The 127,685-nt window shown below is 38.4% G+C and overlaps 7 protein-coding genes, 1 long non-coding RNA gene and 3 pseudogenes across 13 annotated transcripts; 5 read left to right on the forward strand and 6 right to left on the reverse strand.

Moving 5' to 3' along the window:
- Positions 1-9,163: 9,163 nt before the first annotated feature.
- Positions 9,164-11,612, reverse strand: LOC121777544. Its single transcript, XM_042174832.1, has 3 exons — positions 11,257-11,612; positions 11,033-11,154; positions 9,164-9,583 (listed from the first exon to the last, which is right to left on the reverse strand). The coding sequence occupies exons 1-3, from the start codon at positions 11,513-11,515 to the stop codon at positions 9,416-9,418; spliced, it is 549 nt and encodes a 182-aa protein (XP_042030766.1). The 5' UTR covers positions 11,516-11,612; the 3' UTR covers positions 9,164-9,415.
- Positions 11,613-18,436: 6,824 nt separating this feature from the next.
- LOC121777423 (CDK5RAP1-like protein) lies at positions 18,437-21,311 on the reverse strand. The gene is made up of 3 exons (XM_042174677.1): positions 20,933-21,311; positions 19,552-20,606; positions 18,437-19,242 (listed from the first exon to the last, which is right to left on the reverse strand). The coding sequence occupies exons 1-3, from the start codon at positions 21,265-21,267 to the stop codon at positions 18,734-18,736; spliced, it is 1,899 nt and encodes a 632-aa protein (XP_042030611.1). The 5' UTR covers positions 21,268-21,311; the 3' UTR covers positions 18,437-18,733.
- An 875-nt stretch (positions 21,312-22,186) lies between these two features.
- On the forward strand, positions 22,187-28,538 carry LOC121777170 (D-2-hydroxyglutarate dehydrogenase, mitochondrial-like). 3 transcript variants are annotated; one of them, XM_042174328.1, is made up of 15 exons: positions 22,187-22,425; positions 22,902-23,266; positions 23,935-24,036; positions 24,180-24,227; positions 24,399-24,469; positions 24,835-24,953; positions 25,371-25,466; positions 25,554-25,663; positions 25,942-26,022; positions 26,681-26,781; positions 27,262-27,370; positions 27,451-27,556; positions 27,634-27,719; positions 27,796-27,921; positions 28,289-28,538. In XM_042174328.1, exons 1-15 carry the CDS (start codon positions 22,317-22,319, stop codon positions 28,382-28,384), a joined length of 1,725 nt encoding a protein of 574 aa, XP_042030262.1. In that variant the 5' UTR covers positions 22,187-22,316; the 3' UTR covers positions 28,385-28,538. The 3 variants fall into 3 exon arrangements, with proteins under 3 accessions (XP_042030262.1, XP_042030263.1, XP_042030264.1); XM_042174329.1 differs by lacking the exon at positions 22,187-22,425 and having other exon boundaries at positions 23,059-23,266; positions 23,967-24,036; XM_042174330.1 differs by lacking the exon at positions 22,187-22,425 and having other exon boundaries at positions 23,059-23,231.
- Positions 28,397-31,748, reverse strand: LOC121777171 (folate transporter 1, chloroplastic-like). 2 transcript variants are annotated; one of them, XM_042174332.1, is made up of 11 exons: positions 31,463-31,748; positions 31,296-31,372; positions 31,108-31,184; positions 30,508-30,598; positions 29,947-30,037; positions 29,690-29,763; positions 29,443-29,553; positions 29,237-29,308; positions 29,109-29,129; positions 28,910-28,977; positions 28,397-28,657 (listed from the first exon to the last, which is right to left on the reverse strand). In XM_042174332.1, exons 1-11 carry the CDS (start codon positions 31,566-31,568, stop codon positions 28,522-28,524), a joined length of 924 nt encoding a protein of 307 aa, XP_042030266.1. In that variant the 5' UTR covers positions 31,569-31,748; the 3' UTR covers positions 28,397-28,521. The 2 variants fall into 2 exon arrangements, with proteins under 2 accessions (XP_042030266.1, XP_042030265.1); XM_042174331.1 differs by having other exon boundaries at positions 29,443-29,556.
- A 2,104-nt stretch (positions 31,749-33,852) lies between these two features.
- LOC121776207 lies at positions 33,853-35,730 on the reverse strand (annotated as a pseudogene).
- A 1,994-nt stretch (positions 35,731-37,724) lies between these two features.
- LOC121777075 (peroxidase 72-like) lies at positions 37,725-53,390 on the reverse strand. Its single transcript, XM_042174210.1, has 6 exons — positions 53,163-53,390; positions 49,569-49,764; positions 49,324-49,488; positions 43,834-44,014; position 41,537; positions 37,725-38,100 (listed from the first exon to the last, which is right to left on the reverse strand). The coding sequence occupies exons 1-6, from the start codon at positions 53,388-53,390 to the stop codon at positions 37,867-37,869; spliced, it is 1,005 nt and encodes a 334-aa protein (XP_042030144.1). The 3' UTR covers positions 37,725-37,866.
- Positions 53,391-55,495: 2,105 nt separating this feature from the next.
- Positions 55,496-57,513, forward strand: LOC121777845 (annotated as a pseudogene).
- A 69-nt stretch (positions 57,514-57,582) lies between these two features.
- Positions 57,583-58,727, reverse strand: LOC121777846 (dehydrin DHN1-like). Its single transcript, XM_042175195.1, has 2 exons — positions 58,248-58,727; positions 57,583-57,954 (listed from the first exon to the last, which is right to left on the reverse strand). Exons 1-2 carry the CDS (start codon positions 58,629-58,631, stop codon positions 57,742-57,744), a joined length of 597 nt encoding a protein of 198 aa, XP_042031129.1. The 5' UTR covers positions 58,632-58,727; the 3' UTR covers positions 57,583-57,741.
- Positions 58,728-65,776: 7,049 nt separating this feature from the next.
- Positions 65,777-67,704, forward strand: LOC121777611. 3 transcript variants are annotated; one of them, XR_006045541.1, is made up of 3 exons: positions 65,777-66,065; positions 67,031-67,110; positions 67,431-67,704. It is a non-coding gene; the product is annotated as an uncharacterized LOC121777611 (long non-coding RNA). The 3 variants fall into 3 exon arrangements; XR_006045539.1 differs by having other exon boundaries at positions 67,031-67,704; XR_006045540.1 differs by having other exon boundaries at positions 67,037-67,704.
- Positions 67,705-112,218: 44,514 nt separating this feature from the next.
- Positions 112,219-114,063, forward strand: LOC121777346 (AAA-ATPase At3g50940-like). Its single transcript, XM_042174576.1, has 2 exons — positions 112,219-113,332; positions 113,439-114,063. The coding sequence occupies exons 1-2, from the start codon at positions 112,241-112,243 to the stop codon at positions 113,943-113,945; spliced, it is 1,599 nt and encodes a 532-aa protein (XP_042030510.1). The 5' UTR covers positions 112,219-112,240; the 3' UTR covers positions 113,946-114,063.
- A 6,236-nt stretch (positions 114,064-120,299) lies between these two features.
- LOC121776713 lies at positions 120,300-120,974 on the forward strand (annotated as a pseudogene).
- Positions 120,975-127,685: the final 6,711 nt, after the last annotated feature.

A 127,685-nucleotide genomic window follows, 5' to 3' on the forward strand; every position in this document is an offset into this window, starting at 1 on the left:
ACCATCAACCTCGGCCATCATAAGATGTGCAATGTCTTTTGGTGTCATTTTAAAGCGACCCTTCTGGCATCTCTCTGCCACTTGGTCGTTGAAGCCGAAGTTTGACTGCTTATCCTCTGGCCTTGATATCAATTTTGGCCCTCGAGGGAACCCCAACGTGAGGTGCACATCCTCCTCGTCTAAAGTAAGGTGTTCACCGCCGGTGAGTTGAATTTGGCAGCGGGGCAGATTTAAGGCGCTCAGAACCCAATAAGCAAGATACGGCGGGATTTCCTTAACGTCAAAATCAAGGACCGCCCCAAATCCTATATCAGTGACAGCCTTTTTTTGTCGGGGATTCAGCCGTTTCAGGCAGTCTATGAATTCGGACGGAGTTCAACGGGAGTAGAGTCGATCATGTTTTCGCCCTGTAATTGGTCTAGGCTCATCCTGACAACCAGAAGTCCCAGGAGCTATCTCGGCTAATCTTTGTCTGAGTTTTGTTGCAAGCGCAACTGGAATAATGTCATCTACCGCATCTTCTATGTCTACTCTAAGCAGCTTATCTGAAATGGCACAAACAACACATCATGAACAGATTATATAGACTGAGTACTGCATATTTAACAACATATTATGCTTAAGTCATAACAAATAATGACTTAAGTATGTTTCTTAACAACCACAACAATTACCATTACTAATGCTTAATATGCCAACTATAATGCATACATGATGGTACATAATGCATAATTTAAGTTCAATAATGCACCCTAAACTTTTTCTTGAAGCCAGTGTGTATAACACACGGGATACACTACATACACTTATAAAATGCACCATATACTTCAACATATGCAATTTTAATTTACATAATGCACTTTATAGCTAGTAAAACAACACCATCTGAATAATGAATGAATAAAACCCTACCTATAGCAAACACAGTGCATTAACACAAAAGAAATGACTTAAGTGTTTTTCTTAACCACCATGGCTAATACAATAGCAATGCTGAATATTAATACTATAATGCATAGATCTTTGTATATAATGCACATGCTAAGTTCAATAATGCATATAACTATATGTCTTAAAAATAAATTGTATAACACACAAACTTGATGCACTATGAACAAATAATGAATAAAACCCCACCCATAATGTAGAAGATAAAGAAAAAAATGAACACTGTTGATGCACGTTTAATCAATTTATATCAAATCATCAATCAGATTCCTCTGTAAAAATCTGTGGCAACAAACCAATACAACCAATGACCAATGTTAAAAGCAACATAATGCATACATAATGATACATAATGCACTGTCTGGCATAAAAAATGCACACTGAATTCTTACATACTGTATTCTGGAGCACACTATACTACATTATGCACAATGTAACACACACAATGAATCTCCAAGCACTTAAATAATGCACTAATCTCCAAACACATACATAATGCTTAATATTAATACAATAATGCTTAATATTAATACAATAATGCTTAATATTAATACAATAATGCATACATCTTGGTAAATAATGCACAGGCTAAGTTCAATAATGCATATAACTATAAGTCTTCAAAATACATTGCATAACACACAATACACTGCACCCACCTCTAAAATGCATCATATACTGCCAGGTATGCTATTATTCTTGTAGATAATGCACTACATATTAAATAAGAGTACATCATGATGCATAAGGAACAAATAATGAATACAAACCTACCCATAATGCAGAAGATAAAGAAAATAATGAACATTGTGGAGGTGTATCGTCTGGCCTACCCAAAATGAACAAATAATGAATACAAACCTACCTATAATGCACTGTCTGGCCAAAAAAATGCACACGGAATTCTTACATAATGCATTCTGCAGCACACTACCTATACTCTACATAATGCACAATTCAAAACCCTCAATGAATCTCCAAACATATACATAATGCACTAATCCGAACAAACAATAAATGTATATACTCTTGAGCACTGCACATTAAAATACCCCTAAAATGCTAGTTTTACAGCAAGTAATGAAACTAGACATCTAAATAAGGCTATTCATATTCATAAAATGTGAAAGCACATACAAGATTATTTCGAACCAATTGACCTCAAAACAATTACCTAAAATGGTCCAGTAAGACATTTTTACAATGTATAGTGAGCATCAAAGAAACATGCAAGTAGCAATCCTCAACAAAAATAATACTGAAAAGCACAACCAACGAGTGCAATTTACCTGCTTCCTGTGATGCTTGCGAGCGCGGACGACCTCTTTTTGGCATATTTGATCTGGAATAAACCGAAAGAAATAAGATACCTGAATCGAGACGTGGTAAACCCAACACAATGTCGAGCAATCATAATCAGAGACAACCCTAAACGATTACCTAGGTAATTCCGATATCCTAAAGCCTAGGCATATGCTCAGTTGAATGTTTTCCCTTTACATACCTGCGAGATTTGTTGAATATGGCGTGCAAACACGTCAACGCCGGTCGATTTTGTGGCAGCTGTAACCGCGGTGGAGTGGAATCGACGCAAATCGGTGGCGGAGGCTGTGGAAATCGAAATTTGGCGGATGTAATTAGGGTTTAGAGAGGGGAAGGAGTGGGGGAGTCGAGGAGTCTCCTGGAGTAAATAGGAGAAAACTGAAGAGTGGAAGATTGCAAATGGCGTGACATTCGCAATTCCCAAAAAAATGGCGGTTCCAATTTATCAAGTTTACTATATTACCCCCGTAATGCACCACGAAAGGAGCTATAATGCAACGCGGAAATAATTAATAAGGATTAACGTGGTCCGTTGATTGGAAGGATCTAACGGTTATTATTAAGAAGAGAAAAGGATCTTAGAGTGGAAAAGGAGAATAGTGCTCCCCTATATATATATATATATATATATATATATATATATAGGGGAGCGTTATTCTCCTATGTAGGGGAGCGTTATTCTCCTATTCATTCCTTAGATCCTTTATTCTTCTTAATATGAGCCGTTAGATCTCATTCATCAACGGTCCAGATGATCTGCATTATTACACTATAATGTTGCATTATTAGTCGGTGTGCATTATTCAACTGAAAATCTGCATTATTACACTATAATGGTGCATTATTAGTCGGTGTGCATTATTCAACGGAAAATCTGCATTATTAAATGACACGTGGCACCAATCTAACCGTCGGATGACAAAATCATGGGGCTGAGATCAAGAAGGAAAAAAGAGGAAATATAGGAAAAGGAAATGAATACATCCCTATATATGTATATATATATATATATAGGATTGTATTCAATGTCGAACTAATTTTAATGACCGAACTAGAGACCAAATCTTGTCCATCTATTTTTATAATCTTGTGGTCATAATTAATTCAATCAAATATTATTAAATATTGCCTAATTATATTATAATATTTCAAAATATATAGCTGGGGGATTCTTTTGTAATTTTAACTTGAGCGGTTATCACCTTTTCCATAATTCAAGCCATGTGAATATGGCAAAGATTATACTGTTATTCCATTCCATCGCGATTATTCTGCAATTCCATTCCATCAATTAAATCTTCAATTCCATTCCATCGTGATATTCAACAAGCTCTCCTTCAAATTGCAATCTCTGTCTCAATGAAAAAATAGAACAATCCTTCTCCCGCATCTTAATTTTGCCGGATGCAGCAAACGTCCGATCGAACAATCCTTCGCTCACTGCCTCGCTCTCTCTCGTGCCTCTGCCTTCGCCGGCGAGTGGCGGCAGGCCACCGGTCATCCCCCCTCTCTCTCTCACTCAAAATGAACCAATGTAGTGTGCCACCACTGTCGCTGCTACATTGTCGTCGTTTCAATCACTTCATCTTATAATAACTGTATTTCATCTTATAATGAAATAACTTCACCCGAGAAATGGAAAACTTTCAATTAAAACCTCCCTCATCCATCTTCTACATCTCGCTCACTGCATCTCTCTCCAGTGCCTATCTATGCCTTCGCCAACGAGTGGTGGCTTCATTCCCCCTCTCACTCACGTGTGGCCTCTCTATCTCAAGCCCCTAGCGAAATAGATGTCCATCCTCCCGACATTGTCAAAACCAAGGGTTCAGGAAGACGGCCTCTTACAAGCCTTGAGCAAGCTATGAAGATGAAGGCAAAGCATGGTCGTAAATGTGCCGAATGCGGCGAGGTTGGTAATCATGATGCAAGAAATTGCAAAAAGATTAAGGAGATGCAGAAGAAAAAGTAATACGAGATATCTTTCGTCACGATGTCTTGATGTATTGTCTCAGTTTTTTAACTTCTTTATATTTTTCTTAGATGAATATATTTTCTGTTTCGATGAATATAGTTTCATAATAAATGAAGTAGTTAGGCTATTCAAATTACATTTTGGATGGATGAACTAATCTGATGGTTTGATGAATAAATATCTACACAGAATGAATAATTTTTAATATAGAGTGATCTCTTTATATTATCATTCATATTTTATCGAATTCATAAAATGTTTTTTCATACTATAGTACATTTACTTCATAGTAAAACCATGTTTCCGCAGCCCTCAGTATAAAAATTCCATAATATATTCTTTAATCTAATAAAAATCTCTAACAAGTGTACTACACAATATACCAGTTTTGGTTACTTTAAGCTAATAAAAAAGGAATATTTAGACTATTCGGTTTACAATTTACGTGGGAAAAATTGTTCCGATTTCAAATATCAAAACATCACTTCTTCTTAAGGTAACATGCTATCATTTTTTCAATATCAATGTCCTTATTTTTGCTTTCCTCTACGTAGTAACTCGTTGTGATGCGCTTGTTGTTGAGGCATTCATGACTGATTATTGCATTCATCAAGGTTGAACAGTATTTGGACCACAATTAAAATTCCTGAATTGTGGATAGCTCGCCAGAACGGTTTTCCAATTGAATACAGTTGTACTAGAATCAGAAAACAAAAAATCAGAAAACAAACCGAGAATTTGAAAACATAAAATCAGGAAATATGAAGGATGAACTACATTACCATATGCACTGAACTTTAAACGGAGGATCAGAAAACATGAAGGATGAACTACATTACCATATGCACTAAACCTATTTGAAGAAATACGAGAATTTGAAAACACTTCATATATCACACACATAAATCATTCACAAACCACCTACTAACACCAATCAGAAGTAAAAACTCATCTAAAACTGAACACACTTCATATATCGCACACATAAATCATTCACAAACCACCAACTGACACCAATCAGAAGTAAATACTTCATCATATGCAGAAAAAGATTTCATTTTATAATTAAATAAAATTAGCTAAATCATTTTCATTTTCTTCCAATAAATACTTCTGCTTATGTTCAAAATACTTCATCGAACAATTTCATAACTTCAGTTACATCGGAACACTTTACTGAACTAAAATCAAACGACATAGTTTGGACCAAAATTAAAATTCCAGAATTGTTGATAGCTCACCAGAACGGTTTTCCAATTGAATACAGTTGTACTAGAATCAGAAAACACAAAATCAGAAAACAAACCGAGAATTTGAAAACACAAAATCAGGAAATATGAAGGATGAACTAAATTACCATATGCGCTGAACTTATTTGAAAAATACGAGAATTTGAAAACACAAAATCTAAACAAAATAAACAAATGCTTTGAACTCACTGACTCCAGATGAAGTTTTGGAGCGCAACATCCGCTCACCTAAAACCAAAATTTTCGAGTTAAGGTTGTAGGGTTTTCGTAGATTGAGAAAAATGCTTAAGCAAAAAAAATACCGTTCAGTTTTGTAGATCTTGTCTCCACCATTGTTGAAATTCCACAGATAATCTATGATGGAGAATGCCGACGGAAGGAATTAATCGGTGAATAAGTGAAGAGAATGGGAGTATGACACACCGCGTTGGGGGAGAAGAGTGTGGGAGGAAGATGAAACGTTGAGCGGGAGACTGAAAGGGTGACTTTTGATTTACCCTAACACAATCTCCCTTGAATTACGCTACATTCAATTTTACCCAATTACAATAATTTACAGAATGACTAAGATGCCCTTTGGATGAACAATTTAATTCATAGGATGAAATACGAATTTAAGAGTTAGGAGCTCTAATCTCAACCACTAATTTAAAATCCATTGGCTAATCTTTAGTGTCTAGTTCTACACTAAGAAGGTGTTGTGGGAATAAGGGGACCCTATATATATATATATATATATATATATATATATATATAGGGTCTTGTTAGGTTGAGATTTTTTAGCTTAATTGAGAATTGAGATGCATATTCAGCCACTCATTTTGAAATGTCAACTACAAGTAGATTATATCAACTAAGGGTATTATCGTCATTTCATTTCAATAGCCAGAATATCAAATGTCAACAACTCGTATTAAAATGTCAACAACTAAAAAAAAATTATTTTTTATTTTTTTAAAAATTTTTTAAAAAAAATTTTAAAATTTTTTTTAATTTTTTTAATTTTCACGCGATGTCAACTACGATGTGTAGCCTGCACATCAAATGTCAATAGCCCTGCACATCAAATGTCAATAGCCTGCACATCAAATGTCAACAGCTTATAGTTGACATTATATGTGTATAGGTGATATGAATCATAGATGTAGTTGACATTATATATGTGCAGTTGACATGAATTGTATATGTAGTTGACATTATATGTGTGTAGTTGACATGAATTGTATATGTAGTTGACAAAAAAAATAAAAATAATAAAAAAATAAAAAATCGAAAAAAAATTTAATTTTTTTTAAAAAAATAAAAAAATATTTATTAAATAAAATGTATGATGAAATTACCATTCTGCCCTTTCACAATTAATTAATGTAAAAATATTTTCCATGTGGTAAATTCTGGACCACTCATTTAATAAAAATGAGTGGCTAATAATGCATCTCAATTCTCAATTAGGCTAAAAAATCTCAATTGATCACAACCCTATATATATATATATATAGGGTCTCGTTAGGTTGAGATTTTTTAGCTTAATTGAGAATTGAGATGCATTTTCAGCCACTCATTTTGAAATGTCAACTGCAAGTAGATTATGTCAACTAAGGGGTATTATCGTCATTTCATTTCAATAGTCAGAATATCAAATGTCAACAACTCGTATTAAAATGTCAACAACTAAAAAAATTTAATTTTTTTAATTTTTTTAATTTTTTTTAAAATTTTTTTAAATTTTTTTTAAAATTTTCGCGCGATGTCAACTACTGAGACATTATGTCAACTACGATGTGTAGTCTGCACATCAAATGTCAATAGCTCTGCACATCAAATGTCAACAGCTTATAATTGACATTATATATGTGTAGTTGACATGAATTGTATATGTAGTTGACATTATATGTGTGTAGTTGACATGAATTGTATATGTAGTTGACATTACATGTGTGTAGTTGACATGAATTGTATATGTAGTTGACAAAAAAATAAATAAATAAATAAAATAAATAAATAAAAATTGAAAAAAAATAATTTTTTAAAAAAAAATAAAAAAATATTTATTAAATAAAATATATGATGAAATTACAAATATGCCCTTTCACAATTAATTAATGTAAAAATCTTTTCCATGTGGCAAATTCTGGACCACTCATTTAATAAAAATGAGTGGCTTATAATGCATCTCAATTCTCAATTAGGCTAAAAAATCTCAATTGATCACAACCATATATATATATATATATATATATATATATATATATATATATATATATATAGGGTCTTGTTAGGTTGAGATTTTTTAGCTTAATTGAGAATTGAGATGCATTTTCAGCCACTCATTTTGAAATGTCAACTGCAAGTAGATTATGTCAACTAAGGGGTATTATCGTCATTTCATTTCAATAGCCAGAATATCAAATGTCAACAACTCGTATTAAAATGTCAACAACTAAAAAAATTTAATTTTTTTAATTTTTTTAATTTTTTTAATTTTTTTTAAATTTTTTTAAAATTTTCGCGCGATGTCAACTACTGAGACATTATGTCAACTACGATGTGTAGTCTGCACATCAAATGTCAATAGCTCTGCACATCAAATGTCAACAGCTTATAATTGACATTATATATGTGTAGTTGACATGAATTGTATATGTAGTTGACATTATATGTGTGTAGTTGACATGAATTGTATATGTAGTTGACATTACATGTGTGTAGTTGACATGAATTGTATATGTAGTTGACAAAAAAATAAATAAATAAATAAAATAAATAAATAAAAATTGAAAAAAAAATAATTTTTTTAAAAAAAATAAAAAAAATATTTATTAAATAAAATATATGATGAAATTACAAATATGCCCTTTCACAATTAATTAATGTAAAAATATTTTTCATGTGGCAAATTCTGGACCACTCATTTAATAAAAATGAGTGGCTTATAATGCATCTCAATTCTCAGTTAGGCTAAAAAATCTCAATTGATCACCACCCTATGTATATATATATATATATATATATATAGTTCAATAGCGAAAAAATTAAGAAATAAGAATAAAACTTCGCATCTTTCATGATGGATCCTTCGTGTTTTCGTATGTAGATTTTTTGAGTTGCAAATCTCCCTTCAACAACACACATTTTATGTCACTAAATAGTTTAATTGCATACCTTTTAAGCAAACCTTCATACTTTCAGTCTAATTCTTCTCTCTCAAGTTCTTCTCATACTCATATATAAGAACAGGAAACTCAAAATCTTATGTCAATGCATCAAAGTTGAAAGAATGAAAAGCCAGGAGAATCAATGGTACAAGATTTTGTTTCAAGCATTGCATTCGGGTCACAGTGCACGTCGATAAACAGAAATATCTATGAATGCATCGTTTAAATAGCCTTTAATTATACATTTTTAATTTAATATACTTTTCTAAATTAAATAGCAATCTTGTAAATTTCTCCAAAACTCCCCTTTTATATATTATATAGATATAGATATACTATTTTCTCTCTCCACTCAACACACAAAACATCTCCTAAAATCTCATGATGTCATTACCAAGTGTGCCATATCTGATTTTTCTGATCACATTTAATATTTTTTTCTATCAATATATAATGTGCATATCAATATTTATCATCGTTAAATCTAATGAAAATCCTTGCACCCATACAAGTAAGGAATTTCACAGCTTCTTTATTGAAACAACTTGGATTCATTCCATTTGCATACAAATTACAAATGGTTGTCCTCAAAATATAAGAGTAGGAAAGCAAAATTTTCTAAAAGAAGCTAAAATCAGCTAAAACATTGAATTTTCATCTCTCAAAAGAGAATGATGCTTTTCCATATGCAAAAGGAAAAACAGCAGCTTCGGTATCTAACTTGAAGGAAGCCAAATCTAGAGATACAGAAAGAGAGAATCAGCTCACATAGCTGCTTGCTGCTTCTTCTCTTCTTCAATGCGTTTGAGCTCAACTAATCTTTCTGCCCAGGCTCTGTCTCTTGCAACGGCAGCCATCTTACGCTCCACCCGTAGGGTGAGCTTCTTCTTCCTGGCCTCCTGCACCTGACCTCTGCGTATCTTTCTTTCCGACTAAACCAGAAAATGATACAGACATTCAAAGGTAGCAATGTACAAATATGAAATCAAATGTCTTTTGAAACTACCCAACGGCCAACAAGAACACGCACCAAAACAAAAATCAAACACCATTTGGCAGTTCAACGAGAATCTGAAATAACACAAAATCTGTCTAAAACTTCTTTAATGTAGATAGTGAGCTACGAGAACAGAATTACTTAGATCCTCAATAACTTAAGGGATGTCAATACGAGTCTTTGTTTCAAAGCTGAAAAACAAATTTGGAAGATGTGCATCCTTTCTCACAAAGAGACTAGTGAAAAGCAATTCAGAGTACCTTCCACGAGTAAGAACCATAATCAAAATATGAATTAATGTAATTCCTATACCCATCCTCCACACAAAGTAAGCTGAAAGCAGCGCATACACAATCAAAAGCACTTGCCTTGCTAAAAACCTTTACTCCATAAGCCTAAGTTCGTATATTACAACATGCTAGCAAGCTGAAGCTCAATACAAAATCTTAAACTTCTAACTAAAAGTTTGATTCATAATCAGCTGAACGTATTACGGCAATGTTAGTAGGCTGATGAGAAGATAACATTTTTAGTACCATACATACAACAGCTAAAACATAAGAGTGGGAATAATGACATTGAGTAACCATATCAAAATTTAATTCTAATCAAGTTTATAATTTATATTTTATCCTGATGGACTCAATTCTAGTTTAAATTCTCAGCTGACCAGAACTTGAGGCAATGTTAGTAGACTGGAGAGAAGATAACATATTTTAGTACCATACATAGAACAGCTAAAACACAGAGTGGTAAGAATGATATTGAGTAACATATCAAAAGTTAATTCCAATGAAGTTTATAATTTATACTCTATCCTGTTGGACTCAATTCTAGTTTAAATTCTCAGCTGACCAAAACTTATGCTGCTATGACTCATGCAATTATGATTTAGAAAGAAGGTGTCTCCAACTCATTGCGAAGTTATAGAACTCCTCCGATCATGAGGTGCCTAACTAAACTATGGTAGATAAATCAACTAGAAGCACACATCCGCCACAAAATGCATTTGATAACATAATTCTCATCTCTACTACTACAAGTTCAATTCCTAAACCTCATACTAGACAAGAGCTCAATGGGAATCAAACTTGACATACATCCCATATAAAAATGCATTTGGCAACATAGTTTTCATTTTTATAACTACGAACTCGAGTGCTAAACCTCCTATCGGGCAATTAACATTTCATATCTACAAGTCTCACTTAGCACGATCAAGCTCAATGTGAACCAAAACTCAACCCTAGAAGGCATTGAATTAACCCAAACACAGCAACAATCCGAACTAACACGATCTATCTCAAAATACAGTATATTGAAATGAAAAGACCAAAACATGGCAATGAAAAAATCATAAAGACAATTTGACATATAAATCCACCTTTATGAATGCACGATGCTGTTTAATCCTCTTCTTCTCATTCCTTCTCTTCAGACTTCCCTGATTCGGCTGGTTAGGAAGAATAGTTTCCCCAGGAACGCATTTTACCCACGCATAAGGACCTAATTAAGCACATTTCCACGATAATGTTTTCCATCATCAATTCAATTGCAATCAATAAGCAACACAAATGTATTATGCCAAAACCCTAAATTCAGCCGAACCTGGGGGTTTCAAGCTTGCTCTCTTGCGGCGCGGCTTGTCGACGGGCCTACGCTTTGGGTGCCTGGTGTCGGTAAGACTGTGGAAGGCGCTGCGAGGAGGAATCCAGGGATAGTCGCGGCGGAGGGGAGCGAAGAGGCGGTGGAGCTGCGGCGGCCTAGAGGTGGTGGAGAATGGTCTTGCTGCTGGAGAGAAATAGGAGACGGGTGAAAGGATTCTGGATACGGGTCGGATCAGGGACCTTAGGGATCCGAAACCCATGGCTATGGCGGATTGGTACAGTGAGACTGACCTGTGTTTAGAGAGAGAAATCGAATTGGGGTTGTGGAGAATAAAAGCGATCAAGACGACGACGTTGGACTTGTTTGTTCGAATTTAAGCTTCTTGGGCTAAATTTATTACGGGCTTGGTTTCAGATATTCAATAAGCCCTATAAAATTAAGCTTAGGGTCCGTTTAGTACAAGAGAATTAGAATTAGAATTAGAATTAGAATTAGAATTAGAATTAGAATTAGAATTAGAATTGAAAGTGGATTTCACATCGTTAACAGTGTAGTAGTATATCAGAGGCAGACCTACCTTACCGTACGGGGGTTCCTTGGGACGCCATTTGATCATTTACTATGTTATATGTATGTATAATTTCAACTATGCTTGCTAGCTCAAAACCAAGTAAGCATGGGTTTGAATCCCCATACTGGATTTGGTGTTTGTTTTTTTTTTTGCGTAAATATTGTTATTCTAAGATCATAAAGTGGATAAAGTAGGACAAAGAAAGAGAAAAAATGAATAAAGTAGAAAAGAGAAAGACAAAAGATGAATAATAAATTAAGAGTGACTATCCTTTTTTAGTATGAGACTAATTTTGGTGGATGGACAGAAATGAAAAGATGAGCCTATTTTTTATGGACGTATGAAGAAGAAATTTGGACCCCTCTGTATTAAAGTCCTGCGCCTGTCACTGATATATAATACTCTTCAATTTTAATTTAATTAAACTAATTACAATACAAATTAGTTTTGTTATTAGTAAATAGCAATATAAAAGAAGTGAAACGGAATTATAAATTTTCACATGATTTCGAGCTTGATTCGAACTAATTATACAGTATTCAATTAAAATAATACTTATCAGTACCATAATAATAGGAACTTTGGGAGGGGTTTAATACAAAATTAGTAAAATAAACGAGAGATATAAAGAAAAAAGTGATTGAAATATTGTTAGTTGAGAATGAGGACCACCTCATAAAAGAGAAAGCCCTTGCTAAAATTAGAAGTGGACTAATTTTGTTGGACACTTCAAAATGAAGAAAGAAGACTATTTTTATGGGACGAGGAAGTAATTTTTTTCTTACATTTGTAAATATTTAATTTAAATTTTTAATATTTTCCTAAATTGCAATGGAATGATTAGTATGTAACTTATTTTAAATTAATTCATATTTATAAGTTAATTTTCAATTTAAAATATTAAAAAAATTATGTTATCTATGTAATTTATGTAGAGTAAAGGTCAAATGTGATCCTAGCTATTTTACGAATTTAGTCATAAACATTATCTTTTTGATTATTGGGTCCCTCAAATGAACTCGGATCGGAATTAGTCCAAAATTGACGGTGCCATTAATAAATAATGGTGATTGCCTTGTAATCCGAATTTGACCAAATTAAATTACTAATTGTAATTAGTTACACCTAATTAAAGTCCTTAATTTTTATTAGCAAAAAGTGTAAGCAACATACGGAAAATATATTAAAACAAATACAAAAAAAAGAAATTTGCAAAATCAAACACACAACACTTAAAATCACATTCAGAAACAAAAGGAATTCGAAGCATCGCTCATCGTTCTTCTTCACAAACAAACTTCGCCGAGTGCACTAAACTACACAAGAGTTAACCACTGAAGTGCGAGTGGTGAGGAAAAAAGAGAAGGACGATCATCAACTCCAAGTCGAGATCGAAAAATTGGAGGAGATTTGTAACATATCTACGCACTAAATTTGTAATGTTAGAGCATCCACAATGGCGGCGAGCGGACCGGCTAGCCGATCCCTTGCGCTCGCCGAACCATTGCAGCGGCGAGCACCAAATCGGCAAGAAAAACGGCAAGCGCACGCCGATTCCCGAGCGCTGGCCGATGCGCTCGCCGATCGACTGGCCGCCATTGCAGGCTCCCGATCGGCGAACGATCGGCCAGCGGATTTTTTTATTTAATTTTCGAAACACTATATATACGCGATTTGCAAGTCATTTTCATTTGCACCACTTGTTTTAACGAGTATTCTCTCTATCTTAATTTCTGTACAAGAGCAACAACGCGAAATGGAGCACAACAACGAGCCTACTCCAGGGACGAGCGGGTTTCAAACTCCCACGGTACCCGTGGTAGGTGGATGGGGTCCGATGGCCGGGTACTACAACATGTACCCTTGGCAATAGATGAGGCCCGGGATGGCATCCGGGGGTGGTATGCCGGGATGGCAGGGGATGCCGGGGGGGCCGGCGATGCCGGGCGGGCAGGGGGTACCGGGGATGCGACCCGGGATGCAGATGATGCCGAGGTACCCAGGGATGCAGGGGACGCCGGGGGGGACAACGTCTATCGCCCAGTTTTGATTTTGTGACTGGTTCTTCGCACACATCGACCCCATCGGAGACGCAGTTCACTGGGTGTGATACTTTCTCCTTAGAGGAGTTGGGGATAGATCTCGGGGATGCGGACACCCCCGTTCAAACATGGGGAGTAGGGCGGGGTTGGGGCGCGCCAAAGAAGAAGAAGGGGAAGGGCAAGAGGGTGGTCGGTGAGTCGTCGCAACCGGCTGATGACGACAGCCCGGCACGGAGGAAGTGGATGGACGCGGAGAACGTCGCACTGTCCAAGGCATGGGTGAGTGTTTGCGATGATCCCCTCGCCTCGAACAATCAGAGGATCGTCAACTTGTGGGCTAAAATAGCAGCAGCCTACAAGGCATTTTGCCCGGAGGGGAGGCCACGCAGCGGAGATGAGTGCCGGAAGGGATGGGACGAATCAGGGCTGGGGTCTCCCGATTTTCAGGCTTGTATACCAACGCCCTCCGCATGCAGACCAGTGGCCAAACTGAGGACGACTGCAGGAGGATAGCGGAGAAAGCCTTCCCCGTGCCCGGGCTTTATAAGGAGTTCATCTACTGGAACTGCTATGAGGTGCTGATGGACTCCGAGAAGTTTCGGGCAGGTGTCGATGTTGGCTGGCCGAAGAAGCAGCGCCTGAACTATACCGGTGATTACAGCGGCGGTTTCCACGACCTCCCCGACCCCGAGGATGTACAGGAGTTCCCGTCCCCTCCCGCGTTTGCTCGCCGCACTCGCCCGGTTGGTCAAAGGCGGGCGCAACAGGCTCGCCAGGCCTCCCAGGAGGTCCAGTCGGCATCCCCCTGTTGGCGGGTCGACAGCCGAGCTCCTCTTCTTCGCGCGTCAACAAACGCGAGCTCAGATGTACAAGATCTTAGCTGAATGAAGGGCGGCAACTGACCCCGAGGAGAAGAGTTTTCTTCACGCAATGCTCGTGAGTATGCGGGCCGATTTGAATCCCGCCACGGCACAGGTGGGGGGCTTAGACGCGGGCTCAGATGCCGCAGATTTGGGGTCCCGGATAGCAGCGACAACGGCGGTGGCGATGGCGACGACGGCGAAGAGTGAGGCGGAGGAGTTTTTTTTTAGATTAATGTAATTTTTTTAATTAATGTACTTTTTAAAATTTCAATATTATTATTGAGTTTTCCCGTATCTGTGTCGTAAATTTAATTCCGTATTTTGTGTGATTGTTAATTATTTGTTTTTATAATTTAGTTTATTGTGGCTAGGCTATGGCTGGCGTATTGCTTGTCCTGATGATGTGGCAGGAGGAGTTTTTAGTGCTGCTGATGTGGCAGGAGGAGTTTGTGGCTAGGATATGGCTGGGCTATTTCTATTGGAGATACCTTATGTTGAATTTTTGGAATGGGTCTTTTATCAAACACTCGATGTGCAAAGTTTGTTACTTGTTATTGCTTTTGGGTTTAGGATCTAGATCCCAATCCAATTGCAAGCAAACACATCCAATCGAAAATAAATCACTTCAACCGGAAAATACAGAAAAGCTTACAACAAAAATCAAAGTTGTTCATCACCAAATCACTTCAACTGGAAAATATAAACAAGCATTACAACAAAAAAACCCTAATCCGTACATAAAAACACTGCATAATTTCTTAATGGCCTGATTGTTCTCTTTGATTGCTGTCAAAATCAAGTCTAAACGATCTGTTTCGGTCTCACCCGACGACGGTGAAGAGGTCATGACATCGTCGTCGTCCTCGATTGGCTCGCACCACCTAAAAAAATTGGCAATCTTTTCTCTCACAAACAAAGTAGAGCTTCTCTTACTCGGTTTGACATTGCTTCTCACGATTCAGAGTGAAGCAAGTTTCTTGCAATTGCAAAACTCGTACCGGAATCGGAGGTCACGACCACCGCTACTCTCGTTGGACCCCCTGTTGTACAAAGAATGCTCCATAACTGTTCACGAACTGCAGTTGTCGCCTAGGGTTCGTTGTTGTTGCTGGAGAGATGAAAAACGAAGAAAGTGTTTGAGAACCAAAGCTAGGATTGTGTCAAACACGTTTTTAAAGTTGAATTATCTTATCAATTTGTGTTTCTTACTATTATTTTTTATTTTTCTGAAATAGTTAAAAATATTAATTAAAACAGTTAATTTGGTCAAAACCTGTTTAAATGCCGTTGATCGTCTGTTTTAGACGGTTCCGTCAATTTTGGACTGATTCAGGTCCGAGTTCATTTGTGAGGGACCTAATAATAAAAAAGATATTGTTTAGGACCAAATTCGTAAAATGGTCATATGTTTAGAACCACATTTAGCCTTTACTCATTTATGTATATGAGTACATTTGATTTCAGCATTAGTTTGTGCTCAACTGATTGGATACTTCGAAGAATGAAGTCATTAAATTAAAATTTTAGTGAAATACGATTCGTATGTATATTTGTGGATTTTTATGCAGATGTTTTTGGTAATGATTATTTTTATACAATATAATAACTAAATAACTTTGTTGAATATATAATTTCTATTAATATACTACGTTAAAAAATGTCTGACAATCGTATCTTGCAATATCGGTAGTCAATCTTTGTGAAACTTATTCAGATTTTAGTTTGTAATCAGTGTACTTTTTAATTCTATCATTTACAATAAAGTTTTTAAAAAATTTTGAACTATTATTAGTACCATAGTTTTATGTTATAGTTCATTATATATTGCAATATTGTTCGTTATGGGATAGTTCATTATATATACATAAAATATTCATGATTATATTAAATATAGTATTTCACTAAAAGCAATTTGTAGTTCTAACATGTTTAATTGTATTTCAATGTGATATGAGTAATTTCACATAAGGTGAGATGTTCATTTACTTTTAATGATTGGTTGCTGATTTTATCTCTTAAATATGAAATCAGTGTTTCTGGAGTTGATTTGCATTTCCCTGAAAGCGTATTCGCAATTCAACATATTTAAATGCATTTCAATTTGATGTTTGTCACATGCTTATGTTTTTTTTTATTTATTTGAACCAGTTTCATGTGCAACATTAAGCTTAGGTTTCACATTGTCTCAAATGTGCTTAGGTTTCAAAGTCGTCCCAGAAGGTAATCAAGGTTGAAATTAAGCAGAGCACTGAACCCCATCCGTACCACTGCCTTCTTTTGCTAGGCATTAAATTCCCTTACAATCTTGTACGTAATTTTTTTTTTTTTGGGAAGTTGTTAAAAGCATATTCTCTCTACATTGTCAATCAGTACTCTTGTTTAGTAAACATGCAATATGTACTATAACTGATATGATTAACATAGTACATATTGCCTATTTACTAGACAGAAGTACCGATCGACAATGGAGAGAGAGAATATGTTTCTTAAGAACTTCTCCCAAATTTTTTTCTACAAGATTGTAAGGGAATTTAATGCCAAGCAAAAGAAGGCGGTGGTACGGATGGGGTTAAGTGATCTGCTTAATTTCAACCTTGATTACCTTCCGAGAAGACTTTGTTACTAGGTGCCGGCTGGGAACCTACTACACTCCCTTTACTAGTAAGCTACCAACATATGAAAGCAGTGGAATACATATTGATCAAGAGGGCATGCATCTTGACTTTAGGATTCCTAAAGGGGAGTGAGAAGATATAAAGGAAGAATTTGAAGAGGAGTAAGACTGAGACACATTGAGACACTCATGTTGGTTGAGGTTGAAAGCAGAGATTTTTTCAAGACGTTGTTTCTTCTGCTGCTGGAGGACTATTTCATTGAAGCACCAGAAGATGGGTTCTCGAGGCCCAAGATATTGAATTTCATTGAAGATGACTCAAACGTACACATCTATGACTGGTGTGGATACGTTATGTTAGTTCTATTACAAGCAAATGACAAGCGGATGGACTCAACAAGAAGATACTACACAAAGACTCATTGTTTTCCTTGTGGTAAGGTCAATTACTTTATATCTTCATATTCATTACGTAGTCATCGTTGATGTTAGTTTATTAGTGTTTTCTTTAAATGGGTTGTTATATTGATCGGATGATCATCAGCATGAGGGTTGTGGAACGTCGTTTTCCAACTATCAGAGCACTTGGACAATGGAATTGTTGAAAAAAAGCAGGAGTTTGAACAAAAAGCTGAGCGATTTAAACATGGTTTTTAGGTTGATCGTATGATAAAAGAAGACGTAGACAGAGACCAAGCACTCTTGAGAAGGGTAGAGTAGGTAATCCTATCTAAGAAGAAAATAGTAACATACCATATGTATCGCACGATGGAATGGAGAACATGAGCGATGCTGAAGTGCCAAATAAAGCATTGAAAGAGCTATAGCGACTCTTCATATAGCAAAACGTCCCATTCAAATTCTGCTGGCAAGTAAACCTTCTTATTTAATCATAATTTGAGTTGGATATTAAGATTCAAATCCAAAATCAAATTTCAATAATATAATTGTAATTTATAAGAATTATGATTACAAATATGATATCTGATATACTAGCAAGTACTTGATTGATTGAATCTGGACTCAACTTACCATTAGACTACCTCACACATGTTACTGTCACGATCCTCACGGTTAGCTACTAGAAAAATAAGTTCAAACTTTGGAGTATTTATTACAAGTACTAATTCAGAATGCCTAATGTGATACAATCTATATCTACAAAATTATAAAACGAGTGTCGTAAGATGCAAATCTAACTGCCTAAGACAGCGAAAAAGCATTGAGAAATGTACTAGTAAATGCATATATAGGCAACGCAGAAAATGAAAGAACACCGATGTATGTTTAGCTGCTGCCTGAATATGGACTCTTAACACGAAGGTCGACTGGAGTTCCACTTAGCAGGATATAATGTGGAGGCGAGGACGACTCACTGACAGCAAGTCTAGGCTGCATTGTGACAGACAAGAGGTTCTTCAAGCGTATCAGCATGAAAGGAACTCAATGTTGTGATGGCAAGTGCTTGTCCATGAAGTGATGCCCGTGTAGATTTCAGTATGTGAACTTCCACGAAGTCGCCAACTTTTGGGTTCCTTTTAACATCATTGTCAACTTTATCTGGAACTGGAATAACGGCAAATGATACCCTGTGGCCTCTATCACTCTTCCCTATGAGCTCTGTGTCGGGAGCTCTCTTGTTGGGCCCTTCAACTAACACAAGTTGGACTGACCCGACTTGGGTGTCAAAACACTGACCTGTGCTCTCCCGGAAAGCTGCGATAAGCTCTGTTAGTCTTCTCTGCTTTACATCATCAGGAACATCGTCAATGTAGTTTCTGTGGGCGTGTGTTTTCTCCCTCATACTGTAAGTAAACATGTAAGCCATGTCGTAGCCAACAGCCCTAACGAGGCGTAAAGTATCCTCGTGATCCTCCTCCGTTTCCCCACAAAATCCTACAAATGTTATCAAGAAGAGTTAGCAAAGAAGCGGTCTAATACAAGTTAACAAAATAATATGCAACCCAACACAAGAATCTTTGGGATATTCAATATTTGACTGTTTAGATGAATTACAACTCAGTATCCTAAATGATGCTTGATTTAATCCTTAGTTTGGAACCTAATAGAATTGCATGTTATAACTCAAACTTTTACCCCTCCTCAGAAGTAAAAACAAAGCCACATAGTAGAGAGCAATCTCATTTGACATAACCAATACAGCTAAGAGCTGAGGAAAACGAACTAAAAGGTAAAACGACTTACCACATATGAAGTCACTGCTTATCCCAATATCAGGAATTATAGTGCGTATCTTTTTAACAAGATCCAAGTATGCTTCCGAGGTATATCCCCTGCGCATGCTTTCCAGTACTGTACTACTGCCTGATTGTGCAGGCAAATGGATGCTTTTGCAGACATTGTATCTGTCTCGCATAACATACAATAGTACATCAGGAAAATCTTTTGGGTGAGGGGAAGTGTATCTGAATCGCATATCTGGAAATTCAGTTGCAAGTGTGTCCAGAAGATCAGCAAAGCGTAAACCCATACTCTTCACTTTGCACCTGCTAGAAAAACCTTCGCTGTACTTCCAGTTCACACCGGATTCAACCTCTTCAACACCAGATGTGTCATTGTAACTATTCACATTCTGCCCAAGAAGAGTTACTTCTTTGACTCCTTCCTTCCAAAGTTCTGCAACCTCCCTGACAATGGATTCCACAGGACGTGATCTCTCTCGGCCTCTAGTGAAAGGAACAATGCAAAATGAGCACATATTATTGCAGCCCCTCATTACAGAGACAAATGCACTTATTGAATTCTTCGAGATACGCACTGGATTGATATCAGCATAAGTTTCTTCAAGTGAGAGAAGTGTGTTGATCCCTTTCTGGCCCGAGTCCACTTCTTCTAACAGCCGTGGCAAGTCTCGATAAGCATCAGGCCCACATACAACATCAACCATCTTATCTGAATCCAATATTTTATCCTTGAGTCTTTCGGCCATACATCCCAAGACAACAACTTTTGGAGGATGCAGGGATTGTGATCTTCCGGTAGCAACATTATTTTTCCATTGCCTCTTAAGAAACCAAAAGTAATTAAGTCTCTGCCACACCTTCTGTTCAGCATTGTCTCTTATCGCACACGTATTTATGAATATAACCTCTGCACTCTCCGGAACTTCCGCAACTTCACTATATCCAGCTTGCTTCATGATAGATAGGACAATCTCCATATCATTCACATTCATCTGGCATCCATAAGTTTCATGGTATATACGACCTTTCGGCAGAATGCCAGACTCAGTGTTTGAGCTGGATAAATGAAGACAATTAAGCACATAAGCTCCTGAATTATATGATGCAGCAAAAATTAGAATTACTGCTATGATTAATGAGCAGAGAGGTTCCTTTCATAACAATCGCTCTAATGTAGCCAAATCTACAAGGAAAACTACAGATTATCTCTTCCCTTTTTTCAGATTTCTTCACTCTATATGCATGCTGTTTATGTTCATCGTTTCAAATTGACCTAATTTCATGAGCTGAACTTCACTGGTAAAAATCGCAGTTTATTTCTCAGCTCAATCGCATTTTTGCACAGAAAAAAAGAACCGAAATACGCGTAGGCAAACACTTACTTGAGCTGGGGATCGGAAACGCCAGAATCGGTGACCGTCGCGGTGGCTTTGGCCATGAATTGATGAAGACTCGGAATCTCAGAAAACCTAGCGCCGCCTGAAACTGGAGAATGAGACTGCGAGAAACTTCTGGAAATGTTGTGAGATAGAGCGGAGGCGGAGCTCCGTGCAAATGCACGGCGATGGGATGAGATTTGAGGGTCGTACGTCGATGGAGAACGACATGACTTCAGAGAAAAGAACCTGAGGGTGAGAATTGAGCATTGTTTAGGGAGGTTGATGTAGTGGTGTTGATTCAAGGCGGATGAGAGAGAGTAAAAAGAGGAAGTCGCCATTAGAGAAGATGTGAGCGAATGCAGAATCGGATAGAAGATTTTGGAGGTATTTGGATTGGGCTCAAACTTTCAACTATTTCGAGGCCCAACTCTTTAGTTATTAATAAATCGTCTCTTTTGACTACACACTCTTCATCAACATTCAATCTTTCATCCGATAAGAAATATTTAGAATAACATGTAAATTAATGTATAATTAATAAAGAATAAAATAGAAAATATTAGTTAAAATTTTTTAATAATATTAATTGATAGTGGAATTCATATTATTATTATTATTATTATTATTATTATTATTATTATTATTAATGTTTAATTGTGACTCTAGTAGTATAAGTTGTAAATAAATTGATATATTGTGAAATTTTTTTCATAAATAGAAATTGACAATTTTTATGGACGGATGTAAATGAAAAAAGTGTCTCTACTTTTATGGGACGAATGTATAAATTTTCAGGTTTATGGAATTAATTGTATTATACTCCTGCAGTCCCTTAAAAAATAGACCACATTTGCCATTTTGGGAATGTCCCTAAAAAATAGATCAATTCCATTTAAGAATTTTTTTCCAGTCTCTAACGGAACGAATCTCATTTTCCACTAACAATATTTCAATCATTTTTTTTCTTTTGATCTCTATTACTTTATTAATTGTGCATTAAAACTCGTGTTATTTCAAATATTGTCTATTGTTTTAGAAATGGAGGGAGTATTTTGTTAAAAATGAAAATATTTTGGAGTATGGATTGCATATGGCGGGAGTATTTTTTGATAATTTAATAAAATTTTATTTTTCGTTCAAATCAATTTTCATAATTCAAATTTCAGTTTAACGATTTGGTTTTTGGGAGAAAACATTATCTACTTATTAAAAATTAAGTATAGTATAAATCGATAATACATACTCCCATTTCAAAAGAAAAATGCATATAGGAATAAAGCTTATCTGGAGAGGTCAGTATACAGTATCATCCTTTCTTCGATAATTTGACGCATTCCGTGATTCGTGATATTGATTCCATATCGCTACGACGCAATTTGACGACTCAATGAAGTATTTGACAGCAGCGAGTCGTCTACTCAGACATTCATCGAGGAACCTATCCGATCTTGGCTCGAACCTTCAGTTCTTCTGTTCAATCCGCCCTTCGAGCTCATGTACCAGTGCTTCTAACTCGATTTCTGCTCATATTGATGCAATTGCGCGTAATTTGTGAAATAAATGGCTATAATCAATGCGAATTGCTTTTGAAGGAAAGTTGAAACTAATGCATTCAGATTGCTGCGGCGTTAGTTTCATAATGTTGTCAACACACGCAATGCATGTTTTTAGAGTTAAATTAGTTATAATTGATGTGCTTGGCTGAAATTAAGTATGTAGTGTGTGTTATTCACTGAAAAATGGCTTGGAGTGACAGGGAAACACGAGTTTTCCTTTTTCCTTTTGTCGTAATGTAGGCAAATTGGCTTAGGTGATTTTCTGTATTGTGATCATTGGTTAATCAGTTAGGACTTCTGTGCAGTATGTTAAGCAAACGACGAGTTATTATGATCGGTTGGTTTCATTATAAAGGAAAGATTTCTGTCTGATCTCTTTTGTATCATCTGATGATTTGCATTGTCTTTGGTGTTAGGTCTTAGTTACCCATCTCTCCGGAGTTATGAGCGCTTCATTCAAGATGATTGTTTTCACAGAAAATTTACATTGAAAAATATTTGCTTCGGAGGTTCTGGTGTTGGTATTCTACATAGCTTAGCTAGATTTCAGAGTGATGGCATCCGAACACATCATAGAAATCTTGCTTCCACTGCCTCAATACCAGAGAGAAACAAGTCCTTTGCTACAATAAATTCCGATGATATAAGCTATTTCAATAAAGTACTGGGTGGGAGAGGTGTGGTTCAGGATGAGGAAAAGCTAGATGATGCAAACACAGATTGGATGCGGAAGTACAAAGGCTCAAGTAAGCTTATGTTACAACCTCGAACAACCCAGGAGGTTAATGTCTTCTTTCGACTACCAAACTTAACATCCTCCATTTCACTGATTAATTTTAGTCTGTAGTCACATATACACATACTTAGTAGTCTATAGAACTTAGAGATACCTATATGCCGAATCACTGGAGCTAAAGGGTTTCCCTATTGATTAAACGAGATAAGATTGAGTCTCAACTCAGAGAAGAGTCAGAAGACTATTCTGAGATAACTACCACCAAACATCTTAATTCTTATTTCTTAACTGTGAAGAGCATTTTCTTGTGTTTGTAATGCACGGCACTTGGCAGCAAATCTAAAGTCCTCAGGGTGACTCTAGCGATTGGGTGCATTCTTTTGTTCTTACTTCTTAGTTCTGCCCGCTGCTAAGTTTAATTTTATGCTGTAAAATAGAGAATAATTATATCTTAGTCAGAAGATCTTTATCTGTAATACTGCTGAGTCAGACACTTATGTGTCCTTTATGGCAAATAGAAAGGAAATTTGTTGTTATAATGACCAAAATATTTTAGTGTAAGCTTTACTTTCTTTCTGTAGTAAACACAATTTTTAGATGTACAAAGGTTCCTTTTGTGCACTCTGGTTTCTCCTCTTTTCTTTCTGATTGGCAGGCTAAGTTAACTTTTATTTCTTTACAGCTATAACTGTTGATCTTCCTCCCCTGTATAGGTTTCTCAGATTCTTGATTACTGTAATTCCAGATGCTTAGCTGTTGTACCGCAAGGTGGAAATACAAGTCTTGTGGGAGGAAGTATTCCTGTGTATGATGAGGTATTAACATATCTCTTTCTTTCCTAATTGGGAGATGAGAAAATGTGTTCTCTCTGTGACATTTAAAAGTAGAATTTTTATGGTTATTTCATCTTTTGACTATTTTTCATAACCCTCCCCTCTATATATCTATCTCCTTTCAGGTGATCATCAACGTTGGCTCCATGAATAATATCCTTTCCTTTGACAAGGTAACATTTTTCATTTCAACATCCATAGGTTTTTTTCTTATTCTTCCAGAAGTAAGCTTGGGACCAGAAAAAGAACAAAGGAAGAATACAACCAGAAGCATCAATGTTTTAGATTAGCTCTGATGTCGATGCTAGCACTTGCATTGATGACTCATTTTTAGTTGTAAATAGGTTAGCGGTATACTGGTATGCGAGGCTGGATGCATTCTGGAGAACTTGATGTCATTTCTCGATAATGAAGGGTAATGCATTCTTCAATTATAATCATGTCTGTTAATAAGGAGTAAGGATTGGCACCTTGTATAACATAATGATGATATCCAATTCTTCTCAATTGTAATATAACTTTGAAGTTCTAAGTCCTTTTTATTTCCAAAAATGAGAAGTATTTCTAGTGTATTGTTTGCAGGGGTGGATGCTATCACTAACATATGTTTAATTAATCTTTAAAATTGAGCGTCCCGCTCTCTCTTTTTGGGGGATTGGGCGGGGTTGCTACATGTAATTCCTAATTACCGTTTAAACTTTCCGAAGCTTGTTTAATGATTTTTCCAATGTTCAATGATTTTTCCCATATCTATATTACTGTAATTGTTTTCTTCTTCAGATATATTATGCCACTTGATTTGGGTGCTAAAGGAAGCTGCCAAATTGGCGGAAACATCTCAACTAATGCTGGGGGCTTGCGCCTTCTCCGGTATGGTTCGCTTCATGGAAGTGTTCTTGGTGAGTTGTCTTCTGTGTTTTCTGTTTCCTTTGTACAAACAACAAAGTAACATCTACGTTGAATCTGATCAAGCACTTTAATTGAGAGAAAATGTAGTTTGAAGAATTATAACAGATTTGGAAGCCTTGCTGATGGTTAATGCTAGAGGTTGGTTAGAGGATGTCGAGTTCAACTATATTTTGACCTTGCTCATGAGAAACGTTGTGAAGGTTTTTCAACATAATAATGAATTTAAGATCTCTTTCAGAATGTTTTTCTGTATCTGTACCTCTTACTAGGGCTATTCACAACTAGAGAAGTGCATATTTCTTTCTAGGTCGTATGTGCCTATGTAGATTTTACTATTTTGTTCTATTAATGGCACTCCCTGTTTTTTTCTATTTCTTGAGCATACCTTTGATGGGTTGATATTTCAGGTCTTGAAGTTGTTTTAGCTAATGGTACTGTGCTTGATATGCTTGGTACTTTACGCAAAGACAACACAGGATATGACTTGAAGCATTTGTTTATAGGTGAAGACTATATTGTTGGATTTACCGTAGTATCAAGATCTGCCAAATGATCTTGTCTAAACTATAGTTATTTGTTGATATATGTAGGGAGTGAGGGATCACTAGGAATTGTCACAAAGGTTTCAATACTCACCCCTCCAAAGTTGCCTTCAGTAAATCTAGCTTTTCTTGCTTGTGAGGATTATCTAAGCTGTCAGGTAAAGCTGAATCCATAGCCACTACCATGTTGAAACTTCAGTTTTTCAGATAAAAATAGTTCCGGATCCTACTCCTCTGTTGCTAAAACATGTGATAAATTATAATGAAAACTAATGTTAACCATTCTTAATCATTCATATTTGGATGCTTCTATACTATAGTATCATTTCATTATTCTCCAAAATATGAATATTAGGAGTGGGCAAGTTTAATCTACTGTGTTACACTGGAGGGTGATAATGAGAACAAGCCTTAAATAATTCTCTGATCCTTACAGAAAATCTTGGTCGAAGCTAAGACGAAGCTTGGAGAAATTCTTTCCGCATTCGAGTTTTTGGATATCAACGCTATGGATCTGGTAAGGTTCATTAGATGAAACTAATACTCTCATAGATTTATGTAAATCCTGTGTAAAATTCTACATGTTCTGATTGTCAGGCTCTGCTTGCCATCACCACATTTGCTTTTCATAATATATGTGGCAAAATTTCCTTCTATATCTTGCTAGTATAATCGAGCTGGTCAATTCAAGATTGCATTTATTTGATGTAGTCCTTACTAGGGGATAGGGACAAAGGATCACTGCATGAGAACCTCTTTACTTTTTGATTATTCATGTTACTCTTCGAGGATGGTTCTATGCACAGGAATTTCATTGGTAGTTCTCTTTGTGAGATCATATTCATGATGTAGCTCCAAGACTAAGGGAAAAAGGAATGTAATGTATTGCAAGGTAAAAACTAATGGATACTGTAAAAGAGCTATCGGAAAAGATCTGTGGAACATGAGCAAGATCATGTGCTTCAATCAAGTATGAAGCGGAGACAGTATCTATATATCTAACCTTACGCATGGATGAATACCTAGTTTGTTTTCTAATGTATCACCAGGAACCTGATTACATCTCTATCTTAATAATAATGCCAAAGTCTAAGAAAAAATTGCAATTGCAGCGAAAATATCGTCTGTATAGTTTGCATCATGTATAACTTCTATTTGCGGGTTTTGTTTGACAGGTTTTGAAACAATTAGATGGTCTTCGTGATCCTTTACCTTCCTCTAAGCACAACTTCTATGTTCTGATTGAGACTACTGGCAGCATGGAATCTCATGACAAGTAAGCTTTAAAATCTTCAATCATCCCCATGATTCAAATTGACTTAATTTTGCTTTTATGAACCTGTGGCCATGATATTCAACTAATTCATTGTTGTAAAACTGATTATGACTCCTGGCAACATGGAATCTCACTGTCTCTCTGTCTGATACTTGACCAAACTTAATTTTACAATTTGTTTAATATTCAGTAGTAACTACTGATGACCACAAAGTTTCTCTTTGTAATGCTGTCGCCATATCATCACTAAGATCTATAGTCTTGCACTCTTGCTAGAACTGATTTTGGTCTCACCATTGCGACTGGATATCACCATTTTTTCTACACCTTATTTTGGCCATCAACACTGTGTCTAAATGATTCTTCTGCCATGATTACTGAGTTTAAGACGCAATTGGCTATACTAGTTTATAGATATGTGCGAATATATAGTTTTCATTGATGAACTGGAATCCCTGCTATTTGACCCAATATCACTAGGGAGAAGCTTGAAGCCTTCCTTGCTCAGGCTATAGAAAGTGGATTGTTAACTGATGGAGTTGTAGCGCAAGACATAAATCAAGCATCATCATTTTGGCGCATACGTGAGGTAATAATTTAGACTTCTGTCAACCTTTTTATTAGCATAATTTTAAAATGCTCATTTGAGTGACATTTTTACATATACAGGGAGTACCTGAAGCTCTGTTGAAAGAAGGGGCTGTTTACAAGTATGACTTGTCTTTGCCCCCAGAAAAGATATACGATCTTGTAGAGGAAATGCGTCAACGTCTTGGTAAATAACAAACTATAATCTCGCTGGAGTTTTTGCTTCTCTGTGAGCTCAACGTGATCCTTAATTTAAAATTCTAGGCACTGCAGCAAATGTCGTGGCGTATGGTCACCTGGGAGATGGTAATCTACATCTGAACATTTCAACCCCACAATATGACGACAATGTAACACTGCATTCCTTTACCATCTGTAGATTATCTATTTCTGAGCTATTTTTACAAGGATTTGCATTCGTTCCAGATATTAGCTAAAATCGAACCTTTTGTATACGAGTGGACATCTAAGCAACGAGGAAGCATCAGTGCAGAGCATGGCATTGGACTGATGAAAGCAAATAAACTTCATTACAGCAATTCAGCTGAAACCGTAAGTCTCATCTCATTTCTTCTCATGTGCTAGTAATGAAAGGTCAATTTGCTGCTTGTTGCTTCTTCAAAGGTTCGAAACCCTCTTTAGCTGTCAGCACTCTAGCATAGACTCCATGGCCATCTATTTTCGGAAATCCACAACGAAGAATTTATGCTGTCTTTTAAGAAATACCCTCCATCCTTGTTTATATTGCAAATTCAATAATTGTTTGGGTAAAAAGAGTAAATCTACCTCCGTTTTAGGGTAAGATTCTTCATAGCAGAGGATAGGAATGGGTACGGGAACAAGAACAAGCATAATAGTATCGAAAGCCTGCAACTTGTGTGTGTTTCTTTGCTTTTGAATGGAATTTTTTGGTATGCAGGTGCAAGTAATGGCAGCCATCAAGAAAGTTCTAGATCCCAGTGGAATACTCAACCCGTATAAAGTTCTTCCAACTTCTGTATTATCACAGAGTTGATGCAAACAGAAATCCAAAAATGTGTAATAGTTTTATTAAATATCATTGAAATGCAATCCGTTGTGACGATACATAATCAATCACTCCATACTAACAATCGTTATCTCAGTTATAAAAAGAATGAATAAATGATGAAATCAGTTATCTTTCCTCCTAGCCAGTTTCAACATATTCAGCACATTCTCATACACGATAAATGTAACTGAGGCAGCAGGAGCGTTTTTCAGCACGTTTGCAGTTATGCCCTTGTAGAAACCTCGGAAACCCTCAAATCTGCACATCAAAGAGGATACGAAGCTAGTAAGGGTGCCATGGCGTAATCGAACATTGAAGATATGGGCTGAGGTGACCACGAACATGGTATTAGAGTATGACTAATCGAAAGGTCCTGTGCTTGAATTACAGAGCTGTTTAAAAAAATGTTTGCACATGCAGCAGCACTTTTAACGAAGGTGGCCATTTTAACACAAAATATTTAAACGGAACGTTTGAGATGAAATTATCGAACAGTGGAGTTCTCCTTACCTTAGAGTTTCTTTGGCGACATGCCAGCTATCTATATATCTTGGGATGCCCTTGATAGTTGGGCGTTGCTGCAGGGAAAGAACATTGGTTTTGATTGCAAAGAGAATATAGAATTTAAGTTCTGGTCTTGTTGTGTTCTCGCCCTCTTAAAAGCAGTTGAAGAAGTAATGACGTATTACAAATGGTAAGATACTTTTACCTGTAATCGAGCTCGAATAACCTGCCAGACATAAGACAATATTCAGCAAACAAGAAAAAAGTATCATCTGATAATTAGTATGGAGAAGAGTTGGCAAAGATTATGAATCTCTTCAAAAGGGAGCTTACTTGAAATGGATACGTCGTACTAATGGCAGCCAACTTTGAAGATGCACCTAATATGGCATAATCAATCGAGTCCTGTAACCACAATGCCAGAAGAATCGAGTCTTATAAACCAATTGCAAGTCAAAACAAACCTTTCTAGTTTCTTTTTGTTTTATGGTAAGTTGGTAACAAAAAAAGAACGAGGTGTAATCAATGCACATACTCACCAATGAATTAACATCAGAATTAAAACTTTGTTCACTTTCTGTAGTTCTGAATCTGACAACCATTTTCCGAAGTTCCTCGTATGTTGTGAACTGAATGGCACCATGTGTAATCTGCTGAACAGCACCAAAATCAGTAAGTTATTCAGGCCTAACTTGTTCATCGAGATTTTAAACGGTAAGTGTCATATCAGTAGACAATTACAAATAAGAAAACATATCGAAAACAGAAAGGGAAAAAGGGCCTTACCAGAAACAGACCAGGACCGAGCCCTTTGTAGAGTGCTTTCCATCCCTCTTCTCTCAATATGGTTCTTAAAGCATCTGAAATTCAGTAGATGAAGAAGTTAAATATTACATAGAGAAAACTATCAACCAAGAAAGCTGAAGATCCCAACAATATCTAATTATGTTAAAAATATTGATACCAGAATTTAGGACTAAATAAAGAAAGACCTTGACTTGCCAAAAGCGTGATATACATATCAGTATAAGATAAAAGCTAACCATGAAAGCCAGAATATGGTCGAGCTTGCTGTGGAGTCTGAAGCTGTAACCTTGTCTTCACCAGCCATATAGGATTCGTACAACAACTGACCTGGAAGAGTCAACAAAACTTCATTAGCAAGAGAAGAAATTGAGTAGAGTTGAGGAACCATTCAGTTAACTGACTTTACAAAATGGAGACAACTGGAAAGATGACAAGAAGAAATCAAAGTGAGTCTACGAATCTCATCATGAAAAAGAGTTTTATACTTATTAGTCCGATGATCCTCACTGTATATATGTTTCTAATCATCGAATGCATATGGAAACACATAGCATTACTAACATTGCTTTGACTGTTCCAAAGCTCTCATAACTGGCCACAGGAAGCCAACTTATATAAAAAATCTTGAATGGAACAACTTTCTGAACTTCAGTTTATACATAACAGTAACATAATAGCCTAACCAATATGGAGAAGGGAACAAGAGATTCATTGAGGGACTTTCTCTGGTAAGCATTTAGTACCATATATAGCTGTTCTAACTTTTTTTTATAAAAAATAAGAAAATCAATACGGACCAAGGCTCCAGCTTCAGCAGCTGATGCAAGATGAAGACCAGTGGTCAGTTCTTCTCTGCTTCTCAGATAGCGCTCTTTGGCATTGCTGTAGCTGCAAATGAATAAGACACCAATGGTTATTGATCAAATAAAAGGTTGCGGCTGTTCAAATAACACTATGTAAGCAGACAAACTAAGTGAAAAAGCTGTAGTAGACGAAATATATAAGCTGCACCTTTAGATAAGCACACAATATTTTGTTTCGTAGTCCAGCAAAAAACCAAGAGACAGACTCAAACACATATAAACTAGAAAGATAAAAGATTACATCAAAGCTAGAAGGAAAACATAATTCCATAGTATGATTTTAATTAGGTGAAAATTCAAAGGACTGGACACATATTTTCACAAAGAAAAATTACTAGAACAATAACTTAAGCATTTGATCCTCTAGAAAAAAAATTAAACAACATCCCTGGCACAATGAGAGCATGTACACAGACATAGAAAATAAAAGTCTTATGCAAGTTTTCCTCATGTACATTGCATCACTCAAATTAAACGCCCCCAAAAAGTTAACCTAACCAGCAAGATGAAATTTTTATAAGGCATGACGCTTACAAGAAGAAATATAAACCCCAGGAAATGGTTGAGCCAAGGACGGCAGGATAAAAGCCAGCATACAGCCCTCTGAGACCCTGAACCATAACACAATGCAATGCCTATTAAAACATCATTATCTTCATGAATGAAATAAGTAAGTGTTTGAATTGGATTACGCAGATAGGGATTAAGCTATGAAAACCAACCTCGTTGCGAGCAATGGTGAATAGAGCGTGAGGAGTGTTCTTATAGGTGGGCAGGTGCAGTAAGCGACCGTCGTTCACTGAAAAATACTAAAAATTGAAATTGAAAAAAAAACAAGGTTGATTGGAGACCTAATCGATGAAATTGAAATTGATAGTAATTGCGAGACCTTGGAATCGAGTGCGGACGACGTCGAGTGGGTGAGTGAAGCTGACAGTGGCGAGGCCGGCGGCGGATCCGGCGGCCGCGTTCTCCCACTGCCAGTCCGCCGCCATGGATCTCAGCTGCTTAATAGTTTCAGCGCCAATTTACTGATCAAAATTAACTGTCGTTCCTTGCTGATTAATTACACATGCAATTTAGGAATTGCACTAATTTTTCAGAGCTCAAAATTCAAATCTTTACGCATTATACACACATATGTAGTGTTTCTCTGTGTGGGAGGCTCGAATAATTCTTAAGAATAACTACTTAACTTGTTCACCGAAAAATACTCCAACTTTAGTTGTTTAATTTTAATAAAAAATTGAAATAGTTGAAATATGCTTAACTTATTCACCAAAAAATACTCCAATTTTAATTGTTCAATTTAAATAAAAAATTAAAATAGTTAAAATATTGTTAATGAAAAATGGAGACCGGCATTTTCATGGACAAATACTATAAATTACACTTCCACGCATAGCCTAAATTACACTTACACTTTCGGCGCCGTTTTCGTATGTCAAAACGGTTGTTTATGCGTATTTTCAACACATTGTCCGCCCGTGTTGAATACTTTCAATCACGTAGAGACACAACCGGTCAGCAAAGTCTCTCGGCGTTGCAGAAGTGTACTTGTGCCCTCCGACAACTTGCTATTGGGCAAACGGCTGACCTCTTCGATGAGTATTTGCATGTGGGTGAGTCAACTGGAATCGAATGCCTAAAATTTTTTTGCGACGGCGTTCGTTTTGCTTTCGGTGAGGAATTCCTTCGGGCACCTTTCTCGGTATGCTTGGCAGCATTGACTGCATGCATTGGAGGTGGAAGAATTGTCTGAATGCTTGGAGGGGGCAACACTTAAGCGGCCACAAAGGCGACGACCCAACGCTTATCCTTGAATACGACGGTGCGCGAGAGGATCTAAACAAGACACACAATACGCGATACCAAAACCCACACTGAGCTACAAGAAGACCTAATCAAACACATTTGGGCGAAATTCGGCAACGAGTAGTGGGTTTTTTTAATTTTATGACTTTAATTATGTAATTTTTAATTTTTAGGATTTAAATTATGCAATTTTTATTTTTTAGACTTTAATTATGAAATTTTTAATTTTTAAGCTTTTAATTATGTAGTTTTAAATTTTTTTGTAATTAGTAATAGTATTTTGGATATTTTAATGCATTTTAATATTGTGAAAATATTTTTATTTAAATTTAATAATAGAATGGTGAGACCCTGGAACATGTCCTTGCGAAAAAGCATGAATGTGGGTGTTGTGCTATTAGGGAGGGAAGAGCAAGGAGTAAAAAATTAATAAATGTGGGAGCAACACAAAAACAATAAGAAAGGGAGCAACAAACTCCACCCCAATCAAATCTAGAAAAGAAAACTACGACAAGCGATGGGAGTAATAAAACCATTATCTCTTTTGACAATAATTATACCTCTCACACTTTATCATTTTATTTCCATTTTATTTCCCCACTTATTTTCTTCTTTTTTTTTTAATTTATTCTCTCTCATACGTTAGTATTTATAGTTTAGTTCATTAAACACCACTATATAAATTATTGTGCTAAAGTGGAAATTCTCATCTAAGTTGAAACAAAGAGCACTATTTTTAAGACAAATATACTATAGGAGTATTATTATTGAATTCTCATACATTATTAGTTACATAAAATCACGATTAATTAGAATTCTTTATTAAGTTGGTGGAATCCAAATTCTTAACATTGTTTTTTATTTACTTTTAATAATCTTTCAAATGCTCTTGACAATTGATTATTCTCATACATATATTAGTAAATTGCGATGATGTGCAAGTTATCGCATAAATAAGAAGTGTTACAGGTTTGAACTATAAGAAATCCAGTTAAAAAATGTTAGACTGCATACTCTCCAGTCTTCATAAACACCTAACAAATAAATATATTGTACATTTTTGTGTAGAGAGAAAATATGATTTACAAACCAAGTTCTTTTCATTTTTATATATATGCTCATAACATATTCTTACGTAGGAATATTATGAAAGACTTTATATCCGTATACTTTTGTTATAATCTTAATTGAAGAACTTCAAATATACGCACGCAGTTCGAATAAATATGAAGATAACTTTGTTTTTTAATAATTTAGGAGTACATTTTTACAAATAGAAAATAATATATTACACTATTTTTCTTAAATTAAATATTATAAATTGGTATACACTAACAATAAAATATAACTTGACTTTTGATATTTGTTTATATGAAGTAGAATATTACACTAATGCTAATAAATTGAATACTCCATAAAGCAAGGACATTATTGACAAATCAAATTTGCAAAACAAGGCTCTATTATAATTTGTAAACAAGGCAGCAAACTATACAAAAAAGTGTAACACCAGACACAATCAAAGACTACAATGGAAATTTTGCAAGACAGAAGATGAATTCAAATCCACACTCATTTGAGAAACTAATAAGCACTGAACCTTAACCTTAATTTATCGAGCCAATAGATCGGGGGTTCGAGTCATCTCGGGAGTTGATGGAGAACCATTATCGATCCTCTTTGAAAAAAAAATATTAACCTTAAACTACTTCTAGATGCTATCCTTATTGTGAGTAAGGTAAGTTCCACTACCAATATCCACCATTAGCACAAAAAATCTTCAAAGCACCTCAAGAAAAATTCCTCAAAGATCAACTAAGACTTAAGCAAACATGAATGAGGGTGGATTGCAAATATCAACATGAGTTATGAACACTAATATCTTCAAACGGCACGAGAACTTAGCACCTCCCCTCCTCTATAATATCTTGAACATGTAGTATTATTCTGGATTCACATGATTCCACAATGAGGTCGGTCCTTTATAAGCATCAACGCATGGCACACGGCCTCTATTTCAACCAGTTTCCACTTCTGTAACTACGGATATCCTCTAGTTTACAGCATAAAACTACACAAATGTCAAACAAAAATTAGAGAAACATCCAAAATCACCTTCAAAACATTGCAAATTTGTGTTTTCCCCTCAAATTTTTACCTATCTCAAGTTCATCAAATGTATATTCCCACAGAAATCTATCCTTGCTTCCAAGCATACAAATCAATCAAATCAACTATAACCCAAAAATGTATAAAATAAAATAAAATTCAGCCACATTTTCAAGTAGAACAACAGAAAACAATGACTATGATCAACCCCCTTACCTCACTCTATTCCAATTTCCAACCAGTTTATACCATTATTTTGTAACTAGTAAAATGATTGTGGACATAAACTAGTTTATAGCACACACTAAACAAATGCCAAACACGAATTGGGAAACATCACATTGAAAATACTGCAAGTTTGTGTTTTCCCCTCAAAATTCTACCTATTTCAAGTTCAATGTATGGATACTCATATTCCCACAGAAATCTATCCTTGCTTCCATTATATTTCAAGTTCAAATGTATGGAATCAATTGAATCTAAATTTTTTTTAAAAAAAATCAACTACATTTTGAAGTAGAACATGAGAAAATAAGTAACTATGATCGACCAATTTACCTCACTCCATGATCACTTTAGCTCCGATCTCCTTCATCTTCCCGATAATCTTCTCGGCCTCATCCTTCGTCACGCCTTTCTTCAGCAAAGTCGGGGCCTTCTCCACCAAATCCTTCGCCTCCTTCAAGCCTAGATCCGTGCACGCCCTCACTTCCTTAATAATCTTAATCTTCGCACCCGCATCGAAGCCGCCCTCGAGCTTCAAATCGAAGGACGTCTTTTCCTTCTTCTCCTCCTCCTTCGCCGCCTTTCCTCTTCGCCCCCGGAATTCCGGGTCCGAATCCCATCCCTGGCATCATAACTGCCATCATCGGCATTTCATCAATCTCCAATTTCTGCCTCAGAACCTCGGCCAGGTCAGATATTTCGAGTAATGTGAGAACAGAAAGCTCGTCAACGATCTCATCTACTCGATGTGATTGGGCGGGCTTCGACACCTGAGGTGTATCCGAGAATTTTCGAATCAGATAATGGCTTTTCAGAGGGGTTTCGATTCGGGGAGTGAGTGTGATGGATTTGGGGATGCCGGTGAGGGGTTGAGTAATGAATCGGGTAAAATAGTGTCGCATTGCGGAAGAAATGCTAGATTTTATTGGGAAAATAGCAGTGATCTACGAAGGTTGAGATGAAGTTGAAGGAATCGGAAATTAGGGGTTTGGCTGAAGAAATGAGAAATCGAAATGTTAAGCAGGGTTTAAGGATCCGGGTGGGTTGGCTTGAATATGGATCCTAATTTCAACCCGGATTCACCCCTAAAATGCTTACGTGAAATGCCCAAATTATAAAATACTCTCCCCGCCCCTTAAAAATAGACCACGTATCATTTAAGGATGTTCCTAAAATAAATCAATACTATTAAAGGAAACTTTTTTTCTGTAATGAGGTGGGTCCATTTTTCACGCATTAAAACTCATGCCGTCATTTTTTAGGAATAGAGGAAGTATATAAAAGGAAAACCCACATTCCTCTAACCTTTTCCATTAACTTTCTACTATATTTTTTAAAACTCGTGCCTGACAAAATTGGCCAGGTATTGGTGGACGGAGAGAGTACAATGCAATATACATAAGTGGACGATATAGACGGATTTCCGCATATTGCATATATAGACAGATTGCATATATTACTCACTCCATCCGCCAGTTATAGTCTCACTTTGACTCGGCAATGTTTTAAAAAGTGACTTTATGAAGAAAAATGAGAAAATAAGTCAGTGGAATGTGGACCCTACTTTTATATACTTCTTTCGTCCCATTAAAAATGAAACATTTTCCTTTTGGGTGGATCATTAAAAATAAAACTTTTTTTAAGTTGTCCCATTAAAAATAAAATGTTTCTTAAAATAGAATCAACATCATTCATTTCTCTTATTTTACTCTCTCTATTCATTAACTCTCAAAATAATACTACATAAAATCCCGTATAAATGTTTCATACTCCCTCCGTCCCCAAAGAATATGCACTTTGGGGACGACACGAGTTTTAATATAAAATAGGTAAAGTAAGAGAGATGTAGAGAGAAAAAGTAATTAAAGTATTGTTAGTGGAGAATGAGTCTCACCTTATTAGAGAGAAAAAACTTTCCAAAATTAGAAATTGCATATTCTTGTGAGACGGACTAAAAAAGAAAAAGTACGTATCCTTATGAGACGGAGGGAGTATTAATTAGGACGGAGGGAGCATTTGTTTTATAATAGAATGTATTTGTTATGAGTTAGTTGAATGGTGACTCAACCTACCTAAAAAGAAAAAATGCAAATGAAACTTTAAATCCCTCCCAAAATTATAAAATAAGATTTAGATTGTAGATATAGAAAAAGTAGATTGTGGCTTATTTTGTAGTCATTATTGTTAATGCCCTAAGCTAGAAGCTAAAATCATTCACAAGGGCTAAACTAGAATAGCATGAAGCAATACTAAATCATCACGTAGTTTAGCTACTTTTTAGAGGAAAGAAAAATTGCCAACTACTACTCCACTTCATTTGTTAATAAGCTTAATTACTTTATTTGTGAGATTTCTCTCTGAATAGACTTTAATTATCAAATGTCTTTTTCTTTTGGCTATTGTATTTGTATATGATAATCATTAGGTACGAATTGCAGATCTTAAAATTAAATTCACGTATTGCTATTCAAACACTGTTTTGATGTTTCAGTAGTACTTTACCTAATCTCTTTAGCACTTTTTAGAGGAAAGAAAAATAGCCAACTCTACTTAATAAGCTTAAGTACTCCATTTGTGAGATTTCGCTCTAAATAGACTTAAATCATCAAATGTCTTTTTCTTTAGCTAGTAGTAGCAGTATTATTTTTGTATGTGGGATGTGACAAATATTTTGTTGAGTCGGATCACTAGAAAAATTTACTGAGGATATTTATTGCCAAATGAAAAAAAAATAATTGAAAAAATAAATTAAATCTTAAATAATACTCCATAAAATAAAAATTTAATACTACTACTTATTTTAAAATAAATCAAAATCTAATATATAAACTATTTATGAATTTAATCTTGCGAAACGAAACCATAAGTAATTAAGCTAAGAAATGTAAAATAATCAAATATATACCCATGAAATAATCAAGTATTTATGAAATCAGCCGATGCATAAAAATAAAATTGACTGTAAAATGTAGATTAACAACCATACATGAAGAAGATGAAAGTTAAAAAAAAAGTACACATTTATAAAATTTACTGAAAAATATAGAACATACTTAGCGAAGGCTATCAACTTATGAAAAGCGCAACAGCAATAATGAAAGCAAAGTCGAAAAACACAACAACAACAACTTTGTTCAATCTTCATTATGAAGAAGACATCTTCCTGCAGTTGGTCCTGATCTCTCCTCTGCGGCCCGTCAACGGCGAAACGTTCCCCATTTTCACCATCGACTTTGCAAACTGGTCGAAGAAGAGTTCCTCGCTCTCTGCATATCTCTTCACCAGCTCCAGCGATTCCTGACTCTTGGTCACCAGCACCTGATCCGAGCTCAACAGCCCCTTGAAGCTCAGCAAGTTCTTGAAGTAGCTGTTGTCGAACTGTTGGATAAAATTGGGAAAATTCCCGAGCCGTTTACAGGCAGTACTCTAACTATTACAACCGAAGAGCAATACAGATACAAGTGAAACGGAAATTACAACAAAAATAGAAAATTACAGTACTAATGATAAGTCGAGTCGAGGAAAGCCCTCTTTCCGCAAGACAATTTACGCCCCGGCTAGTGCTCATGGATTGGCGTAGTGTCCCCAAAGATAAAACGACTTCGTCCAAGTGAGTAGAAGCACCTCAAACTCACTAGGCACCGGCGAACTTTCGGAGTTTCGAGAATTGAGGAGACTATGCTCCTAAATGGCTAAATGAGAGAACTAGTTTAGAGAATTGTGATCTTGATCTTGTTATGATCTCTCCTTCAACCCCCACACATATATATAGGCTTAGGAAAGATAAGTGGTGATCATTTTTGATTTTACTACTTAAGAGATAGTTATCAAATTGATAACTAAGTTGGTTATCAAATTGACAACTAAGTACTTAAGAAGCTTCTAACTTAATCAACTTGATAACTAAGTAGTTATCAAATTGATAATTCCAACAATCCCCCACATTGGTTAGAGCTTCACAAGCTCAAACCAACATCTTAGTCACACCTCTATCGGAGGAATGAATATGAATGTATGCAGACGCTAGCCTCAATTCTCAAGAAATAATATTGCATTTGAAATGGTAGCTTGGGGCTTTGAACCTTCCATAGTCAATACGATCGGGCATACTGGCGGCCTGGTGGACGTGATGCCTTGAACCATTCCTCCTTGGTGTATACCGAGACAATAGTATTGACACAATATTGTTTACAAACTCGTCAGTTCTCACGTTTGTGTCCTTTTCTGGCCATGGAACACCACTTTGGATTCATAAGTGATTTTACACATTTTGAAGCGGCCCTCACTTCTCACTTACATAGGTGATTCTTTCTCGAGTATCCTGCTATACTCTACCTCCTAGAGGTTTCCAATAATCATTAAAAGTCAAAGACTTAACCTCTTACCACGTGCAGGTTACAACACTCAATGCTTTCTAAGGAATGGGCGAAGACTAAGTTCTTCTGAGTGTTACGACTAGATTCGTATAGCTTCGTTTTCCCATTGAACCAAGCCCATGGGATCTCCAATCGTATGGTTGGGTTACCACTATAATCATCTTTTAGATGTGGTTTTCAACCCCATTCCTTCTAGCAGCTTAAGTATTTGATCACGACATAACCCTTTGGTTAATGGATCCGCTAAGTTATCTTTTGACTTTACATAATCAACTGAGATAACACCACTCGTGATCAATTGCCTCACGGTATTGTGCCTTCGACGTATATGTCGAGACTTTCCGTTATACAAACTATTATGTGCTCTCCCTATAGCCGCTTGGCTATCACAGTGTATCACTACTGTGGGCACTAGCTTCTTCCAACATGGGATGCCTTCTAGGAAGTTTCTAAGCCACTCGGCTTCTTCCCCTGCTTTATCTAGAGCGATAAATTCAGATTCCATGGTGGATCGAGCTATACAGGTTTGTTTCGTTGACTTCCACGAAACAGCTCCACCCCCCACAGTGAACACATACCCACTTGTCGAAAATGAGTCTTTTGAATCAGAAATCCAATTTGCATCACAGTACCCTTCAAGTACTTGGGGATATCTGGTGTAACGCAGCCCAAAGTTGAGAGTATACTTCAAGTATCTCAAAACTCTACGAAGAGCTTTCCAATGTTCGTTACTTGGATTGCTCGTAAATCGGCTCAACTTGTTCACTGGACATGCAAGATCAGGTCGGGTGCAGTTTGTGATAAACATCAAACTCCCTATGATCCTTGCATATTCTTCTTGAGCAATAGGCTCACCCGTGTGCACGCTCAAATGCACATTAGGGTCCAATGGAGTCTTAGCTGGCTCACAATCAAATGAGCGGAACTTCTTGAGCACTTTCTCAGCGTAGTGAGATTGTGTCAAAGTAATTGCCTCGTGATCTCTTACAATCTTGATTCCAAGAATCACATCAGCTAGACCCATATATTTCATGTCGAAATTTCTTTTCAACATATTTTTCGTCTCGTTGATAATGCGATTATTACTGCCCATAATCAACATATCGTCTACATAAAGACACACAATAATAAACCCATTATCTGTGTTTTTAATATAAACACACTTATCACACTCGTTGATAGTAAATCCATTTGACAACATCACTTTGTCAAACTTCAAGTGCAATTGCAATGGCGCTTGCTTTAATCCATATAAAGACCTCACTAGTTTGCATACCTTCCTTTCTTGGCCAGGTACAACAAACCCTTCAGGTTGCTCCATATATATCTCTTCTTCCAATTCACCGTTCAGAAATGCAGTTTTCACATCCATTTGATGAATCTCAAGATTGTGCAATGAAGCAATCGCAAGAAGCATCCGAATAGAAGTGATTCTCGTAACCGGTGAATAGGTATCAAAGAAGTCATATCCTTCTTTCTGCTTAAAGCCTTTCACGACTAAATGAGCTTTGTACTTATCAATAGTACCATCAGCTTTATATTTCCTTCTCAGGATCCACTTGCACCCTAAAGGCTTACAACCTTCTGGCAAGTCCACTAACACCCATGTGTTATTTCTCATAATTGATTCAATTTCACTATTGATCGCTTCTAGCCAGAATGGTGCATCTGGGCCAGACAGAGCTTCTGCTAGTGACTTTGGCTCATCGTCCAACATAAAAGTAATAAAGTCGGGGCCAAAGGTCTTTGCAACTCTAGCTCTTTTGCTACGTCTTGGTTCTTCATTCTCAGTACTTGGATTCGTCCTTTCCAGAGAATGAGAACTAGTAGCTTCTTCCACCATTCTTTCACTAGAACGGTCCTCTTGCTTCTTACAAGGATAAACATTCTCAAAGAATATAGCATTCCTTGATTCCATGGTCGTTCCTTCAGCTATGTCAGGCACAACCGACTTATGGACCAAGAAACGATAGGCGTAGCTATTGAGTGCGTAACCAATAAAGATACAATCGACAGTTTTGGGGCCAATTGCAACTTGTTTTGGAAGAGGCACTTCAACCTTCGCTAAACATCCCCAGACTTTGAGGTATGAATACGATGGTTTCTTTCCTTTCCACAACTCGTAAGGAGTCACATCTCTACCTTTAAGTGGAATTTTATTCAAGATATAATTTGCTGTTAACACAGCATCCCCCCACATGTTCTGGGGTAACCCTGAATTAATCAAGAGAGCATTCATCATCTCTTTCAATGTTCGATTTTTGCGTTCAGCAACGCCATTCGACTGGGGAGAATAAGGAGCCGTAGTTTGGTGAATTATACCACTCGCATGACATAATTCTGCAAACTAGGCTACATATTCGCCACCTCTATCACTTCGAACACACTTAATTTGACAACTAAGTTGATTTTCGGCTTCATTTTTGAAGTCTTTAAACGCTTCAATTGCCTTATCTTTACCTCTTAACAGATAAAGGTAACAATACCTTGTGCAATCATCAATAAATGTGATAAAATATTTTTTACCACCTCTAGTTTGCACAACTTTCAAATCGCATACATCAGTATGGATCAACTCTAGAGGTTTCGTGCTCCGCTCTACCGAGTGAAACGACAGCTTAGTCATTTTAGCTTCAACACACACCTCACATCTTTCAAGTGAGTTGAATTTGTTGACTTTTAGTAAATCGAGATTCACTAATCTTTTTATAGCATTTAAATTTACATGTCCCAATCTACAATGCCATAAATCGGAGCACTCAAGCAAGTAAGAAGATGCATCATTTTCATTACTTGATAATTTCGGAGTGCGGCGCACAACCGTTACATTTAGTTTGAACAAACCATTGGAAAGATAACCTTTTCCAAGGAAAGTACCAAACTTGTCAGACATAAAAACTAACTTGAAACCATGACTAACAAGTAGGCTACCCGAAACCAGGTTCTTCCGGATGTCTGGGACATGCAGCACATCCTTCAGTTTCAGCTCATGACCAGACGTCATCTTGAGCTTCACTTCTCCCAAGCCGATAGCTTCAGATGAGTTTTGGTTGCCCATGTGAAGCTTCTTCCCTTCGACTTGTTTGTATGTTGAAAACTGATTTCGATCTGAGCAGACATGTACAGTCGCTCCAGTGTCGATAAACCAAGACTTTGGGTTATCTACATGGTTCACTTCAGAGACCACGGCCGCCAAGTCATCCTCATCGAAGTTCTTCTCGACCAGGTTCAGATCTTTCTTGGCTTTCTTTTTCTTGGGTTTTCGGCAGTCCTTCGCCATATGACCCGATTTGTCACAGTTATAGCAGTTGCCTTCAAACTTTCGGGCAACTGCCTTCCCTTTCCCTTTATCTTTCTCATTCGGGCGGGGACGTTTTGAGGATCTTCCTCGCTCTATCAGATTTGCCTTTGAGTCTTCCGAGCTTCCCGGCTTCTGATGATAGCGCCTGTTGTCCTCTTCGACACGAAGACGAACAATCAGGTCTTCAGGCTTCATCTCCTTCCGTTTGTGCTTCAGATAATTTTTAAAATCTGTCCAGCACGGAGGAAGTTTCTCAATCATTGCCGCAACAATGAACTGATCTGGTAAGACCATTCCTTCAGCGTGGACATCATGGATTATGATTTGCAGCTCTTCGGCTTGCGCCACCACTGAACGAGAGTCCACCATCTTGTAGTCCAAAAATTTTGCAACTACATACTTTTTTGTACCGGCGTCCTCGACGCGGTACTTCTTGTCAAGAGCCTCCCACAATTCTTTTGAGGTCTTAGTCCCTGCGAAGATAGAATAAAGACTATCCTCTAAGCAGTTCAGGACGTAATTCTTGCACAAGAAATCGCCTTGATGCCAAGCATCATAGGCATTCCGGACATGGAAGTCCGTCTCTTCCTCAGATACGACTGGCGCATCTTCCGTGAGGAAGTTGGCAACACCTAACGTAGTTAGGTAGAACAACATCTTTTGTTGCCAACGTTTAAATTCAGAGCCCTTAAATTTCTCTGGCTTATCGGCCTGAGGCATCACCCTCGAGGTTGAAACAGGTGTCAACACCGATGTTTTGGCAGCAGAAAAAGTAGATCCATTTTGTTGGTGTTCGTTTCCTCCAGCTCCATGGTTTCCGTCCATCGTAACTTCGGCCGACATCACCGAGAGTACGACTAAATTGTCTTGCGACTGTTGGATAAAATTGGGAAAATTCCCGAGCCGTTTACAGGCAGTACTCTAACTATTACAACCGAAGAGCAATACAAATACAAGTGAAACGGAAATTACAACAAAAATAGAAAATTACAGTACTAATGATAAGTCGAGTCGAGGAAAGCCCTCTTTCCGCAAGACAATTTACGCCCCGGCTAGTGCTCACGGATTGGCGTAGTGTCCCCAAAGATAAAACGACTTCGTCCAAGTGAGTAGAAGCACCTCAAACTCACTAGGCACCGGCGAACTTTCGGAGTTTCGAGAATTGAGGAGACTATGCTCCTAAATGGCTAAATGAGAGAACTAGTTTAGAGAATTGTGATCTTGATCTTGTTATGATCTCTCCTTCAACCCCCACACATATATATAGGCTTAGGAAAGATAAGTGGTGATCATTTTTGATTTTACTACTTAAGAGATAGTTATCAAATTGATAACTAAGTTGGTTATCAAATTGACAACTAAGTACTTAAGAAGCTTCTAACTTAATCAACTTGATAACTAAGTAGTTATCAAATTGATAATTCCAACACGAACCTCGTCGGGGATACAAAGTCGAGGAAGAATAGGTTCTGGTCTCCCCCTGACTGCGGGCACCTCGTCCGCAGCTGGGCCGAGTAGGACCGGTCCAAGCTCGAATCCGGCCTCCCCTTCCCCGTCTGGTTGTACAGCCTCTGCCTGAAGCTTGTGCACCTTGCATTCCCTATGGTGTGGCTTCCTGCAGATACCATCGTGTTAGAACTGCCTCATGACTAATTTAATGTGTACGACTATTTTTAAATTGCCAAATTGTATTAAATGTCATAGACTAATTAAAACCGTAGATGTCATATTGTGATTTTTATATTGTTGAGGAACTGAATTGAAAATAAGCGATCTTATTTTCTGTTAGAAATAATGGGAAGAAATTCTCAAGCCGTGTACAGGCGGTACTCTAACTATTACAATCGAAAGGAAACTTGCAACAAAAGAGGAATGGAAATTACAACGGAAATAAAGCAAACCAAATTTATAAGTCGAGTCGAGGAAAACCCTCTTTCCGCAAGACAAATTACGCCCCGGCTAGTGCTCACGGAATTGCGTATTGCCCCCAAAGATAAAACGACTTCCTCCTAGCGTGTAGAAGCACCTCAAACCCGCTAGGCACCGGCGAACTTGATGGAGTTCCGAGAATCGAGCTATGCAATGCTCCTATATGTGAACTAGGATGTAGAGAGCTAGAGATAGAGAATGCTTGTTGTTGTTGGTGTCTTCTACTCTCCTAAGCTCCACCTATTTATAGGATAGGGGAGGCCACCTCAAAGGTCTTGCAATAAGGGACACCATAAACCAAAAGTAAGTGAAAGGCCAAAAGCCTAGACTTTTGGAAATTCCACATGTTTCACATGTTTTCCTACAATCCCCCACATTGGTTAGAGCTCTGCCAACTCAAACCAACACAAGACATGAATGCATGTATGCAGACCCTTTGCTCAATTCTCGAGAAACAATATTTCATTTGGAATAGTAGCTTGGGGCTTTGAACTTTCCATAGTCAACACTATCGGGCATACCGGCGGCCTGGTGGACGTGATGCCTTGAACCATTCCTCCTTAGTGTATACCGAGACAATAATATTGACACAATATTATTTACAAACTCATCAGTTCTCACGTTTGTGTCCTTTACTGGCCATGGAACACCACTTTGGATTCATAAGTGATTCACATGTTGAAGCAGCCCACACTTCTTCACTTACATAGGTGATTCTTTTCCAGGTATCCTGCAATACCCACCTCCTCGAGGTTTCTCAGAATCATTAAAAGTCAAAACTTAGCTTCTTACCACATGCAGGTAACAACACTCAATGCTTTCTAAAGAATGGGCGAAGATTAAAAATCTTCCGAGTGTTACAACTAGATTCATATAGCTTCGTTTTCCCATTGAACCAAGCCCATGGGATCTCCAATCGTATGGTTGGGTTACCACTATAATCATCTTTTAAGATGTGGTTTTCAGTCCCATTCCTTTTAGCAATTTATGCATTTGATCACGATTTAAACCTTTTGTTAACGGATCCGCTAAGTTATCCACTGACCTTACATAGTCAACTGTGATAACACCACTTGTGATCAATTGCCTGACGGTATTATGTCGCCGACGAATATGTCGAGACTTACCATTGTATAAGCCACTATGTGCTCTCCCTATAACTGCTTGGCTATCACAGTATATCACTACTGTCGGCACTGGCTTCTTCCAACATGGAATACATTCTAGGAAATTTCTGAGCCACTCGGCTTCTTCCCCTGCTTTATCCAATGCGATAAACTCAGATTCCATGGTGGAACGAGCAATACACGTCTGTTTCGTTGATTTCCACGAAACGGCACCACCCCCCACAGTGAACACATAACCACTCGTCGAGAACGAGTCTTTTGAATCAGAGATCCAATTTGCATCACAGTACCCTTCAAGTACTTGGGGATATCTTGTGTACTGCAGCTCAAAGTTAAGAGTATACTTCAAGTATCTCAAAACCCTACGCAGAGCTTTCCAATGTTCCTTGCTTGGGTTGCTCGTAAATCGGCTCAGCTTATTCACCGTACACGCAAGATCTGGTCGGGTGCAGTTTGTGATAAACATCAAACTCCCTATGATCCTTGCATATTCTTCTTGAGCTACAGGCTCACCCGTGTGCTTACTCAAATGCACGTTGGGTTCCAATGGAGTCTTAGCTGGCTCACAATCGAACGAGTGAAATTTCTTTAGCACTTTCTCAATATAATGAGATTGTGTCAGAGCAATTCCCTCATTATTCCTTTTAATTTTGATTCCGAGAATCACATCAGCTAAACCCATATCTTTCATGTCGAAATTTCTCTTCAACATATTTTTGGTTTCATTGATAATGGCACTATTGCTGCCCATAATCAACATATCATCTACATAAAGACACACAAAAACAAAACCGTTATCTGTGTTCTTAATGTAAACACACTTATCACACTCATTGATAGTGAACCCGTTTGACAACATCACATTGTCAAACTTCAAGTGCCATTGTAACGGCGCTTGCTTCAACCCATATAATGATTTTACCAGTTTGCATACTTTACGCTCTTGCCCAGGCACAACAAACCCTTCGGGTTGTTCCATATATATTTCTTCTTCCAGATCACCATTCAGAAACGCAGTTTTCACATCCATTTGGTGAATCTCAAGATTGTGCAAAGCAGCAATCGCAAGAAGCACCCGAATGGAAGTGATTCTTGTAACAGGTGAATAGGTATCAAAAAGTCATGCCCTTCTTTCTGCTTAAAGCCTTGGACAACTAGGCGAGCTTTGTACCTATCTATAGTACCATCGGGCTTATATTTCCTTTTTAGAATCCACTTGCACCCTAAAGCCTTACAGCCTTCAGGCAAGTCTACTAACACCCAGGTGTTATTTCTCATGATGGATTCAATCTCACTGTTGATAGCTTCTTGCCACCACGCTGCGTCTGGGCCAGACAAAGCTTCCGCCACTGACTTTGGTTCGTCATCCAACATAAAAGTTATGAAGTCGGGACCAAATGTCTTAGCAACTTTAACTCTTTTACCACGTCTTGGTTCAACATCCTCAGGACTTGACCTCGTCCTTTTTGGAGGATTAGAACTAGTGGATTCATCCATCATTCTTTCACTAGAACGATCCTCTTGCCTCTTACAAGGGTAAACATTCTCAAAGAATATAGCATTCCTTGACTCAATCGTTGTTCCTTCAGCCACGCCAGGCACAGCTGACCTATGGACTAGGAAACGATAGGCACTACTATTAAGTGCATGGCCAATAAAGATGCAATCGACTGTTTTAGGGCCTATTGCAACTTGTTTCGGAGGTGGCACTTCTACCTTCGCTAAACACCCCCACACTTTGAGGTATGAATACGAAGGTTTCTTCCCTTTCCACAACTCATAAGGAGTTACATCCCTATTTTTTAGTGGAATTTTGTTCAGGATATGATTCGCTGTTAACACAGCCTCCCCCCACATGTTCTGGGGTAATCCTGAATTAATCAACAAAGCATTCATCATCTCTTTTAGTGTTCGATTTTTGCGTTCAGCAACACCATTTGATTGAGGAGAATATGGAGCTGTGGTTTGGTGAATTATACCACTTGCATGACATAATTCTGCAAACGGAGCTACATACTCACCACCTCTATCACTTCGAACACACTTAATTCGACAATTAAGTTGATTTTCGGCTTCATTTTTGAAGTCTTTAAACGCTTCAATTGCCTCATCTTTACTTCTTAATAAGTAAAGGTAACAATACCTTGTGCAATCATCTATAAATGTGATGAAGTACTTTTTACCACCTCTTGTTTGCACAAAATTCAAATCACATACGTCTGTATGGATCAATTCAAGAGGTTTTGTGCTTCGCTCTACCGAATGGAACGGCAGTTTAGCCATTTTGGCTTCAACACACACTTCACATCTTTCTTGTGAGTTAAATTTATCTACTTTTAGTAAATTAAGATTTACTAATTTTTTATAGCATTTAGATTTACATGTCCCAATCTATTGTGCCATAAGTCAGAGCTTTCAAGCAAATAAGAGGATGTGTCATTTTCCTTATTGCTTATTCCTTTTCCACGGTGAATGACCGTAACATTCAGCTCAAAAAGCCCATTCACTAGGTGACCTTCACCTATGAACTTTTCATACTTGGTCAATATAACCTTTTCACACTCAAATTCTAGTGAAAATCCATGATTTACTAGAAGTGAGCCTGACACCAAATTATTTCGGATGTCTGGGACATGCAGTACATCCCTAAGGGTAAGAACTTTTCCAGATCCTAATTTTAGGAACACATTACCCACACCAACCACCTTAGAAGAGGCTTGGTTTCCCATACGTACTTTTCTACCTCCAACAGATTTGTAGGTAGAAAAAACGCTTCTTTCGGAGCACACATGACATGTGGCACCTGTATCAACAAACCATTCATTTGGATTGTTACCATGGTTCACATCGGAGACCATTGCGATCACCTCGTGATCTTTGTTGTTTATAACAACACGTTCAAATAATTTGCACAATATTGTCTCCAACAATAAGTACACAATTATATTGAACCATATGTGCATTGGTATATTCAACAACCCATGCATCCCAATTATTACTACCAAGTCAAAATTGGTCTTGCTTGTCAACTGACAAACGATAAACACAATTTTCAAGAGAATAGATCTCAAGGAATTAACCATTTCGTAGCTCATGAACATTGGTACTGTTCGTTTCTTCATTCCAGCTTTGGTGCTCATGTTTCCTCCAACTTCAATTGGTATAATCCTGTCTTAGAAGAGTACAATAATTTGTCTTGCGATTGTTAGAAATAATGGGAAGAAATTCCCAAGCCGTGTACAGGCGATACTCTAACTATTACAATCGAAAGGAAACTTGCAACAAAAGAGGAATGGAAATTACAACGGAAATAAAGCAAACTAAATTTATAAGTCTAGTCGAGGAAAGCCCTCTTTCCGCAAGACAAATTACGCCCCGGCTAGTGCTCACGGAATGGCGTATTGCCCCCAAAGATAAAACGACTTCCTCCTAGCGTGTAGAAGCACCTCAAACCCGCTAGGCACCGGCGAACTTGATGGAGTTCCGAGAATCGAGCTATGCAATGCTCCTATATGTGAACTAGGATGTAGAGAGCTAGAGATAGAGAATGCTTGTTGTTGTTGGTGTCTTCTACTCTCCTAAGCTCCACCTATTTATAGGATAGGGGAGGCCACCTCAAAGGTCTTGCAATAAGGGACACCATAAACCAAAAGTAAGTGAAAGGCCAAAAGCCTAGACTTTTGGAAATTCCACATGTTTCACATGTTTTCCTACAATTTCTATATAAGATACTTTCCACATGGATTCTGGTACGCTTCCGCTTCCGTTTTATGTGTTTGTCTTAGTGTGTTTCCAATCCAAAACATAGGAGTAGTATTAATGTGAGAGAATAAATACTTAATAATTGCACTGAACATATAAAGTTTACCAGATAATGCTACAAGATCAACAATGTTCAATCCTTTTAGCTTGAATTTGGTGAGGATTGTTTGGAAGGTGTTGTTTGGAGCCGGGATGTTGTTGTTTGAGCCACTCAAACTTGCATCTCTCGAGTCCCTTCTCCCCAACGGAACCACCCAGCTCGGCCACCAGCCTGCACGTGTTACATTTTCATGTTACATCTCGTATTTCGTTATATATAATAGGCATGGCCGGTCTAGACCACATTTTTACTCACTAGAACGGTGGAGTCTCTAGCGACGACAGCTAAAATATCTGCACATGAAACGGTTCGAGGGCAGGCTTTCTCAAGGGCTGATTTGATCTCATCAATCACATCGAACCCACGAACTGAATTCCTGTTGGGGATCGAGTTTTTCTCACTGGTTATGCCTCCACCGCTGTCCAAAAGTATCGATGCATCACATCCCTTCTATTACACCACACACATATATATGTGACCAAATGAGAACCACATCAAAATATGAATGGTGAACTGTATCAGTTCACTGATTCATTAATATCAGATGACATCATAAAATTTATCAGTTGCTGACTTTGAGTATCACAAAAGCCGTACTGATAATCATGAATCAGTAAACTGATATGTTTTATGATGTCAGCTGATATTAATGAATCAACGAACTGATATATACAGTGGCGGAGGGAGAGGGGACAATGGGGGTAAGAGTGTACCCCCAATTTTTTTTAATAATATTATATATTTAAATATAAATTCAGAGAGAGAGAGGATGGTTTGAGTTTTTAAGAGGAAAAATCGTGGCAAGTAGCGATAATTGAGGTGTGGAATAATGGGTATGACATAAGCTGTCACTATCGGAAGCCCCACAATTTACATTAATTTTTTAAGATTCAAACATACAAACAAAAATACAGCTTCAAATATTCAATCATTTCTTATCTTTAGTCTACACTTTCCAATTCAGAAGTTTCCGTTGGAAGTTTTAGAATTATTAAAAACGTTTCTTGGAGTCAAGTAAGGTTAGCGGTGACTTTTTTCAAAAGTAGATGTGTTAATGTGTTACTCCATAAATCATAACCGAAATATTAAAATTGGTCGCAAAATTTATAAATTTAAGCTTTGTAGTCAGTATTGATGAAAATAATTTTTTTCAAACATTGATTTGATGGACCTTGAGTGCCAATTTGATATATTCATTGGGAGATATGAGAAGTGATGAAGACTTTCAGAATTTGCGAGATATTAGTTCTCTTTAGGTGAAGCTTGTTGAAAAAAAAATATATGTGGTTTATTCGCGTGTGGTTTTGCTTATCAAGATTTTGATTCTTCCGGTTGCCACTGCAAGTGTAGAGAGAGTGTTTTCTGGAATGACGTTTGTGAAGAATAAGTTGAGAAATAGAATGGGTGATCAACATTTGAACGATTGTTTTGGTCACTTTCATTGAGAAAGATGTGTTTCTACAAGTATCCGACGATGATATAGTGAATCGTTTTGAAGAAATGAAGACTCGTCCAAAAATAAATTAGATATAATGTAGTTTATTTTTGTATTTTGAAATGTATGACTGCAAAATTTGTATATTTCAAAATATATTGATTTTAGAGCATCTCCAATGGCGGACGTCCGATCGGACGTCGCGACGGGCGACCGGGACGTTTGCCATTGTGGCGTTTAGGGTCGGATACGGACGTCCCGTGAGGACGTCGGGTGTCCTCGGACGTCCCTGCGACGGGCGGGCGGACGTCCGCCACTGTGGCAAGGGTCGGACGTCCCGCTCGGATGTCCGAATTTTTTTTTTTTTAAAACTCTATATATACGGCTCGTTGAACTTCATTTCATTTGCACCACTTGTTGTTAACAAGTTTCTCTCTTCTTTTACTACAAATTTCATTTCTACTTTTAATGGAGAACGATAGGAACTCCCCGGCCACGAGCGAGTCGCAGACTCTGGCGTTTCCCATCGACCTGGAGGGAAACGTCAGCGGAAATGCGACAACGGTTCTGGCAATGGGACAGATGGGTGGAATGGGTGGTATGATGTCCCCTTATATGTACAATTGGATGGGATAAATGGGTGGTATGGGTGGTATGATGCCCAGGGCAGCCGGGATGGGGGGCATGACCGCAAATATGATGATGCCGGGGATGGGGATGGGGGGCATGACCCCAAATATGATGGGGATGGGTGGGATGATGCCGGGGATGATGCATGTGGGAGGGGGTGGCAGGGGCCCTGAACCACTAGCGGACAATGTCTATCGGCCGGTTGTGGATACGCAGTCTACTGATACCCCTTCCACTTATGTTCCGGATACTCAGTTCACCGACATAGAAACTTTCTCTTTTGAGGAGTTGGGGATATCTCCAGTCAGGCAGACACCCGATGATGTGGGCGGGGGCAGGGGGAAAGGACGTGGCAAGGGCAAGGGGAAAGCCCCAGGGTCTTCCCCACGAACGGTGGCAGATGAGGAGGATGAGGAGGAGACGGGAAAGAGGACGATCTGGAACCAGTGGGAAAACGTCGCGCTTGCAAAGGCTTGGGTTGCAATAGTCGAGGATCCCTATGTCGGTGCCAACCAGCATATTGACAGACTGTGGCATCGGATCGCTGAAGCCTACCACACACACAAACCGGCTGGGGTGAAGCGTCGCGTTCCCGAACAGTGCCAGAAACAGTGGGAGCGGTTGAGGCCTAAGCTTAGTCGATTTGCTGGCCTCTACCAAAACAACCCCCGCCAGGCAAGCAGCGGTATGTCCGAGGAGGATGTCCGGAACCGTGCCTTTGCTCAGTACCCTGACAGAGCCTTGAAACTCAAACAATTCGACCAATGGGATGCCTTTCTCGTGGTGAAGGATTCCCCAAAGTTTTGTGGGGGAGTCGAATCGGGCTGGGCGAAGCGGACGAAGATCAACGCTTCCGGTGAATACAGCAGCAGTGCTGGTTCGCACGAGCTCCCGGAAGCCGACGAAGTGTCCCCGCTACCGCAATCAGACTCTCGCCGTCGTCGTCGCCCAGTTGGGCAAAAGGCTGCGCAGCGGAGGGCTAGGGGAACCAGCAGCGGTAGCGGGTCGTTCGAGGTCGAATCGGAGGCCCCCGCTCCCCAAGAAGATATCGACCGCCTCGCCCGCGCGCAGTTAACGACAAGCTTGGTCCGGACCATGCATAGGTGGCATAACACGACCGATCCGCTGTACAAGAGGATGCTGAAGGATGTCATCGATGGATGTCGGCGCGATTTGGGGATGCCCCCCATTGGAGATGATGGCGCCAAGATTAGCGGAGGGGACGACGGGGGCGGCACGGGCGACGGTGACGGCACGGGCGACGGGGGCGGCACGGGCGACGAGGACAGCGCGGAGTGAGCCGGGGATGTTGGATTATGTATTTTTCTTTTTTTGAATGACTATGTATTTTGCTTTTTTTCTAACTATGTTTTTTTTATGTTTTATGAATATGTATTTTTGCCCGTATTTTGCTTTCCCGTATTCCGTATCAAAATTATATTTCCGTTTTTACGTAATTAAATTATTGTGATTTATTTTATTGCAGGATGTCCTAGTGGGAAGGGCGATGGGAAGGGCGGATTGTGCAGGGGATGTCCTAGTGACGTGGCAGTGGGATGGGAAGTCTTAGTGACGTGGCAGGAGGTGTTTTTGGGATGTCCTAGTGGATGTCCTAGTGGGATGTCCGCCCACTGGAGATGCTCTTAGTATTAGTTTTTATTTTTGGTATGTTATATAATGATTTATCATATGACTCGCACCCCCGAATATAAATTCCTGGATCCGCCACTGGATATATAGGACTAGAATTATATTTGTGGGCATGTATAGTTGTGAGTACCTTAACGAAGCAGTCGTGGAAATGGAGCCGGAGGAGTGAGGCAGCCATGCGAGGCTCTTTAGCGACGGCTTTGGCCACGATGGATTTGACTATATTTAGAGCTTGCGGGCATGTTCGGTCGTAGAATTGTGGGTAGAGATATCCTCCATTTGTGCTGTGGCAGAAGCAGAGAGGAGCAATTGCTACTAAAGTGGTTATAATCAACAAGAAGTTGATGGAGTTTGCCATGTTTGTGTTGCTTTAGGAAAGGCTTGTTTGATGATATGGGAGATGGAAATGTTGAGTATTTATAGAGTTCACTTTTGTGTGTGAGAGAGAAGATAGCAATTGGAGTTGGTAGGATTTTGAGTTGAATTGGTTACCATGGGGGTGGGATCCTCTGCTGTGCTTTTCAGCACAGCAGCCCCTGCTGCCCCTCACAACAAATTAAAATAATATATATATTTTTAATTTATTTTATTTTTATTTAATTAATTATTTTATTTGTTGGGAGGGGCAGCAGGGGCTGCTGTGCTGAAAAGCACAGCAGAGGATCCCCACCCGTTACCATGATAGACATTCATCATCTTATTTAATTTTAATTTCTTATTTTTAAAGTTTGAGCAACGAAATATATAAAATACGATGTTTTTGGATTTGAGTTAAGTAAAAGACCAAGTCAATGGTGATGAATATGATAGAAGAAGTACTCTCACTATTCTACGTTAATAGAGTCATTTTACTATTTTGAGAAGTTCCAAGTTAATTGAGTTATTTTTATTTTTGGCGAAAAGTAACCATCTTTCTTACCTTATTCTCTCTTCATCTCTCTTACTTTATTCACTAACACACTATTTTAAAACTCCGTGCGGAAAAGAAATACTCCCTCTGTCCCATTAAATATGAAATATTTGGTTTTTTGCATGAGATTTTATGTAGTGTTGTTTTGTGAGTTAATAAAGAGAGAGTAAAGTAAGAGAGGAGAATAAGTAGAGAGAGTGTTGTTCCCATGTTTAGAAACGTTTCATTTTTAATAGGACAATCTAAAAATGAAAACGTTTCATTTCTAATGGGACAGATGAAGTACCTCTATTAACAAGAAAAGAGGAAGTACATCACCTGCTCTGTTGACAAAGGGGCTTCACTCAAATAATCATGGAGTAGTAGTTTATACAATATATGCATCTAGCTAATATACAAGCTGCATATGACATAAAAAAAAAAAACAATTTCTATTTGTTTACTTATTCTTTTTCTTCTTCAATCAAAGAAAAAGGAAAAGAATATCTGAGAAACTTTTTATGTAAACATAATAGTAGGGCAACTGCTCCTCTGATTTTGTCAAAGTATATAGATTCTTATTATTATACCGTAACGTGACAATCGCGACCTTTTCAGCAAATTTAAGTACAAAGTATACAAAAATATGTAATGCTTCGTTATAGTAGTTTTTTTTTTGGTCAGGTAAAGAGATGCTTGCAACTTATTCATATTCTATTTATTTCATTGATTGGTGCAGTTTATGTTTATGTATATGTAGTTAACATTTTATTGAGGCTTGAAATATGATTTATTTTATAATTCAGAAATTGACCAAACATTGAAATGATTTTGATTTAAAATGATTAAAGGGCAGAACAACGCAATCAAGAAATGGACGCCATTAAAATTGTTTAAACATGGATCAGACGTCGATTAGAGTCTAGAGATCTTAAATTTTTGTTAGAAAATGATCAGCACAAACAATCACGAACACAAAAGTGATGAATACATGAATTATTTCTCAATTCGATCCAATATGTGGGGGTAATGTCACGCTATAAATTCACTGTATAATTTTTCGTATACTACTCCCTTCGTTCCTTGTTAATAAAGACATTTCTTTTCGGCACGAGGGAGTATTTACTAGTATAAGAGAACTAAAAGTCATAAATAGAGTAGAAAACATATTTAGTCATAGACTCATAGTTACATATAGAAAGGAAATCTTGGATTCATTTCCTTTATTTTCCTCAATATCTCCTTACCTTTTCGATAAGTTCCAAGTAGTACTAATAATGCTATTTTTATTTTTTTGTTTCTTTTTTGTTTTTCTTTTACATTTTTTTTGTCATTGATCATATTTAATTTGAATTTTAAAATTTAAGATTCAATTTAATTGCACATTTTATTTTAAATTTTTAATTATATAGTAATTTCAAAAAGCTTTGTTTCAAGTAAATTTTAAATTATAATAATATGAGTTATTATTTATTAGCATTATTTTAATTAATATTTTTTCCTTTTCTGCTTTTATTAATTTTATATTATAAGATTCTTTAATATTTATACTTAAAAATAGCAGTTTGAATCAAACAAACTGTTTTCGAGTGTAATGGTTTCACTCTCCAAGAAGCTGATACTCAAACCTTCATCCTTCATCTCCAGAGTCGCCAAGTTTCACGATGACCACCTCCCATTCATCCCCTTCTCCCACCTCCAAAAAATCAAACACTTGGAATGCCAACTCGTTTCCACACTCGAACATTGCTCAAGCCCCGCCCAAATCAAGCAAACCCACGCCTACATAATCCGAAAGAGCCTCCATCAATCCTCCTACATAATCGCCAAACTCATCCGAATGCTATCCAAATTCAATGTCTCCACAAAATCATACGCCGCCTCTGTTTTCTCCGAGGTCAGACACCCCAATGCGTTCCTCTACACTGCTCTAATCAGGGGCTATTTGGTTGACGGGATGCTAATAGAGTCGATTCTCGTATACAATTCGATGCGCGGAAGAGGTTTGATTCCTTTGTCCTTCACTCTCGCGGCGCTGCTGAAGGGATCTGCGAGCCAATTGAATGTCAATTTAGGGCGGCAGATTCATGGGGAGAGTGTGAAATTAGGCGGATTTGGTGCGGATTTGTTTGTGGAGAACGCTTTGATAGATATGTATGTGAAATGCGGGGATTTGGATTGCGGGCTGAAGGTGTTCGACGAAATGCCTGAACGAGACTTGATTTCTTGGACTACGCTTATCGATGCTTATGCGAAGGCGGGGGAGATGGACTGCGCGGATGAGATTTTCAGCGCCATGCCGGTGAAGGATATGGTGGCGTGGACTGCGATGGTGACCGGCTTCGTGCAGAATGCCAAGCCCCGGGAGGCGTTGGAGTGCTTCGAGAGAATGCAGCGCGCCGGTGTCCGGACAGACGAGGTCACGTTGGTCAGAGTTATAAACGCGTGCGCGCAATTGGGCGCGGTTAAGTACGCGTACTGGGTTAGAGACGTAGCTGTGAGATGTGGCTTCGACCCTGCACACGACGCTCATGTAGGTTCTGCGTTAATCGACTTGTATTCGAAATGTGGATGTCTGGAAGAAGCATATGATGTTTTCAACTCATTGCAAAGGAAGAATGTCTACTCCTATACCTGTATGATCATTGGTTTCGCAATGCACGGCCGCGCCAAATCAGCAATCGAGCTGTTTCAGGACATGACGACGACGACAAATATAAAGCCAAATTCAGTAACATTCTTGGGAGTTCTGACTGCTTGCAGCCATGGAGGTATGGTGGAGCAGGGGAAGCACTTTTTCGACGAGATGAAGGAGAAACACGACATCTCACCCTCGGTAGATCACTACAACGCGATGGTGGATATGCTGGGAAGAAGGGGGAGGTTGAAGGAGGCGCTTGGCCTCATCGAATCCATGCCCATGGAGGCGAATGGCGGCGTGTGGGGGGCTCTCCTAGGAGCAAGCCGCGTCCACGGAGACGCCAGCATTGCGGAGGAAGCAGCAGGGCATCTCTTCAAGCTCGAGCCAGGGAACATAGGGAACTACATATTATTATGTGAGGCTTACGTGAAGGCGGGGAGGTGGGAGGATGTGGCGAGGGTGAGGAGGGAGATGAGGGCAAGGGGGCTGAGGAAGAAAGCGGTGGCGTATAGCCGGGTGGAAGGGGAGAGGTGCAGGAGTTCTACGCTGGCGAGTGGACGCATCCGAGGAGTGGGGAGGTGAAGGGGGTGTTGGAGGAGCTGGCGGGGTACGAGGCGAGGGTGGGGGGAGTGGTGTATGATGTGGATGAGGAGGAGAAGAGGAGGATTTTGATGGGGCATAGTGAGAAGATGGCGTTGGCATATGCGGTGATGAGAAGAGGCTGTGAGGATTGTCAAGAATTTGAGGATGTGCGAGGATTGTCATGTGTTTGTGTGGGGTGTCGAGGGTGATTGGGAGGGATATTTTGGTCAGGGATAATTTCAGGTTTTATTGCGAGTTATATTGACTCGGCCGACAGATGGAACAAAAATTCTATATATTCATTAAATTTCGTATGTCAATTCAAAATTTATAGAATGACAAAATTAGTGAGAATACTCGAATTCTTGATGTTTTCCTGTGGATTAAGAATTAATTATGTTTGTATAAAGTTGCAATCAGATAAAAGTAGCAAAGGGATTTGGAAAGTAAAAAGTGATATATAATACTCCAGTATTCATCTCAGAATGAAGACTTGTCCAAACAGAAAAACACACACAAAGGCCACCCCGAGAAATGGCTTATTATGGCTACTACGCATACACAGGCAGCATTATTCATCTATATATATATATATGTTCAATGGTGGCCGGGAAGCTTCTCCTTGATCTTGTCCACGATTCCCTTCTTCTCATGATGCTCTTGCTCATACCCCACTCCAGTGGTGCCTGTTCCAGTGCCATAGCCAGTCGTGCCGTAGCCGTGCTCCTCCGTGGTCTTGCCGCCGGGAAGCTTCTCCTTGATCTTCTCCTTAATCCCCTTCTTCCTTCTCCCTCCTTGCCCATCATCCTCCTGCACACCGCAAATTAATCCTTCTATCCTTCCAATTATATAGAAAGTGCAAAGTGTGTGTAAATTGACACAAAGGTCAAGTGTCAATATATCCAAGGTCAAAAAGAGTCATGGGTATGAGTCCACCTTGATAAATGATAAGACACTTCTTTTGTTCACAAAGACTAAAAATTGAAATATCAATGTGTAAAATAGATAAATAATAAAAAAAAGAGTAAAAAAAAAGATTAATCTTTACTAAAAAATAGAAATAACTCAAAACTTTCCCAAAAAAAAAAAGTTGGTGATCATACCGATGAGCTACTACAGCTGCCGGAGCGGCGGTGGTGGGCGCCGCCTGTGGCCATACCAGTACCAAGGCCTGCACCACCATGAGCTCCGGTGGTCCCCGGAGCTCCTACACCGTGAGTCCCAAACGCCCCGGTGGTGCCGGTGGCACCGTACTGGTCAGTCTTATACGCCCCGGTGGTGCCCGTGGTGCCATGAGTCATCCCTACGCCAGTTCCGGTACCAGCTGTTGCGTGAGTGCCGTACCGTCCGCCTGTGGTCCCGTACTCTCCGGCAGTGGCACCGTAGGGGTCGGTGCCTCCGCCGGGGCGTTGGACGGGGTTGCCGTACTCGTCAGTGTGGCGGATGGGGTTGCCATACTCGTCGGTCTGCCTGCCGTATTGCGCCATCTTTCCTCTTTGAATTGAAACTTGATTGGATTTATGTTAGTGAACACGGTAGAAATTCTGTTTGTAGCAATGGTAGAATGAGATAATGAAGTGCATATATATATATATATATAGAAGAAGGATAGGGGTGGAGAAGGGAGGTGTTGAATGAGAGTTTGAGACACGTAAGGAGGAGGTTTGAGTGAGTTGTTAATCGGAGAGGAGCTTTTCGACATGTGTCGCATTTCCGCGTAATAGCGGTTACGGATAAGCACACACCTTTTTATTTTTATTTTTATTTTTATTTTTTTAAACCTAATCCTCTTCTTGTATTTTTAACTACGCTTTTATTACAAAACATCATTCATGCAAATGCTCTATACGCATCACAATCAAGGAACAAAGCACCATTCTTTATTTTATTTTACCCAAAATTATTATCGTACATTCACTTTTAAATAATTTTACTCCTATACATTTATATGTTTAACAGGATAAACTAAAAAAAATGAAATATTTTTATTTTAAACGAAGGAGATAGTATTATTTGGACTAGAGCTAACAAAATTCATACTTTCTCCGTCCATAAAAAAATATTACATTTGTACATCACATAAGTTTTGATGAGAAATTTGATAAAATGAAAGAGAAGAAGAAGTAGATAAAGTAAGAGAGATGTAAAAAAAATAAAATAAAATAAGATAGATATGTTGATAAAGTAGGCGAACTATGAGAAAAAAGAGAAACACTAGAAATCTATTTTTTGTTGATATTATAAAATGGCAAAATAAAATACTCTCTCTGTCTCATTAAAGATGACCTACTTTTATTTTTGGTTTTTCCCACTATAAATGAAAATACCTTTATCTCTACTTTATTCTTTTTCTCTTACTTTACTCTCTCAATTAAATACACAAAATAAAACTGCATAAAATGTCATGCCGTTCAAGGAAGTGGTCATCTTACTTGGGACGGAGGGAGTATTTTTTTAGATGGAAGGAGTATACGAGATAAAAAAAAATAGTTTTTATGAGAGACTAAATTCAACTAAAGTCTTTATATAAATAAGTCTTGTAACCTTTTTTTTACAAATTATGATAAACTCCTTATAAAATGCATACCTTTTAATTAAAAGATTGAAAACTGGTGTCATTTTATGAATGTTTTGAGATAAAATAAATTTGCATTTATTATTACAAAAATCGGTGACGAAGCATAGAGGAGTTTGATTGAAATTGGATTAGGATTTGGGGAACATGTAATAGCAGGAAAGCAACAAGTGATAGTAGGCAAGAATTAGGTCAGGTTGCAGATTTTCGTGTCGGGGATACGGTAAGTCATTGTATTTTAATATTGAATCAAATAAATGTGAGTTTAGAGATTTACATGTGTCACCGACTTTGAATTAGTGTTATGGTTTGCGTGGCCTACTAGTACTACTCCTATATTTTTTTTTTGAGACTTATATGTGAAGTGAAGATATCATCCTTCAGTTTTACTCTATGCACTATTACTTTCTTTGAAGCTGCATTTCTGAGTCCTCAAATTTGGTAACATGGTTTTTTCTACAATTCAGTTCAGGGATAGGGTTTCATCCACCAACACAACAAAAGTTTGGAGATAATGTAGACAATATGATACATGCAAAATAAACTAGAGAAGTTTAATTATAATAACAATTACTATTACTCCCTCCGTCCCTAATAATTTGTAAATTTGATCTCCAATACGAATTTTAAGAAATGTTAATAGAAGGTGAGTTGAAAAAATTAGTGGATGGTGAGTCCTACTTTTATATACTATTATAGTTTTATAATAAAATGTGAATATAAATGAGTTGCTGGAATATGGACTCTACTACTAAAATTGGTAAAAGTGAAATGCAACAAATTTTTAGGAATAGATGAAAAAGAAAATAATTGATAAATATTTAGGGACGGAGGGAGTAGTAGTATAATATAAGCTGCAGCTTATGGAATGAAATATGCACAGTAGTTGAGCCTTGAGGGAAGGAGTTTTTGGTAACATATGCAAAGAGCTGAGGAGAAGAAGCTCCATATTTTTCCTAAGTTGGATAGAAAAGATTAGGGGCAGCATGACAAACAAAAGTGTGTCAGTTAGCCAAAGAAACTGCCTGGTGTCCAAATTGGCTTCACCTACATGGCTATCAAACCTGGGCTGTTGTTTTCATGTAAGACTAATCTTTTCACATTCTGGATAAATGGGAACATTGGGTTTATTGGTTTCTATTCTATTTATATTGCCAATTAGGAAATATTGATGGAAGGAATGACTTAATTCTGAGGGGCAACAAATAAACAAAATTTTCCAATTGCAAGAATATGCTAGGAGCACAATATAATAGCATCTAATGTGGATGAATCAATAATATGATAATGAGAAGCGATAATAGAAAATATCAACACCAAAATTTTACGTAGAAAACTCTCTTCAATGTGAAGAGATAAAAATCACAAGACCCACTAGTCTACCAAATCCACTATCACCAAGAAAAGAATGTAACCAAGGGGTTTATAATAATATCTAATCCTTAACAACACAACGAATACACTAGATAATCAAAACAACTTCAAAATGGATGAAATAAACATCTCAAGAAACTGCAGTCACGTTCAGAAATTCATAACTGAAGATCTAACCGTTCAAGTTCAAATTCCTTCGGTCATAATGAATCCCCACAGGTCTTCTACCTCCAATTAAAATATCAAATCTATCGGACAACATTTGGACCTTCGATCAAGACAAAACCCGAGACTGCGCAGTGTAGAAACTTGGAGAACACTACTCTCTCTCTCTCTCTCTTTTCTCAATATGGAAGCTCCTACACTCTTAGTAGGCATTTATAAGTTCTCCATTGACCTATTTAAGTAAATAAATGGGCCAATACCATATGAGTTTTTTCCATAAGTTGGAAGCCCTAACCTATCAAATTTCCCCCTTCACAGTGTGGAGGTTTCAAACTTACGCCTTGGCAAAATCTTGGTCATACTTTGACCAAACCCACAATGGTCACAACTAGTCTTCATGTAGCCTTGTTGCCTCATCACAGACTCACATTTCTTGTACCATTGTTTCGAAGCTTGCTTCAAACCGTACAAGCTCTTTTTCAACTTGCACGTCTTTACCTTTCACCCTAAACCCTTTTGGTTGCTCCATGTAAATTTCTTCAATCAAATCACCATGAAAAAATACAGTCTACATCCATTTGCTCAGTATTCAAATCAAGGCTTGCAGGTAGCCCCAACACAACGGATTGAAGACATCTTTACCACGAGTATAAAAAATCTCATCAAAATCAACTCCCTTTATCTGACTGAAACCCTTAACAGCCAATCTTGCTTGGTATCTTGGTTTGGAAGAGTTCTCTTCTTGTTTCAGTTAGTAGATCCACATGTTCTTCAAATCTCTCTTACCCTTCGATAAGGCATCAAATCAAAAGTATAATTATCATGAAAGACTTTTTTTTTAAAATTAACTCCTATATAAAGGAGGAAATTACAAATAATGTCAAGAGGGCTCGAACTCAACACCTCATAAATTAATGTCTAAGTTCCTTGCCGCTAGGACAATAGCTCCAGACTTATCATGAAAGGACTTCATCTCATCTTTCATTGTAAGAAACTAGTTTTGCTTGTCCACACCTTCCATAGATTCTTCAAAGTACTCGGGTTGTCCCCTGTCAATCAAGATGACATACTCACTTGAAGAATATCTAGTAGATTGTTGGTCTAGCTCTGGTAGACCTTCTGGGTTCAACATCTTGTGGATCATCATTATCAATATCAAGAGGATTTTCTAAATTTTCATCTTGTTGGTAATCAACAAAATCAACAAGCTGCATCTCAGCTTCAACTGCATTACCACCAACTGTACTAGGTAATTGTGGGATAGAATTTGGATCAATATCAACGAGGTCATCATGAGAGTGAGATTCTGAACTCTTTGCCTTATCAATGTCATCAATAGTCTGGTCATAATAAAACACCACATCACGGCTTCGTATTACCTTTTTCTCAACAGGATCATACAACCTGTAACCAAACTCATCTTGATTATAGCCAATAAAGATGCATTGCCTCTCTTTAGCATCTAACTTTGACCTCTAATCCTTAGGAACATGAACATAAGCTTTGCAACCAAACACCCTCAAATGATCATAAGAGGTGTTCTTACATGTCCAACCATTTTCTGGAACATCACACTACAAAGCAATCATAGGAGTTAGATTAATAACATAAGAAGCAACACATAAAGCTTCTCCCCAAAATTACTGTGGAAGTTTCAACTCCTGTAGCATGCATCTGACCCTATCCATCAATGTTCTATTCATCCTTTCAGCCAACCCATTTAACCGTGGCGTCTTTGGTGACGTCTTCTGGTGTCTGATCCCTTGTTGCCTACAATACTCCTCAAACGGTCCACGGTACTCACCATCATTGTCTGTCTTGATGCACTTCAATTTCTTTCCAGTGTGTCTTTCTGCTAGGGCTTGAAATTCCTTGAACTTGCCAAATACTTGATCTTTAGTCTTCCTGGAATGATCATCAATAAATGTCACAAAATAAGATGCACCACCATTAGTTTTTACCTTCAAAGGACCACAAACATCTGAGTGTAATCTAATAAATTTGGTTGCCGGTGAAGAGGATAAGTTTTGAAAGATATTCGTTCAGCTTCCCTTCAAGGCAATGGGTGCACTTTTCAAAAGTAGAACTTTGAGCACCTGGAAGAACATTCTTATTTACCAAAGAGTCAAGTCTCCTTTGCACTAATATGACTCAACCTCTTATGCCACAATTTTGGTGAACACTGTTTTCCAACAACATTCACTGAATCATCTGAAATTGAAGCTTTCAACATATATAGATTTTCCTTCAACTTCGAACCTTTAGCTGATATCAGAGACGCTTTGCTAATCTTCCATCTCCCATCAACAATGTTATTTCCATAGCCATCACTATTAAGTCTCCCAATGGAAATGAAGTTCAGCAGAACATCTTGTAATACCCCGTATCATTTAAAAGAGAAGTTTAATGATTTTATTCTATATTTTCAAAAAAGAAGAAGAAGAATATTATGTAATTATTCAAAGTAAAAGTATTTGTTATGGTTTTGAACTAATGGATTTAATTTTCAAATATTTTACAGGTTGTCCGACCTAGACCGAGGATGCGCCCTAGCAAAATAAATAAGGTTTAAGTGTTCGTATTTGATTTATTGGGTGAAATTAGTAGTATTAGAAACTTGATATGAAATTAGAAAAATATTAGAGCAATTGTGTGATGCCTTTTTATTTATGCTTATATGTGTGTGTTAGCTACATGTTAAAATAGTATGCAAGTGTGTGTGTATAGTGTCAACATGACAAAATAAAATGTAAATATATAAAGATATTAACTCCTAATCCTAAGAGCATCCACAATAGTGTGGACATCCCAACAGACGCATTAGGACATCTCAAAAATACTTTCTGCCACGTCACTAGGACATCCCAATGCATTGCTACATCATTAGGACATCCCACTGCACAATAGTGGACAGACACTAGGACTAGCCGATGCCCTAGCCAATAAAATAAATTAAAAAATATGATTAATACATTTTAATTGTTGGTGTTTATCAAATATACAAAAAATTAAGTGCAATGAGTTGTAAATATTGAGTAAAAAAAATGGGAAGTCCTACCTCTTGTCCGTCGCCAGCCCACAATAGCGGACGAGCGCACGGACAAGGAGACGGTCGTCTGCCTTTTGCGACAGACGAGCTCTCGTCCTTCTGGCTAGTCCGTTTGCCGCTCGCCGCTCACAATAGTGGACTAGCTCACGGACTAGCGGCTAATCCGCGTGCTAGTCCTAGACGTCACCACGGTTCGGGAATCGACGGTTCACGGTTCGGAACCGCCGGTTCCGGTTCAAGAAAATCTTGAACCTGAACTGGCCCGTCCTAGGTTCGACGGTTCTGGTTCCTGAACCGTGAACCGGCGGTTCATCTCAACCGCCGGAACCACTGGTTCCGGGGCGGTTCGGCCGGTTCGGCGGTTCATGGAATTTTTTTTGTTAACATTGTAATTCAAGTAAAAAATGTAAATATACTTGCATAAATAAAATTAGAATAGTGCGATGTACAAATGCAATTTTATTGATACAAATTACAACTTTAAAATTACAAAATACAACTTCAAATTTACAAATTACAACTTAAAATTTACAAATTACAACTTAAAAATTAAAAATTATAAATTATAAATTTAAAAAGATTTAAAGTCTTGATTACAATTTACAAATTACATATTCAAACAAATGGGAGAAAAAAGAAATAAAAGAAAAGGACTTGAGCTCAACTTAAATTTAAAATTTAAGTTTAGATGCCTACTTATCTTCAATGCTCAATTGCATTTTGGAATCAAAGTCCACGTAGTTCTCTTACCTTGCTTACCTATTTAGCTTGATCGGAGGAATTGGCCTACTCTTCTTCGTCGGGGAAGTAGTCTTGGTCGGGTTATACTACTTGATTGTCCCAATCCGGTTCTTGGTCTCTAATTTCGGCGGAGCACCAATAATCAAGTAACATGGTGGCTTCCATGTTTTGCCCGGTGAGTCTACTTCTTCTGTCGTCCAAGACGTTGCCTCCAACACTAAAGCCGGGTATTTATAGGGGAAAAATGTGATTAAATAAAAAAAATTCAAAAATTCAAAATTTCAAAAATTTGAAAATCCACCGGAACCGTCGATTTACCGCCGGAACCGCCGGTTTACAGCAAAAACCACCGGTTTTTCAGCTGAAACCGCCGGTTTCGTCAACGGTTTCTGACGAAAACCGGCGGTTCCTGACCCGATTTCTGAAAAGGCTAGGGGTAGGTCGGAAATAGGCCTGAAAAGTTGTCGGGAACCGCCAGTTCGGAACCGGCGGTTCCGACGAAACCGGCGGTTCAAAACCGCCGGTTATGGTTCGAATGAAATTGAAACCTGAACCGGCCCGGTGGAACCGGCGATTCCGGTCACGGTTCGAACCGTCGCCGATGGTTCCGGTTCGGAACCGCCGGTGACGGTTCCGGGCCGGTTCGGCCGGTTCGATTCGGTTTGAGGACCTCTAGCTAGTCCACTATTGTGGAAACACACACGCTAGCAATAGGACCTAGAATACTCCCACACACATTTCACCCAAACACACACTAAATATCTCTCTCTCTCTAGAATTTTCTATGAACATCTCTCAACTCTCTTTCTAAACACACACATATACACGTAATGTTGGGAAGGAGATGGAGTCCCCCAAGACCGCCATCTACTGTTCCTCCGGCGGCGCTGTGGCCACCGGCCATCGGCCCTAGCCTTCTTGCTAACAGCTTCTTCCTCTCTATCTTTTCCAACCTCCATTAATGAATTTCAAGGTTGAAGCTTTGTTTCCCCAAACTCAAGTTTCTTGCTAATAGAGGTAGCAATTGAACTCCTCTTTGATTATCTTACTTCCTATGTTAATGTTTGTGGTTTTGAGTACAAGATTTGTGCTTTTAGTTGTGTGTGTGTGAAAGTGAGAATTTTTAGCTCTCAATCTAAATTTGGGGATTTCATATTATTATGCTTGATGTAGCTATTAATTAGTTGTTGGGAGTGAATTTGTATAAGTTGTTATTGCTATGAAACTATTGCAAACATGAGTATTTAAACTGAGTTGCTACTGTACTGATCTGTTTCGGCCACTTTAACATGCTAGAATTTATGTTCTAAAATTTATATGCATACTATCAGGTTTTGGGAAGATCTCTTCAAAATTTCAAGTCGTTTCGTTAAGGTTTACTATTTTTAAATATTCTTACAAAACAGTTGCCAGAATCTGTCACAAACTGGCAACGTCTATGAAAACATTCATAACTCCCAAATTCCTTGAAGTTTTGAGGATCACTTTATTTTAAATTAAACTAGACGACTAGGGGAATCTTTTGGTGTATAAGGCTCGACCCCTACTTACCTCTGAACTGAATCAGTTTATTACATGAAGATGATGTAGAAGATGACGTAATGCAGTTGATTTCTTTTAAAGCTTTAAAGCTAAGAATAGAGATTTATAAGGAAAAGGGGAACTTATCTCTTTTATTTATCATGAAATGATTTTTCACGTAATGTGATATATGTTTCTATGTGGATTGAATTGTTTGAGGTTTGCGTGTTAATTGTACTTGTGTATTGTAACTTGTAAGTTATTGGAATTCGATAGATTATGTAAATAATAGAGATTGTGGTTATAAGTAATGCTTAAAGAAGATTATGGTTAGTGTGTTTGATGTTCGACCTAATTGTATATGCTTTAAGTTTGAGCTTTTCTAATGATGGAATTAGTTCAAGTTCCTAGTTTAAAGTTTTAAGTTTGGAATTGTATAAACTGAGTTAAAAATGCTTAAGTGCTAGGAGTGGCGCATCCAAGGCTCGAGGACGGAGAACCAAACTAAGCTAGGAGATTATTTTGGATTGCAGCTTTCGAGGTGGGGTTTACTTTATCTGTGAGCGTAGTGGTTACATGGTTATAATCGTTGTGGTGTCGTGCGTCATTCATATGAGCTTATGGGCCCACGAGGGGTCAGATCCACGAGGGATCATTTGGGTCGCTAACAGCCCACCAGTAGCCCACGAGGGGTCAGGTCCACGAGGGACCGAGACTAGTCTCCTATAGATGTCAGCAAAGTTGAGATGGTTCATCATGTTATGATTCATTACACAATTGGTTATAACTGCTTGCAGCATATTCCCCACTCTCCACTGAGTGTGCTTGCATACTCACACCCCGTTATTTAATATTTTTCAGGTTAAGGAGTCGGTGACGGGGCAACCGTCAACGTGGTCCACGGTCTCCCAGCTGCTATTTTTTGACTAGTAGACCCTTTGGTATTTTGGGTAAAATTGAATTGTTTGGGGAGAAAACTCGGTAACTTTTTATGCTATTATATTTTGAATGATGTAGGTTGTAATAGGGTATTTTATTTTGGTTGGAATACTAGATGAAGTATATATATTTTTAACATAGTGATACATTTTGGTGTAGATATCTATATGCACATATTTCTGATGTTTGGGAAAAATATTCTTATTAGTGTTCTTCAAATTGTTTTATATAAAAAATAATGTCAATGAGGATTTTCTTTTAGGTTTATAATATCGTTTCCGTTTTTCTTATTTCCATTTAAATATCTGAATTTTCAAAATAGAAGAAATTCGTATTTTTGTATTTTTGGTAGTGTTCCCTCTTTATAAGAGTTCGGGGTGTTACACATCTGGAGCATATCTAACGTCTCAAAGTACCACTGTCGAACCATTCTTCACATTCAAAAGAATATTTCCATTTACCCATCCTCAAGGGACCTAAATCGCCTATGGTGTACGTGCTAAAAAACTCTCTTCTGGGATTAACATGGACTGCGGCACCAGAGTCACCAACCCAACATATATCAAAAGAGACCAAATTAATATCATGGTCATCAGAAACAATAACAAGATCATTACTTGTAGCAGCATCAACACGATCAGTACTATATTCTTCAAACTTCTCTGCATTCTTATTATTTCCATTCTTCTTGTTCTTTAAACACCAACAATTTTTCTTGATATGACATGGCTTGTGGCAATAATGACACTCAACATCCTTGTATTTCGACTATCTGGACTTGCTTCTACTCTTTCCTTTATTATCTTGTCCTCTATTTGGGTTTCTCCTCCTCTGCTCTGTAAACAATACTTCATTCTGCAACGATGTGCCTTGAGTATTCCTTCTAATCTCTTCAATGAGAATTCCATTATTGGCATAATCAAATGACATTTTTTTTCTTTAGGAGCAGAGTTAGTGTGTGAGATTCGAAATGTCTCCCAACAGTTCGACAAAGTATTGAGTAACCATAAACCAAGTATCTTGTCCTCAAAAGTAACACCAACACCAGACAACTGATTTAACAAGCCTTGAAACTATTCAAATGATTCGATATAGACGTGCCTTTAGAATATTTAAGTTAATCAATCGTTTCAACAAATAAAGTTTGTTGTTACCTGCCATGGAGGCGTACAACTTCTCAAGAGTATTCCAGAGTGTTTTCGCATTTTTTTCATTTTCAACAAGATTGCGAAAGGACTTGTGAGCAATCTGAGGTCTTCTTCTGTCAAAATTTCTTCTTCTTCTTGACATGTAAACGGAGATTTCTAGGGCTAGGGAATTAGAATTGTATTTGCCGATAGCTGCGGAAGAGTGGGCGGCAGTTTCATTTCAATTAATTTTGAAGATAGTTTCTTTTATTCATTTACCATTTATTTCTTAGTAATTTCTAAAATAAGAGTTAGTAATACATCTGTACATAAAAATAATATTAGCATTTAACTTAATTGATAAAGATATCACTAGTTTATTGCATTATATTTTATAAAAATTATGATTATCAATTTTTAAAAAGAATTTCGATGACTTTCTTAAGTTATTCAAAATTTTCTAAGAATATATATTATCATTACTGACTTATTTCTATTATGTATAAATAAATTATCTTGTCGTATAATTAAATGAGAACTATCATTTGATTACTTATAAATAAAAAGTACCAATGCAGTTTCGGTAAATATTAGTATATTTAAAGTTAATTATATTTTATATCAAATACCAAATTTATTTTACTTACATAATTTTTTAATAAGATTAGTTTTTAAGAATTAAGCTTGGAAACTTTTATAATAATAGAATTGAAAGAAACTTGATAGTGTAAGTACAGAAATCTTATTTTGGCATTTATTTAATTAGTAGTATTAGTATTGAATATAAATGCAGCAAAAGGATGGTGTGGTGATAAAATATTTTTGTTGACATCTTTTACAAAGTGCCATAAGATGAATGTAAGGATAGTCCAATTTTCTAGTAGTGAGAAGAAGTATTCATTTTACAAAATGAACAAAAGTTCTTACGCCACCTTATAAATTTGGGCATGTTAACTCACTCTAGGAAGGATCTAAAGATTGGTAGATTTTTATTCACTTAAAAGGTCTAAAAGTAGAACTTTGCTCAACCTCCGAAATTGGGGCTACTTTTAGTTTAATTTGATTATTTAAGATATTCCAAGTTCAGTAATTAATCAAGTTTGCTGCTAGCTTGATATAAATAATTTATTTTCTAAGAGTGTTGAGTTCTGAAACCATTATTTAATACTAGAATAATTTCCAATTAGATATGTTTTTATACTATAAAATTTGTTTAGAGCATCACTTTACGGATAATATCATCTCTGGCACACCAAGACAAGAGTACATGAAATAACAATACTAGCTCTGGAAGTCATTTGTAATCGAAGGTTCTAGATTATACACATCTATCTAGATTGAGTATATATATAACTTACTTCTATAAGGTAGGTCTGGAAGTCATTTGTAATCGAAGGTTCTACTGATCGGTCCATAACGAACGACAAACTACGTGATATAATTATTTATTTTCATCAATTTGGGAAATTCGGATTTATATACCAAACGTTATAAAACATGTGTTTTTGTGTATACACTAGCATTATCATAATTGATTTTTATATTAATCGACGACATGTAATAATTAATTAAATTCAGTTATACATGGCATCAATCAAAGTCGTTTGATATTGCAATCCTAAAGTATTTGGTATGTGCTCAAATAAAGCCTAGTTAGCACTTTGATACCTCTGAGAGCATCCGCAGCAGTGAGCAGGACGCTGTCCGTCCGTGCCAGCGGCACGGCACCGCTGTCCGCCGCTGCGCTCTTGCCCCTGGCGCGGCGCTGCTCGATGCATCGAGCACGTCCGTGCCGGCAAGCAGCTGTCGTGGCGGGTTCTGATTGGCCAACGATATTTCTGTTGGAAATTCATTTTTTTTTAAAATCGAAAATAATACCAAAAATTTTAAAAAAATATTTTCAGAATCCCAAAAATCTGGCCGTTTTTTTACCGTTTTTCTGGATTTTTTATTATTTTTTTATTTTTATTATCCCCAAATCATCTATAAATACACACATTCATCATCCATTTTTCACATCAAATCATCTGTCATTCATCTCTCATTCATATTTTTTCATACAACTTATATCTACATCTTCCTCTCTCACTCAAACCCTCAAATAGATTTCACCCATTTCATTGCGGAAGCGGAGCGCGAAGAACAAGAATACTATGAACAACATCGTGCCGCCTATGAAGCCTATGTCGCAGCGAATACCCCCACCCCTCCTCCTCAACCAACTAGATCAACTAGCCGATACATCCATCGTGACCGGGAGAGGGAGCCAACGAAAGGGTCATTGCCGACTATTTTTCTGACCAGCCGCGGTTTCCGGAAGATCACTTTCGGCGCCGTTTTCGCATGTCAAAACGCTTGTTTATGCGTATTGTCAACACATTGTCCGCCCGTGTTGAATACTTTCAAACTAGTACAGGCGCAGCCGGTCGGCAAAGTCTCTCGGCGTTGCAGAAGTGTACGTGTGCCATCCGACAACTTGCTATTGGGCAAACGGCTGACCTCTGCGATGAGTATTTGCATGTCGGTGAGTCCACTGAAATCCTCTGCCTTAAAAATTTTTGCGAGGGCGTTCGTTCAGCTTTTAGGGATGAATTCCTTCGGGCACCCACCACCGATGATTGCCAACAGTTGCTTCGTCTTCACGAAACAGTCCATGGTTTTCCCGGTATGCACGACAGCATTGACTGCATGCATTGGAGGTGGAAGAATTGCCCGACTGCTTGGAGGGGGCTATACTTAAGCAGCCACAAAGGCGGCGGCCCAACACTTATCCTTGAAGCGGTCGCCGACTACCGCCGATGGATTTGACATGCATATTTCGGTGTTTCCGGATCCAACAACGATTTGAACGTGCTCTATTCTTCACCACTCTTCAATGATGTGTTGAACGGTGTAGCACCGGCGATCGACTACACCGTCAACGGAAATACATACTACATGGGTTACTATCTCGCTGATGGTATCTACCCAAGGTGGTCGACTTTCGTGAAGACGCTCAGCAACCCGCAAGACCCGAGACAGGTTCTTTTTGCGCATCGTCAAGAGCTTTTGGGGTCCTTCAAGCCTGATTCAACATTGTGAAGGCCCCGTCTCGGCTGTGGTACATGAAAAATATCGCCGACATCATGTACACGTGTATTATCTTGCACAACAAGATTATAGCCGACGAAGGACCGAGGGCGGCTAGCTTTTACGATGAGGATGAAGCCGGAAGCTCAACCGCGAGGTCTCCCCGACACCGAGGTGTGCATACGACGGTGGGTGAGAGGATCTGATAAGGCTCGTTTCATGCATCTATTTTATATATAAATTATGTGTTTTCTACGGTGCTAACATGCATTTATAAGTCCAGGTGTGTGAATTATCTATCAGGCTCAAGAACGAAGAACAGTTACCAGGGCAGAGAAATAGAAGAGAAAAAAGTGAAGAAAAATGAGCGAAATCCTCGAGGGCACAATCATCAAATCAAGAAGACCGTTGCCCTAGGGATCCGAGCCATGCCTATAAATACTAGGAAGCTTGCGTAAATGGAGGAGGCACTTTGTTAGAAAATTTCCTTGGTTATTTTGGCTCGCTCTCGAAATTCACTCACTTAGCTCACACACTTGGTTCAATGGGAGATCTGGGGTAGTTAGTTGGTGTTTTGTTTTGATCATTTGGAAGGTGTAATACCACTCTGAGAAGGAGTGAAGAAACAATTTATTTTCTGCACGTACTCTTATCTCGCCGATTTCCTTGCCAAAAATTTAGCGATTGTTTGTGACTCGTTTACAGTTTATGGTTAATCCAGTTCCGTTTTCAGTTCTCTTTTGATTCTCATGTTTACTGCTCTGATTTACTGTGATGGATGCTTTTCGCAATTGGTTTGTTGATCGGAGTTGAGATCGGTGTTGATCTATTGAATTGAGATTAAAGCGGAGTTGGAATGATGTTGAAAGTTGTGGATCTGGTTTGTTTGGTGATGATTCTGGTAGATCTAGCTTAGATTTTTGTTAATTGTTCGAATCTGAAGTACGTGTGTTTGGATCTGCATGGAAAACTCTGTTGCTGCTTATTTACTTAGTCTAGTAGATTAGATCTGATAGCTGGTAGTTTAATTGAAGTGTTTATCGTTCAATCTGAAGTATGCTCAGTTTTCATGTTCTGTTCTGTTTATTTTCGTGCTTGCTTGTTGGCTAAGATGAAGTTGATCGGTAGTTACAGTCGAGACACTTTAGTTTGTTAATTGCAGCTTTCTGTCAGTAGCCAAATAGAGAAATCTGATCTTGTCGTTTACTTTGCGTGCTGTGTGTCTAACTGTTTTAGGAAACTCTTCTACTTGACCCAGAAAGTTGGTGAATACTCTCGAGTTGCTTTTGGAAACCAAACATGCATGCATTTATGTTTTACGTACTTTCAGTTCTCCAGATCTGGTAGTTAGAATAGACTAGATTTCAGTTCTCAGGCCTAGTAGTTAAAACTCAATCCTCGTGTTGCGTGGCACCAGCCAACCCTCCAAAAGTTCTCTTAATGCATTCTAACGCTTCCATCCTCGTGGATTCGATCCCGACTTCCCTATACTAGCCAATAGTGTAGAGGGTTGAGGTTTTGAAGCGGGATTTGCTGTGACAATGACTGCATTCTGAAAGTTCACGATCTCCTACACCCTGTGCTTTAGCGAATCCTCTGAATCTAAGAATTTGCATTTAAAGAAGAGCTATAAAAAAAACGCACACCAAATTCCTCTCTTCAGGATCGAAACAAGACACACAATGCGCGATACCCGAACTCACGTTGAGCTACAAGAAGACCTAATCAAACACATTTGAGTAAAATTCGGCCACGAGTAGTGTGTTTTTTACTTTTATGAATTTAATTAGGTAATTTTTAATTTTTAGGATTTATAATATGTAATTTTTAATTTTTAAGACTTTAATTATGAAAATTTTAATGTTTAGGATTTTAATTATGTAATTTTTAATTTTTTTGTAATTTTTAATATTATTCTGGTTATTTTTAACGCATTTTAATATTGTGGAAATGTTTTTATTTAAATTGAATAATAGAATGGTGGGATTCTTGAGCTTGTTTTTGCGGAAGAGCACGGATGTGAGTGTTGTGCTCTTGCCTAAGAGTAGGGAGTAAAAGTGGGTTCGGGCCCACATCCGTATTCGTTGGCAAGAGCGCGGATGTGAATGCTCGACTGCACCAAACCCCAAACGTGTCTTGATCACTTGTCCCAATCCCACAATTACACCTCCTCGAACACGATGAAGGACAAGTAAATATGTACTTTAGCTTGCTAAAAAGATGGCAAAGAGACACCTTTGCTCTGTAGGAATAAGTGAAATTCCCCATGTGAAAATCCCACACATACTTTAAAAGACAAAAATGTGTATTTCCTCGCTTACAAAAGACCTACCATTGTCTAATCAAACTTTTTCTGCGAAGAAGTGAATCATCAGATAATGGGACTGTCCCTCACTACTCTTTATAGTAATAAAAGTAATAGAAAAAATAACCCACAAAATCATTGATTGATGATTCTCATTGCACAAAACTTTACTACACTCCAAATCCCAATTTTGGACCACAGTGTTTATCTAGTGTGCAGTTTTCAGACCACCATGATCCAACGGCCTAAAATTGTCTAAAGTCAATTTTTTCTTATCTTTCCCTGAATGGATATATGTTGCTTGAACTTGTCATCAAAAGGTTGAGGAAAAGAGGGAAATTGCTGGCTGTATTTTCCACACATAGGTTTGTTAAAATAATGGAGGACAAGAACCTTTGCTCAATTCCATTGTTTCATTTGAGAATTGCCCTACATTGGATTTTCGATTAGGACATACATAAGCACTCCCCATGAATCAATCTTTATCAAACACTCACTTTTGTTTCATGCCCTTTTTTTGATGCCTAGCAAATATTTTAGTGGCACCCTTGCTTTCCAATGTAGTAATAGCATTCGTTACATAATCCAATTAAATGGAGTATGTTGTTTCTTTTAATTTTTACTTTTAGGGACTTTTTTTGTGTGTGTGATGTTGTTGTGGAATAGCAACATGAGGTTTCAAAATATTAAATTTGCAAATAGAGCGAGACATTACATTATCCAATTTAGTATTAAGTCACTAGATATTTCTCTACAATGCTACCATCCCCTTTTAATGTTTAGTCTCTATCTCTTAAGAGCATCAGCAGTGGCGCGGAGCTTCCAGCGGAATTCCTAAAAACACCTTCAGCCACGTCATACGGACTTCCCACTGCACAGTGGCGGAATTCCCAGCGGAATTCCCGACAGACTTCCCACAATAAAAAAAATTAACAAATTCACAAATTAAACAATTTCTGAAATTAAACATGAAGCCTCAGGCCTGTGAAGAGGAAAGGAAGCTGCAACTGCAAGAACTGGAGGAGCTGAGACTCGAATTTTATGATGCTGTAATGTGGTACAAGGAAAAAACCAAGTTGTGGCACGATAAAAATCTCCGGACGAAGGAACTGCAGATTGGGTGGAAAGTACTCCTTTTCCAGTCTAGGCTGAAGCTTATGCCCGAGAAACTGGAGTCTAAGTGGACAGGACCTTACACAATTGTGAGCCTCAGAGCCAACGGAGCAGTGGAAATTCAGGGATGTACTCTTAACTCTATCCCTTTTTTGTTAATGGTCATAGAGTCAAGAGGTTTATGGATAGCTCAGAGCTGTGTGTGGTGGAAGAAGTTCCACTGCGCATGCTCCCCACTATCGCCTAGTTGGTTGAAAGGTTAAGTATTCTTTAGGAATTCTTTGGTCAAAGAAATGACATAAAATTTAAAAATTTTCAAAGCAAAACCAAATTCCCAAGAATACTTAAACAGTTTTTGTACATATTGTGAATATTCCCTTTTCTTTTCTCTTATGAAAACCCAAACAAAGAGAAAAATCTTTTAACCCCAAAAATATTGACGAAATATCGAGCAACCCGTGGAGGTCAGTTGAACTTTGAAATGTTTTCTATCTTATTTTCTTGACCTGGGAATTCGGTGTTTCTTTCTTTTGTTTAATGATTTTTGTGTGGATGAAAGGACAGGCAGGAACACGGTTGTAAATTCTAGGGGAGGAAAACTTTAGAAAATTTGGGGGGAATTCAAAATTTGAAATTCGAAATTCAAAATGAAAAAGATATTTGTTATTATCAAATCCTTTTGCAGAGGATGTACGATTGCTCACGTCACACGAGACCGTTCCTCTGCCTTCTTTTGTTTTATTTGAATTGTATTTTATCTCCCTTTCATCTTATTAAAACTTTCCCCTCACGCTTGTTCCTCTCATACACACTTTTCAAACGTTCGAAACCCTAACTTCAAAATTCCTAATTTTTCATTTGTAAGCTTCCGACGGTGCCGTTACCAGTTACCAAGTTCCAACACGATGGATACCCGGAGCGGACAAAGCGCTAAAAATGGAAAGGCTGTAGGAGGACGAGCAGCGACGAGGCCACTGGTGAACCCTGCTGCTAAACGACAAGCTACATCTCAGCCAGAACTCACAAATCCTCCGAGTGCACCCACAAAGCTTGAGATGCCGATAGAGATATCACCCACATCTTCCACAATTGCACCCGAGGCCGACCAAGAACAAACCATGAGGGAATTCTTGCAAAAATTTGGTCGAGGGGCAAAGGCTGGCGCAATTTATGCCCGTCTGGCAGAAGTTTGCAGATCCGGAGAGCGAACCGCTACCCCGTCTCAGGCAACCTCCTCGCAACCTACCATCTGCGACACATCTGCTCTCCACACCGAGCCTACAGAAGCAGGGGAACCCGTGCAACCACAAATGGCCATGACTCCAGTCAAGGAGTTTTCTTCCTCACCAACGCGCGCCGATCTTCCGGCGACAATATTACTCCCAGCTCCAGATTCGACACATGCTGACGAAGTAAATTTCCTTGAGGAGGACAGGGAAGAAGATATCCACGATGATGGGAACCCGGCTGTTGATGATGAACAAGACGAGGAAGGAGATGATTTTTGATAATGCTAATTTCATGCATTGGTTAGGAGGTTAAATTCATGCATTTATGGGGTCTAACGCATTTTTTAAGCCAGGTGTGTAAAAGATATCGCCAGGACAAGGAAAAAGGGAAGACAATTGCCTGGCGATAGAGTGAGCATTATGAAGTAAAAATAGGCAGACGGAGCAGATCGCTAAGCTGAAGGGTAGAACAGAGATTTCATGCGAAGGCTTCTACAAGATCACCTCCGCATCTATATAAGAGAGAACATGCAATTCATGTGGGGACTTTTTTTGACTTAGGACTTTTTTTTGGAGGAGAAGCTCTCAGCTCACTTACACACACTTCTACACATTTTGGGGTTTTCAGAATTGGCAAAGGGTTCGGGTTTCACTTTCGGTTAGCTGTTGTGTACCACCATCCTTACGAAGGGCGAAGAAATAATTTACTGCTCTCATTTCAGTTTGCTGCTGTGAATTTCACCGAGTCTTCGCTGTTCGAAGCTCGGCTTTTTGTTGGCTGTTGAAATATTGTTGATCTTTCTATGCCATGTCTATTTTCCGTTAAGATGATGTTGATTTTGAGTATGGATGATGTTTGTTTCTAAGTTTATAGTTATTTACTTGAATGGATGCTTTTCTCACTTGATCTGTTAAGTTGGAGTAGAAGCGTTGTTGGATTGTCGATTGATCGGAGCAGATTGGTTGAATCGGAGTTTATGGAGTCGTTTTTAGTCGTAGTTGGGTTCGGATTGCTTGGATCCGGAGTGGATTGAGCGTCCGACGTGTGGATCTGAATGCAGAGTTGGTTGATTGTGCATGAATTTGATGACTCGTTTCCGTGTTTTTGTTTCCTTTCGTCTAGTATATGTAGATCTATTCTGTTTCCAATTAATTGCCAGTTTCCGACATTCGAATTATTATATTCTGTTTGAATCTAGTTATTTACTCTGTTTTCTCCATGTTCACGTTTGAATTAGGTAACGAGATGCAGGTCGTTGTTAGTTAAATTCATAGTTTGTTATTTGCAGCTTTTCATACGTACCTTGTTGTTTTTGGAAAATGGTCCCCACTGCATGTTTACTTTCTGTCTAGCTAATTTAGGTAGCCATTTACTAGGTCAAAGAAGTTTGTTTGAGATATTGAAGTTACGAGTATGTTCGAAGTTTGCAAGATGTTCTCGGTTACCTAGGTCTAGTGTTAGATTTTGTTTCTAAGTCTAGTAATAGCTTTCCTTAACCCAAAATTGCATGGCAGCAGCCAATCACCTTTCCAGAGACTTTTAAATGCCTTCTTACGCATCCATCTTCGTGGGATCGATCCCTACTTCCCTGCACTAATTCATAGTATAGCGGGTTCAGGGTTTTGAATGCGGAATTTGTGTGTCCGACGACCAAGACTTCCAAGATCCTCTGAGTTCCTAGACCTTGTGAACTAGTGGATTCTCTAGGTTTGCGAAGCTTGACCTAGCACAAAAGCACACACTTAGTTTCCGAGCAGTTTCAAATGGCGCCGTTGCCGGGGATGGATGGCGTAGTTTGTGATTGTGTTTAGAGATTTTGGCGTACATAGTTTTGATTTTTCTTTTCTTTTTATTTTCAGTTTATGAGCAGAGGCTCACGGTTTAGACACTGGGGTAACTCATATGCGTGGAGGAACGATCGCTTTACTTGGCAGGACAGAGAGTCAGCATCTACGGTCACCACCAGATTGGGATTATCTACGGGAAATCCATTTCCGTTTGGTTCAGAAAGTGACCAGGATTGGAGTTCGTCGGGAAGAGAGGATCTCGAGTCGTCTTCAGAAACAGAAACAGAGGAGGTAGAGATCAGAGACATGGCGCAGGTAGTCGATCCAGATCCTGAGATCGGTTCGCTCACTGCCTATCTAGATGGTGCGCCAGCCCAGGCTATAGTTATGAATCCGCGTCAGAGGGCCATCGATATTAAGACAAATGTGCTATGCATTCTACCGACGTTCTCCGGGCGTAGGAACGAGTGTCCATACGAGTTTCTAAAAGAGTTTAGCAAGCTGTGCAGTATTCAGAAAAGGTCCAACGATACCACGGAGGAAGATTATCGCCTACGCGCAATTCCATTTGCTCTCAAGGGAGAGGCTAACACATGGCTGCTGAGGCTGCCTCAGGATTCCATCCGTACATGGAGAGATTTCAAGTTGGAGTTTCTGGATTACTTTTTCCCTTCAAACAAGACAAACACTCTTAAGAAGGAAATCATATAGTGTAAGCAGGAGTATGATGACTCTCTGAGTCAATATTGGTCACGATTTAAGGGATTGTTAGATTCTTGCCCGGATCATAGAATGATCGAGGCAGAAATTTATTATCTGTTTTATGAAGGAGCAAACCCTGAATCCAAGGATCTGATGAATTCCTCGAGCGGGGGAAACTTTACGAAGAAAAAAGGAAGTGAAGCGAGAGATATCTTGGGAAAGTTGATAGAGGCCAAAAAGACGTATGACAACCCGAGGAATATTATGAGGAGAGGTCAACAAATGCGCTGAGGGAGGAAGATAACGAAAGAATCGAGGAGAGAATAGATAGGCTTGAGAAAGTACTCTTGAATCCAATCGAGAAGACTAATCCACCAGCCTCACAAGAGAAAGAGAAGCCTCCAGGTCCAGGAGACGTTCCACCCCAGCAATACTATGACCCTCAAGAAGGAGATTACCAGGCCCAGGTTAATTTGGTGGGGAGTTGGAATCCAGATGGGAGTTGGAATCAAGGGAGACAGAGGGATGCACCATGGAGAAACTATCCCAATTTTAGATGGTCTGACAATGAACCGACCCGGCCACCTCCACAACAGAAAACCCAGTTTACACAACAACCAGAGAGGGAGACTAACTGGTCTGGGAGAAATCGGGAGGGGCAAAACAACTGGAACAACCGGAATCAGGGCGATCATTCTAATTGGGGGAACAGGAATCAAAACCACCGGGGAAACTTTCGCCAGAACCAAGGGAGTGGACCGAACCTGGGTTCAGGACCAAATCCCGGCCAACCCAATTCCAAGCCACAAAGGAATCTTGACGATATGGTGTATGATTTAGTCAGTTCTCAACATCATATACCGAATAACATGCAATCCAATAATGACGTGGTGCATAAGCTTCAGGACGCTCAGTTGGAGCAGAAGGCATCAATGGAAATGTTGGCAAATCAATTTTCCTAGACCGCAACTTCCTTGAACGAGATGCGGGGTAACGAAGGAAAGATTCCTGTCTCAGTAAGGCCACTAGATAGAGCTAACATCAGTCAAATCACTTTAAGATCTGGACGAGGTTATGAAGGTCCGGTGATGAAGATGAATGAAGAAACACCTTCCGAGGAAGACAAGGAAGGGAAGAACTAAGTCCCTGAACCTGGAAATTCGACGATAGGGAGTACCTTAAGAGGAGATGACCTTCAGGAAGGTGATCTGGGGAAACCGCTACCTAGTGTGGCTGAACCATTTTTGCTAGACCGAGAGCCAGAAGAGGAGAATGAAGGAGTGAGGAAGGAAACGGAAGAGCTTTCAGCTGGAGGGTCAACAGGTGCAGGGAAACAATTGAAACCATTCCCGCACCGAGGAGAGGCTAAGAAGAAGAAGGATGAACCGGTGGATTTTATGGATATCTTTGGGAAGTTGGAGATAAACCTACCGTTCTTACAGGCTTTGAAATTGCCGGTCTTCAGCAAATTCATAAAGGAGTTCATCGCTGGGAAGACAAGACCCAGTGGGAAGATACTGGTTGGAGAGAACGTGTCAGCAGTGATTCAGAAACGCAGGATGCCTTCGAAACTCACTGATCCAGGTTTGTTCACCTTAACCATTTCCATTGGTGATGTCAGAATTGAGCATGCTATGTGTGATTTAGGGGCATCGATAACTGTTTTACCGCTTTCCATATACAAAAAGTTGGTAGGAGTAGGTGGATACAAAAGTGGTGATCCAATTGGCGGATAGGTCGTGTATTTGTCTAGAGGGAGTTTTGGAAAATGTTATAGTCAGGGTCCATGATTTTCTGTATCCGGTTGATTTCCATGTTATTAAAATGAGTAATAATGAATCTGCTGAGTCTAGCGGCGTGCTCTTAGGAAGACCTTTACTGCGTACCGCTAAAACCATTATCGATGTCTTTGATGGAACAATATGCTTTGACTATAATGGGGAGAAATATACATATAGCATAGATGAAGTAATGAAGAAACCTTTAGATGTTAAGAATTTGCATGTTGTATATGTTATTAACCCCCTGGTCCAGGAATATCTTGAGACCGAGTTGATGCAGGAGCAGATTGATAATTCAGAGTTAAGTCACTCTATTGACAGAGAGGTAGCTGGTTGGTGTGAGGCAATGCACACAAGGGAATTAACGGATGAAGAGTTAGCCGAAGCTATTTCAGAGTTTTGTAAAAATCCGGGGTCAACCAGGTCAAGGGAATTAGCCCAAGTGGCTAGCATGGACAATTCTTCTGGGTCTGCTAAGGGAATGATAAAAGATGCGACAGAAAAAAATCCCTTGCCCCAGGAAACAAGTACCCCCAAGAAGGAACTGAAAACACTCCCACCAGGCCTTAAGTATGCCTATCTGTAAGAGAATGAGAATTTCCCGATCATCGTCAACAGCAACTTGACCGAGGAACAGGAAAGAGATCTACTGGAGGTAATCAGAAGGAACAAGAAGACAATAGGATGGACTCTCTCTGACCTAGTAGGAATCAGTCTGGATCTCTGCATGCACCACATTAGGTTGGAAGACGGTGCGAAGGCCTATAGGGACCCACAACGCAAGCTGAATCCAAACTTGAGGGAGGAAGTTCTGAAGGAAGTTTTGAAGCTGCTTGCCTTAGGCATCATCTATTCCATACCAGACAGTGAATGGGTCAGCCCAGTTCACATGGTACCCAAAAAGTCAGGAATTCAGGTGGTTAAGAATGACAAGAATGAATTGGTACCCACTCGACTTGTCACTGGATGGAGGATGTGCATCGATTACAGGAAGCTGAATGAAGCGACTAGGAAGGTTCATTTCCCCTTACCCTTCATTGATCAGATGCTAGAGAGGCTGGCTGGAAAGCAATATTTTTGCTTCCTTGACGGATAAAGTGGGTACTTCCAGATCTATATAGATCCAGAAGACCAAGAGAAGACGACATTAACGTGCCCCTTTGGCACGTATGCTTATAGAAGAATGTCGTTTGGGGTGTGCAATGCGCCAGGCACTTTTCAACGCTGCATGATGAGTATCTTCTCGGATCTACTAGAGGATTGTATCGAGATTTTCATGGATGACTTCACCGTATATGGGAACTCTTTCGATTCCTGTTTAGCTAGCCTAGACGTAGTATTGAGGAGATGCCAGGAAAAGAATTTGGTCCTTAACTTTGAAAAATGTCACTTCATGGTACCCGAGGGGATCGTCCTGGGGCATGTAGGGTTTTATAGAAGATTCATAAAGGACTTCGGGAAGATTGCTCAACCGCTCACCCATCTGCTGCACAATGAAGTTGATTTCGTCTTCAACGAAGAGTGTAAGAAGGTTTTTTTAATTATTAAAAGATAAACTAGTGTCTGCCCCTATCATCAGGGCACCCGACTGGAGTCTTCCGTTTGAAATAATGTGTGATGCAAGCGACTTCACCGTGGGGGCGGTACTAGGTCAAAGGATTGATGGAAAAAGTTACGTGATCTTCTATGCCTCGAAGACACTCAACCAGGCCCAGAAAAACTATGACACCACGGAAAAGGAAATGTTAGCAGTCGTGTATTCATTCGAGAAATTCCGACCATACTTACTGGGGTCGAGAGTGATAGTTTTTATCGACCACGCGGCTATCAAGTACTTGCTGGCGAAGAAAGAATCAAAGCCAAGTGAAAGAGCAGGTTTGTGCAGGTGTCGTTTCAAGCAAAGGGTGTATCCTACTGATCAGTATGGAAGTCCCTGCTAATCCTGAACCTGGTATCAATAATCCTCAACCCACTTCTACTGGCTAGTATAGTGGACGTAAGGGTCGAATCCCACAGAGATGAATGCGTTTTGGGAATTGTGGTGATATTCTGGAAAGGTTTGGTTAGCTACCACGCTTTGGGTTGAGACTTATCTAGGCTAGAATTTAAGGTGGTACTCTACTGACTAGGAGGCGGGAGAGATGTTAAACAGACGGTTGTGTACGTGTGAGTGGGGAACATGATGTTTCAGAAATAAATGTAGAAGGTACGAGTTTACTATAAAAGGCTAAACGGAATATCAGAGGAAAATAGGTAGTTAGGTGACTAGACTGACAGATCTGTAGGGTACCAGCTGAAAAGGTAGAAAAAGTAAAGGACAAAAGCAAAAAGTAACTAAAAAGTAAAAGTGGTCCCAAACTTGGATGTGGATGTTATCTTCTTCAACATGAATAAACTCAGATCAACAATCTCAGATTTCATGAACGAGAAACACAGATTAACAAACTTCACAGCTCAGATCCAAAATTAAAAACTCCTAATCAAAAGATTAATCTAGCGAAACTGAAATCATGCTTACTGGGTGACATGCAAGGTGGCAGAAACTACGTAAACTGGACTTTAAACTGGACTTTCACATTTAACCATTTCAGATCTAAAATCTAACAGCTATCTAGACTTGCAAACTCAGAGAGATTAACTACAGAAGTTGAAACATGCGATTCCACACTGGAAATTACCGTAACAGCTAGATCTAAGCTATCTAGGCAGAAAGAAGCGAAAACAAACATGAACCGATGCTGGAAAACAACTTCATATTCAATAAAACGTTTGGATCACAACTAAGACTTCAAAGTAAGCAAATATTTAAAGTGCAACAAATCCAATCGTAAGAAAACAAAATGCGATTACTAAGAAAGCAATAAAGATTGTTTGCCTTTCCGGGCGATGAAACTATTGACACTGCGAGACACGCTGACCGGAACGAGAGAGTGGAACTCCGGTGAACTGATGATCTTCAAGTGACCATGGCTGTGGCGAGGAACGAGAATTACGAAGGATAATGTTGAAGGAGTGATCTACCGAAGAGAGATTGCTAACTAAACGTAGGAGTTAACTAACTAATTGATGATGATTCTCTCTCCAAGTAGCTTCCTTTTATAGGGAGGCCTCCCTTGATTTTTAGGGTAGAGTTCAAATATGAAATGACTCTTTTGCCCCCCTTGCTTGCGGCTGATCTTCCCAGCTATCCTTCTTCTCCATCTCGAGCCTTTTTGGCATGCATACTGGTCAGGATAGCAACATCCTGACGCCCTTTTCGCCTGAAGTATCTGAAGCTTTGCCTACTGGCTAGAACACTCAACCTGCACATTTAAGCAACTGTTTTGCAGATATAATTCAATTATGCACATCATACTGACCAGTAACCAAGGCCTAGAATACGACTTATCACCAAGGTTAATCCGTTGGGTGTTACTCTTGCAAGAATTTGATTGGGAAGTGGGAGACAAAAAGGGGACAGAGAATAAAGTGGCTAACCATCTGAGTCGGATTTTCTAGGGAGAAACGAAGGAAGCTATACCTGACGCATTCCCGGAGGAACATCTGTACTACATAGGAAAATCTCCTAGACCTATCAGTTGGGAGGAAATAATGGCGATAATAGGTCCAGGAGATGCTGAAAAAGGGAAGTGTCGGTTGAACGCGGAACCATGGTTCGCAGACCTGGCAAATTACTTGGTCACAGGAGAGGTGCCCAGTTCACAAGAAATTTCCCAGGCCCAGAAGATGAAGATTAAAAGCGAGGCTAAGTATTATTTCTGGGACGATCCTTACTTGTGGAGGATGGGAGCTGACCAGGTAATCAGGAGATGTATCCCCGAATGGGAGCAGAGGGATGTGCTTAATCATTGCCATGCGTTGGCGTGTGGAGGTCATTTTGGACCAAGGAAGACTGCGAGGAAAGTCCTAGACAGTGGATTTTATTGGCCTACATTACACAAGGACTCTTTTGAATTCTGTCAAAACTGTGAGAGATGCCAGCAAATTGGAGGAATTTCAAAGTGAGATGAGATGCCGCAAGTCCCAGTAATCGTCTGCGAAATCTTTGACGTCTGGGGGATGGATTTCATGGGCCCATTCCCATCTTCGTACGGGAATACATACATCCTTGTGGCCGTAGATTATGTTTCAAATTGGATAGAAGCCAAGGCTACCACGTCTTGTGAAGCCAAAGAGGTGGCTAAGTTTCTTAGAGCTAACATTTTTAACAGGTACGGTGTGCCCCGAGCTATTATATCTTACCAAGGGATGCATTTCCGTAACCGAACCATAGAAGCTCTAATGAGGAAATATAGAGTCCACCACAGGCTTTCTACCCCGTATCATCCTCAGTCTAATGGGCAGACAAAAATCTCGAACAGGGAGATCAAGGCAATATTGGAGAAGACGGTGAACCCGTCAAGGAAGGATTGGAGCAAAAGGCTCGGCGATGTATTATGGGCTTACAGGACTGCATATAAAACTCCTATTGGGATGTCGCTCTACAGGCTGGTGTTTGGCAAGATGTGCCATTTTCCCGTGGGAGTGGAGCACAAAGCATATTGGGCGGTGAAGGAGATTGATATGAGACCCCGGGCTTGTGAGGAAGAGAGGAAATTGCAACTTTAAGAGTTGGAAGAGTTAAGGCCGGAGTCGTATGAGTCCGCAATGTGGTACAAGGAGAAGACAAGGCTTTGGCATGACAAAAACCTCCGGGTAAAGGAACTACAAGTGGGTCAGAAGGTCCTCCTTTTCCAATCCAGGCTCAAGCTGATGCCTGGGAAGCTGAAGTCCAAGTGGATTGGGCCGTACATAATTGTTGGCCTTCGAGCAAATGGAGTTGTGGAAATCCAGGGAAGTGCCACGAACTCTACTCATTTCCTTGTTAATGGTCATCGATTGAAAGTTTTTAGGGATAATTCGGAGTTGTGTGTGGTGGAGGAAGTGCCACTACGCGCACTCTCTATTATCGCCTAATCGGTCTAGTGAGTAAGTGCTCTCGACGAATTCCTGGTTCAGGTAAATAGGAATGCATTCTTAATCTGTACACTAAACCAGGGGATCTCGAGAGTACTCAATTGAAAGTGTAAATAGTTTAATTGCTTTTCAAAAAGTAAAAAATTACCAAACAAAGAAAAAATCTAATCTTCCAAAAATATTTTCGAAACACCAGACTTCTTAGGGAAATTGTTTTTTCACATGTTGAATCCTTGACCTGGGAGTCTGGCGTTTCATTTTTGATTTTCCTAAGTGTGGTATTGCAGAGAATAGCATTTACATGGGGGTGGAGAGATTTTCGGACCAGAATTTGGGAGGGAAGTTGTAAAATTTTCAAAATTCAAATTTTAACTTTATGGGAAGGTGTACGGTTGCTTACATCACTTCTGCAACTGTCATGCAGCCGTGCCCTATCCTTGCCTAAAATACCAATTTTTCTCCCTTATTCTATTTATTTTCCAATCTCCAAAATACTGAAATCTCTCTCACCACTTTATTCTCCCCCAAATCTTTTTCTCTCGCAATACCCACATTCTGTCTAACCTTAAAGTGAAGAAGATTGGTGTCGAAGCATGGTGAGAAAGAAGAAGAGAAGCCGTCGTCGCCGGCTAGGAAGAAAGTGAAGGTGACGCGCCCTTATGTTCCATCCCAGTTTGGCTCCCACAGGGGCCAGACACCGAATTGAGACCCCCAATGACCAAGTAACTTTTACTTTTCAGTTTTTATTTTCGTTTTCTTTCCGTTTTTATATGTTTACATGTTTGTCGTTCTGAGTTTGTGATTTTGTGTTTGTTGTTCCAGCATGCTTCGTTTTGTATATGTGTATGTGTTTTCTCTCACTTAGCCCAATCTTTGGTCTATGTGTGAGAAGTTTGTATTTTTCTGGCATGTTTTTGGTTTTTGTTTTGTTCTAATTTCTCCCACTTAGCCCGATGCTCGGTCTAAGTGTGAGAAGGCTGTCTTTTGTGTTTCTGTTTTGTTTGCATTAACTGCCTCCCCCCCTTCACTAGGATAGCTTGGGGACAAGCTTGAGTGAAGTGGGAGGGGGAGGGATTTAGTGCAGTCTGTGTTTAATGTGAATAGGAATCTTCAGGTCTAGGTTTTATGTTTGTCGCATGAGGTAGTGAATACAATAAGGCAAGATTCCCTTAGTAAGAGTAATTGAAGATATGATACATGTCAACTTTGATGCCTTTTCCTTAATAAGCTGTGATCGGTTTGGATGAAGTAAGAATGATAGAGGATGCCTTAGATAACCTAGTTGTGAAGCCCCACTATAAAAGTGAGTTATGAGCCTATACACTTTGAGCTAACATGTATAATAAAAAGGGGGCCGCCACTGGATGTTTAGGGAGAAGAGTCTGAAGGAGAAAAAAATTGGGAGAAGGGTTCTGGAGGTATAAGCTGGACGAAGTCCAGAAAAGGAGGTATAAGCTGGACGAAGTCCAGGGGAGAAATAAAATAAATATTCAGAGGTATAAGTTGGACGAAGTCCAGGGGATATGAAAAAAATATATATATATATAAAAGGGGGAAGAGAAGGAAAAGAAATCCAAGGGCAGGAAGCAATAGTAACATGACCCAGGAATAAAGAAAAGGGGACTTAGGAAGGAGAAACTCTCATAACCCGAAGCATCATTGGTGTGGCAATAACTTAACAGTGAATCGATCCTAACATCCTTGGTGAGGAATGAGTGATCGAGTGAACCCAACAATAGGGAAGTCAATAGGCTATCTTGACGAACTGACAGACCAATTAAGTAGAAGACGAAAAGGGGAGGATTTGGAGACTGTAGACGATCGGATAGACTTTAAGCTTGTGGGGACGGCTGCCCAAAAATTGCAACAAGTTCATGCTTTGTTGTTTTTGTTTTCTTTAAGTGTTTGTCTTCTTTTGGTAAGAGTCTGTTAGTATGTCTAGGTCTAGGAGTTTGTGTCTTGTTAGTGTCTGTAGGGTCGGCCATAGGATAATCATGCATTGAAATTCGCCTTATTTCTATTTCTTGTCTTTATACTTGAGGACAAGTATGGTTTAAGTGTGAGCAGTTTGATAAGGCTAATTTCATGCATTGGTTACGAGGTTAAATTCATGCATTTACAGGGTCTAACACATTTTTTAAGCCAGGTGTGTAAAAGATATCCCCAGGCCAAGGAAGAAGGGAAGACAATCGCCTGCGAAGGAAATTTGGCGATAGAGTGAGCATTATGAAGTAAAAATAGCCAGACGAAGGAGATCGCTAAGCTGAAGGGCAGAACAGAGATTTCATGCGAAGGCTTCTAGAAGATCACCTCCATATCTATATAAGAGAGAACATGCAATTCATGTGGGGACTTTTTTTGACTTAGGACTTTTTTTTGGGGGGAGAAGCTCTCAGCTCACTTACACACACTTCTATACATTTTGGGGTTTTCAGCATTGGCAAGGGGTTCGGGTTTCACTTTCGGTTAGCTGTTGTGTACCACCGTCCTTACGAAGGGCGAAGAAACAATTTACTGCTCTCGTTTCAGTTTGCTGCTGTGAATTTCACCGAGTCTTCGCTGTTCGAAGCTCGGCTTTTTGTTGGCTGTTGAAATATTGTTGATCTTTCTATGCCATTTCTATTTTCCGTTAAGATGATGTTGATTTCGAGTATGGATGATGTTTGTTTCTAAGTGTATAGTTATTTACTTGAATGGATGGTTTTCGCACTTGATCTGTTGAGTTGGAGTAGATGCGTGGTTGGATTTTCAATTGATCGGAGCAGATTGGTTGAATCGGAGTTTATGGAGTCGTTTTTGGTCGTAGTTGGGTTCGGATTGCTTGGATCCGGAGTGGATTGAGCGTCCAACGTGTGGATCTGAATGCAGAGTTGGTTGATTGTGCATGAATTTGATGACTCGTTTCCGTGTTTTTGTTTCCTTTCGTCTAGTATATGTAGATCTGTTCTGTTTCCGATTAATCGTCAGTTTCCGACGTCCGAATTATTATATTTTGTTTGAATCTAGTTATTTACTCTGTTTTCTCCATGTTCGCGTTTGAATCAGGTAACGAGATGCAGGTCGTTGTTAGTTAAATTCATAGTTTGTTATTTGCAGCTTTTCATATGTACCTTGTTGTTTCTAGAAAATGTCCCTCACTGCATGTTTACTTTCTGTCTAGCTAGTTTAGGTAGCCGTTTACTAGGTCAAGGAAGTTTGTTTGAGATATTGAAGTTACGAGTATGTTCGAAGTTTGCAAAATGTTCTCGGTTTCCTAGGTCTAGTGTTAGATTTTGTTCCAAGTCTAGTTATAGCTTTCCTCAACTCAAAATTGCGTGGCAGCAGCCAATCACCTTTCCAGAGTCTTTTAAATGCCTTCTTACACATCCATCTTCGTGGGATCGATCCCTACTTCCCTGTATTAATTCATAGTATAGCAGGTTGAGGGTTTTGAATGCGGAATTTGTGTGTCCGACGACCGAGACTTCCAGGATCCTCTGAGTTCCTATACCTTGTGATCTAGTGGATTCTCTGGATTTGCGAAGCTTGACCTAGCACAAAAGCACACACTCAGTTTCCGAGCAGTTTCAATTTTGCAGAGGATGAAGGTTTAAGGGACGGCGACAAGGATCCTGAGACAGCGGAAGAAGGAGAGGAGAATGAAGAAGCTGAGGGAAATTCTGAGGAGAGAGAAGAAGTAGAAGAAGAAGAAGAAGAAGAAGAAGAAGAAGAAGGAGGAGGAGAAAGTGAATGAAATGTTGAGGAACCAGTGAAAGAGTATATTCCGGAGGACGAAGGAGAAATACAGGAGGATAAACAAGTGGAGGAGGTAATAGCTGCCACGAGGCCGAGGGAATCAGAGTCTGATCATCCAGTGGACGAAAAGGAGGTGAAAGATGGTGCAGATAAGGACTATGAGATACGACGCACTCGCCGGGAGAAGCAACCAACGGTAACCGCTGTCAAGAAACTTCCAGGCTCTGAGAAGAAGAGCGAGCCCACTACCGCACCAATTAAAGTGCCCTTCGCTCAAGATACCGAAGAGGATGCAGGAGAGGAGAACGAAGACTCCAGGGATGACAGCACCGAGAACCTTATTTGCCGGAAGAGGTGGTGGTCACGAAGAAGCATCTAGGAGAGATGGCCTATTTCAGTGATCCTAAGAAGGCCAGAATGTATGTTGAACGAGGAACGAAGGGGAAGCAGGCTAAGTCAGGAAAAAGCTATCACCTCGAATCCCTTCAGGAAATTGAGTCAGAGGAAGAGTTCCTCTCTTATATTAGCGCTATAGGGTTTGAATGGCTGCTGAGCCACAGCACTGCGGAGGAGCCAGTGGCTCTTGCTAAGGAGTAATTCACATCGTTCAAGATGAAAATCGCAAAGTTAGTACCACCTCTAGAAATATGTGACACCCCGGAGCAGTTTAATGTGGATTTCTTCTTTAACAAAGGGTTGTTATACATGAAAGACGGTGAAGTCTACTTCTATGAGGTGGGACAGACGGAAGCAGCCATGAGAGCGGGAGGGAGTTCGGTGACGGAAAAGCCACATTGGAATGGAAAAAGGAACTGGAAGGAGTGAGGGCCGACATACAGGATGTCAAAACCTAGTTATCCGCGTTGACCTCCATAGTTCTAGGGTTAAAGGAGCCACTAGGGGTGCATACCGATAAGATGACCGAAGCCCTGACCTTGATGATGAAGATGGTCAACTTCGTGGATCAGAGAACAGCTCGACCCCCACAAGGCCTTTCCCTAGGAGCTACTCCCCAGAAATTCGCCCCGACTGCCCCAGTGACTATGCCAGTGAAGAAGAGGAAGGAGCCCGCCCCATTCACTACCAACGATTCGGCTGGCACATCAACCAAGCGTCAGAAGGAAGAAGTAACCACCACCACCACTGTTATTTCGAGAAAAGAGATCCCGAGGCCAAGTTAGCCCAAGGCCAGGAAGGATGCAGCAACATCAACACCACCCAGAGGAACACTCCAGAAGCATGGTCCCCACACGGGCCAGGGACAGAATTGAATCAACAGCCCCCGAGTAACCAAGTAATTTTAATTTCTGTTTTTAGCTTTTAGTTCTTTTTAGCTTTAGTTTTTTTTTCAGTATGCATGCTAGGATGTTCATTTTTTTATATGCTTTCTTCCACTTAGGCCATGGCTTGGCCTAAATGTGAGAAGTTTGTGTGCCTAGCATGTGTTGTTTTCTGTGTTTCTTATGTTTTTGCTCACACTTAGCCCATGCCTTGGCCTAAGTGTGAGAAGTTTGTTTTGTATATGCTTTGTTGTGTTTTTGCCTTCTTACACTTAGCCCAAAGCTTAGTCTTTTTTTTTAGCCCAATGTTTGGTCTAAGTGTGAGAAGTTTGTGCTTTGTGTTTTTTTTGTGTCTTTTCTGTTTATGTCGCCACTAATCGCCCTGCTTTCCACTTCATGAGGATTGCTTGGGGACATGCATAAATGAAGTGGGAGGGGGGAAGCAGTTAGTGCAGTTAGTGTCTTAGTGTCTTGTACATATTCTGTTAGGTCTAAGAGTTAGTAGATTAGGTTCTCTGTTTGCATAACTGGTATAATAAATAGCAAAAGCCCCTTAGGGAGAGTAATTGAAGAGGTGATACATGCTAATTTGTGAATCCCGTTTTCCTTAATAAATCTAAGCCAGTTGGAAGAAGTAAGAACGATAGAAAACGCCTGAATTTAAGCTTACTGTGAAGCCCTATTAAAGGTGAGTTATAAGCCTAGAGTAGAACACTTTCTACTAAACACTAAAGAAAAGAAAAGAGAGTGGTTTCCATTGATGCTAAAGGAAAAATGACACAGATAGTAAGGACTAAAGGCAATAGGGATAACCAATTTGAGCTTAATTCTTTCGAATCTGCTGAACCTGCCTCATTGGAAAGGCATCCCCTAGTTAACTCTTTGGGCCTGCACTAAACTAAATCCATTGCCATGTGAACAGAGGGGCAGGGATAGAGTATCTCGATGGTAGGGGTATAAGAGAGATTGAGAAACAAGGGAAAATGAGAAAAAAAGCTAGAAATAATAAACGGGCAAGGAAAGTTGTAACTTGACCGGAGAAAAATTGTTAGAATATGGGCAGAGAAAAATGTATACATGTTATCATGCCTAGGAAAAAGAAAAAAAATTAGAAATGCAAAAAATGGGCAGGAACCGTTGTTACCTGACCCAAGAAAAAATACAAATATAAAAATAAATAAAAAAAGAAAAAAAAAAGAGAAGGGCGGAAAAAATTATATGGCCCAGTGAAAATAAAGTAGGAAAAATAAGACTAATTAGCCAGGAAACATCTCCAAAATGTTGGGAAAGATGAAATCATACACGGGGAGGTTGTTACCAAGTTTTGTCCCTAAATTCACATGTCTGGATCACGTTTTTACTAAACTTTTTGAACTTAGGCCCCTTAGGATTCTCACCGATATACACTGTAACCCCTTAACTCCATTACAACCCAACGAAAAACCTTAAGGAACTATTATGTGGCATCGATCTTAAGGCATCAATGGTATAGCAGATTAAAGAGCGAATGATCCTTACGTCCCTGGTGAGGAATGAGTGATCGTGTGAATCTAACAGAGGCAAAATTTTAGGCTATCTTGACGAACTAACAGCTTGACTGGATAGAAGAAAGGAGGGGGAAGAATCTAAGGCTGTAAATGCTTGGATTGACCTTAAACTTGTGGGGATGGCTGCTAGGAAAAAAAATCAATTTATGCGCTTATGTGTTTTCTTTACTTTGTTTTGTGACTTCTGTGTGTTTGTGTCTAGGTCTAGGAGTTTTTGTTTTTTTAGGATGGTTCAAAGGGGAGGATGCATTGAAACCAACCTTATTTCTTTTTTCTTGTCTTTCATACTTAAGGGCAAGTATGGTTTAAGTGTGGGCAGTTTGATAAGACTCGTTTCATGCATCTATTTTTTATATAAATTATGTGTTTTCTACAGTGCTAACATGCATTTATAAGTTCAGGTGTGTGAATTATCTGCCAGGCTCAAGAACGAAGAACAGTTACCAGGGCAGAGAAATAGAAGAGAAAAAAGTGAAGAAAAAGGAACGAGTTCCTCGAGGGCACAATCGTCAAATCAAGAAGACCGTTGCCCTAGGGATCCGAGCCATGCCTATAAATACCAGGAAGCTTGCGTAAATGGAGGAGACACTTAGTTAGAAAATTTCCTTGGTTATTTCGGCTCGCTCTCGAAATTCACTCACTTAGCTCACGCACTTGGTTCAATGGAAGATCTGGGGTAGTTAGTTGGTGTTTTGTTTTGATCATTTGGAAGGTGTAATACCACTCCGAGAAGGAGTGAAGAAACAATTTATTTTCTGCACGTACTTTTATCTCGCCGATTTCCTTGCTGGAAATTTGGCGATTGTTTGTGACTCGTTTACAGTTTATGGTTAATCCAGTTCCGTTTTCAGTTCTCGTTTGATTCTGATGTTTACTGCTCTGATTTACTCTGTTGGATGCTTTCGCAATTGGTTTGTTGATCGGAGTTGAGATCGGTGTTGATCGGAGTTGATATATTGAATTGAGATTAAAGCGGAATTGGAATGATGTTGAAAGTTGTGGATCTGGTTTGTTTGGTGATGATTCTGGTAGATGTAGCTTAGATTTTTGTTAATTGTTCGAATCTGAAGTACGGGTGTTTGGATCTGCATGGAAAACTCTGTTGCTGCTTATTTACTTAGTCTAGTAGATTAGATCTGATAGCTGGTAGTTTAATTGAAGTGTTTATCGTTCAATCTGAAGTATGCTTAGTTTTCATGTTCTGTTCTGTTTATTTTCATGCTTGCTTGTTGGAGAAGATGAAGTTGATCGGTAGTTACAGTCGAGACACTTTAGTTTGTTAATTGCAGCTTTTTGTCAGTAGCCAAATAGAGAAATCTGATCTTGTCGTTTACTTTGCGTGCTGTGTGTCTAACTGTTTTAGGAAACTCTTTTACTTGACCCAGGAAGTTGGTGAATACTCTCGAGTTGCTTTTGGATACGAAACATGCATGCATTTATGTTTTACGTACTTTCAGTTCTCCAGATCTGGTAGTTTGAATAGAGTAGATTTCAATTCTCAGGCCTAGTAGTTAAAACTCAATCCTCGTGTGGCGTGGCAGCAACCAACCCTCCAAAAGTTCTCTTAATGCATTCTAACGCTTCCATCCTCGTGGATTCGACCTCGACTTCCCTATACTAGCCAATAGTGTAGAGGGTTGAGGTTTTGAAGCGGGATTTGTTGTGACAATGACTGCATTCTGAAAGTTCACGGTCTCCTACACCCTGTGCTCTAGCGAATCCTCTGGATCTAAGAATTTGCATTTAAAGAAGAGCTATAAAAAAAACACACACCAAATTCCTCTCTTCAGGATCGAATCAAGACACACAATGCGCGATACCCGAACCCACGTTGAGCTACAAGATGACCTAATCAAACACATTTGAGCGAAATTCGGCCACGAGTAGTGGGTTTTTTTACTTTTATGAATTTAATTAGGTAATTTTTAATTTTTAGGATTTAAAATATGTAATTTTTAATTTTTAAGACTTTAATTATGAAAATTTTAATGTTTAGGATTTTAATCATGTAATTTTTAATTTTTTTGTAATTTTTAATATTATTCTGGTTATTTTTAATGCATTTTAATATTGTGGAAATACTTTTATTTAAATTGAATAATAGAATGGTGGGATCCTTGAGCTTGTTTTTGCGGAAGAGCACGGATGTGGGTGTTGTGCTCTTGCCTAAGAGCAGGGAGTAAAAGTGGGTCCGGGCCCACATCCGTGTTCGTTGGCAAGAGCACGAATGTGAATGCTTTGACCGCACCAAACCCCAAACCTGTCTTGATCACTTGTCCCAATCCCACAATTACACCTCCTCGAACACGATGGAGGACAAGTAAATACTCCCTCCGTCCCGCACTACTCGCACGTTTCATTTTCGGCACGGAGATTAAGGAATGAGTGTATAGCAAAGTCAAATATTACGGCTGTAGGTGAAAATTTTTACTAAAAATGGAAATAGTGCAAATAACTTGGGACGCCCAGAAAGGAAATAAATGTAAGTAGTCCGGGACGGAGGGAGTATGTACTTTAGCTTGCTAAAAAGATGGCAAAGAGACACCTTTGCTCTCTAGGAATAAGTGAAATTCCCCATGTGAAAATCCCACACATACTTTAAAAGACAAAAATGTGTATTTCCTCGCTTACAAAAGACCTACCATTGTCTAATCAAACTTTTTCTGCGAAGAAGTGAATCATCAGATAATGGGACTGTCCCTCACTACTCTTTATAGTAATAAAAGTAATAGAAAAAATAACCCACAAAATCATTGATTGATGATTCTCGTTGCACAAAACCTTACTACACTCCAAATCCCAATTTTGGACCACAGTGTTTATCTAGTGTGCAGTTTTCAGACCACCATGATCCAACGGCCTAAAATTGTCTAAAGTCAATTTTTTCTTATCTTTCCCTGAATGGATATATGTTGCTTGAACTTGTCATCAAAAGGTTGAGGAAAAGAGGGAAATTGCTGGCTGTATTTTCCACACATAGGTTTGTTAAAATAATGGAGGACAAGAACCTTTGCTCAATTCCATTGTTTCATTTGAGAATTGCCCTACATTGGATTTTCGATTAGGACATATAAGCACTCCCCATGAATCAATCTTTATCAAACACTCACTTTTGTTTCATGCCCTTTTTTTGATGCCTAGCAAATATTTTAGTGGCACCCTTGCTTTCCAATGTAGCAATAGCATTCGTTACATAATCCAATTAAATGGAGTATGTTGTTTCTTTTAATTTTTACTTTTAGGGACTTTTTTTTGTGTGTGATGTTGTTTGTGGAATAGCAACATGAGGTTTCAAAATATTAAATTTGCAAATAGAGCGAGACATTACATTATCCAATTTAGTATTAAGTCACTAGATATTTCTCTACAATGCTGCCATCCCCTTTTAATGTTTAGTCTCTATCTCTTAAGAGCATCAGCAGTGGCGCGGAGCTTCCGGCGAAATTCCCCGCGAAATTCTCAAAAACACCTTCTGCCACGTCATACGGGCTTCCCACTACACTGCCACGTCATACGGACTTCTCACTGCACAGTGGCGGAATTCCTAGCGGAATTCCCGACGGACTTCCCACAATAAAAAAATTAACAAATTCACAAATTAAACAATTAACGGAATTAAAATTTCGATACAAATAGGGAAAAAATCCATTAAAAAAGGAAAAGTACATTTCACCAAATTAAAAAAAATACACTTCAATAATTTAAAACTACATCAACGACGAACCCTCCGCTGCCATACTTCTTCAATAATATCGTTCTGGAGTCGAACATGGTCTTATTTTTGGCGCATGTCGGCAAATGCACGGACTCGATCGACTTCGTCATGGGGTATCCCCATGCGTACATTGCTAGTGGCCACGCCGTGGCTTGGACCCGCAGCATCAGCATTATCATTTGCCCAATCAGTCAGTGTGGACCTTCATCTTCGACAATCATGTTGTGCATGATAAACTTGTTAATACAAGTGGTGCGAATGAAATGAAGTTCAACGGGATGTATTTATAGAAATAAAAAAACATTTAATTCAATAAACGGGAATTCCGCGCGGACGTTTGTGGGAGTCAACGCAATGGCGGACGTCCGCACGGAATTCCTCGGAATGCCGTGAAACTGCAAATTCCTCGAAGGAATTCCGTATTCGTGCATGCAACGCACAATGGCGGACGTCCGCCACGGAATTCCTGCACGCCGGTGGGAATTCCGCAGTGACATCCGCCACTGCTGATGCTCTAAGTACCTATTAGGGAGTATGACACAATCGAGTAGGATCTCCTAGATCGATGTGCATTATTGGCAAGACTCGGCTAGTGAGTTTAAGAGCATCCGCAGCGGTGGCGGTCGTCGCCACCGCCGTCCGTGCCAGCGGCAAGGAGAAGGGTCGTCGCCGCTGCGCTCGCGCCGCTGGCACGGCGCTGCTCGATGTATCGAGCAAGTCCGTGCCAGCGGACGCACACGTGACGGCACGGGATTGGGCAACGGCGTAGCCGTTGCATTCAATTTTTTTTAAAAAAAATCGGTATTTAATTATAAATAATGCTAAAAAATAAAAACAAATATTTTCCAAATCCCAAAAATATGGCCGTTTTTTTCCCGTTTTTTCTGAATTTTTTTGATTTTTTTTTATTTTTTTTCCCAAAATCATCTATAAATACACACATTCATCACTCATTTATCACATCAATTCATCTCTCATTCATCTCTCATTCATAATTCTTATACAAACTATCAACACATTCAACCTTCACTCAAAACATCAAATGGATTTCACTCATCTCATGGCGGAAGCGGAGCGCGAAGAACAAGAATACTAAGAACAACATTGTGCCGCTTACGAAGCATATGTCGCGGCGAATACCCCCGCTCATCCTCCTCAACGCACTAGATCAAATCGCCGCTACATCCATCGTGACCGGGAGGGAGCCCACGAAAGGCTCGTTGCCGACTACTTTGCCGACCATCCGCGGTTTCCGGCAGATTACTTCAGGCGCCGTTTTCGCATGTCAAAGCGCTTGTTCATGCGAATTGTCAACACATTGTCCGCACGTGTTGAATACTTTCAAACAGGTGTAGATGCAGCCGGCCGGCAAAGTATCACGGCGTTGCAGAAGTGTACGTGTGCCATCCGACAACTCGCTACTGGGCAAACGGCCGACATCTTCGACGAGTATTTGCATATCGGTGAGTCCACTGGAATCCTTTGTTTAAAGAATTTTTGCGTGGGCGTTCGTTCTGCTTTTGGGGATGAATTCCTTCGGGCACCCACCACCGATGATTGCCAACGGTTGCTTCGTCTTCACGAATCAGTCCATGGCTTTTCCGGAATGCTTGGCAGCATTGACTGCATGCATTGGAGGTGGAAGAATTGCCCGACTGCTTGGAGGGGGCAACACTTAAGCGGTCACAAAGGCGGCAGCCCAACACTTATCCTTGAGGCGGTCGCCGACTATCGCCTATGGATTTGGCATGCATATTTTGGCGTTGCCGGATCCAACAACGACTTGAACGTGCTCTATTCTTCACCACTCTTCAATGATGTGATGAATGGTGTAGCACCGGCGATCGACTTCACCATCAACGGAAATACATACCGAATGGGTTATTATCTCACCGATGGTATCTACCCAAGGTGGTCGACGTTCGTGAAGACGCTCCACAACCCGCACGACCAGAGACGGGTTCTTTTTGCGCAGCGTCAAGAGTCAGCGCGGAAGGACGTCGAAAGAGCCTTCGGGGTCCTTCAAGCTCGATTCAACATTGTGAAGGCCCCGGCTCGGCTGTGGTACGTGAATAATATCGCCGACATCATGTTCACGTGTATTATATTACACAACATGATTATAGCCGACGAAGGACCGAGGGCGGCTAGCTTCTACGACGAGGACGAAGCCGGAAGCTCAACAGCGAGGTCTCCCCCACGCCGAGGCGAGCATACGACGGTTGGCCAGAGGATCGAGACAAGACACACAATGCGCGATACTCGAATCCACAATCAATTACAAGAAGACCTAATCAAGCACATGTGGACGAAATTCGGCAACGAGTAGTGGTTTTTTTAATTTTTAGGATTTTAATTAAGTAATGTTTAATTTTATTTATCATTTGTAATATTTATTGTGGTTTTTAAATGAATTTTAATATTATGGAAATGTTATTGTTTAATTGAATTTTAAATTAATTGTGCTCGTCCTTGCGGAAGAGCACAGTTGTGGGTGCTGTGCTCTTGCCAGAGAGCAGGCATGAATAGTACCGCCCGGGCCCACAACCGTGCCGCTGGCAAGAGCACGGTTGTGGATGCTCTAATGGTCTAAATCAACTCAGGCCGAGTAAAATGCAGTTAAAGGTTTTTGAGTGGAGGGAGAAATGGGGGCAGGGAGTTAATTATAGGTTTTGTATTTTTGGTGAGAATGCTGAGAAAATTTACAAAATCTGAAACAAATGGTGAAAATGCAATCAATGATGTAACTGATCAAAAATCTAATATCGAAAATTAGCTAAATTTTATTCAGATAATATTAATGGCCAACTGTTTTAGCTGTTTGTATATGAATAAACTTTCGTTAATTTCTGATTTTTAAAAAAAAGTACTAGCATTGTACTCTCTTTCACCATTTGAAAAATAGAATGATGAATACTCTATTTTCATTTAGTAGATATAGATAGCCCCTACGGATCTTTTTTTTTTTTGCGTCCGCCCTTGCCGTTGCCCGGTGGTTGTTTATGAAATATAGCCATTGAACTTAAAATGAGAAGAATAATTATGTGGTTGTGGCTAGAGGTACGATGAGAGGTACCCGTTGTGAATGATCTTACCACATCACCCACTTTGCATAAACCTCTCCTCTCTTCACATACCTAATGAATTTCACCAATTTCACAATGCTCCTCCGCAACATCCTCAAACAAGTTATAAGATCTCCCACGCCCCACCCCGAACTTCCTCTGCCCACGGCCATGCCCGAGAAAATTCCTTAGACTTCACCTCTGCTCCCGTCCGCCTTATCATCGGGTTGGGTTGAACTTTAAGACTTTTTTTCTTGCTCTTTTTTTTTCTTTCAAGCAAGATCATGGATGATTTGAAGTTAAATAAAATGGAAATTTGAAGGTAAAAGGAGTCGAATTGCATTAATAGAGTCTAGTGGGGTGTTAATGAATTACTAAGAGATCATATATTGATACGAACCTCTATTATTATTATTTAGTTTAGATATTATAGGGATTTAGCATATCTTTTTCTATATCTTTGTTTTCTTGTTCATTAAGTCAGTAGCATTATAAATAGGATAGACTCTTATCTTTTTTATTCATTCAATCAATATATGAAATTATCATTCTTTTGACTCAATTGAGTAGCAAACAAGAAACATCTCCTAAGGTTGCCGACGAGGCTGATCTCGCGCTCAACCGCCCTTTTTTGCCGTCCAAGTCACGACCCAACGTTGGGCGCTCGACAACGACGACATCTCGTTTCTTGATTTTGTGTGGAAATCGACGTTAAGGATTTAGGTCCTTAACAACTGGTGCTTTCATTGAGAGCTCACCCTCCCACCATCTCGAACCGTAGCTACACAGCTGCCCGACGGAAAACGTTCCGCGCACAGCAACTGCTTTGGTTGTCGAGTCCCGCCTGTCCGCCGAGCTCTAGCCACAGGACAACACTACTTCTGCAACGCCCGACGGGAAGGATTCCCGCGTGCCGCGTCGAAGTCAAACGATCATCAACCACCACAGCCACGCCTCAGTCCGTCAACATGTCATACGACTACGCCGGCTATCGCCGTCGTCAATACGACTTCCCTCAGGCCACACAGCCATTCCGTCCCTACCAGCCTGCACAACCTCGCCGTGTAACTAGTTGGGACCCTCCGAGCAGCCGGGTGGAAGTAATCTGTCCGCCCTCGTGGCCTGATCCAGAATCACCCTACGTCTCACACCACTTGGATCCACCTGAGCATTGCCCACGGCCGAGATACCAGCCCATCGGGTACCGCAATCGCGCGCAAGACGCCTGGCCCCGACACCGCGGTGGCTACGTTGAGAGGGGTGGCCACCTATCTGAACGCAGAGATCATCAGACCCAATTAGGGTTTGATCGCTACCCGCCAACCGCAACGCAGCGGCACCGCCCAACGTGCTGGGACCCACCGGCTCAACAGCAGGACCGCGGCTACCCGACCGTTGACCGGCCCCGACGCTCAGAGACGTGCTGGGACTGACCTCACCCTCGGGAGGAGGTGAGAGCGCGAGTCCAGCCCGCCTCCCACCAGCCCCGCTACTCCACTGAAAAGCCAACGTGGGACCTGTACAGTCAGCCCGCGCGTGTGACCAGTCAAACTCCAGAGCAGCCACGCCTGCCGCTAATACGGGTCTCCCAAGAGGAGAAGTCAGAACGGTCCAGGTTGGGTCTCTGCACCTATAAAACTATGAAATTTGGTCAAATTCTAGTTTATCCCACACCTTTTAAAATTTGAATGATAAATCACAAAATTTTACAAATTTCTTAATTATCACATGATAACTTTTTTTTAGGCAAATTCGATGATGAATTGGTGCACATGTGTAAATTTTTGGTGTTATCAATGAATATTGGCGTAAATATGTATTAATGTGATGACGTAGACGATTAAACTATGTAATTTTGAGCTTAAGAAAATAAAAATAATAGCAACACGTGATCCAATAGGACAATTGAAACTTTTTGTCATTCAAATTTTGAAAGATATCGAAACAATTAAACTAGAATTTAATCAAGTTTATGATTTTTTTCGGCAGTTAATCCTTTTTAATATTTAATTTAAGTTAGTAGCATTGACTAGTTTGGTTAATAATATAGTAGGTCAAATAGAATTGTACTAGTATTATGTTTTCGGACACGATTTTTATGATTAAGTTCAGGAGAAAATGCATTGAAGATTCATGTATGATTTCAATTTCATATTTATTGCTTTTCCCATTGTCCTTTTGCTTTAGTCCAATTTGTACATGTGCATACGTAATTTCAGTGAAATGTGAAGATATTTCATACAAAATGATAATGTTTACACAACTCATTTGGCTTCCAAAGTTTTGCCGAGGGATCGTGTGATTACAAGAGGCAAATTGAAAAAATCACACATCCTTAGATGAACAATTATAACATTAACATTAGTTTAATTTTATTCATATTCACATGCACAAAACTAACATATTAGTATCATTTTAAATGAACTGTCTTGATTTTGAAGATGGTGTTAATTAAGTATCATAAAATCAAAATGAACAATATAATGAGATTGTACTCTTGAAAGTTTACATTGTTGCAACATATAGTTTTGATTCAATGATTTTATAGGATAAAATCGAGTAAACGGCCAAAATAATTGAACAAAATTGACTAAACTAATAGTTTCGAAGATTACACCTCATATATCATCGTCATGTAGGTAAATAACATATAACTCAATTGTCACATCAATTTTTCATTGCCAATTTTTTTGTGACATTTTATTCCCTAAAATAAAACAATGAATAGTATTAATTATTTAAACGGTAGAACATTTTCAAATAAATGCCCAAACCATGAAATAAGTCTTCAATCCCATGATTGTAGATCGATTTAAAAAAAAACAAAAACCGCAACTAATTGCAAAATATCTTCACATATTATGAGTGCTTAATTATTAAGAGCATCCACGGTGGGGCGCCCTAAGGGGCGTCCTAAAACCCGCCCTATGCACCGCCACGTCAGCATTTTATCCTCCTGCCCTTCCACTTGCAGTGGGGCGCCCTAAGACGCACCCTAAGGGGCGCCCTAAGCATTTTCTTCTATTTGAATACTTAAATAACTACAAAAATTGGGAAAAACTCTTCATTTCATTTATAAAATTAATACATTACAATACGGATTACAAAAAAAAATACGCAAATTCAGCGATGGCTGTTACGTGCCCACACTTCTTCAACCATGTCGTTCATGAGCTGCGCATGGTCATGTTGGTTGCGCATTGAGGCCTATCTAGATAGAATCTCATTGAAGCCCGTCGGTAATCCTCGAGTGGGGGGCTCGGTCGCCGTGCTGGAGGAGCTAGATGCACTTTCGTCATCGGTCCAATCGGTGATGCTCCCACCTTCATGTTCGACTATCATGTTGTGCAAGATTATGCACGCATACATGACATCGGCAAGGACTTCCTTGAACCAGAGACGGCCCAGCCCTTTCACTATTGCCCACCGTGCTTGGAGCACACCAAATGCCCGCACCACATCCTTCCGCGCCGCCTCCTACTTTTGCGCAAATAAAACTCTCTTCTCACCAATTGGGCAGCTGATCGTCTTCAGAAAAACAGGCCACCTTGGGTATATGCCATCGGCCAAGTAGTACCTCATGTGGTATTGACGCCTGTTGGCGGTGAACTCGATGGTCGGACCGTTGCCGTTGCATTGCTCGGTGAAGAGGGTGGATGAGTTGAGGACGTTGATGTCTATGTTCGACCCGGCTACACCGAAGTAAGAATGCCAGATCCAGAGCCGATGGTCAGCGACGGCTTCGAGGAACATCGTCGGGTGGCTGCCCTTGTATCCACTAGTGAATTGGCCTCTCCACGCCGTCGGACAATTCTTCCACGCCCAGTGCGTACAGTCGATGCTCCCTAGCATCCCAGGAAAGCCGTGCGCCGTCTCGTGCATTCTTATTAGGCCCTGACAATCTGCAGCTGTCGGCTTTCGCAAATATGTGTCGTTGTAGGCCTCCACAACTCCCATACAAAATCTCTTCAGACACTCGCGGCCTGTTGTATCCTCCACGTGGAGGTACTCGTCGAACATGTCAGCGCTGGTGCCGTAGGCCAACTGAAGGAGTGCAACTGTGCACTTTTGCAACGGCGTAAGTCCGGGTCTGCCGATGCCATCTTCCCGATACTGGAAGTATTCATCACGTGACTGTAGCGTCTGGACAATTCTGAGAAAAAGGTAACGAGGCATTCTAAAACGGCGCAGGAAAACAGTCGGGCCCTACCGTGGTTGCACGGAAAAATAGTATGTACGTAGACGTTCGTGAGCTGGGGCGTGGTCGCGTCGGACAAACGTCCGACGTCGAATGGGCCTGGGGATCTGCTCCGCCGCCACCGCCGCTGCAGCCTCCGCCTCCTCGCGTTGCATTATGGCTAAGCATTCCGCCATTGCGTCGTGCACGGCTGCATTTAAGGCTCGAGTCAAGGTCGGACTACCGTCCTCCGAAGAACTCTAATCGTCGTCGTGGTTCATTTTGGTTTGTGAGAATGGAGAAACGTGAGAGATGAGAGAAAATGAGAGATGCGAGAAATGTTCGTATGAAAAATAGAATGACAATCGAGGTTTAAATAGACAAATTTCGAATTTAAAAAAAAATGCATTGCATCGTCCGCGGCGCCCACAGTGGGCGGACGATGCCCTATGGTCCGCGTTTCGTCCGCGGACTAAGCGTAGGGCGCGGACGACGCATCGTCCGTCGTCCGCGGAGCCACAGTGGCGGACGATAGCGCGCCTGATGCATCGGGCGCGCTATCGTCCGCCCCACTGTGGATGGCCTAAATCTCAATGATTACCATCTCCAACTTTTTATTGAATCTTTCAAATCGAGACCTAATTTGAGGGATCAAATTAACATTTAGCCTAAAATATCTCAATCTCATAGAGGTCAGCAAATAGTGGAGCACTGACAATTAAAATGACTTTGGGAATCCTTAGTCATATCAACATGAAGGCATATTTAGCAAAATTTGAAGCATGAAAAAATAGGGATAATCTTATAGATTTGGTGGCTTGTTATCCACTTTCCTTTTTTTATAATGAGTTAGTGAGAAGTTTCACTAAACCACATATCCATCAATTATTATTATACTATTAGAGCATCTGCAACGGTGGACGGACAACGTCCGTCCGTCCGTGCCAGCAGCACGGAAGAGCTCGTCCGCTGCTGGCACGGCGCTGCTTGATGCATCAAGCAAGTCCGTGCCAGCGAGCAGGTGACTTGGCGTGCTGCGATTGGGCAACGGCTCTTTGAATTTTTTTATTTTTTATTTAAAAAAATCGGTTTCTAATTAAAAACACTAATTAAAAAAAATATTTTTCCACTTCCCAAAAAAAATATATCCGTTTTTACCATTTTCTACCACTTTTTTTTCCCCAAAAAATACACATTTTCATCTATAAATACCTCCACTTTCACACCAAAAAATTCACACCAGATTCTCTCATTTCCATTCTCATCTACATTCTCTCATTTCCATTCTCATCTACATTCTCTCATCTCCATTTCTTCCACACATACAACATAACAATGTCCGGCCAAGGCGATCACCCTCCGGGCTCCCACGGTTGGAACCCCGATTGGTTCGGTTCACAACCGTTTCCTAGTCTGGAAACAGAATATTCGGCCCCTCCTCAAACCCAAAGTTCGGGCGTTCCGAGTGGCTGCCGGCCATACCCAATCGGCGACCAAGATGCCCCCGAAGGGCGATACAGGTGGACACCCGAGCCTAGAGCGAGGTCGACCGCCCCCTCCCAAACTCTGACTCCTCCTACTCGCGGTGTCCGCATACCGTACTCGCCGGCGGAGATGGAACAATTGTTCAAGGCGTATTTGTCAATCTCCGAAGATCCGGAGGTTGGCACGAACCAATCCGGCGATCACTTTTGGTGGCGCATCTGGCGCCGGTACAATGAAAACCGGCCGGAGGGAACAATCGAGCGCAACGAGAGTATGGTGCGCAACGCCATCTACCGAGCCAACGAAGAAATTAACAAGTTCCAGCGGTATTACCTCCAGAAAGAGCGGTCGGCGGGGAGCGGCCGGAGCGAGGTCGACATCATCAGTTCCGCCATGTCGACCTACCAATCCATGAACTACAAGGCGTTCAAGTACCTCAACATTTGGCATGAGACGCGGTCGCTTCCGAAGTATAGGGGAGGCGTAACATCCTCCTCTAGCGGCTCCTCCAAACGGTCAAGGTCGGTATCCCTATCCGACTCCGGCTCCGAAGACGTGGTTAGCCAACTCGCCGGAGCTAACTTGGGTAGCCCCGACGCCGGCCCGAGCGGTTCCCAACGCCGACCGCAAGGAAGGATGAAGGCGGCGACCAACCGCCGTCGCGCCGCGACTCCATCTGGCGATGCTCCTGACCCCGCTCCCTTTCTCGTTCCCTATGCGCCACCTCCACCCCCTACCAACTCGTTGTGGACCCTTTTGGCCCAGCTCAATAATGCTGATAGGTCAACTATGACTCCATCGCAACTTCGATCGCACGAGGCCATGATATTGGGCCTCCAAAAACAGTTGGGGGTAGTACCGCCGGATGAGTAGTCTTCCACAAGGATATTTTTAGCTTTAATTAAGTAATTTTTAATTTTTAGTATTTTAATTATGTAATTTTTAATTTTTAGGATTTTAATTATGTAATTTTTATTTTTTAGGATTTTAATTATGTCTTTTTTATTTTATTTTTAATTTGTAATATTATTTCGGTTTTTTTAATGAATTTAAATGTTATGGAAATATTTTTATTTAAAATGAATTGTGTTCGTCCTTGCGGAAGAGCACAACTGTGGGTGTTGTGCTCTTGCCTAAGAGCATGCATGAATAGTGGTGTTGAGCACACAACCGTGCTCGTTGGACAAGAGTACGATAACGAGCACGGTTGTGAGTGCTCTTAGTCTTTTCACCTTATAACAGTGTGCTCAAGTTTTCCACTAGATGGAGAGTTTTCCTTTATTAAAATCTTTCTTTTACTTTATTTCATCATTTAAACTTATTTACAACAAAATCAAGATTGACACACCTCCTTTATCCATTGACAATCACAAGGGGATCATTTTTCCATTTATCATAGATTCACAAATCCATACGATAAAAAAAGGGATCATTGTACCTAACTTTTGGTAAAATTCTTGCTCATGAAAAATGAACACGTCGAAGGAAGTATTATATTTAGTCTTATTATATGTTTATATATGCACCAACTAGCTTATTTAGCTTTCAAAAATAAATATACAGTAATTTTTTTATAGAGCTAAGCATTTACATGTAATATTATTCTCTACATATTCATATATATTAGGCAGCCACGTCGTACATTTTAATGAACACGAGAAAAATTAAATAAGCATATTAATAATATTGACGAGATATCTAGTTATTAATTATGTTTTGGAAGCTTGCTACATTTGAGCACTAATTAATTTTGTTATACTATTATTAATACCTACCCCTCGTCCAATTCAAGATATTCACCTTTCTTTTTTAATTTGTCCCATTCAAAATGTCCATTTTTTATATTTGGAATTAAATCTCTCTCTCGCATCTCCTCATTAAAATATTCAATTACTTTTTCACTCTACTTTATCACAAACAACAATTCCTCCTAAAACTCCGTGTTACTCAATAATGTGGCATCTTGAATGGGACGGAGGGAGTGTTGTATTTTTCAAATTGGGAATGTATTATTATATTAATATTTTAATTTTTAGCTACCGTTCTCATATAGTCAAAAGTAAAATTCATGTGGCAACATCAACTGTAATGAGACAAGACAACAAAACGATATTATTTTTTACAAAGCAAACATGATTTTGTATGGCATAGTATCATATTTGATTTTGCTATATAATCTGTGACTATCTTGCGACAATTGTGAAAATTTGAAAATTATGATTTTATATTTTAAAATGATTAAATTGATTGAAAGTAAAAGATGCAAGTAAGTGACAATCATCTCTGTATCTTATGATGTTCAGAGCCTTTACCCTAGCGGCAATGAGTTTAGAAATTATTGTATGAGGTGCCGAGTTCGATATAGTACATTTTTATCCTAACAAGAATAAATAACTATAGTTGTGAGACACGAGGATAAGGAATTGATCTCTTTCCACTTTACCAACTTAATGACTTATCAACAATCCACTTAGATTCGGGAATTTGTTCATTTCTCTTCATCTCCGTCAAATTAATTAATATTATAATGTCAGATAAGAAATTATCACTAATTATTAGATAATATTTGTTTTAGTGTAAGTGGTGTTCGGTTTGCAAGATTGTATCCGATATTAAATTTGTAGTGTGTTTGGTTCATGAGATTCAACCCTTCAACTTAATCCTAGATTGATAGTCTCATGATAATTAGTCATAGTCTCATCCCTCCAACTAAAATAATCCCACAACTTAATCCTAGATGGATAATCTCATGATATTAGTCATGGCAACCGAACGCCACCTTAACGGTACTATTTTTGTCCCAAGTTTTGAATCATTCTCTTTATAATAATAAAAAAAACAGTACGTTTAATTTCTTCTACATTAACTATTTCCTTTCCAATTTTGCTCATTCTTTTTTCTTCTTTATTCATTCTCCCCTTTTGTTTCTTTTCATTTAACCATTTAATTTCATGTTCAAAATAAAGTATTTAACAATTTTCTAGTAGTATACTCCCTCCGTCCCGGGCTACTCGCCCCTTTCCTTTTCGGCACGGAGATTAAGGAATGATTGTATATGAAAGTCAAAAATGACGGCTGTAGGTGAAAATTTTTACTAAAAATGGAAAGAGTGCAAGTAACTTGGGACGCCCAAAAAGGAAATAAGTGCAAGTAGTACGGGACGGAGGGAGTACTATTTATTTGCACTACAGTAGCTCGTACACACATTCTATTGATTATTTTACTTGAAATGATTTACCAACTAGTAATCGATTACATTCGTTGAGTTTAATGTTGGTTATTTTAGTGTAATTGGATTAACTTGATTGATCAATATTGTTATAACTAGTATTAACACCCGAGCTATGCACGGGACATAAGAGTTTCAAATAATGAATATAAAATATAATAAATATATAGAAAATACGAATTGAAAGAAATATGGAGATTTAAAAAAGCAGAAATGTACTTATCTTGTCTCACTCAAAATGAAGAATTTACTACTCCCCAGTGAATGAAACATTTATGCAATTTTAATTTATAATCTAAGTGAAGTAAAAACAATAAAATTAATGACAAAAATAAGATGTGTGACTAATGATCAAAGAGTATGAATTAATTAGAATAAGATATACAAATAAAGAAAATATGTGTGATTAAAGATGTTTATTGAAAGTGCTATGCAAGTCATTAATCCAAATAAAAGGTAAATTAATATATAAATTTAATAGCTTAATTTATAAAAAAATTAATTTGAAAAAAATATATAGAATATTAAACATATCCACATTAAATATATGAATAATTTAAATCATATAAATTTAAAACTTCTTTGAGAAGTCAAGTTAGAAAATTTGTATTATCCAATAATCACATTTTAGTTGACTGTTTATTTCTTTCTTTTAATTTCAGACTATAGCATAACTTGATATACATTTCCAAAGACTAAATGAATTTTTTATATTGGAAAGAATAAATTTCTTACTTCCCGCCACATATACGTATAAAAAGTAAATTACTACTATCACGTAAAATAACGATAATATTTTATGCATCTTGTTTGTTTTGAATAATGTGAGAATTTACACTACTCTTTATATTAAAAAGTATTGCAATAAATGATTAAATCTCAATTTTAACCTAAATAAATGGAAGACAAACTAAACTCTCTAGCACAATTCCAATTTAACTCAAATATAAGGCTAATTAATATATAAATTTAATGACTTAATTATAAAAAAATTTAATGGTAGTGCACTATTTAAATGTGTTTTAACACTTCTTCAAGAAGTTAGCATTTTATTGGGCTATTATTTGTCCAATTATTTTTGCCTTAAAAAATTATTTTTGAATAGAAGACACATCATCTTCTCATTTTCCCTCCACAAAGGGTATTAAGGACTTTTCATCAAACTTACACTTTAGATTAGTATAGATGAGACATCATACAAGTTTGGGAAGTGCGGGGTGCACGCTTGTTTGAATTCATTATGATTAGACAGGGTTCGGGGGCAGCGCCCCCGAGTAGCGGGGTCCAAGGGGCAGAGCCCCTGGCTGGGGTCGAGCTTGGAAATTTTTTATTTCCATTAAAGTTGTTGTATAGAAAATTCATTCGGAAATATAATTTCTGATAGTCGAATGACTACTTTGCAATTTTCGAAACCTTTTGGAAAAACAATTAAAATCGGTTAAGAAACGAAGAGACGCGACGTTTCGTTTCAGACCTCTTCTTATTAATCATTTTCGGTTCAAAGGGATATCGCAGAATCAACATACGAAACTTCTAAACCTGAATTATATCCGATCAAATATTGATATAACCACCATATTGATTTAATTTGAAAGTGTTTAACGACTTTCAGAATATTCGATGGTTCACATTTTAGTAAATTTCACTAACACTTGAAACATTTTCTGGCCAAACATTCATAAAAGTGGAAAATGACTTGAGATATCTTTACGTGACAAGAATTTTCCGCGCGTCTCCCAATGAATTCCACATGACACAAATCTAATTGAAAGACATCCCAAGTCATTGCAAAAATTATTCAATATTGACGTTTATCAAACTCTCAGAAGATTCCCTCCCCTTTTCACATGAATTGATAGACTTTTCTTTCTCATGCAAAATGATCACATTGAAATAAGTATGAAATTTTAGATGAAATTATTAAGTATTTTCTCCATTCTATATTATGCCTCGCACTTAGATCAGTAAAAGTTTTAAATATGTAGAGAAAAGTAGAAGGAAAAAGTTCCATTTATGCCTCGCACTTTGATCAGTAAAAATTTTAAATATGTAGAGAAAAGTAGAAGAAAAAGTTATGGAACGTTAGTTCTATTTTTATATACTATATTAATTTAATGAAGTACTATCTCCGTCCCATTGAAGAAAAAGTTATGGAACGTGGATTCCCCCAAAATACACACTTTCATCTATAAATACCCCCACTTTCACACCCAAAAATTCACATCAAACTACACAATTCTCCCATATCCATTCTCATCTTCATTCTCTCATATCCATTCTCAATCTTTCTTCCACCCTACAACATAACAACGTCCGGCCAAGGCGATGACCACCCGCCCTCTCACGGTTGGAACCCCGAATGGTTCGTTTCACAACCGTTTCCTATTCCGGAAACGGAATATTCGGCCCCTCCTCAAACCCAAAGTTCGGGCGTTCCAGGTGGCTACCGGCCATACCCAATCGACGATCAAGGTGCCTCCGAAGGGCGATACGGGTGGACACCGGAGCCTAGGCCGACCGCCCCCTCCCAAACTCCGACTCCTCCTACTCGCGATGTCCGCACACCGTACACTCCGGCGGAGATGGATAAATTGTTCAAGGCGTACTTGGAAATCTCCGAAGATGCGGTGGTTGGCACGAACCAATCCGGCGAGCACTTTTGGTGGCGCGTCGCTCGCCGGTACAATGAAAACCGGCCGGGAACGATCGAGCGCAACGAGAGTATGGTGCGCAACGCCATCGGCCGAGCCAACGATGAAATTGACAAGTTCAATGGCTATTTCCTCCAGGAACAGCGGAATGTCGGGAGCGGTCGGAGCGAGGTCGACATCATCACTGCCGCGCTGAGCACCTACCAATCCATGAACTGCAAGTCGTTCAAGTACCTCAAAGTTTGGCAGGATACGCAGACGCACTCGAAGTATATGGGAGACGTAAAATCCTCCTCTAGCGGCTCCTCCAAACGGTCAAGGTCGGTATCCCTATCCGACGCCGGCTCGGAAGAAGTGGCTAGCCAACTCGCCGGAGCTAACTTGGGTAGCCCCGACGCCGGACCGAGAGGTTCCCAACGCCGACCGCAAGGAAGGAAGAAGGCGGCGGCCAACCGCCGTCGCGCCGAACCCGCTCCCTATGTGCCACCTCCACCCCGAACAACTAGCTGTGGATGCTCTTAGGCCAACTCAATATGGCCGATAGGTCAACTATGACCCCCACACAACTTCAAACGCACGAGGCCATGATATTGGGTCTCCAAAAATAATTGGGGTTAGTGCCGCCGGATCAGTAGTCTTCCACGGGTAATATTAGCCAATAATTATGTAATTTTAAATTTTTAGGAGTTTAATTATGTAATTTTTTATTTTTAGGAGTTTAATTATGTAATTTTTAATTTTTAGTATTTTAATTATGTAATTTTTAATTTTTAGGATTTTAATTATGTCTTTTTTTATTTTATTTGTAATTTGTAATATTTATTGTGATTTTTTAATGAATTTTAATATTATGGAAATGTTTTTTAATTGAATTTTAAATTGAATTGTGCTCGTCCTTGCGAAAGAGCACAGCTGTGGGTGTTGTGCTCTTGCCAGAGAGCATGCAGGAATAGTGGCGCCGGGCCCACAACCGTGCTCGCTGGCAAGAGTGCATAAAATCTTGTGCCGCCCAAGGAAGGGGTCATCTTCCTTGGGACGGAGGGAGTACGTCTTATAATAAGATGTTAATGAAGTGAGTTAGTAAATATAATTTATTAGTAAAATGAGAAAATTAATAAAGGATATTGTTAAATAAAATATAATTTTTATTTTTATAAAATTATTATTTTATCAGGTGAATCTCATTCTTCACTAACAATATTTCAATAATTTTCTTTATATATCATCCATTTTACCAATTTTAGATTAAAGCTTGTGTCATTCTTTTAGGGAAAATGTAACAATAATTTCTTGAATAATACGCCGTTTGTTTAGAAATAATTGTCTCATATTAAACCGATAAGAGTAGAAGAAATGATACGATTTTATGAAAAAATTAGGTAAGAAAAGTGAGTGGATGGTAAATTTACTTTTATATTTTATATTAATTCTATATAATATCATCTAAATAAAATAAGTTAATGAATGAGTCCATTTTATAAATAATAAAGTTGAAATGAGGATATTTAATGGAGCATCTAATAGAAATATGGAATCAAAGAAAATAAATAAAGCAAAAAAAGGATAAAGCCGAAAGGTATTTGAAAACAAGAGAAATATTTAAGCGTGGTAGCCAAGCCCAGTTTATATCCCCTGCATTAATCATCTCTTCTCCAGAATACTCCCACTAGTTTCAAACAAATCACATAGCTCCACGTGTCAAAACAACACGGGTTTGACAGCCAACATCTCCTTCCCCTCCAAGTTTTGCTAAAGCTCACACTGTTTATATAAATCCCATGGAAAGAAACCCAAAATTCGCAACAGAGCAACCTCAATTCTCAATTCGAGAAAAAATGCATCCTCTATGGGAAATGAAGTCGATGGCGGGGAACGTCTTCTCCGCCTACGCGTCGGTGGCGACGTCGGTGATGCTGCTCCGATCCCTCGCAAACGACATCGTTCCGGAGTCGGTGAAGTCCTTCTTCCACGAGGCGTTCAGTCGTTTCTTCAAACACCTGGTGGACAGATTCCTCGGGAGGCAGCCGACGCAGATGACGATGGTGGTGGACGAGCAGACCGGCATCGCGCGCAACCAAATCTACGACGCCGCCGAGGTGTACCTCCGCACGCGGATCAACCCCGACGCCGAGCGCCTCAAGGTCAACAAATCGCCTAAACAGAAGAGCATCACGCTCAGCATGGTCAAGGACCAGGCCGTGGAGGACAAATTCCGAGGCGTAGATCTGAAATGGCAGTTCGTCCTCGTCGAGGCGGACGGCCAGAAAGGCGGATTCCAGCCGGAGAAGCGCTGGTTTGAGCTCACCTTTGAGAAATCGAAGAAGAATATCGTCGTGGATGCGTATCTCCCGTTTGTTCTCGCTAAGGCGCAGGAAATTAGGGACGACGATCGGGCGGTGAAGCTATTTACTCGCGATTGTCCCTTCGACGACGACGACGACGGCGGAAACGGCGGCGGCGGATATTGGGGATGCGTTAACCTAGATCATCCGGCGACGTTTGAGAAGCTGGCGATGGATCCGGATTTGAAGCGCGCGGTGATCGAGGATTTGGATAGGTTTGTGAGGAGGAAGGATTATTATAAGAAAGTCGGAAAAGCGTGGAAAAGGGGATACCTATTGTACGGACCTCCGGGAACTGGGAAATCGAGCTTGGTCGCCGCCATGGCTAATTATTTGAAGTTCAATGTGTATGATTTGGAGCTCAGCAATCTCTACTCCAATTCCGAATTGAGGCGAATGTTGCTCTGCACTAATAACCGGTCAATCATCGTGATCGAGGACATCGATTGCAGCACGCAGTTCCACGATAGGGACCGGGACAAGGAAATCGAGGCCGACACCGACGACCCGTCCAACTCCAACACTAAGGTTGTTTTTGAAATACGAAAACTCGAATATACGTAAAAATGACTTAAAATGTGTGTTCTTATTATGTTCTGCATTATCTATCTGAAATACTGGCTTTTGTTTGCAGTTGACGTTGTCGGGGCTATTGAATTTTATAGATGGATTGTGGTCGACATGTGGAGACGAGAGGATAATCATCTTCACAACTAATCACAGGGAGAAACTAGACCCGGCCTTGTTGAGGCCGGGCAGAATGGATATGCATATCCACATGGGGTACTGCACACCAGCGGGGTTTGATGTGTTGGCACTCAATTATTTGGATATCAATGATCACCCGGTGTTTTTCCCAGTGATCAAAGAAATGATTGAACAATTCGAGATCACTCCGGCCGAGATTGCCGAGCACTTGATGAGGAGTGAGGATGTGGATCTCGCTCTTCAAGGAGTGGTTGATTTGCTCAAGGAGAAGAAGGCAAAACAAGAAGAGTCAAATATGGTGGAGAGTGATGCTAAGGAAATGAAATTAGGTAAAAATGTTGTCAAGAGTGGTAAGGAGAAGGGGGAAAAAGGGAATTTCTGGAAATCTGTGGTCAAATTTCCGAGACAACAAGGGAAAGAAAATAACATGTGAAAATTTGATGATAATATAAAAATTAGTATCCCATTTTCAATCATTCATTTCTACTTAGAAAATTATGTACATTCTGAAAGCCACGGCCAATTAATGAGTTTGAGGTTGTTTATGTTTATACTTTGTGTATTTCTGTGATAATAGTGTGACAAATATAGTAAATGAGTAGTAGGATGTATTTTTGAACCAAAAACATATGGTCCACTTAGCAAATCAGCAATCAAAAGTTGTTTGTTTATTTTGGATCCATTTTTTCGAGTTAATATTGTGGTTGGAAATAGAAAGGGCAGTAAAGACAAAGCAGGTGGTACGGTGTATTTTAAAATTTTAATCACTGTATTTTAAATATTTAATTAAATTATTTATGTTTTATAATTTAAATATGTAATAAATAAAAATGAATAAAAAAATTACTAAAACATAAGATTTGATAGTGTAAAATTACAAGATCATTTCAGTTCAACGTTAATTAGTTTGAGGATGGTGTGACGGACCAAAATTTCATTATAATTAGAATGTATTAGTATTTTATTTTAATTGAAACAAAGATCCAAAATTTGTGATGGTGTCGCGTCAATCACACATTTTGAAGTGTTGTTGTCTTTTTTTCTCGCTATTAAATGAAAGAAGCTTTACTTTTTAGATTATGGTATCCAACAAGGAAAGTAAAAATATTTGACAAAAAAGGCAGATCATATTATTTCTTAATCATGTTTACGTGTCTTTGTAGCGGGACAACATGAAAATTACGGCATCTAATCCAATGACGGATCCAGGAACTGAATATCGTGGGGTCAAACTTGAAACAAAACAACAAAAATAATATTCAAATAAATTTTTTAATAAAAATATATTAATTTAATTAGTGGATAGTGGAATTCTAATATTATTAGTGTTTTAATAGTAATAAAAATTTTAAATAACTTAATGTATGTGAATAATAAATTGAGATAACTTTCTATAAATGAAAATGCCTAGTACTCCATATTTTTATGGGAATGACGAAAATGAGAAAATGCACATTTTTTTATGGGAATAAGGGCGCATAGTTTTTTCTGTACTAAAATGTAGAAAGTATAAAAATAATATTTGAAATGTTAAATTATAGAACTAAATTTTTTTTTAAATCAAAAGATGATACTTATATTATCATTACTAAATTCAAGTAATGTGGTTAGTTTAAATAAGATACTAGATTGAAATATAATATACAAATTATTCAAAATCTTATTTGGCTAAAATAGATATGAAAATAAGGAGTACTCCGTACTTTACTACTTTGTTTATTTGATATAAACAGATGAAGAATAAATTCTGAGACTAATTTAAAATTAAAATTAATTATCAATTCTATTAATAGAATTTAAAATTAAAATTAATTATCAATTCTATTAATAGAATGTGATGCCTAGTAAATGGAGTACATGGGAAAAAAGAAAATGAGATGACTTATAAGCATAAACTGAAAAAAGGTTCTTCTTCCCATCTCTTCATTCGCGGTGGCTACCTCCGTATTCCAGATATAGTCGCTAGCTCAGTCTCGTTTTCATCTCTCTCTGCGTGGAATAGGGGCGGAGTAGGGTCGGAGGCAGCTTTCCGGTGGTACTCCGGGGGCGGACCCGACCCCACCTGCATCCGCCGTTGATCTAATCTAATTTCCTAATCATATTATAATGCCAATTACATCTGAGGTTATGTTTGATTTGATGGAAATGTCAAGATAAAGAATTAGAGAATCCTATGTTATTCATTTGTTGTTTGGTTTCTTTGTTACTTTAGATTTTGGGGTTTGTTTTGTCTTAGTTGGAAATTGGATTATTCTTTTGCCGAAATCCTCTGGTTTGAGCCGATGATGATACATTCACAATATCTGGTCATGATTCTTTCCAAGAAATTTTAGTATTTGCAATGTGTTTTCTTTAGTTCTTTGACTTACTTATCTATCTGTAAAAATTGGTGTGTTTCATGCTCTTATAAATTTGTATTTGTAGGATTCCGCTGTTCTTTGTCGCAAAAATTGGTGTTAGAGTTCCATTTTTTTTTTTTTTCATCCCTCAAATTTTCCTACTATAGAACAAATGATGACATCTTTAGTGAGATAAATTTTAAAAAGTTCAAATTTTTTTATGAAACAGAGAGATATTAATTCAGAATCTAATATACTTCATCCGTTCCATTTCATGTGATGGATTTCTTTTCGGCACGTGAATTAAGAAAATGATATGTATTGAGTTAAAGTGGAGAGAGTAAAGTATGAGAGGGGAAAAAGTAAGAGAGATAAAGATAAAATAAAATAAGAAAAAGAGAATAACGTAAGAGAGAAAGAATAAAGTAAGGGATGATTGAAGTTTTATTTTTAGCTAAAAAAGGAAATCAATCACTTGAGATGGGACAACCCAAAATTGAAAGTTGATCACTTGAGGAGGTGAGACGGAGGGAGTATCATATCTATCGAAAATTTGGTAAAGTTAAATAAGTAAAGCTATAATCAAACTTACTTTATGATAAAATGTTTATTAACGAATCTTCATAGGGAGATTCATAGTTGTGTTTGTACAACTCAAATTAAAATTAAAAAGTAAGGCTATGATGCATTTTTTTTATTAGCATTAGTATATGATAGATCTAGTGTTGCCCACGGTTCGAAAACCGCCGGTTCCGATTTTGGCGGAGGCGGAACCGGAACCGGACCGTGAGGCTATTTCACGGTTCCGGTTCCGGTTCGAAAACCGGCGGTTCCGGTTCCGGTTCGGAACCGCTGGTTTTCCGGCGGTTTTGGCGGTTCCGGTTTTCGAACCGGCGGTTTCGCGGTTCAATTATTTTTATTTTTTTTTAATTTGAAATTTGGCTTTATACAACAAATCTGAACAAGACAATGCATAATTCAAGCACAAATAAGACGAATAAGGAGAAAATGAAATAAATTTTATTGATTTTGAGTTGTAACGGACAACGATACATTACAATTTACAATACATAAGTATACAATACAACAACATACAACAATGTAATATAATTTACAAGTGTCGTCGCCTCGTCGGACTCGGAAGGTAAATAAAAAAAACATGAAATGGGGGGGAAAAAGGAAAAATTGAAAAGGGCTTGGGATCAACTTAAACTTTCATAGTTAAACTTTTCAAATTTAAGTTGAGTTGCCTACGTATCCACAATTTTATTGAGGAATCAAAGCCCACGTAATTCTCTTACCTTGGGATCAACCCTTTTTTCTTACAAAATGTTGCCCATTTTCTAAGCAAACACATATCAGCACGCCATATACACATTGCTGCATTTCTAATAGGGGCAATTTGATCTTCCAAAGCAATCAATGCATCTCGAACACACATAGTCAGAATATTATTCAAGCATCTAGCATGGAAAAAATTAGCACTAATAGATAGTTTGTTCTGATTTTTTCCATGCTAGATGCTTGAATAATGTTCTGACTATGTGTGTTCGAGATGCATTGATTGCTTTGGAAGATCAAATTGCCCCTATTAGAAATGCAGCAATGTGTATATGGCGTGCTGATATGTGTTTGCTTAGAAAATGGGCAACATTTTGCAAGAAAAAAGGGTTGATTCCGAGAAGAATTTTCATAGATCATTCAGGATGCGGCTAAGTTGTACTTGAAGATCATTAAAATATATTCCCCATTTGATAAATATCTTATTGGTGAAAAAATGGGTATCTTTGGGGCAGATGGTACTGGAACACAAATTTATATATGGAATCTGGATGAATGAGGATCAGATTATAGTTTAAAATGGGAAGTTGGGTTCATTGGCGGCCAGTTAAGAAATTGAGAACGAAAGACAACTTATAGAACTACGGGAACAAATATAAAGCGTATAACAATGCTTAATAAGAGTAGCACTTGAGTAATTAAATGGAAGCACAATAGCACAAATGAGAAATTGGAGACAAAGAGAGAGAATTGGGAGATTGAAGAGAGAAACTCTTATTAACACAAGAGTGGGGTAAATGTAAATGAGGATAGAGGGGGGTATTTATAGATAAAAATGAGGGGGAAAATGGAAGAATTCGAATTTGAAATTTGAAAAAAAAATTGAAATTTCACAAAACCGGCGGTTTTGGCGGAAAAACCGGCGGTTTTGGCGGAAAACCGCCGGAACCGCCGGTTTCCGGGACAAAACCGCCGGTTTCCGGGATAAAACCGCCGGTTCGGTCAACGAACCGTCTGCAAAAGCTGTGCCATTGTCGCCTCGTGTTCCGCGCCGCCTCGAAAGCCACTGAACCGGTGGTTAACCGCCGGTTAACCGTCGAAAAAACGGCGGTTCCGGCCGGTTTTGCTGCTGAAAAGCTGCCGCCGCAGGCCCCATCCCCCATGCCTCGATATACGCACCCGAACCGGAACCGTCACCGAACCGGCGGTTCCGAACCGTCCCGAACCGCCGGTTCGGTGACAGTTCCGGTTCGAAATATCTTGAACCTGAACCGGACCGCGACCCGAATTGCGACGGTTCCGGTTCGGGAATATTGCCACGGTTCCGGTTCGGAACCGGAACCTGCGGTTCCGGTTCAACGGTTAACCGCCGGAACCGGTGGGCATCTCTACATAGATCTAGTATAGCTAAGGGTCACTACCGGGATATCGAACATAGGAAATAAGATTGTAACTGACTACTCCCTTCGTCCCCAAAGAATATACACTTTGGGTTCGACATGGGTTTTAATACAAAATTGGTAAAATAAGAGAGATATATAGAGAAAAAGTAATTAAAGTATGTTAGTAGAGAATGAGTCTCACCTTATTAGAGAGAAAAGAATTTCCAAAATTGGAAAGTGTATATTCTTGTAGGACGGACTAAAAAGGAAAGAGTGGATATTTTTGTGGGACGAAGAGATTATTATATACTAAGCGTTATATACTATTTAGTGACACACGATTTTTGGGTTGTTTTATAAATTAGATAGAAATAAATAAACAAATAATACAAAGCAGATTAAGGAAGGTAGAATTTCAGGATCCAAAAACACAATCATGAGCTATTATCTAATCGACTTTCTTGAATTATAGTCACTTAAGAATATAATTTGAATGATTGAAATTTTAAAATAATCCAAATTTAGGTCTTAAAAACATGCTTAGATATGTGTTTGTAAGGTAATAATCAAACCTACTTTCTGTTTATTGGCGGAAATATAAGAACAAAAAATAATGTGTATCTTCACATGGATATTCATAGTTGCGTTTGTACAACTCAAGTTGATATAAAAAGGATAGGAGTTATCGCACAAAAAGTTCTAGAGCATTAAATTTAAATAGATGAAAAAAAAAGATGAAAAATGTGTATTAAGTAGAAAATCAGTTAAGGACCAATGGACATTCTCTTAAAAGAAATTAGATACTCCGTTCATCCATGAAAATAGTCGCATTCTCTTAAATCTGTTTAGGACCAATGGACATTCTCTTAAAAGAAATTAGATACTCCGTTCATCCATGAAAATAGTCGCATTCTCTTAAATCTGTTTAGGACCAATGGATATTCTCTTAAAAGAAATTAGATACTCCGTTCGTCCATGAAAATAGTTGCATTTTGCTATTTTTGGACGTCCATAAAAATAGTTATCTTTCTAAATATGAAAAATTTCTCTCTCATACTTTACGACTTTTATCCTCTTTTCCATACTTTACTTTTTCAAAATACTCTCTCAGTCCTATTCAAGATGACTACATTCTTCAATGGTACGAGATTTTAGGTGGAGTGATTAAATATAATAAAGTAGAGTGAAAAAGGTGATTGAATAGTGATGAATTTGTTTTTAAATATGCAAAGTGGACATCTTGAGTGAGACATATTAAAAAGGAAAGGTGGACATCTTAAGCGGGACGAAGGGAGTATCTCTCTTGTTTTACCTATTTTTTCTTCTCTCTCACTAATTTATCATTAAAACTATTGTCATCCATAAATAAAACTATTTTTTATAGACGAATGGAGTACAAAATAAGACAATCACCTATATTGACTCCAACAAATCTAGTTATACTATCTTGCACGCATAATTAATTTGACAATTGAAAAAGAAATCTTAAAAAGGAATTGGATAAATATGTTATTCCAAAACAAAAATAATCAAAGGAGTCACGTTGAAGCCAAATATTCCCTCCGTCTCAGCTTAAGCGAGACGTTTCTATTTTGACATAAAAATTTAAATAGTGGTGTTTAGTGAATTAAATTATTAATAGTAAAGTAAGAGGGTGAGTAAAGTAAGAAAGAGAAAGAGAGAAAAAAGTAATAGAGAGAATAAAGTAAGACAGATGATAAAGTAGAAGAGATCGAGGATAAAAGTAGAAGAGAGGAGTGAGTTGATTGTTGCCAAAAAAATAAAATGTCTCAATTAGGTTGGGACGTACCAAAAAGGAATACGTCTCACTGGGACGGAGGGAATATTGGTTATGGATCAGATAAGAAAACTTGCCATTACCTTCCTAATGGATTCAAGAAGTTTCTTGTCCACAACGTCAATTGGAAGTTCTCATGATGCACAACCGGGATAGAACACAATGTCTCCACCCGGAAAATGTGAGTTTTGTGACCATAATCTTGAAGGATGTTGAAGACTAATGCTACGTTGCAGTAAGTAGTTGCAGCGTGGGTGAACCATAAGCTAGATGCACGAGATTTGTGTGGAGGGGTCTAGCTGATATAAAAGGGAAGTTAGCCGGCTACACATTTATACGAACAGTTAGTGTTCATCAAGAGAGAGTAAGAAGAAGGAGAGGCAGAGAAGAAAAGATGAAGCTCGAGTGATTCAATCTGTGAGAGTTTGGTGCTGTATTATTTTTCAATTAGCATTCCTATTTTGAACTCGCTTGTGTAATCGTGAAGAACTCAATAAGATCTCAGGTATCTCGTGGATGTAAGCCATTCTTGTGTAAATCATCGGGTCAATTTAGTTTTCTTGCTCATTTGATTCCGTCGATCTCAACAGAAAATAAAGGAAATTGTTGAGCGTGCTGCTCAGTTGGATGTGGTCATCACTAACAAATTGGCTAGACTATGAAGACGAGTAAGCTGTTGCACACTCTTCTGATTTTTTAGATAGGATATAACAATATAATTCATTCGAAAAACAGCATCCAAATCGAATATAAAATAGTGATCAATATAGAATTTTGATGATGGTTTTTTTTGGTGCTTAAGAAACGAACACTAATTTTAATCCAAAAAAGAAATACTCCAAACAAAATGATGTTTAAATGATGTTTCATCGAGAACATCCAAACAAAATTTAGTAACTCTCCATTCGATAACCTGTATTGCACTAAGTAAAACATTCCAACAGAACCTGTATTGTTTTGTTTGGTGTTGGTGTTGGTGTTGGTGTTGGGATCACTGGTTTGGTGTTGATCTGGAAAAATTGAGTGATGCTTCTGTTTAATTTGTTCCTTGGAGATTCAGGGGTGTGATTCTGATAGTCTTTCATTTACGTAGATTTCTGTTAGTTGAGATCTGTTGCTGTTTCTATTGAATTTGAATTTGTTCTCTACAAAGTTAAGGGATGATTTTGCTCTGATGTTTTCAAAGCGTGTGAAGAATGTTGCTAAACTGAAATCTTTGGACTAGAGGACATATTAACCGTACTTAAAAGACCGTTTTCAATGTTTTTTTTGAAGATGTTAAGTTAATAGAGGAAGCATCTTTTTTAGTCCACGAACTTTATCAAAGTACTACCTCCGTCCCTGAAAATTCGTCCCAGTTTTTCATTTTCGTCCGTCCCGCAAAATTTGTCTCATTCCACTTTTACCATTTTTGGTAATGGTCCCATATTCCACCAACTCATTCCTACTCACATTTTATTATAAAACTAATATATAAAAGTAGGTCCCACAATCCACTAACTTTTTCAACTCACTTTCCATTATATTTCTTAAAACCTGTGCCCGGTCAAACTGAGACGAATTTTGGGGGACGGAGGTAGTATCATTTTAAGTCCGTGAACTTTGAAAATATCATTTAAGGTCCGTCAACTATAAGTTAATATCAACCGAAGTACTTTTTTACTACTTCCAAGTTTTTTTGGATGAAAATACCCTCAATACCTTGAAGGGTATATATTTTTGTACTAAACTTATCACATACTCATATCTGAAAGTGCTAGCCACGACTCTCGCATCTCTTCTCTCTCTATTGTTATCGTTGTGGCTTGCTCAAGTTGGATTGTCGAACTGATCCGGCTGGCCAATTGTGTGCCCACCTATGAGAATAAGTTAGTGGATCCAGTTAAAGATTTGGCCTGATCAACTCAACCTACTCCTACTCGAGTGAGATGAAAGTGAGAACTCGAAAGCGTACTTTCAAAACCTTTACCCACAATACTATTAATTAGTATAGGGAAGTAATGATCGATCCCACATAGATGATGTGTTTAACATTTGCTTGCGAGACTCGAAATGAGAATGGTTGTTGCCACGCTTTACTACGGTGGGTTAAGTTAACTACGAGACTTGAGAAATTAAAACTACTCAACTGATCAACTCATAAAAGCTTAACTAGTCTACTTGATCAACTTGATTGAACTTTCCATAAATGGACAACAGAAAAAACGGGGACTGTCAGTCCCTGGCAAAGTGTACGATAAAGTAAAAACTTTTTAACAACTTCATCTTCTTCACAAAATCAACATGGAAAACAGAGCAAAGAACAAATCTGAAAATGCTACGGAAGACAAAACATCAAACAACTCATAGAATTGAATCTACCTCTAAGATCTAAACTGCAACTGCGTAAAAAAAAGAAACTAACCCATAATCATGCGGAAATAAAACAGTAGCTACTAGATCTAAGCATCCTAAGGAAACTCAGATATAAAACATCAGATCTGACTCAATCAAAGCACAACGAAACATTCTTAGCTAAGACATGAGTCGGAAAACAGAAATAGAAGACAGATCAGAAGTATCATGCATGAAACAGAACACATCAGCTGGAAATGAAAGCATAACTTCAAATCTACTAAATCAAAACATCAAAAGTCAATATCATCCAAAAGTAAATTGAAAATAAACAGCGAAAGCAGTAGATTGTTTCATCACTTCTTCTCGAAGTGGAATAGCAAGAATAGAACGATAACAGTGTAGAAAACTACCCCCAAAAACCAACTAATCTAGACTAAACTAGAACATGACCAAGTGTGTGTGCGGAAATAGGAAGATGAAGTGTTTGGAGCTCCCAATTCCAGCCCTAGAAGAAAGCTGAAAACTAATGAGTGACACTGATGGAAGCTCCCTTCCTTCGTCCTTCTCTATGTCCATTTATAGAAAGGCTTGAGGCCTGGATACTTAGGGCATCTGTTCTTTGAAAGGTCATCTTTACCCTTTGCCCTTGAGGATTTTTCTTGTGCGACGCATTAGTCTTCTCATTGGTTGCTCCGCTGCGTGTCATTTGCTTCAACTTGATCCATTTGTGCAGCAATTTGGCTCCTTCTCCTGATCCATTCGTCTGCCCAGTTGATCAACTCAGTTTCTGAACATGGTGGACATACACACACCTGGCTCAAAATTAGACAGTTTACAGAATTTGATACAGTTTTAAGGTAGGAAACATGCGTGAAACGAGCCTTATCTATATCTTTTATAAATATATTTACTACACTATATATTTTTAACTAATTTTCTAAATATAATTTCACCTTCAATATTATCATTTAATTTTGTGACATACAATAAATGCTCATTCTTCAACTTTTTATAATTAAATAATTTTAAATTATTTTTGAGATATGGATACTTGTAAAAATTAATGTCATAATCAATAGACGATACTTTAATATTGATATAATATTTTATAATTATATCAATATTCAATTATCTTCTATTGACTTTGTCATTAATTTTTATGAGTATCCATATCTTAAAAATAATTTAAAATTCTTTAATCATAAAAAGTAGAAGAAGGAACATTTCTTGCGTGTCACAACATTAAATGATACTACTAATATTGAAGGTGAAATTATATTTTTAAATATTTTTCAAAAATATAGAGTAAATATATTTATAAAAGATATGAGCATGTGATAAGTTTATTAAAAAATATAGACTCTTCAAGGCATTAAGGATATTTTTATCCGGAAAAACTTGAAAATAGTAAAAAAGTACTTAAATTGATATTAACTCATAGTTGACGGACGTCAAATAATTTTTTCAAAGTTCATGGACCTAAAATGATAATTGGATAAAGTTCGCAGACCATAAAAGAAGTTCCCTCATGTTAATAAGATGTTTAGATCTGTTTTGAACCAAAGATATGTTAATAAGATGTTCACCATTTTTTCTGTTTTTTTACGATGTTAATCATATGTTTAGTACCATTTTTTCTATTTTTTTACGATGTTAATCATATGTTTAGATCAGCTGCATTTCTCTTTAATCAAATATCAATTTTTTCACCATTTTTTCTGTTTTTTTAAGGAAGATGTTAATCGAATGTTTAGATCTATAGATCTAAATTGATCTGTATTTGAATCAAAGATCGAATTTCCACCATTTTTTCTGTTATATATAGAGGGAGATGATCAAAATAAAAATGCATTTAAATCCAGAAATGCAGCCCAAATCTTGGCCCTATGATTAGATGATCTAATGGTCAATAATTAACCAAAAACACAGAAGGTCATTATTAAGCAATTTTAGGTCATATTATAATATTTAGGTTTAATGTCATGCTAAGATCATTTTAGGTCATGCTTTGTTAGCATGACCTAAAAATTAACTAACTATGACCTAAAAGTGCCCCACGTATGATATTGTTCTGCGTTTCTGTATTTAAATCTAGTTTTGCATAGATTAAAACCCTATATATATATATGGTTGTATTCATATATATATATATATATATATATATATATATATATATATATATAGGGTTGCGTTAAAGATAGAACCATTCTTAAGTGTAGAACCTAGAACTCTACATATTTTATTCATTGGATGAGGAAAAAATGACGGTCAAGATTAAAAATCATACATATTAGACTATGTTTTCACGACATTCCGGACTCAACATGTGAAAAAACTCACATGTTGATGGAAGAATGAATGAAACGAAGAAGAGTCTATGCATGCTTTATTTTTTCACTTATCTGCATTCACCCATTAATAATAGTTTTGGTTGTAATGGGAAGTTGTTGTGCAAATCAACATCATTGGATTAAAAGATCTAACGACCTCCGTTTGACATTTGTTCTACATTTAAGAATGGTTCTACGTTTAAGAATGGTTCTATCTTGATCACAATCCTCTATATATATATATATATATATATATATATATATATATATATATATATATATATATATATATATATATATATATATAGTAGGGAGATGATCAAAATAAGTATGTGTTTAAATCCAGAAATGCAGACAAAATCTTGGCCCTAGGATTAGATGATCTAATGGTCAATAATTAACCAAGAACACGGAAGGTCATAATTAAGCAATTTTAGGTCATATTATAATATTTGAGTTTAATGTCATGCTAAGATCGTTTTAGGTCATGCTTTGTTAGCATGACCTAAAAATTACCTAATTATGACCTAAAAGTGACCTAATTATGATATTGTTCTGCGTTTCTGTATTTAAATCTAGTTTTGCATAGATCAAAACCCTATGGTTGTATTCATAAATATATATACAGTTGTGATCAATTGAGATTTTTTAGCCTAATTGAGAATTGAGATGCATTATCAGCCACTCATTTTTATTAAATGAGTGGTTCAGAATTTGCCACATGGAAAATATTTTTAGATTAATTAATTATGAAAGGGCAGAATGGTAATTTCATTGTACATTTTATTCAATAAATAATTTTTTTTTATTTTTTTTAAATTTTTTAATTTTTTTTGTCAACTACATATACAATTCATGTCAATCACACACATATAATGTCAACTATAAGTTGTTGACATTTGATGTGCAGGCTATTGACATTTGATATGCAGGCTATTGACAATAATAACCCCGGGTTGACATAATCTACTTGTAGTTGACATTTCAAAAATGTTGTGGATGAGTGGCTGAAAATGCATCTCAATTAAGCTAAAAAATCACAACTTAACATGACCCTATATATATATATATATATATATATATATAGGGAGATGATCAAAATAAGTATGTGTTTAAATCCAGAAATGCAGACCAAATCTTGGCCCTAGGATTAGATGATCTAATGGTCAATAATTAACCAAAAACACGGAAGGTCATAATTAAGCAATTTTAGGTCATATTATAATATTTGGGTTTAATGTCATGCTAAGATCGTTTTAGGTCATGCTTTGTTAGCATGACCTAAAAATTACCTAATTATGACCTAAAAGTGACCTAATTATGATATTGTTCTGCGTTTCTGTATTTAAATCTAGTTTTGCATAGATCAAAACCCTATATATATATATATATATATATATATATATATATATATATTTTGTGAAAATGTTAATCTGATGTTTAGATCAACTGCATTTCTCAACTTTTTCCAAATGATACATATCACCTCTCTTTATAAGCATTCATTTAGTAATTTATATATCTAAGTTTTTTCTATAAAAATGCAGATATTTTACTAAATCATATCTAGATAATTCTACTAAAAAAATTTATTTATTTATATTGGAATAGCATCATTTACCTCATTTAATATTCACGTTTTATATGTCTAATTGTTGCTCAAATTGAGTTGTAAAATCAATAAGTTGTTAAGAATGAGTTTGGCGGGAATGCATAACTCATATTGTAGTATGCGTATTTAGTTTATCCTTCATGTGTTTCACATTGATTTGAACTTCTCCCTGCACACATTATCTATTGTAGTGTACTTAAATATAATTAGGGATGTCAATTGGGCTAACCGTGTTCGGGTTTCGGCCAACCCACAAGGGTTGTCAGATTATTTGGGTGCGGGCTGTCGAGTTATCAATTTTTCGGGTTATAAATTGATTCTAACTCTAACCTATCAGGTTTCGGGCTAACCCATTGGGTTATTCGACCAAAATAATCTTTCAAAAACAAACACATGTAATAAAAAAATTTCTCTATAAATTGATTCTAAATTTTTTATATTTTTCTATACTTAGTTTTAGAATCACATAATACCTTCAGATTTTTAATGACTTTCATCAATAGTTGAAGATAAGTCTTTCATCTTGATCTACTATAAATGTACAAATAAAGATAAATTAAAATTAGATCAATCAATTAAATTAAAGTTTGTATTCATGTCATTAGTTTGACATTGTTCATAATCATTGTTGTAATGATAAATATATTGGAATTTTGATGGGTTAATTCTCTATTTTTTCTTGATTGGCTTTGGCGGTGGTAAGTCAGCGATGGCGAATAACGGGATGACGAAAAAATGGGTTGAGGTGAAACTTAGAAGTTAGTAGTGTGGAACTATGTAGAAAGATGTGAGATGAATATTGAAAAAGACTAATGAAATGTAGCAGAAGAAATAAAAAAATACAAGAAAACACTCTAAATTTTAGTAGTATTAATTAAAAATTACAATCCGTCGGACCAATCCATTTTTGTATTCGGGTTTTGAAAGATTAAGTCAATCGACAAAACAATATGACAGTCAAAGGCTAATAAGGAAGAAAAGATGATTCTTCACAACTTCACAATCCACCAAAAGTCAACGAAATAGTCACCTCTATCATTGAATATGATGTTATATTCCTTTAAGTACTTACTTATCCCAAACTAATTCATACT

This window comes from Salvia splendens, chromosome 18 (assembly GCF_004379255.2).
Source record: "Salvia splendens isolate huo1 chromosome 18, SspV2, whole genome shotgun sequence".
NCBI lineage: Eukaryota > Viridiplantae > Streptophyta > Magnoliopsida > Lamiales > Lamiaceae > Salvia > Salvia splendens.

Bases quoted from the DNA above. Each gene is read 5' to 3' on its own strand.
- LOC121777544 (XM_042174832.1), bottom strand. From the start codon at position 11,515: ATGGGTTTCGGATCCCTAAGGTCCCTGATCCGACCCGTATCCAGAATC. The intron at 11,155-11,256 runs GTTCGGCTGAAT...GTGCTTAATTAG, and splicing joins AGCAAGCTTGAAACCCCCAG to GTCCTTATGCGTGGGTAAAA. The intron at 9,584-11,032 runs GTGGATTTATAT...TTTCTGGTTTAG, and splicing joins AGCATCGTGCATTCATAAAG to TCGGAAAGAAAGATACGCAG.
- LOC121777423 (XM_042174677.1), bottom strand. From the start codon at position 21,267: ATGGCGACTTCCTCTTTTTACTCTCTCTCATCCGCCTTGAATCAACAC. The intron at 20,607-20,932 runs GTAAGTGTTTGC...TCATTTATCCAG, and splicing joins GTTTCCGATCCCCAGCTCAA to CTCAAACACTGAGTCTGGCA. The intron at 19,243-19,551 runs GTAAGTCGTTTT...TAACATTTGTAG, and splicing joins AAGCAGTGACTTCATATGTG to GATTTTGTGGGGAAACGGAG.
- LOC121777170 (XM_042174328.1), top strand. From the start codon at position 22,317: ATGAAGTATTTGACAGCAGCGAGTCGTCTACTCAGACATTCATCGAGG. The intron at 27,720-27,795 runs GTAACACTGCAT...CATTCGTTCCAG, and splicing joins CCCCACAATATGACGACAAT to ATATTAGCTAAAATCGAACC. The intron at 27,922-28,288 runs GTAAGTCTCATC...TTTGGTATGCAG, and splicing joins ACAGCAATTCAGCTGAAACC to GTGCAAGTAATGGCAGCCAT.
- LOC121777171 (XM_042174331.1), bottom strand. From the start codon at position 31,568: ATGGCGGCGGACTGGCAGTGGGAGAACGCGGCCGCCGGATCCGCCGCC. The intron at 29,557-29,689 runs GTAAGGCCCTTT...GGTGCTGTTCAG, and splicing joins TCGGTCCTGGTCTGTTTCTG to CAGATTACACATGGTGCCAT. The intron at 28,658-28,909 runs GTAAGGAGAACT...TTTGATGTGCAG, and splicing joins GTCGCCAAAGAAACTCTAAG to ATTTGAGGGTTTCCGAGGTT.
- LOC121777075 (XM_042174210.1), bottom strand. From the start codon at position 53,390: ATGGCAAACTCCATCAACTTCTTGTTGATTATAACCACTTTAGTAGCA. The intron at 49,489-49,568 runs GTAAAAATGTGG...TAACACGTGCAG, and splicing joins AGACTCCACCGTTCTAGTGA to GCTGGTGGCCGAGCTGGGTG. The intron at 44,015-49,323 runs GTAAACTTTATA...TGGTATCTGCAG, and splicing joins TGATCTTGTAGCATTATCTG to GAAGCCACACCATAGGGAAT.
- LOC121777846 (XM_042175195.1), bottom strand. From the start codon at position 58,631: ATGGCGCAATACGGCAGGCAGACCGACGAGTATGGCAACCCCATCCGC. The intron at 57,955-58,247 runs GTATGATCACCA...TGCGGTGTGCAG, and splicing joins GCAGCTGTAGTAGCTCATCG to GAGGATGATGGGCAAGGAGG.
- LOC121777346 (XM_042174576.1), top strand. From the start codon at position 112,241: ATGGAAAGAAACCCAAAATTCGCAACAGAGCAACCTCAATTCTCAATT. The intron at 113,333-113,438 runs GTTGTTTTTGAA...TTTTGTTTGCAG, and splicing joins CGTCCAACTCCAACACTAAG to TTGACGTTGTCGGGGCTATT.